Here is a 144,179-nt window from a genome sequence, read left to right on the forward strand (position 1 = left end):
CCCGTTGAAAATCAGATCTCCCTGCAACATTGGAAGATACTGCTGGTGAGGTGAGCCCATATTTCTTTTTTGGCCTATCTTTGCTGCATGCTTTCCATAGGCTCCTATGGGAGCCCTGAAAGAATGCAGCACGCACCTCAGATCATGTGAACAGGCTACTTCAAGTAGCTTGAAGTAGCCCGTTGGTGCGATCTTTACAGCACTATAACCACGATCTTTTCTCACGGCTATACAGCCTAAGGCCTCCTTCCCACGAGCGTGACGGGCTCCGCCGCGTAATATTACGCAGTGAAGCTTGTCACGGCGCCCCCCAGAGCCCCTATACTTACCTGCGGGAGATAGCGTGAAAACGCTTCCCCGCCCACCGCCGTCGCGTCGTGTGACACGCCCACCGCGTCACGTGACGCGGCCGGCAGTGTCACGTGACGCGCCGGCCGCGTCAAATGACGCTGCGGCGGTAGGTGGGGAAGCGTTTTTTTTTACGCTATCTCCCGCTGGTTACAGCGGGAGATAGCGTGAACGGACGGCTTCCATTGACTGCAATGGAAGCCGTCAGCGCGTACAGCCCGTCCTCACCCGCAGCAAATAGAGCATGCTGCGGGTGAGGACGGGAGAAATCGCGGTGCGTAATTCCGCGGTGGAATTACGCATCGTGAGCATTGTGCTATTAGGTTCAATAGAACCTAATAGCAGGGGGCCACGCAGCGGATTTTTGCCGCGAATTTACGCGGCGTAAATCCGTTCGTGGGAAGGAGGCCTAAGGCCTTTTCACATGGGCTACAAAATCTCGCTACAAAACGCATGTATGTTTGTAGCGAGATTTTGTAGCCCGTGTGAAACAGGCCTAAGGCCTACTTCACGCGGGCGACACTATATCACTGCGAGAAAATGGTAGTGATATCGCATCAGTATCATAGTATGTTAGGCTGAATGAAGACAATGTCCATCTAGTTCAGCCTATTTCCACCCCCTAGTTGATCAAGAGGAAGGCAAAACCCCCAAGAGGCAGAAGCCAATTAGCCCATTTGGAGAAAATTGCTTCCCGATTCAGTGGTCCGTGCAATATCGCTGCGGTTTCTCGCAGCAATACCGCAATTTTGTGGCGCTAAAAAGTTGCATAACTTTGGAGCACCACTTGCAAGGATTTTTGGTGGGGATGGGGGGGATATAAGCCCTACCCCCAGAATAAGCCGTAGCTACTAAAAACATTAAAAGAAACTCCATCCGGCTCCGCTGCAACTTCTTCCCGGTCCCCATCCCTGGTCTTCAGCATCTTTTCTGGCCAGGGATTGGAAAATCCCTGCCTCCAGGAAGTGGTGCCTGTGATTGGCTGAAGAAGCGCTTCAGCCAATTAGGCCTCCTTCACACGTGCGTTGTTACAATGCTACAAATCGCATGTATGTGAAGCCAATGCTTTCCTATGGGTTAATTCACACATGCAATGTTTTGTAGCGTGCGACATCCTGACACAATAAACCTTGGGGGTCCCGCGATATGCATGCGACTCATGAGGTTTTGTAGCCCATGTTTTCCTATGGAGCCTTTCTCTATGTTGCATCGCATTGCACAAAAATGCGGTTCGATGCAACTTTGAAAAGTAGGAAATCCTACTATCAAAGCCACAACCTAAGCCCTAACTGCAGGGGAAAAAAAAGTATACATCACTTTAGATGCGCTGTCAGTCTGACCGCATCTTCTCCTTGGTCCCCAGCACTATTCCTCTTAATCACTTCTGGAAGCGTTGCCTCTGATTCGCTGACACTTAGCCAATCACACCAGTGCTCGATGAACCAATCACAGCCATTCATCGGATGCTGGCTCTGATTGGCTAAGCATCAGCCAATCACAGGCAGCGCTTCCAGGCGGTGGGTATTTTTCAATCCATGCCCAGAAGCTGCATTGGAGCCCTGGAAGTGCTTCTAAGGTGAAGTATGCTTATTTTTTTATGCAACCAGGGCTTATTTTCCAGGTAGAGCTTATATTTCCAGCACCCCCCACCCCCCCAAAAATCCATGCATGTGGTGCTACAAAGTAGCGCGACTTTGTAGCGTTACAAAATCGCGGTATCACCGTGAGATACCGCAGCGATAGCACACATACCAGCAATGCGATATTGCTTTGATTTTCTCGCGGCGATGCCATATTGCCCATGTGAATGAGTCCTTAGGCCTCTTTCACAGGGGCTACAAAATTGTCACTACAATGTGAAGCCCATGGTTTCCAATGGGATCTTTCAAATGAGCGATGTTTTGTAGCGAAATTTTGTAGCCCGTATGAAAGAGGCCTTAGGGCTTCTGCACACGGGCGACTTTCTGGTGTTGTGACAACGCTACAAATCGCATGTATATGAAGCTTATGCTTTTCTATGGGTTCCTTCACATTTGCAATGTTTTGTAGCGTGCGACATTGCAAGTAAAAAACCTCCCAAGTTTGGCGATATGTACACGACCTGCGAGGTTTGTAGCCCATGTTTCCCTATGGAGCCTTCTTCTCTGTTGCATCACATCGCACAAAAACGCGATTTTTGTACTGTGTGATGCAACTTTGACAGTAGGCAGTCCAAATCATGTCACACCTGCTGGCATTGTGCCTTAATAGGCAAACAAAATTGCAATGAATGCATTTTGTGGTGAAAGTCCACTGCAGTTCCACACCAAATAGAATATGCTGCAAGTTTCAAAATCGGCATCCTTCCTCTATTCCACTGCTGAATTTTTCCGCTGTACTTTGTTTTGGTATAAATTCTTTATTTATAAATTTTGGGGTGGGTACAGAAAGAAAAAAGGGAAATCCGCTTATCTGGATCGAAAACCAGGAAACATGTGGGAAAGAAAAACAAGAAACAGTTTCTCTGCAAACATGCAGAGCATTATTAAAATAACTAATTAAAAGTGGACGATTCTGTTTAATTATCCAAATGGCATGCGATATTTAAATGGTAATAGAAAGTATATCTATGCTGAATGTAGTCAGGTAGCAAAAATTCCCTCTTTTTTTTATTTCTTTTCCCCTCCTCCCTCCCCTTCCGCTGTACTTTAAGTGCCTAGGATTTGTTAAAATTCGTTCACTTTGTACTGCATATTACTGCAGAATTTTGGCGTAAAATCTGCAGCTGAAATTCTGCAACAACTCCACGAAGTGTGAACCAACCCTTTAGGGACCCTTCACATTTGACAGAATTGTCCGGAGGATGCAGGGCATATGTGGATTTTGTCAATTAGTGCATATCTTGTTGCGCTTTAAACTGCGGAATGTGTTGTGTGAGGCATCTTGTGCAATTTCTTGCATTTTTTACACAGATTTTAATTGCGGAATTATATCTTCCGTATATTAGAAATCCACAACAACAATTCCATGAGACGTCCTTAACTCCGCAGTAGAAAGCACTTCTGCTGTGGAATTTAATCTTGCGGTTTTGAAGTAAAGACGTGCGAATTGTAACAAGTTCCATAGGGATAACACTGTAATGCAGAAATGTTCGTGCTGGCTAATTCTGTCCTGTGTGACAGACCACCAGTAGAGAGGACCGTCTAATCGCCTGAAAAGCCTAAGCGGCTTTCCTTGTTCACCATCCAGAATGTGGCACAGTTGGCACCATTGTTACAGGCCCCCATTGCTGTCTGAACTATTTCTTGGTTGAAGGACATTTGGTCTCATAGAGCCCATTACATGTACTGCCCTTGGCACCCACCATCGCCTCTGATTGTAGTGGTGTTGTGTAGGATAAAACTGGACTGCTACGGACGAGAATCTGGTTGTCTCAAGTGACGGCCGTGTTCATGTCTGGAGACCTTGGCGTCAGCGCCTCAATCCTGCCTTTGCAGAGGAGCGGCAGACTACTGTTCAGGACATCTTGTAGCCACATGTGTTCCTGTAAGGCCTCCCTCACACAGGCAGTTTTGTACAGCGTTTAGCGCTTCGTTTTCAGCACTGCACTGAACGCTGTACAAGGCTTCCATTCATTTCAATGGGGCTGCTCACACAAGGCTGAATTGCAGCTTCAACACTGCACTTTGACAGTGATGCATGTTCTATTTTTGGTTGTTTTCAGCCCTGTGTTGCCCATTGAAATGAATGGGCAGGGGTTTTAACGCTACCGAAAACGCGGCACAACTTGGTACCAGGCTTTTGGCAGCGCTAAACGACCTAGCTTCACTGCCTGAGTCAAAAAAAAAAAAAGAATACTCACCTTACAGGTGATGTAGCTGTCCCCGGCGGCGCTCTCAGGACTTGTCAACCGGCAGGGGAACTTTTGCTCTGGTGATGGGGATTTGAAATCCCCACCTCCAACGAGAGATTGCTCTGATTGGCTGAGTGCCGCTGAGTGACAGCCCACCCAGCCAATCACAGCCAGCACTGGATGCGTCCAATCACAGCCATTCATTCATTGATTGGCTGTGATTGGACGCATCCAGTGCTGGCCCTGATTGGCTCAGCCAGCTGTCACTCATGGGCACTTTTGCCAATCAGAGTGATCGTCTGGCTTCAGAAAATCCCGACAGCAGCGCCGGGGACAGCGACTTCACCAACTAGGTAAGCATTGATTTTCTTCGCTTGTCAGCAGCCTTGGCTGCACATTCAGCTGTGCTGAAAGCGCAGCCAAAACGCTGGCATAACACATGCCAGCGCTGCTGAAACCGGGCGGAATCTGAAGCAAGCGCAGCGGTGAAGGGAGGCCTTATGGTGGCTTCCAAGAGGCATTTTCCAGCAGGGTAATGCTCAGCTTCACACACAAGGGGTCACAGGAATGTCCCCACAACATTGTCACACTTCCGTAACCTGGCCGAGCGCCAGATTTATCGCCAATAGAACATATATGGGTTTATCTGGGATGCCAACTTCAACAGTCTTTGAGTTTGCACGATCTAGAGGCCCAACTGCAGCAAATATGGAGCGATCTGCCCCATCTTACTATATAGAAACTGTAAACCTCCATGCCCGCCTGTATCACATGTTCTATCCAAGCTACAGGCCCAACAAGGTACTATAGCCTCCATATCACATCTTGTATCTAAGGTAGAGATGATTAAACAGGGTACTGGAGCCTCCATGCACCCCGTATCACATCTTGTATCCAAGTTAGAGGTGGTACAACAAGGTACTAGCACCTCCATTCCCACTGGTATCACATCTTGTATCCAAGTTAGAGCGGTACAACAGGCTACTAGAGCCTCCATGTCCACCCGTATCACATCTTGTATCCAAGCTAGAGGTGGGACAACAGGGTACGAGAGCCTCCATGCCACCCCGTATTACATTGGGTATCCAAGCTAAAGAAGGTACAACAGGGTACTAGAGCCTCCATACTCACCTGTATCACATCTTTTATCCAAGCCATAGGCAGTACTACAGGGCACTAGAGCCTGCCTACAAGGGGTCGGTTCTCCACAATAAATGATGCTTTTGCTCTGATATTGCAATCAGTTACTTTACATTACAATCACACAGAGAAAGTTTCATTACATCCGACAACTTCTAGGCTGGGTCCCCACACGGCGTATTCTTGGCGGAAATCTCGTGGTTTGGCCGCAGCGAAAAACCATGAGATTTCCGCTGGGAAAGTGCTGCTTCAAAGTCACGGGTTTTGGAGAGGCTTGTCCATACGCTTTTCCGTCGCAGCCGGTGCTCCCATAGAGGAGAGCGCAACGGGAATAAAAAGGAATGCTGCCGGCTTCTGCCAGCTTTGCTGCAACGGATTCACTGTCCCATGTGGATGAGATTTCTAAGAAATCCCGTCCACATGGCTGGCTAATCCTTAGATTAGCGGCTGCAGGTGAATTTGCCACGGTGAAATTCCGGACAAAATTTCCGCGGCAAATCTGCCCTGTGTGAACCCAGCCCTAGGGATGGATTGCTTTTGACACTGAGTATATATGTTGCATAGCTGCCAGTGAATCCAGTGCCTTCCTTCATGTGGTTTTAGCCATGATCCATGTGGTCTAAGCTATGTATATTTGTTCCTCTTGCACAGTTGATATGATTGTTTTTGGTATCAGTTTGCTGTACTGTATATAAAGAGCTATTTTAGATGTACAGATCTTAGTCAGTTAATTTGTATGCATTTAAAGGGACAGTATTTTTGCAGCCAATATTGCTTTGTTAAATTGCAATTTTGCCTATTTGGGGCTCCCACCCACTGGCGATATTTTCTCCACTGCGATGCGATTCTAAAGTTAAAGTCTTGCATCGCAGTGCGAGAAAAAAAATCGGCATCATGCCGACATATCACCAGTCTTTTCAATGATTTTCAATCAGACAGAGATGGAGAATGCCATGGACTTCTGCCACAACTGTGACAGCTGTGAGAGCTGTTGCAGGAGCTTCCTACATCCCCGCGGGGACCGCGGGGATGAATCAGTCCTCTGCCACAGCTGTCACAGCTGTGGCAGAAGTCCCCGGGATTCTATTCCATTGCTTTCAATGGGATCGGCACTTCATTTTGCAGTGTATTGTACATTTACAGGTAGTCTATTACATCTTAAGGGAAGAAAGGGACTTATATGTATAGTGCCAATGTTTTCTGCAGAACTTTCATGTAATTTATTACCCCCCAGCAAGCTGGGTACTCATTTTACTGACCTTGGAAGGATGAGTCAACCTTGAGCCAGATACCTAAACCATGCATAGAATGAACCCTCAACCTTCAGGTTGTGAGTGAGAGCCTTAACACTTTGCACCACACAAGGCCTTAATAGAATGACATCCATGGTGTTGGCCAGGCTGCCATGGTAACTAAACAGCATCCCAAGATCTCATTGCAAGGGAACATTTGCGAAACCAAGCCAGCCCTCTCCCTCTGTCAGGTCATTGAGATGCTGATGTCAGCATTGAGTTATCTAACCATTGTGTTAAAGACAGTTGACATCTGCTATGCATTGAGTGGGCTTGACACCTGATCTCTGCCATACATGTACAGTGGATGTTTTTGAAGGAGTTAATAAATTAGAGCAGTTTCTAACAATCTTCCCTCTCTAAATACGCTGGTGCAAAATACCGCATTCGAAAGTTGGCCATTGTATTCTGAGCTTGCCTTATGGATACTAGGCTGTTAATTGGCGCTGGTGCAAAGACTCGGCATCTGTCATTTTATTTACTGAAATGATCAAGACAAAAAAACTGTCGTGATCCAAGACATTCTTGGAAACCTTGCAATTTGGGTTTCTATTTTCTCTTGATGAATATGAACACATAGGTTCAGAACAATTGACTGGAGTTGTACACATGACTGAACTCTGCACATGACGAGCTCAAAAGTTGGAGATTACATATGTTCTGCAACACTTTGCAGGGGAATGTTTTACCTCCAAAAATAACTGCTAGGGCTATAGAGTCTGTGGCAGCAGAGCTGGAGCTAACAGCATAGGCAGAACCATCAGTGGAGGCAGATCTACCGGTTAGTGCTATATTTGTGGGTATGGTCATGTAAATAAATGGCATGGGTATGCATATAGGGGCTGTAATAAGGTATTTATGATTTCAAAACTGAGTATTCGCACCAGTCTTGCTTGTTTTTAGAGTGACATGCTGCAAATAATATTTAAAGCGGTTATCTTCATCACCCTTTACAATTTTTCCCATATTATTTATTAAATGGCGAACACTTTTTATTATTGTTCAATCTTTCTTTTATCAGGGATTTTTAAATATAACATACATACAAACCAGCAAATCAAGTCTCGCAGGACCTCATATAATAAGTATCACAAATATTGAATGACCTAAAGTGCCATACATAAAAACTCCTTCATTATTAATCTTTTTACTATTTATATAGTTAAAGAACAGTTTAGGGTTAGTTTTACCCTCCTTGGTATTTAAGAAGGATACTGGTATATCAGAGCTTGAGCGGGTACAAAGGCAGGCAACTAAAGTAATTAAGGGAATTGGTGGACCACAATACCCAGAGAGGTTATCAAAATTGGGATTATTTCGTTTAGATAAAATGCGGCTGAGGGGCAACCTAATAACTATGTATAAATATATCGGGAGGTAATATAGAGATCTCTCCCATCATCTATACCAAGGACCTGTGACTGTAACAAGAGGACATACTCTGCTTCTAGAGGAAGGAAAGTTTCTATACTGACATGGAAGGAGGTTCTTTACTGTAAGAGCAGTGAGACTATGGAAGTCTCTCCCTGAGGATGTGGTAATGACAAATTTGATAAAAGAGTTCAAGAGGGGACTAGACTTCTTTCTTGAGCGATACAATATTATCTATATATAAAATAGGATGTATGTATGTATGTGCCACCATAACTCATGAACGCCTGGAGCAATTTCAACCAAACTTGGTACATATATAACTCATCCCATGGGGACAAATCTGGTGGGGATAAGACATCCCCACTACCCCTGGGGGTAAGGGGGGTGGGAGAAGCCGGAATTGCACTTGAGCAGATGTTTTTTATTTCACAGTCTTAGATTACACAGACGACCTCCTCCTCCTCATCATACACTAATCTATTACACAGATGACCTCCTCCTCCTCAAATATTAATCTATAACACAGATGACCTCCTTCTTCTCAAATACTAATATATTACACAGACCTCCTGCTCCTCAGATAATATCTTACACAGACAACTTCTTCTTCTGCTCCAACTACCACACAGCTTCCCACCAGCACTAAGCCAATATGTACCACACAGAAACGAGCCCAGCACCCACTCTTATGAAAGCTGTCCAAAAGGAAATCTGTGCTGCCCATAGCAACCAATCACAGTGCAGCTTTCATTTTGCTATAGCAGTATAAGAAATGAAAGCTGAGCTGTGATTGGTTGCTATTGGCAACAAAAATTACATATTTAAATACCTTTTGTGTCTAAGAAAAAAAAACACGGGCAATATCCCCTCTAGCTTGGATACAAGATGTGATATGGGTGGGCATAGAGGCTCTATTAGCCTGCTGTACCACCTCTAGCTTGGATACAAGATGGCACACAGGCGGGCATGGAGGCTCTAGTACCCTGTTGTACTGCCTCTAGTTTGGATATAAGATGTGATACGGGCGGGCATGAAGGCTCTAGTACCCTGTTGTACTGCCTCTAGCTTAGGTACACCCCTTTGTGTCTGTGGCCAAGCAATATCCTGCTGGAAAATATACAGTTGATGTATAATTTATACCAGCTATACATAGTAACATAGTATGTAAGGCTGAATGAAGACAATGTCCATCTAGTCCAGCCTGTCTATCCTCCTGTGTTGATCCAGAGGAAGGCAAAAAAAAACCAAGGACAGAAGCCAATTAGCCCTTTTGGGGAAAAAATTCCTTCCCGACTCCCTAATGGCAATCAGACTGTTCCCTGGATCAACCCCTAATAGTTCCTACCTGCCTGTATACCCGAATTGACAATTAACCTAAGATTTATAACCTATAATATCCTTCCTCTCCAGAAAGACATCAAGTCCCCTTTTAAACTCCTCTATTGATTTTGCCATCACCACTTCCTCCGGCCGAGAGTTCCACAGTCTAACTGCTCTTACAGTAAAGAATCCTCTTCTATGTTGGTGATGAAACCTACTTTCCTCTAATCGTAGCGGATGTCCTCTTGTTACCGTCGTGGTACTGGGTGTAAACAGATCTTGGGAGAGATCCTTGTATTGTCCCCTCATGTATTTATACATCGTTATTTGATCACCCCTTAGCCGTCTTTTTTCTAGAGTAAATAGTCCCAATATTGATAACCTCTCGGGGTATTCCAGTCCCGTCATTCCATGTATTAGTTTAGTTGCCCTTCTTTGAATCCCCTCAAGCACTGTGACATCTTTCCTGAGCACCGGTGACCAGAATTGTACGCGGTATTCCATGTGAGGCCTGACAAGTGCCTTATATAATGGAAGGATAATGTTCTCGTCCTTCGCCCCTATACCTCTTTGAATGCACCCCAAGACTCTATTTGCCTTTGTAGCAGCTGACTGGCATTGGTTACTCCAGTTTAGTCTACAATCCACTAGTACCCCCAGGTCTTTTTCCATATCACTTTTCCCTAGCGGTACCCCATTAAGTGTATATTGGTGACATCCGTTTCTCCTGCCCATGTGCATAACCTTACATTTATCAACATTAAACTTCATTAGCCATTTTTCTGCCCAAGCCCCCAGCTTATCCAGGTCCATTTGTAGCCGTACATTGTCCTCCGTTGCATTGATTATATTGTATAATTTTGTATCATTTGCAAATATTGATATTTTGCTGTGCAGCCCCTCTATCAGGTCATTGATAAATATGTTGAACAGAGTGGGGCCTAATACTGAACCCTGTGGCACCCCGCTAGCGACTGTGGTCCAATCAGAGTACGAACCATTTATTACCACCCTCTGCTTTCTATCATTGAGCCAATTTTTTACCCACTTACACACGTTTTCGCCCAGTCCGAGCTGCCTCATTTTGTATATTAGCCTATTATGTGGCACGGTGTCAAAGGCTTTAGAGAAGTCCAGATATACGAGATCAATAGATTCCCCTGGTCCAGCTTAGAGCTTACTTCATCGTAGAAACTGATCAGATTTGTCTGACATGAGCGACCCTTCATGAACCCATGCTGGTGAGGAGTTATTCCCTTATTCTCCTTGAGGTACTCATCGATGGCGTCTCTCAGAATCCCCTCGAAAATTTTCCCGTTACTGAAGTGAGACTTACTGGCCTGTAGTTACCAGGCTCACTTTTGCTCCCTTTTTTGTAAATTGGAACCACGTTGGCAATGCGCCAATCCAATGGTACTACACCGGTCTTGATAGTGTCTAGAAATATTAGGTATAGCGGCCTAGCTATCTCATCACTTAGTTCCCTTAGTATCCTTGGGTGTAATCCATCTGGGCCCGGCGATTTATCAATTTTAGTCTTCTTTAGCCGCTTCCGCACCTCCTCCTGCGTTAGGTATGAGATATTTTGTGAGGGGTTCATTTTATTCCCCTGCATCTCGTGTGGCATTTCCTTTTCGTTTGTGAATACACTTGAGAAGAAACTGTTTAGTAGATTTGCTTTCCCTTCGTCATCATCAATGATTTCTCCTGCATTATTTTTTAAAGGGCCAGTGCTCTCCCTGCAAATCCTTTTGCTGTTAATATAGTTGAAAAATAGCTTCGGGTTGTTTTTGCTCTCTTTGGCGATCCGTTTTTCTGCTTCCTCCTTGGCAGTTTTGATCTTATCTTTGCATATTTTGTTTTTTTCCCTGTATGATTTTAGCGCTTCTTCGCTGCCTTGTTGCTTTAGTAGTTTGAACGCTTTCTTTTTTTCGTTTATTGCCCCTCTTACCGTCTTGTCGAGCCACATTGGTTTCCTTTTAGTTGAGTTTCTTTTATTTTTAATGGGAATGAACTGCTCACATGAGGTGATTAGGATCCTTTTAAACTTTTCCCATTTGTCCTCTGTACCGTTATTTTTGAGGATGTTGTCCCAATTAATGTTACCGATAGTAGTTCTAAGCTCATCAAATTTTGCTTTACTAAAGTTTAGTCTCTTTGTTGCTCCCTGATAAGGCTTCCTATTGAATGACAGCTGGAAGTTGATTATATTGTGGTCACTGTTCCCCAAGTGCCCCTCAACCTGCACCCCCTTTATACGTTCCGGTTTGTTGGTTAGTACTAGGTCCAGAATGGCCCTCCCTCTTGTTGGTTCCTGCACAAGTTGGTTCAGGTAATTGTCTTTAATTACTCTCAAGAACTTATCACCCCTGTGAGATTTGCAGGTTTCCTTCTCCCATGTTATATCTGGATAATTAAAGTCCCCCATGATAATTACTTCGTTGCGCTTTGACACCTCTTCTATCTGCCTTAGTAGTAAGTTTTCAGTTTCTTCTGTTGCTTTTGGTGGTCTATAGAAGACCCCTATGAGGATTTTATTTTTTCCTCCCTGTATTTCTACCCACAGAGATTCCACCTGTTCGTCTCCTACCCCTATATCCTCCCGTAGCCTCGGCTTCAAGTTCGATTTGACATACAGACATACCCCTCCCCCTTTCTGGTTCCTTCGGTCCCTTCTGAAGAGATTGTATCAAGCCATGTTTCAGTAATTCCGACTATATCATAATTTTCATCAGTCATTCTCGCTTCAAGCTCACCCACTTTACCAATCAGACTTTGTGCATTCGTGGTCATACAATTTATATCATTTTTTTTGTTTTTTAAATTCGTTTTGTTGCTATTCGTACTTATGGCTGATCTATCAGTTCTAACTGTACTAACCCCACCCCCTGCCCGACCCCCATTCCCTTTGCTTGGACCCAGATCGCTAGTTACACTGGCTACCCCACTATTTCTCATTTTACCCTCCCCCCCAGTCCCTAGTTTAAACACTCCTCCAGCCTTCTAGCCATCTTATCCCCCAGCACAGCTGCATCCTCCCCATTAAGAGGCAGCCCGTCCCTACGGTAGAGCCTGTAGCCGACAGCAAAGTCAGCCCAGTTCTCCAGGAACCCAAATCCCTCCTTCTTACACCAACTCTGGAGCCACTTGTTTACCTCCCTAAGATCCTGCTGCCTTTCTAGTGTGGCTTTAGGTACAGGTAGTATTTCCGAGAAAACTACCCTGGAGGTCCAATTATGTACAGGAGATATGAGGTCTCTACAGCCCTATCTTAGGGTGTGCCCTCACATCACACATTAATTTCAATTGGGCCAGCGGCAGCACTGTACCATGTGCTATGTGCATTCCATGCGATGTGAGGTTTCCCCATTGAAAACAATGGAAGAAACTCTGCGATCTTCCGCTGCGACTATCAGCTACTTCCCCGGAGTGATGCGAAATGTTTTTGATACAAAAATGCCATGCATCCGCAGTGAATTCACATATTGGTGAGCCCGATATTGGGCCATGATTCTTGGCCCGATATCGCACTGGCCTGTGGAGGGTTAAGGGGGGGGGGGGGCAGAGCTGAACTATTTACACCCCATCCCTTAGCGTTTAGTTATGCCCCTGCAACTGGCCATTTTGGTCACTTTCCTAAAGTATACTAAAATGGCACAAACATCTTTGCTCTGTAGCCACTCTACAGGCATCAAGTGACAGACCTCCATACAGCATCTGATAATGGCATACAACATCTGGTACTTTGTTATCATCCTATGCTGCTGGCTTATCCTCTGCAACATATGTAATGTGACATTTCACTGTGTAGGCACGTCCCAGATGAGGCAGTTGGGTGGTAACCCAAGCTGTCTCTGCACCACCACGAGATAAGAGGCGGCTGAATGTGAACACCGAAAGTGAAAGCACAGTTTCCTGTACCTTTTCTAGCAGTGGATGTAGACCTGGATAATTGTTTAGGAAGGGTTCATCATGTGGGCCAGGCAAGGTATATGTGTGAGATTTGTCCCTTCTAATGCGATTTTTAACACATTATCTCACTCCTTACCTGAGAATGGTAAGCATGGCCCTGATTTATATGCTCCATCTGCTTCATCTGTCTCTTGCAGCCTACTTCAGCACAAACTGGTGGTGTGGGTATCCAAAATGAACCTACTCTGCGTGATGCTGTTTAGCTAAAGCAATACTGTTTTGGCTTTCCTTTCTTCTCAAGTTGGTAGAGGGAAAAAAGATGTTGAATTTATAAGACACGATTTGCAGAAAGTTCCTGAAAGATTGTCTAAAGTAGAGACATCTACTAATGAAATGGAAGAAAAAAATGTCCCTATGCAAGATATGATTAGTAAATGTGAACAGTCTATTCGTACTCTGCAATATAAAACAGATGACTTAGAAGAAACATTTTTTGGGGGTGCAAGGGGTCCAGAGGAGCTGGACGGGTTACACCCGAGAAGGTAACTTTAAAAGAATGGTTAAAAATCAATTATTGGGAAGGATATTTTGTAATCTTTTTTTTTACTGTGGAAAGGGCCAACAGAGTCCCTGCTAAATCACCCCCACCTGATGCCATACCGAGAACTGTTTTGATAAAAGTTGTGTTATAAAGATCAGGACATTATTTTAAAGAGAGCAAGAGAGATAAAAGAAATAAATATGGATGTCCATCGTATAGCAATCATTCCAGATTATTCAATAAAAATACAGGAAAAAATGCAGTTTCAAAGTGTTAGGAGAAGGCCGCCTGCACACGAGCGGAAATCCCGCCGCGGGATTTCCGCCGCTGAAAGTTTGCATAGGAGTGCATTAAAATACGCGCTCCTATGCAGACGGCCGCGGTTTGGCCTCGCGAAATCTCGCACGGCAAACAAACCGCGGCATGTCCTAATTTTCTGCGGGGCACGCACTCACCCGGCCGCCGGCTCCGGTCTGCGCATGCGCCGGCTGCGCGGCAGCCGGCACATGAAAGAGCCGGGGCCGCCAGGCGCGGGTGAGTACGCGCTCGTCCCTGCAGGCGCTCGGGTCGGATCGCGCGGCGAGAATTCTCGCTGCCGGATCCGACCCGCTCGTCTGCAGGCGGCCGAAGGCTATGGAAGTTATATCCGCAATGGCTGACAGTTGTGATGCAGGCGCAGACTTTCTTTTTGATAATTCTAAGGATGCTGCCTCCTGGATTGATAAACAGGAACAATATTTGTATAATAGTTATGAGAAGTCTTTCTATTGGTGGATTATATAACCACTTGAAATGAAATTATTTGATGGATGGGTAGGAGGTTCCTGGGTGGTGCTCTATATATTGTATTGATCTTAGGGCAAACGGCTGTATGCACTACCACGCTCATGTAATTGTTCATGAACAGGTTTTGTTTTTTTTTCCTTCTCAGGCATTTCAAACTCTGCGCCATAGTGCAGGAGTTTGAAAAAAAAATAGCAGGAAGATACTATCTTTCCAGCTAGGGCAAGTTCTATCTTTTCTCGCCCACTAGTAAAAATGAAATCATTGAAATCAATGGTTTTGTTTTGTCCCATTATGCGGCCATAATTATCATGGCCAACAACGGGACACAAATACACCCATGTGTTTAAGCCCTTGTTTTTTTTTGACCATTTGGCCCCTAGGTTCAAGTGTAGGGCCATCCTTATCGCGATTATCACTCCACTTGTAGGCCGGGTCCCCTTTTCCTTTGTATCAGTTGTTTTCCCAGTGTTGGGACTCACAAGACAACGATGACCATTGACTTGGGCTTCTGAACTTACGTGTTTTGTCCAAAATAAAAACCAATACCTTATATCTACTGCGGCAATGTCTGTGAGTGGGGTGTGGCTTGGTAACGACACAGCGGCACACTCAGTCCACATAAAAGTCTGAATAACTTTATTTTCTTAAATATTCAGAGATAACAGAAAACCCAGTGGGTAACAGAAAAATAATAGCCACTGGCAGCACATACACTTTGTGCATTAAACAAAACAAATGCTTGACCTAGCTCAAGGTGCGAACTAAACAGTAGTACTCTCACTTACTATTAACATGCCGCAATGGTCAGCAAACAGCAGAAGTTTATCATGTTCAATGTGCTCTCTCCAAGCTCTGACTTTCAGTTCCAGGGCTGTTCTGGCTTTCTGCAGCAGCTATGCCACAACTTTTCATCTCCAGTTTTCAGCAAGGGACTGAATGTGTCTGGAGATTTTAGCTGTCCCTGCTGATTAGCACTCTGCAGGCCATTCTGTGTACCGCCTTGCCACACTACTTATATAAATTTACATCTGCTAGTGTATTATTACATTTGGTAACTATTTTGCCATTTGGTGTGATGTTGAGTCTGATGTCCCTGTTTTCCCTGTATGTGTTTGTATGCACGTCTGGTTTATGCTTGTTTCATGTTGGTGTCTGGTCGTGTATGCATGTCCAACTCCCCTTTCTTCCCTCCAGCTCTTATTTGGGTTGCGTCCATGTAGGTTGTTATTCCCACGGCCTGTGAGAACATAACAAAATGTCCAGTCATACAATTTGATATGTTGGTTGGTGTAGGTCATGGTTCGCACAGGCTGCACGGACATAACAGGATGTCCAGACAAAACCACCACGGATGCATGTGCAAAAGCTGTGGATTGCCAGGAAAATTAAAAATTTCCCTGCTCCTGACTACCAAACATAGCCAAGAGGCTAGAGATTTCATGCGGTCCCTGATCAAGTGATCACCGTTTTCCAGTAGAAAATGGCGATCACGTAAAAGTAAAAAAAAGATAAAGTTTCACCTCCCATTACTTACCTAAGGCCTCCGGCGACGTTCCCCGATGTTATCTTTATCTGCAGATCTTTTCCCAACTTCGGCGCGTGCACCCATTGCAGAATGGCAGACGCAAGCGCAGAAGCTGGGGAGGGCCTGGAAAATGTAAAGTCTGCTTGCTCCTGGGTACTGCAGGTAGCCGAGAGTATGGAACCCTGACCGAGGGCTGCAGTGAGCGGTCCCCAGTCACATGATTGCCGTTATCCAATGGATAATGGCAATTACGTAAAAGTTAAAACACAGTTGAAGTTTAATGCTCCTACTGGTTTGAGTCCTGTTGTGCATATGGTACGGACATAATACTAGGGCCACAATGGGCAGGTTTCTGAACCCAGGACAAAACGGGGGGTCCATTTTGGGGTGCAAGTCTTCATTCATATGTATGCTGTACAAATAAAACAGTTTTTAAAATGATGTAATTGCCAAAAAAATGAAAATCGTAATTTTTTTCCCTTCTGCTTTGCTTAGATTCATTAAAAAACTGTAGGGTAAAAATATGCCATACACCCCTAGATGAATTTGTTAAGGGGTTTGGTTTTCAAAATGAGGTCATTTGTGGGGGTTCTCTATCGTTTTGGCCGCTCAGAGGCTTTACAAGTGGGCAATGGGGACTAAAACACCTTCAAGCAAAAGGTCTGTTCTGAAAGCCACCGGCTGCTCCTTCAAGTTAGGGCTCCATTGTGCAAATGGACATAATATTAGGGCCAAAATGGATATGTTTCTGAACACAGGACAAACAGGGGTATCCATTTTGGGTGCAAATCCTCATTTTCATGTGCACTACAGCAAAAAATCCTGTCTTTTAAATGACATATTTGCAAAAATATTAAATTTTATTTTTTCCTCTCTAAATTAGATTAATTCCTGAAAAGAAACTGTGGGGTCAAAATACTCATCTAACCCCTCAGTGAATACATTCAAATGTGTATTTTTTAAAATAGGGTCATTTGTGGGAGTATCTATCATGCTGACAACTATGATGTTTTTCCATCTTGGCTTGGTGTAGGAAAACAAAATGTTCTTCAAAATGTTAATAATCAATGTTACACTTATACATCTTCTAAATGGTTAAAAAAAACTGAAGTTTTTCCAATGTGCATCCAGAATTAGGTAAACAGATGGAAATATATATCTCAGCAAAAATTTGTACAGTACGTTTGCACATATTTGAGATATTGCAGTTGAAAATGTAGAAAAAGGACAATTTTGTCAAAATGTTGCCAATTGTTGCGCTTTTAATAAATACACACAAATTCTATCAGTCTTTTTTCACCACCTAAATGAAGTACAATATGTGGAGAAAAAACATTGTCAGAATCACTTGGATATGCAAAACCTTTACGGAGTTATTCTATGTTAAAGTGACACATGTCAGATTTCCAAAATTTGGCCTCGTCATTAAGGCACAAAACAGGCTTGGTCACTAAGGGGTTAAGGGTCCAGAGTCGCTTTTTAAAAATAATAATGGGATAATGTTACGTGTTGCTCCTGGGACTTGTAGTTCTATGGGTTACCAGGAGCACACTTCAACAGGTATGGGATGCTTGAGCTGGCTAGGTATGTGGATTACTCCAGCCAGCCAATCACCATCTGTCTGTGCAGATAAGTTCCAGCCCTTTTTGCTAGAGGGTGCTGCACATGTATCCATTATTCCTTTCCCTCCCAGTACTTGGTGACATGCATGCTGCTTGATTGAGTTGCTGCCCCTGCCTTCCCTGAATATAGTGTGGACACCTGATCCTCCTGTCTGCATGCTCTGAGGGCCCCTTGTCCCTTCCTCTTTATTAGGTGTGACCTCCTGACATTAGATGTCTAATGCTCTTGTCCCTTTGATGTGGGGACACTTGAACTTGCTAATGTTTATCTATGCATGCATGAGGTTCTGAGTGGGTTTCCTTCTGTCATTGGGTGTGAACAATGACTTGTTCAGTGTATGTCTGAAAGTGTGGACTATACTTGGTGTGAACAAAGTCTTGTTCTGCTTGGTGTTCCCTTGGTTGTGTTTTGTGTATGTCTGTAGGTGTTGACTACACTAGGTTTGAACTGTCCTATTAAGTATGTAAGTAGGTGTTCCGTGTGTATTATGTTGTATTCCCTTTGTCTGGTGCTTATTGCCATCTAGGGTGAGAGAGTTGGCCCCTAGGTACCAGTGCGCGGCCATATCTATTGGGACAATTGCCTCACTTGTAGGCAGGGTTCCCTTTCCTTTGTTGTAGTTGTCTTGTTAGTGTAGGGACTCACAAGAAGATGAGGATTCCTGATGTGGGCTTGTGAGCTTAAAAAATTTGCACATGGCGGCATGTATTCTAAAGCTGACCCTGGCTATATGTGTATATTGTGTGCATATACTGGATACAGAAATCACATTTTATAAATGTTCATTAGATTGTTTTCTAACTAACCTCAAGCTGTGTAACTGGTCACAGAGTCTGAGCTGCCTGCCACATCTCCACTAATGACAACACCATTACTTAGTGTATTCTTCCACCCCCATATTCCCTCCTGTCATTCCCTCCTCCTACTCTCCACAGCACCCTGATTTCTCACATAGCTTTCCAGCTTCACGACTGCCATAGAATGACATAATGCATGTTATTGCCATGGGAACCCCTCCTACAGCCTTAATGTCCCTTGAAACATTCCAAACTTCTGATGCATCATACTTGGGGGTGCCTTCCGATACAAATTGGACTTTACATATTAAGTTTTGTAGTGATGTGCATAGTCACAGTAACAAAATGTCAACAGGCAAATGAACAAACACTGGATTTATTTCAGAAGCATCCATCTTCACATATTGTAAATCATGATAGCAAAATTAGAGTTGTGCTTTAACTTTGCAGACATGATCCATATAGAACAACAACTGACCGATATTATCCACTATGACGGTAGGTACATCCCAGATAAATACCTCATGGTACCCCCAATAATTTGATACCGTAGCAACTCCAAAATAGATTAAAATATCATGTACATAATCATAGGAATAGTATCAACTTTGTAGAAAAAAGGAAAGGGAAAAAAGTAACTATTGCACCACTATCTTGCACATCATGCATGAAGTGTCAGAGCACCCAAGAAAGAAGTCGCAATGCCGCATCTGCCTGACTGCTATGCCTGGATTTTGGGCCGTGCTCTCTGGCCTCATGCATGCACTCTTAATGGTGAAGCAAGTGTAGTTGATGAGGGCAATTATATGTAAGAAGTTGGCGTTCTTGCAATGTAGATAATATCCCTAAGGAAGGGATGAAACGTGCACTGGGGAGCTTGGACACAGCGGGGTAATATTACATGTGTGAGATATGCTGCATATCTATGTATTATATTGCTGCTAAATTATATTTTGATATATGAAAATATTAGGGTGGAGACCGCACTGTGTTTTATGTGCCGCCCAGCAGTGTGACGCTCCACAGCAAAGGCAGGATTGAGGTGCTCACCCCGAGGTCTCCAGATGCAAACATGGTCGTCGGCAGCACCCAAACTAAACCTGGATTAATTACTGATGACAACTTAGTTCTACTCCTTAGCAGTCCAGTTTCATTGTTCACAATACCAATACAAACAAAGGTGACAGTAGATGGGTGTCAATGTAATGGGCGCCGTAAGGCCTCATGTCCACGGGGAAAATCAGGCCCGCTACGGATTCTCCATGGAGAATCTGCAGCGGGTCCCTCCTGCCCCGCGGACATGAGCGCTGAAAATAAGAATAAATAAGAATAAACTCACCTCTCGCACGCTCCGGATCCTTCCTTCGCCGCGGCGTCATCTTCTCTGCGTCGCGGTTGGATCTTCTTATTTCGGCCCGGCGGATGTGCAGGATGACGTCGGTGACGTGCCCCGCGCATGCGCCGGCCCGAAGAAAAAAGATCCGGCCGCGACGTAGAGAAGACGGAGCCTCGGTGAAGAGAGGAACTGGAGCGGGTGAGTAAATTCCTATTTTAGGTCTCACGCAGATCCGGACGGCTTCCATAGGCTTTAATAGAAGCCCCCGGGAGCTGTCCCCGCGGGAGACCCGCACGAAAATGGAGCATGGTCCAGATTTTTTCATGCTCTATTTTTTTTTAAATCACTTTTATTGACCATCCGCGGGTATTTATCTACCCGCGGGTGGTCAATATATCCCTATGGGATGCGGATCCGCGTGCAGGAGAAGAGTTAAAATCCGCTGCGGATTTTAATTCTTCTTTTGCCCGTGGACATGAGGCCTTAGACCAAATGTCCTTCAGCCAAGTGCCTGGAAATGGTTCCAATAGACACAGGGGTTTGTAACAATGGTGGCACCTGTCTTTGGATGGTGGACAACGAAACAGTTGAAGCTGCTCATGCTTATCAAACAATCAGATGACTCTCTCTACTGGTGGTCTGTCGGGGGCATCCTGTGCCCGGTCACCTTGTATGCCCTCACACATCCACTGGTACCAACACTTCCTAACAGTCAGGACAGAACAGCCCAGATGGCAGGCAGTTTGTTGATACAACCATCCACCTTCTCACATCCCAATAATGCGCTCCTCTCAGACTCTGGTAACGGGGTGAAATCTCTTCTCTGCGTCGTAGAGGCGTCTAGTGGTCAACAAGCTCTACACAAGCAGAAGAAGAGGTCACTACACACAAGGAGCATCTGAGAGCCTTTTATATGCCAAGAGGGGAACCACTTTTAGGGTCTCAGGTAACAAGACCGTTCATCTAATCACACCACAACTCTGATCATTTGTATAGCTGCATGAGATGGAACTGCATCCAGAGTACTGCAGCAAAACGACAACTTCTTCTGGAGGCAATATTGTTTTTGATAATGAGTATATATTTTTTAAGTAGTATATGATTCTGTCTTTCTTGTGGGTAAAGTACTGCCCTATATAAGTCAATTGGCCTCATAGTAAAAGTATGATGGTGTATCTGCTGTTTCTGCAAACTCTATTGTAATATAAATTCCAAAATATATAACACAACGTATCTTCACCTGGTTAGTAGTTTGTATTTACCCCGGTTTATCTTAAAGGTTTTCAGGTGCTCAGGCTGAGTTTGAGTCAAATGGCTCTATATAGGTTTGCCTCTCAGTATACATTTTATATAGCACAGTTTTGTTGGCACAGTTTATTGATTTATGTAGATTACTGCGTTATATGAAGTGGATTAGAGTGACACTATTTGGAAAGATGAAGCCACTCTATTCTGAAGGATGAGATTTAAGTGACTGCCAAGTGCTCTGATGCGCTTTTGTTTCTGGGCTCCCATATGATATAGAAATTGCTGAAGGAGTTAAAAGAATTTCCACCTAACCTCTGTTTCCTAGGGCACTTCTGACAGACCAGTTCAGAATGGAGTGGATGGGTAGATGCTGGTTACATGCTAGTGATTTCTGTATCGTCATATTACCACTGGGGATAAGTGTTAATTTGCTGACATCCATCACCGATTACCGCCAGACAACATTCAGCTTCATCTTATAGGAGGACAAATTATAGTATATCCAAATTGATGGCCAGCTCCTCTCTTTATTCTGTATGTGTTTTAAGTATATTGCAGCATTTATCTTAAAATGACCCTCCAGTACTGGAACAAAATTTGGCCAGGGGTGGGGGATGCTGATATATTACCTCGTGCTATCCTCTTTCTGATTTGGCTGCTGACCCGCCTGTTTCCAGGACCCCTCTTCATATGTCTAAGATGGTTGCAGTGATTCTTGGACTACCCAATGATACATACCAATCATCGTAGTCTAAGACCTTTCATACCTCTCTGATTGGCCAACGCTGTTCACTTGAGCAGCACTATCCAATCACGAACAAGCACACACTATCTGACTACCGATGCACAGTGTGCAGCGAGTAGTGACAGAAATACAGTCCAGGATCATGTTAGAGGAATGAAGAGGGGACCCAGGAACAGGCAGATGGGTGGAAGATCTGAGAAATTACCAGTATCAGGTAAGACGACTACCCCCTCCAGTCCATGGGCACATTTTAGTACATAATACTTTTCTGTAAATGCTTAAAGGAGTTGTACAGGAATGCGACAAATTGGCTGCCATCTGTAAAGTCTGTAGAAGCCCATCCTAGGACAGGAGAATACATCTGTAGAACAGCAGGGGGCAGATGTTAGCGTTGATAGTACAGCACCGTTCAGGACAATGTAGCATGAGACTCCATCCTGCTCATGACCCACCTGCATTCAACGCCTTTAGCTTGCAGTGATATATTATATTTTGGCTAGCTGACATTGTATATAAATGATCCGTTCAATGAAATATTCTTGCTCGTCATGCACACCAGTGTGTCGGGTTGTGCTCCTGGGATCTATAGTACTATTGGTTTCCAGGAGTACACAGCTATATATGTGGTGGATTTGGCTGGCTGATGGTATGGAATTCTTCAGCCAACCAATCACCATCAGTCTGTATATATATAAATACCGGCCCCTCTTGCAAGAGGGTGCTGATCATTATCCATTCCTCATCTTTCCCTTTCAGAGCTCTGGAAGATGGTCTGGACACCTGATTCCCCAATTGGCATGTTCTGCGGGCCCTGCTCCCTTACCCTTCTCTCAGGTGTGGCTCCAGGCGTCAGATGTCCTTTAGGTCGGGCTCACACAAGTGTGTTGTAAAACCATGTGTGTATAATGCAGCATTTTGCCTCTGTGTGAGCTGGCCTATCGCCATGTGTGGCAGTGATTTTTTCCTGCGTGTGACAGCATATTTCACACATGCTGTCGTGCACAGTCTGAATTGTTTTTAATTTTTGTTTGCGCTGACGCTTAGCGATATTGCCTATAAACGCTGCACGTATGCAATGTAATAGGGCTGTATCGCGTGTAATACGTTGTAAGATAGAAAATGCTGAGTTATTTTTTGCATATGTATTATATATAAGTGTAATTGGATTAATGAAAATCAATATAATTTCATTGACTTCATTCACCTCGTATTATATGCTCATACATCGGTTGTGTGAGCTTGCCCCTACACTGTCAGATGGGTGATGTCTGACATCTTGTCCCTTCTCCATCAGATGGATGATGTCTGACACCTTGTCCTTTCTCCATCAAGTGGATGATGTCTGACACCTTGTCCCTTCTCCATCAGATTGGTGATGTCTGACACCTTGTCCCTTCTCTGTCAGATGGGTGATGTCTGACACCTTGTCCCTTCTCCATCAGATGGGTGATATCTGACACCTTGTCCCTTCTCCATCAGATGAGTGATGTCTGACACCTTGTCCCTTCTCCATCAGATAAGTGATATCTGACACCTTGCCCCTTCTCCATCAGATGAGTGATGTCTGACACCTTGTCCCTTCTCTATTAGATATGTGATGTCTGATGCTCTACCCCTTACATGTGTGGGTATTGACATTTAAACTATGTCCTGCTTCAGTGTATGCATTCATGCATGATGTTCTTGGTGGGATACCCCTGTGTCTATAGGTGTGCAGACATCTGGTGTTAATAATGACTTGTTCAGTGTCTGTTAGTTGGTGTGCAGACACCTAGTGTGAACAATGTCTTGTTCAGTGTCTGTCTGTAGGTGGGCAGACATCTGGCATGTTATATGTTGTATGTTGGAATTCCCTGTGTTTGTAGATATGCAGACACCTGACATGTATTATGTCCTATTGTTCGTGTTCCTGCCTATTCCTCTCTAAGTTGAGACAGACGGCCCCTAGGTTCCATCGCAGGGTCGTCCTTATTGGGACAATCGCCCCTCTTGTAGGCAGGCTTTCCTTTCCTGGTTTAGTTGTCTTGTTGATATAGGGACTCACAAGATAATGAGGACCCTTTATGTGGGCTTCTGAGCTAATGTACTTTGGCCAAAATACCTTATACTTATTTATATCACCGTCTGTCTTGTTGTGTGAGTAGATTTGTTAAAGGGGTTGTCTCGCGCCGAAACGGGTTTGTTTTTTTTCCATAGGCCCCCTGTTCGGCGCAGAACAAACCAAAGGGATGTGTTAAAAAAATATATATATATATTACTTACCCGAATCCCCGCTCTGCGACTTCTTCTTTCTTCCTACTTCTTCCTTCACCAAGATGGCCGCCGGGATCTTCACCCACGATGCACTGCGGGTCTTCTCCCATGGTGCACCGTGGGCCTGATTGGCTGGAATCGGCACACGTGACGGGGCGGAGCTACGATGACCAGCTCTCCGGCACGAGCGGCCCCATTCACCAGGCAGAAGACCGCACAGCGCAAGCGCGTCTAAAAACGCCAGAGGAAAGCGAAATTAGACGGATCCATGGCGACGGGGACGCTAGCAACGGAGCAGGTAAGTGAATAACTTCTGTATGGCTCATATTTAATGCACGATGTATATTACAAAGTGCATTAATATGGCCATACAGAAGTGTATAACCCCACTTGCTGCCGCGAGACAACCCCTTTAAGTATTTTGCTGCTTGGTGTTGGTGTATGTCTGATTTCCCTGCTTTCCCGTTGTTGCATGCACATCCGGTTTATGTTTGATGTGAACGGTGTCCGATAATGTGTGTATATATCTTGGATCTTTCCCTTTCAGCCTTTAAATAGATTGCGTTTTGTGTAGGCAAGGTGAATAAGATCTGCATGTGAACATAACACAGTGTAATCCAATGGTACCTAACCAAAACTGGACTTTTATTTGTAAGCAATGATGGAATGGTAGCAGGCACTACAACACATAATAATAATGCCTACACCACATCTCTCCTCTAATGCTACAAATGCACAGAAAACAATGTGTGTAGGAAACAATACAAAAAAGTCTGCAAATTTTTAATTTGGATATTGCTAATAAATATTATTTATTACTGATTTTTATGTATTGTCTGCATTGCATCCTACATATTTTATTTTTCTAGGCATTTGTGGCATCAGTGGGGGGATGTGGTGTAGGTAGATATACATATAATAGTATATACTACTTATTGTGTGCACGTTCGTCCTTTTTAATGCTTTTAATTTCATGTATTTTTATGATAAGCAGATTTTTGATTTATATCTTTATCCTATAGTTTTTGCAAATTAGGCTCATTTCACACACCATCTGTTTCTTTGCTGCTGTGTATATCAGGCATTAGGTATGTGGCAGAGTCTGCAGTAAGTATTAAATGTGTGGTGTGCGCCATTTTCTTATAACTACGTTAGCAAGGTTAATATGTATACTATTGTTGCTCTACACACAACACAGCTTTATTTGTTAAATAGTATTCCTCCATTATATATTTATATGTACTGCAGACACATGGGTGCAATCATCAGTGCAAAACTATTTTCTAATAGCTATTTTAGTTTACATTGTTCCAATAAAGAGTTTTAGCTGCTCTGGATTTCTGAGAAGTGTTTAATAATGAATTAATTTTCCTCAGCAGATACGGTCTTTGCTCATCCTCTAACATCATACTGTGGTGCAAAGCTTTAACAACCCCTCCTCCCCTAAACTTATCACATGAAGATATCTTGTGACTTCAAACATCTCCAGTTCTGCACTCTTTGTCAAAAACAATCGAGCCCCTAGGAGAAGTTGTTGTTTTGCTGTCTGCATGTCACAGCTACATCTCAGGTAGATATATAAATGATCAGAGTTGTGGAGGGATTAGATGAACGGTCTTGTCACCTGAGACCCTAAAAGTGGTTCTCAGAGGCTCCTTTGTTGTAGTGACCTCTTCTTCGCTTGTGTAGAGCTTGTTGACCACTAGGCATATCTCTACAATGCAGAGAAGAGATGTCACCCTGTTACCAGAGTCTGAGCATTATTGGACTGCGAGAAGCTGGATGGTCGTATCCACAAGCATGAACAGCTCTATGTTAGGTTCCAGCGCAGCGCAGCCACACAGGTAGGGGTTGATTGCGCTGGCTGGGTGTGGATTTCTCCAGCCAGCCAATCTTCCCGGGTCTCAGGCCCCTGTGATTCCGAAGGCTCCTTTGTAAAAGGGATGTACTGTTAGGATGTGCTGCTGGGATCTGTTGTTCTACATGGGTTTCCAGCAGCGCAGCCCCACCGGTGGGGGCTGATTGAGCTGGCTGGGTGTGGATTTCTCCGGCCAATCCACCAGGCCTGCTGCTCATATATACCAGCTCCTCTGCTAAAGGCTGCTGGGCTATCCTCTGTTTGTTCAGTGTGAACAGTGTCATGTTCCTACGTGTCAGTGCATGTGCCAGATGTTTGGTGTGAACAGTCCTGCTTAGGTTGCATGCTGTTCTATGCAAATTCCTGGCATCATGGTGTGAGCTGTGTTTATCCTGCTGTGTTTCGTTTCTCATCTAGGTCTAGGTAGGTCCCCAGGTTCTAGTACAGGGCCGTTTTCTCGTAAGAGTAGGGACCCACGAGACAACGAGGACTCTTAAAGTGGGCTTGCGGGCTTAAGTATCTTGGCCAGAATGTGAAGGAATACCTTGTACATGCTATAGTTATTCCACCTGGCTAGGTGTGTAGATATGGAAGTGAGTGTTTTGAGTGCTTGTCAGTCATTGGTTTATGTCTGTCCATGAGTCCATTTTGCAGTTTTGTGTGTTCCATCTGAGTTCTTGTGTGAACTGGATTTAACACTCCTTTTCATTGTTTGCCATCCAGAGACTGGTGGTACCATTGCTACAGGCCTCCTGTGTCTGTTAGAGCCATTAACAGGTATTTGACTGAAGGGCATTTGGTCTCACGGCATCCATTATGTGTGCTGTCATTGACAACCACCGTCTCCTTCATTTGCAGTGGTGTCCTGAATGATGAAACTAGACTGCTTCAGAGTGAAACTCTGTTGTCTGCAGCGACAAATCTAATACGAGATGAATAGGACCACCTGGGACACCAACTTTGACAGCCTACGAGTTTGCATGATCCAGAGGCTCAGCTACAGCAACTGTGGAGCAATATGCCGCAGTATACATTATGGAATCTGCATGCCTCTATGCCCACCCATAACATATCTTGTATGTTACTAGCTAGAGCGGGTACAACAGGGTACTAGAGCCTCCATGTCCCTTGTATCACATTTTTTATCCAAACTAGAGGCAGCACATTAGGGTTCTAATGCCTCCATGCCTGCCCGTATCACATGTTATATCCAAGCTGGAGGTGGTACAACAGGGTACTAGAGCCTCCATGCCTGCCTGTATCACATCTTGTTTCCAAGCTAGAGGTGGTAAAACAGGGTACTAGAGTCTCCATGCACCCCCTTATCATATATTGTATCCAAGTTAGAGGCGGTACAACAGGGTACTAGAGCCTCCATTCAAGAGGTCAGTTCTCCACAATAAATGACCCTTTTGCTCTGATATTTTAATCACTTACTTATATCAATGTTAAAATCACACAGAGAAAATTTAATTAGATTCCGACAACTTCAAGGGAAGGGATGTTACTGAAAAGGAGTGTAAATTTAAATGACAGTCTTTTGTTTTATAATAGTTTGATCAGATATCAGCATCGGAGGCTCCCATACTACACAGAATAGATGCATGTAGACCTAAGATACGTACAAGATGTAATAAACGACCCTGCTGTGTTTCACTCTCTCATTACTCACACCCAGAAACAGACTGCAGAGGTCTTGGTTTCTCAAGGATGAAAGGTCACAAGCGGGGAGGTTGAAACAGGCAATGTAACTGTTTAAAGCTGGCAATATGGAATTAAAGCTTATCAAGCAATTGTTGAGAAATAAACTATCTACCATAAACTGCAATGTTTAATCCGTTATTATTAATATGAACAGTTATAAATACTGAATGCTCTACTTCATTTCACCAACTCCCTCCGCACTGATTCCCAGTCATGACAGTAAAGAATAATTGTCATTGACAGTGATAAATGTGTAGAAGAGCACAATGCGGTGCCGACTCTAGTAGCTGCACAGTAACTGACATTAACCATATACAATTCCCTATACATATGTTTTATTACAATGCATATCTCATGTTAATTGAGTCACTTAAAGTAAAGTTAATCCCCTAAGGATGTGGCCTATTTTAGGCGATCAGGATACTGCGTTTTTTATATTCATTTTTGCAATAATGAATACTTTTTACATTTTGAATATACATTGTTTAACTTTTAGGTCTCACTTGAGATCTTGAACGATACTTTGATAGATTTTAAAATACATTGCAAGACTTATGTATTGCAATGTACTCAATGATAGAAAGCAGAGGGTGGTAATAAATGGTTCGTACTCTGATTGGACCACAGTCGCTAGCGGGGTGCCACAGAGTTCAGTATTAGGCCCCACTCTGTTCAACATATTTATCAACGACCTGATAGAGGGGCTGCACAGCAAAATATCAATATTTGCAGATGACACAAAATTATACAATATAATTAATGCAATGGAGGACAATGTGCAGCTACAAATGGACCTGGATAAGCTGGGGGCTTGGGCAGAAAAATGGCAAATGCAGTTCAATGTTGAAAAATGTAAGACTATGCACATGGGCAGGAGAAACAGATGTCACAAATATTCAATTAATGGAGTACCACTAGGAAAAAGTGATATGGAAAAGGACCTGGGGGTACTAGTGGATAGTAGACTAAACTGGAGTAACCAATGCCAGTCAGCTACTGCAAAGGCAAATAAAGTTTTGGGGTGCATTAAAAGAGGTATAGGGGCGAAGGATGAGAACATTATCCTTCCATTATATAAGGCACTAGTCAGGCCTCACATGGAATACTGTGTACAGTTCTGGTCACCGGTGCTCAGGAAAGATGTTACAGTACTGGAGGTGGTTCAAAGAAGGGCAACTAAATTAATACACGGAATGAAGGGACTGGAATACCCAGAGAGGCTATGCAAATTGGGATTATTTACTCTAGAAAAAAGACAGCTAAGAGGCGATCAAATAACTATGTATAAATACATGAGGGGACAATACAAGGATCTCTTCCATGATCTGTTTACACCCAGGACCACGACGGTAACAAGAGGACATCCGCTACAATTAGAGGAAAGTAGGTTTCATCACCAACATAGAAGGGGATTCTTTACTGTAAGAGCAGTTAGACTGTGGAACTCTCTGCCGGAGGAAGTGGTGATGGCAAAATCCATAGAGGAGTTTAAAGGGGGACTTGATGTCTTTCTGGAGAGGAAGGACATTATAGGATATAAATCTTAGGTTAATTGTTAATCTGGGTTTACAGGCAGGTAGGAACTATTAGGGGTTGATCCAGGGAACAGTCTGATTGCCATTAGGGAGTCGGGAAGGAATTTTTTCCCCAAAAGGGCTATCTGGCTTATGCCCTTGGGGTTTTTTGCCTTCCTCTGGATCAACAGAGGAGGATAGACAGGCTGGACTAGATGGACATTGTCTTCATTCAGCCTAGCAAACTATGTTACTATGTATGTAATGTCACGCTGACAGGTTACCCTCTAGGTCATATTTAACACATACAGATGGCAGGGCTTGGTGTCTCTGGCTGTCATGGCAACCCTTCAACACCCTATGATCTCATAATGAGGGACTTAGTGGGCTGACAGAGGGAGCCCCTCCCTCTATCAAACCACTTAGGAGTTGCAGTCCCTATTGGCTGTAACATCCCAGGGGTTATAATGACATCAGTTGTGTCAATTACTACCATTTAGTAAAATCTCTCTTTGCCTTCCTTTTCATCTTTTTGAGGTGGTGGCTTAACTGACTACTGACAGCCAGGCTCCTGCTCTAACAGGCAGGAGAAAAAACAACCACAGATCCTGGCAGTTAAACCCCGTACATGCCACAATCAATAGCAACTGCAGCTTGCAGTTTGCCATGTAACTCAGCCTATCGCCCCTCCTCCCACAGAGACTGATGCCATATTCTTAGTGCAATGCACTGCATAGGTAATGCAGTGTACTATCCTAGTAATCGAATGTTCGCATCTTCAAGTCCCCTTCAGGGGCTAAAAAGTCCAAAAAACTTCAATAAAGTTTAATTAAAAGAAAAAAAAAACTCCAGTTTAAAAACTGTATTTTCCACACAAATGCATAGAAAACAATGTGTGTGTAGAAAACAATACAAAAAGGTCTGTAAATTTTTAATTTGGATATTACTAATAAATATTATTTCTTTCTTTATTTATTACTGATTTTATGTATTGTCTGCATTGCATCCTACATATTTTATTTTTCTGGGCATTTGTGGCATCAGTGGGTAGATGTGGTGTAGGTAGCTATACATATAATAGTATATACTACTTATTGTGTGCACGTTTGTCCTTTTTAGTGTTTTTAATTTAATGTATTTTTATGATAAGCATATTTTTGATTTATATCTTCATCCTTTTTGCAAATTAGGCTCATTTCACACACCATCTGTTTCTTTGCTGCTGTGTGTATTAGGCATTAGGTATGTTTTCTTTTTTTGCCACCCAAAAAATGTAATAAAAAGTAATTCAGAAGTCATATGTACCTCAGAATGGTACCAAGAAAAACTACAACTCTTCCCGCAAAATAAAAAAAAGCTCACAGAGCTTCGTTGCCAGAGCAATAAAAATGTTATGGGTCTTAGAATGCAGCGATGCAGATTCAATTGTTTTTCTTTAAAAACATATTTTTATTGTGCAAAGCTAAAAGATTTACATTTAAATATTTTTATACAAAGTTAAAAAAATCTATATAAATTTGGTGTCATAGTAATCATGCTGATCCAGATAAGGAAGGTATCATGTTATTTTAACTGAATGGTGAATGCTGTAAGAACAAAACCCAAATGTGGATTGGTCAGGCATGCCTTGTCACTTTCTTGTTGTTTCTTGCAGTCTCCACCTGATCAACCCCCTCTCTTGTTTCTGCTGCAATGGGAGGCCGACCTCGGTCTGTCCGTCCCCAGTTAAACGTCAGCACAAGGTGTCCATCAGCTCACATTTCTAAGAAGCTAATCATAAACTGTTGCCCCATTAGTGCCAGGTGTCCACCCATCTTCATAAGCTTTCCCTGCAGTGAGTCCTCTTAATTGGAGATGTGGTGAAGCAGTGGGCTCATTTCTCCACATCTTTTGGTGCTGTAGGTTCCTCACCCTTTTTTTGGAAAAGGTCCAACAGGTTATTCATCAGGTTGCTGGTGTGTCAGTAACGTTGGACCAGGCATTCCTTCTTCTCCATCATTGCTAGTCTCTGCTGCTGTAAGCATTCTATTGCACACTTATTAATGATTAATGAGAGGGCTTGCATCTTTTTGCTTTGGAAAAGGGATCATCCTCCCTCCATGTCCCTTTTGTTTTCTAAGATGAATGTCGTTATGTACATAGAAGATCTAACTTCCACTGTCCATGACTCTTACAATAGGTTTTACTAAACATGGTATCCATGGTTGGAGTTTCAAAACTCCCAGTATCTTCCTTTCCTGAGAGACACTGGCTGAAACATCTTTATCTTGCATCTGGCTGGTCTTTCTAGATGAGTCCTGTTGTCTCTCACAAATCCTCATCCTCTCCTCCCACCTTTTTTTTAATTCTTCTTCCTCTTCTCTCTCTCTTTCTTCTCTTTTAGTCTACCTGCTTCCCTTTCTCTAATTTCTTCCTCTATTATTTTCCCCATAGGTTCCCTGAGTGTTGTTTGTGTTTTTTGTTTTGAAAACCTGGGGGTGATCTCAGAGCTTGTAGAATCCTACCACTGGAGCATCCTTTCATTGTGGGCTTTTTTTTGCTTACTGCTCACCATGTTTTGGAGTCATTTGTCTCCTACATCTTTGTATATAGGGTTATTGTTTTATATGTGATTTTTGCTACTGTGGAATGTGCCCCCACCTTTGTTGTACTGCTCCAGTTCTTAAATAAAGAATTTATAAAAAAACAAAACAAAACCCTGTTGCTCCTCCCCTGGAGACATGTTCCACATATGGTGGTCGTGCCCTCGGGTCAAAAGGCTCTAGATTACAACATATTCCCTAATATACTCAGTAATTTACCATAACTTGCATAAAAATCGATGGGAGGCCCTGTTAAATAAACGGATTGCAAATTTGCCTCCCTCTTCTAGAAGACTGGTTTCATTCTTTTTCCTAGCTACAAAGCAAACTATAGCTCATTCTTGGCGAAGAGCGTCATTAGACTTTTCAGAGGTTAAATGCAAAATGAACTGTTACCTGATCAATGAAAAGCTAATCTCCATAACAGAAGACAAATATAACAAATTTCTGAGTTTTTGTGTTAAGGACCGCTCCCGGTCACATAACCTTTCAGGTCTTGAGTTCCAAATTGTATCGTACCTGGATGCATCCCAGAAACCAAGAACTAGACACTGAGACAGTTATCAGTTTCCTCAGATACGTAGAGATGAGCCACGGCAGGTAACAGTTGACTCTCTTTGTAAGGAGGGGTGCCGAACACTGAGCGTTTATAAATACGTAGAGTTTTTATACAGGAAAGGAATGGGTCATTAGTCACAGCGTTAATCTCATTGGGTTAGATAAACATTAAGAATCATGCATTGTTCAGCAATCGCATAGCGTGAGAATATATGAAATGTCCTTCAAATATCTGTTTTCCCAGCGTTATCTGGTTTCTTTCCCTTTTGATTTTAGATGGTCACAGCGTCATGTTAGCACAATCAGTTCTTCGTCCAAACCTCATGGTGCGGGGGAGCCTTTTTCTGATAACCATTGTACATCTGGCACCCAGACTTGTTTTTTTCTCAGAAAAGATAAAAACAGATGTCATGAGACACTGTACCGTACCTCCTGCTCTAAACTTATTTCTGCTTTGAATTATTGTTTTACTACGCACAAGCTTATTTACATCTTATAATGCTCCATTTTGTATCTAGTGGCCATTTTGTGTCTAGCGGCCACTTTGAGACAGATTCTTTATTTATTATGGACCTGTAACTTCTCATTTGGACCCTATGGATAGATTACACCCTCCCTGTAGTGGAGGTTAACCCATCAACTACCTGATAAAAAACAACACCAAATAACATAGCCCTGCAGCATCTCCTTCCTTCTTGGTCATGGTCCTGAGAGAGAAGAATACGTTCTGCACAATATGTCAAATTCTGCACTGATTTAGAGCATTTTTTCCTGCAATGTGAAGATGAGATTTTGAAAATCCACATTACTGCTATTGTAAATACAACAAATTTTCTGTGTGGAGAGTCTGGACACAAAATCCATGGTGAGACCATCCCATATGAACATGGCCTAAGAGTGTACTATTTGCAATATAGTGAAACATTTTGTGCAGATCCATATATTAGCTGCCTGGAAACTTTTCAGAAATTATAGCAATTATATAATGTTGTATTATTCTTAATCGTACTTGTAACAATATAAGATAACGCCTATCAGTGCTATTTCATACTTCAAGGAAATTTTGACCATACATGTCATGTTTTCTCTTTGGGCATATTCATCATTTCTGCAGTTGCATCCATTTATCCAGGCTCGGACTAGCCCACAGGGGAACAGATGTATTCCCCGGTTGACCCTGAGCCAGGAGAGGGTTTCCAGCTTCTTAGACATTTTGTATATATATATATATATATATATATATATATATATATATATATGTATGTTGTAAGAGTGCAGTGTACAGAATGGCCTGCAATGAGTGATAGATAGGCATTCTGATACCCGTAGAGAAAGACAACACCTGTGGGTGTGGCAGGAGGAGAGATAAAAGGAGCAGTTCCTGCCACACTCAGGGGGAAGAAAGCTAGCCATCAGGACTGGGAGCCTAAGGTCCGGCACGAACCAGTTTGGCCCTGTCACCTGTCTGATAGAGGAGGATGCCCTCTAGAAACCCTGGGCGGGGTTAATGATGGAGACCTTGTAGGTTGTGTACCCTAGACTGTGATCTGCTGTACACATTTGCTGTGTTGTGGAATAAAACTGGCAGCCACTAGATTTAAAAAAACACGAGTCTCTAGAGTGTTTCTACATGTGAGGTGCCCATTTTCTGATGGAGAGGTTGGCGATCCAAGTGGTGAGTAACCCCAACTTGCTACAGTGTCTATATATATATATATATACATATATATATATATATATATATTACCTTATATAGCCTATAGAGTGGATATAAACAATCTACACGCCCCTGTTACAATGCTGTGTTTTGTCATGCTAAAAAATCTAACAAAGATGCATGATTTCAGATTTCTCTCCACCTTCCATGTGATCCCTTATCTGTATAATCCCATTAAAAAACAAACAAATCTTTTAGAGTGTGAAATAAAAAAAATAATGAATGTGGTTGCATAAATATACACACCTTAAAACTAATACTTTGTTGATGTACCCTTTGACTTTATGACAACAATCTTTTTGAGCAGGTATCTATCAGCATGACACATCTTTGCCCATTCTTTTTTGCAAAAGTGCTCCAAATCCATCAGACTGTGATGGCATCTTGTGTGTAGTGCCCTCTTCAGGTCAACCCACAGATCATCAATCGAGTTCAGGTCTGGGCCTGGCTGGTCCATTCCATAACTCTGATCTTCTTCTGGCCATTCTTCTGTTGATTTGGAGGTCTGCCTTTGGTTGCTGCCCTGCTGAAATTCCTCTTCCTCTTCAGCTTTTATGCCGAGGCCTGAAGATTTTGTGCCAAAATGGACTGATATTTGGAACTGTTTATAATTTCCTCCACTTTGACTAAAGCCCCAGTAACAGCAGCAGAGCAGCCCCCACATAATGCTGCCTCACCATCTTCACTGCGGGTCTGGTGTTCTTCTGGTGATGGCAGTGTTGGCTTTACACCTAACATACCTTCTGGAATTCTGCCCAAGTTACCCACTTGCTCTCATCAGACATAACATGTTCTACCACAGACTTCTGGCAGACATGATGTCAGTTTTGGCAAAACATAGCCGGGCTTGGATGTTTTTCTTTGTTAAAGAAGGCTTCCATCTTGCCCCCTCCCCCACAGCCCAGACATATGAAGAATATGGGAGATTGTCACACACACTACACAACCTGCACTAGCCAAAAACTCATGCAGCTCCTTTATTATTGCTGTAGGTCTCTTGGCAGCCTACTGGAGCAATTTTCTTCTTTTGTCTTTTCATCAATTTCTGAGGGACGTCGCATTTTTAGTGATGTCACTGTTGTGCCATTATCCCCTTCTTGCTGACATCTTCACTGTGTCCCATGGTATATGTAAAGTCTTGGTCATGTCTCGACCCCTTCTCCTGACTGGCTTTTGCTGAACAATGCGACTTAGAGACTATCAGGAACGCCACGCTGACCTTTTACTGCAATTTAGAATGGCTTACCATTTAGAACTGACTATTAACGGACAAAGGGTTTTGTGGGTAAAACTGTTATTCGCACACAAAACCGCACAACCATTAAAAATCAGTTTATGTTCCGTTTTGCAATAAGACCGCGTGTCGGTGCACATTTGGCCCGTGAAGTGGCCGCTTCAAGAGATGCTATGGATGTCACCACCGGGATCAATACCTGCCGGGTCATCCACTGCCTGCTCAGCGCATTCTCCGTATACTTCTATGGAGACAGGAGCGTGAATGAGGGAATATTCTGGGCCCCCAATAGGGATTATACTGGTGGCCAAGGGCTCCCCAGTTCGCGCCTGCAGTCATCCATTTCGTCTTCTCTTCCAATGGCCGGATTGTTGGGGTATCTGTCTCCACTGAGTGGTTCCCCTGATGTATGACACCCCTCACGTACTAACAGTTCTGTATTGCTACAGTTGTGTTCCCTGTGGTTCCACTAGTCCCGAGCTTTCTCTGGGGCCCTATGAAGTCACGACCTGGGGCCCTCCGCTGCCCCTCGACCTCCTCTCCACATCCCGTGCAGCACCACCTTCCTGTGACAGCTCCCGCATCTCAACCCACCTTGAAACGGGCTAAGTTCCCGCCCCCGTTTCTGATTGGATAACGAACATCAAGTGTTGCCTTGTCATTGGACGGAAGCGTTGTCGCTCACCAGTGGGGTTCGGTTGAGCGCTGGTCAGCCCAGGCTCTGCAGGGAGAAGTGCGGACGTAGGAGCCGGGGCCCCCGGGACCTGCAGCCAGAAGGGCCTGGGGGAGGATGGACTAGACGGCGAGGCCTCTTCCGCTCGCGGACCGTTAGGCGTCTGTGTGATGTGTGGATGCAGCGGAGCACATTGCCGGGACAGCGGGGCCCTGCGGATGACTGGACCGTGCGCTCCTCACACCTTCTCCCTCGCGGCTGCCCTCCCTGATTGATGGTGCCCTGCTGCCCCCGGTGCCCCCTCCGGATACATGAAGCGCTGCCAGTCGGACGAGCTGCACCCTGAGGAGGTGGCCGCGCAAGATGCTCTTCTGCCACCTCCTGTCATGGAAGTGCGAGGCGCAGAGAGCCCAGGACCGGGGGATGCGGGAGCCGCTGTCAGCCAGAACCCCCCTGTCATCACCAGGAACAAGCCGCCAGACCTCAAGGTAATGCATGGATGTAACCCGTGTGCATGGATGTAACCCGTGTGCATGGATGTAGCCCGGGTGCATGGATGTAGCCCGGGTGCATGGATGTAGCCCGGGTGCATGGATGTAGCCCGGGTGCATGGATGTAGCCCGGGTGCATGGATGTAGCCCGGGTGCATGGATGTAGCCCGGGTGCATGGATGTAACCCGGGTGCATGGATGTAACCCGTGTGCATGGATGTAACCCGTGTGCATGGATGTAACCCGTGTGCATGGATGTAACCCGTGTGCATGGATGTAGCCCGGGTGCATGGATGTAACTCGTGTGCATGGATGTAGCCTGTGTGCACGGATGTAGCCTGGGTACATGTGCCCTGTGTGCACGGATGTAGCCTGGGTACATGTGCCCTGTGTGCACGGATGTAGCCTGGGTACATGTGCCCTGTGTGCACGGATGTAGCCTGGGTACATGTGCCCTGTGTGCACGGATGTAGCCTGGGTACATGTGCCCTGTGTGCACGGATGTAGCCTGGGTACATGTGCCCTGTGTGCACGGATGTAGCCTGGGTACATGTGCCCTGTGTGCACGGATGTAGCCTGGGTACATGTGCCCTGTGTGCACGGATGTAGCCTGGGTACATGTGCCCTGTGTGCACGGATGTAGCCTGGGTACATGTGCCCTGTGTGCACGGATGTAGCCTGGGTACATGTGCCCTGTGTGCATGGACATGGTTCATGTGCAGCTGCACCCTGAGGAGGTGGCCACACAAGATGCTCTTCTGCCACCTCCTGTCGTCAAAAGGTTGAATGCATGTGGCTCATGTGCATGCCTGTACATAGATCAGGGTGAAATGGTCTCTCTTCAATGGCTGACACTTTAGGCTATTTCATATGGGCTTAAGCGTATTTATGCACACGTGTGTGCACGCTGGGTGTTGCGTTTTTGCACTGTATTTTTACCATGCACATGCCCTGTGTATTTGTGTGCACAAAAAAACCATGCAAGCAGGCTCCTATTGATTTCAATCATCAATTAAGATTAATAAGCCCTGAGGGTGCTGCACACGAGCGTATGCATAGTTACACTTGTGAGAGTATGAGTGGAGTGCGATCATGTGCTTTGTGCATTTTACTGTATATTTTCGTGCTGCCGGGCCTGTTCACATTGCTGCTGGAGACACTGGCGCCAGTTCTGAACGGGCTCAACAGACTTATTAGGCCCCCAGTATTAGGAATTAACACTACGAAATCATGCGGTAATGCGCATGATTATGTGCAGACAGGTTGCAAATTTGCGCACCCCCACAAATTCCTAATGAGCCTCGGAACGCAAATGCACACAAAAATAGAGCATGTTGCATATTTTTTTCGTCCAACAGAAATGCAGGCGCAAAAACCCTCAATGTGAGGGGACACATTGAAATCAATGGGTTCTATTGTCTTCGGTTTGCGCAAGGGCTTTTGAGTGCACGTAAATGCTTAAAAAATCGCCCGTGTGCAGGAGCCCTGGATGGAAACAAACTTATTTGCGCAATACGCAGTGAATAGAACCCGTTGATTGCAATTGTTTAGTTCACATAAGTGTACTTTGTTTGCGCTAAAATACGTAGCGGGAAAGAACACCTATTGAACTAGCTACACTAATTCCTCATTTCCATGAATGTGAGCACGGTTGCGTGCTTTACAGTGAAACATGCACATGCATCCATTGCGCAAATGTGTGGCATGAGTGCACACGTAAATGTGCTTGTGACCGTATGACAGCGGCCTTAGATAAATCTGCTGGAATCTTTACCTGCCCCTAAACCAAATATCCAGCCCGGCCCGGGGGACGCAGAATACGCAGTGTGCACTTAGTATGGAGGGTCACTTAAGTGTTATTGTGACATGCTTGTCTGATTACGATTCCACGCCTACCGTGACGACAGAACGCAGTATTGCCGGTAAAATGTCTGACTTTAGGTACTTTTATCCAAGACCTGTTGATTATTACAGGTCATATTACATACAGGAGTCTCCATGTTTTCACTTAACGCAGTTGTACAAGTGTTCTGTAATTGGACATGTAGCATCAGCCGCAATTAACCTGTTCATAGACAGCTGTCAGCAGATGCATCACTCTGCAGAGCATTGCGCAGCGGAGAGTGGGGAACTTATTTGGCTCTGTTGCAGTTTCCATAGAGACGCTGGAAAGAGAATAAAGTTTTGCTGGCTGTCTTTGGTGTGAGAGCTGTGGAGTGGGCTGCGAGCAAGATGCAGGTTATGGAAATGAAGGAACTGACGAGCACGCTTGGCTTTTTTTTTTCAGTCATTTTTGTAAGAACACGGAGTACGTGACAACGGTGAAGTAAAATGTGGTTATTGACTGCGGCACTCATCACTTAATACACACTATTATAGCATGGTAGTATATACAGTCCGAAATACGGCAGGACATTTTACACCCATTGTAATAACCAACCCTTCCCCTAGGAGGTGTGTGTGAGTGTATATATAATATATATAAATATTATTGTCACAATCTGGCGCAGGACTGGAGTCACTTGTTGTAATCACTGCTGGCGGGAAGCGTGGTCAAGCGGGCAGCCGGGGTCTGGTACACAAGATGGGCCATCAGTTGTAGAGGAGCAGGTATGCAGGAGGATAGCTTGGTTAGAGGCACAATAAACAGGCGAAAGAAGTAGGGAACAGGGCCAGGTTTATATGGGAGACTAATTGGGGAAGGAACAAGACATTGGGTGGACTAGATAGGGAGGACAAGGGACAGGAGACAATGGATGGAGAACAAGGTATCAGGACTCAGGGGAGCTGTCCAGCATTCTGAAGAGCTCAATAAGTTGGGCTATCGCTCGGTTAATATAAGTAAGTGCTTACAATATCAGAGCAAAAGCATCATTTACTGTGGTGAACTGACCCCTTGTAGGGGGGCTCTATTACCCTGTTGTACCGCCTCTAGCTTGGATACAAGATAGGATACGGATGGGCATGGAGGCTCTAGTACCCTGTTGTACCACCTCTAGCTTTGATACATGATGTGATACGGGCCAGGCATGGAGGCTGTAGTACCCTGTTGTACCGCCTCTAGCTTGGATACATGATGTGATACGGGCGGGCATACAGGTTCCGTATGGTATCCTGCTGCATATCGGTCCACATTTGTTAGATGTGCAATCTCTTAGGCTGTTGATGTTGACGTCCCAGATGGTCCCATATATGATCTATAAATCTGGCGACCGGGTAGCTACGATAGTGTGACAATGTTTTGGGGACATTCCTGTGACCACCTTGTGTGTGTGCGGCCGAGCATTATCCTGCCCTGTGTATCTTGAAAGCCAGGAGAGGGACACATGTGGCTGTGGGAAATCCTGAACATATTGCTGAGCTGTCATTGTCCCTCATACCACTACTAGGGGTGACCGACTGCCGTATGTGATGACCCTCCAGACCATCACACCAGCAGGGGGCAGTGTGCCGCTCCACCGCAAAGGTAGGATTGAGGCACTCACCTCAAGGTCTCCAGACACGAACATGGCCATGGTCAGGCCCAAACTAAACCTGAATTCATTGCTGAAGACAACCCAGTTCCACTCCGTAGCAGTCTAGTTTCGTCGTTCACAATGCCACTGCAAACAGAGGTAACGGTGGGTGTCAGAGGCTGTACAAGTAATGGTCACTGGGAGTCTAAATGACCTTCAGCCAAACGCCAGAAAATGGTTTCGACAGACACAGGGGTGTAACGATGGTGCCACCTGTCTGTGGATGGTGGACAACAAAACTGTTGGAACTTCTGGTTCTTGTCAGACGATCAGATGACTCTCTCTCTACTGGTGGTCTGTCGGAGGCGTCCTGAGCCCGGTCACTTTGTGTGACCTCACACATCCACTGGTGCCAACACCTCCTAACAGTTTGGTCAGAACGGCCGGTGGGGGACAATTCATCGATACGACCATCCAGCTTCTCACATCCCAATAATGCGCCCCTCTCAGACTCTGGTAAAGGATGAAATCTCTTCTCTGCATCGTAGAGGCGTCTAGTGGTCAACAAGCTCTACACAAGCGGAAGAAGACGTCACTGCACATCCTTATGTGCAGTGACCTCTTCTTCCGCTTGTGTAGAGCTTGTTGACCACTAGACGCCTCTACGATGCAGAGAAGAGATTTCACCCGTTAAGAGCCTTTTATAGGCCAAGGGGGGAACCACTTTTGGGGTCTCAGATGACAAGGCCGTTCATCTAATCACACCACAACTCTCATGATCTACATATCTTTCTGAGATGGAACTGCATGCAGAGTATTGCAGCAAAACGACAACTTCTTCTGGTGGCGGGATTGTTTTTGTCAAAGAGTGTATGTTTTCTGTAACTTTAATAAATGGATCTGTAAGGATAATAATACCTATATAATATTATGCACAGGCCATTTATTAAAGCAGGCCATATACACCAAGCTATCTTACCAATCATTGTGGTTCTCCAAGCTTCCTTAGTGGTGTGGCAATGCTGCCAGCACAGATGGAGTCTGATTCTTCCCTTATGGTGGAGAATTTCCATGTGCATCACGCTGGTTTCAGATGAGTGTATTATAACAGGTCCATAACATGGATCTGTATTGTGGACATGTTATAATTGCAGTATTTGTACTGTAAATTTCATTTTCTACTGGGCAAATGCTGATCCATATTTGTTCCGTAGAAAAGAATAGTAATACGGAAAAATAGGTCATACTGTGCTTTTGAAAAAAGAGCTGCATGTAATCCGGCCATCTGAATGGAGACATAGATTAACATTAGATCTGTATTACGACCCGCAAACACGGACCAAATACGGAGCTAAAATACGCTAGTCTGAAAGCGACCTTATTGTGCACTTGTAGTTGATGATGGGTCCTTGTAACCTGAATGTCTCAATAGATCAAAATGTTGCAATATGACTGATTGCTTGACTGCCGAGTACTTCTGCCCGAGTGCATTACAAGCATACACAACCCTCTGTATTATATCGCCTCATCCGCTGTAATGCTAAGTAGCGATCGGTAATATCCAACACAACATAGCAGTGTTGTCAGATATGAGAGTATGGCTATGCTATTTGTGGACCTTTTTTTTAAGTTCCCATCCGCCAATTATGGCAATGGGGAATGTTGCATGTAAAAGCTATATACCTGTGTACCGTACCACAAATACACATTTTAAATAAATAGGAATTTTTGTATAAAAATACTTCCACAACTACAGATATTACAGACGTGCATCTGTTTCTGCATGTTGTGTAAATGAGGAAGATAGAACAATACCTCTGCAGCGCCACCTATTGGATGACAGCATTACTGCAAACCAGTGTCTGACCCTTTACAGGAAGAATGATTGGGGATTGAAAACCAAGCCAGAATCCATACACAGACAGCTGTTTTGGGGGTTTTGCCCCCCATCTGTGTGCAGTAGGATTCTGGCTTGGCCGTGAGTGGTAACATCTCTCCTTAGGAGACACCTTGAAGGTGAGTGAGGAGACTTATAAGGCCATTCATGCTTCTCTGGGAAATATATGCAGGAATGCTGCCATCCAATAGGTGGCGCTGCAGAAGTATTGTTGATGATACCCCTCCCGACTCACTGTTTCTTGTGTATTGTTAGTTTAACTTAATTGCCCATAGAAATCAATAGGAAAATGCTTGCATATTTTTTGTGCACGCAGGTATGCATGAGATGTGCGTGCAAAAAGTACAATTAGGTCGCTCTCACACAGCCAGCTTTTTACAGTGTTTAGTGCAATGTTTGAAACGCCACGCTAAATGATGTAAAACACTCCCATTGCTGGAGCCTCGCAGACTAGGGTTCGAACACAGCATTTTTAGCGCTACCTCTTCTATTTTCGTGCATTTTTAGCGCTTTTTAATGCACCTCATCACCCATCGCAATGATAGGATGCCTAAAAAATGCTGTTGAATGCTGTAAAATGCATTCGAAAACGCTGCTCGGAATTGCAATTATTTGAATGCAGTTATTTTATAGATTACAGTAAGGCTGGCTTCAAACGTGTGTCAAAACCGTGCAAGATTTGTGCATTGCGAGACGCACAAATATGAACCCTTTCCTTTTGAATGGGGTCTGGTCTGAAAGCTTGCATGTATGGACTTGAACCAAAAAGAACAGATGTTCCACCTCTTAGGCAGCCTGCAGACGACCGGGTCGGATCCGGCTGCGAGGATTCTCGCAGCAGGACCCGACCTGAGTCCCTGCACAGACCAGTGCGGCACTCATTTGCTTCGGCGGCCACGGCTCTTTGATTTGCCGGCTACCGGACAGCCGGCGCATTCGCAGACCGAAGCCAGCGGCCGGGGAGTGACATTTCTGTGTTGGGCTCTGCGAGCCCCACACAGAGATAGAGCATGCCGCGATTTGTTTTCTGCGCGTGATTTAGCCTAGAACGCAATCCTATGGCAGCTTCCACGGGCAGAAATTCTGCGGGAAATCCCGCCACGGAATTTCTGCCCGTGTGCAGGGGGCCCTACTCCACTTTTCAAAAGTGTCTAGAAAAGGGGGCAGATTTTGAGTAGAGAAAAGTTTTAAAGAGAGAATCATAGCATGCAACTTTTTAAGAAGTTGCAAAATTTGTTACAATCATCCTCTGGTAGCTGAGTAGCTGGAGTTGTGAAACCTGCAGAAGCGATGAGAGTGTTTGTATATGGCAGCATGGAAATGTTGGAATCTCTTATGTGTGTTTGTAGTTGGGGCATCATTTCCAGCAGGATTCATTAAGTCTGCGTGAAGCTTGTTGTCACATGAAGTTTGCACCTAGAAGCGGAGAATAAAAGTTAATTAGCGTACAGCGAGGCATTATATTGTGTGGGGAAAAAGAGTGTCAAGTAGGTTGCTACAATATAGAAGCTATACTGTAACAATACATATAGGAATCATAAAATTGTACAGACATCAGATACACCTAGCCCACTGCCAAATGTAAACTCCGGGACAGTCCTGAAAATGGGGAACTTTTTTCCAAAGACCTTAAAAAATGGATTTGTCTGATTTAAAAAAAAAAAAATGTTTAAAATAACGGAGCTGGTGCGGGTTATTTTGAATGCAATTATCATCATTTTATAAATCACAGTAAGGCCGGGCGTCAAAATCGCGCAGGATTTGTGCATTGCGTGATGAAAAAATATGAACCACATTCCTTTGAATGGGGTCATACACATGAGCGATGTTATCCTGCATGGCACCTCGATGCGGGAAACAAATCGCAGCATGATCTATCTTATCTTCAATGTGGTGAGCCATAGCAGCGCCAATCTTACTGAAAGCAATGGCAGAAACTCTGCGATCCTCTGCCGCAGCTGTAACAGTCATGCCGGATATTCCCTGCATCCCTGAAGTGATGCGAGGCTGTTTTGACATGAAAACGTTCCAAATCCCTGGGGATATCACGTGGTGGGGAGCGCAATATCGGGGCGGGATTCACGCTCGCCTGTGTAAAGTTAGCCTAAGGCTGGGGTCGTGCAAGCCTTTTTTTCGCTGCATCTAATGCGTGCACGAAATACGCAGCACTAAACCTGTATATATTTCGATGGGGCCTCTCACACTAGCCTTTTTTGCACACGCAAAATCACACACTGTATGTCCTGTTTTTGCATATATTCCACATGTGAATCGCCCATGGAAATGACTGGTGTGGGTAAAAAAAAAGTAGTACATATGCAATTGCCGGCATAATACTGCATGCGTTTTACGCAGATGGCTATGCCACCGGGAGGGGAAAGAATGTTGTGTCATCAGCTTGCTTGTCTGTGTTTTTAGTGTGTAACAGTCTGCAGTAAAAACGCAGGCAAATGCGCACAAAACGCTGTGTTTTTACGTAAGGTCATGTGCGAGTGGCCTAAATGCTGCTAACGTCTTCATGTCAGTGTTTTGGGCCGTAAGCTTACATCTATAGATTTGACCCAAAAAGAACACATGTTCCACCTCTAACTCCACTTTTCAAAAGTGTAAAGTTTTAAAGAGACAATCCTTAGCCTGCAACTTTTTAAAAAGTTGTAAAATTAGTTCCAATCTCCCTCCAGTAGCTGAGTGGTGTAGAAAGTGACTCCACACCTGTAGACATATTCAAGATACGACAAATTCATCAACATTGTGTGGCATTTCATACATTTGTCACATTTTTAACTACAGAAGGGCACAAAAGTAGCATCAAAAATTACCCAGATGATAAATTCTCGCACTTGACCCCAGTGCAAGGTTCACCCAGCCCGTTACCTGAGGATTTGGGCTATTTAATGTTTGAAGGGAACCTCTCACCAGTTTTTAGCACCTTAAGCCAGTGTCATACGGGCGTATGAGCATATGTGCGGTGTATTTGTGCAATGGGCGTTGCGTATTTTCACAAGCATGTGCGTTTTTACTGTATTTTTTGTGCCTGCAAATCGTGCACATTTGCACATTAAAAAAAACACACGCAACCATACTCCTATTCATTGAAGTGGGCAATTAATTTAATTAGTCCAATATGTGCTACTCCCGTGCGCAAATGTGCAGAAAAATGGCGCAGGCTACTTTTTTTTTTTTTGCACGCACAAAATGTGCGCACAAAATATGCCTATGTGAACAAACTCATTGAAATTAATGGGTACTATTCACTGCCTTTGTACACGCAAAACGCCATGCAAATACATTTGTACGAATCCGCTTTTAGGGGGTTTAATTACGGTTATAAAAACTTCTCTAGCAGCGAACCCTTTATAAAATTAAAAAATAGATCATTCTCCCATCTCCTTGGACCCCTATACTGGAGCTGAGTAGCTCACATGCCCTGGCTTCTGGGTAGATGGCTGGGCGAAACACGTGACCAATGTGGCCAACCAGAGTCCGCAGTGTCACCATCGGTGCTCCTGATATCAATGCTCATATCTTGAATACCATGATGCCAGGAGTTTGGGAATGTGAAGCTGTGGCTTCTGATTGGCTGCAGCAGTCACATACTTCGACCAGACTGTCTACCCAGAAGCCGCTGCAGGTCAATAAGAGTCGCTCAGCTCCGCTTGGGGGGTCCAAGGAGAGGGGAGTATGATCAGTTTTGTTACTTTACAACAGGCCCAGCTGCTGCAGAAGTTTTATAGTCATGAACTCTCGTGCCGGTGCATACGCAGACAAGGTACTCGAATCTGCCCACAAATGGGATGGCTTGTCTGCACATGTGCCACTACGAGATTTCAGCATTCATGTCACAGGGCTGGAGAGGTGAAAAAAAAATGCAGCTATGGGAGTCGGTTTGGCTCGCCCCCCAAACCACTGAGCTGCATCTACATATGGCACGGGAATTTTTAAAACCACGATTATGCAGATATGCTTTCATCATCCTTGCTAACATAACCTGGAGGAGTAACAGTGCAACAACACTATTGCAGCACTGCAATTGTTTCAAGGTGCTGGAAACTGGTGATAAGTTCCCTTTAAACATATAGTGGAGATAGCTTATGGCTACTTTTACAATGTATATGGCTGCAGTCAGGTAGGAAATGGCCCGGGTTCCAGCGGTCATCTGTGATTTGTCAGGGAGGATTATGAAACCTTTCAGTAGCCGTACTGCGGTCACACTTGACTAGAGAGTGTCATTTATTCTAATACTAGGCCTTCGAACCAGTGAGAATACCATTCTCAGAAATAGCACATCTGCAATACTGTAGGCACTTGTTGGCCATACTAGAGTCCGGGAACTCCACACTACAAACCTGTCCTGGTTAGGACACTGAGCTAGAAATGACAAGTCGAATGCAAATTCATAAAATGTCGTTAACTCCCATGTAACATACAGTACTGTGAAAAACGGTACTAAATTGCCAGAAAACAGCTACATGTGAGTCTGGTTACAGTTGCCAAGGTTGCTTACACACCTGCGCTGGTACGTCCGTTAGGAGGTTCAGTCGCAGATCTGGCACAAAATACTGTAATAAAAAAGCACAGTATGCACGCTCTTTCATCTAGTAAAATTGAACAGAAACCAAACAGACCCCATTATAGTCTATGGGGTGCACTCGGCGCTGTTCGGTTCTATCATAAGACGGATCCAGTTCAGCCAGGAGATTCCCCTTTCTTGCTCCCCGATTGGAGCAGTAAAACAGAACCCTGGCTGCAGATGTAAAAACATCCTAACTTCTATTTTTTCATTCATTACTTAAAATAGCCTAATAATTGTTATGTTTTTTGTGTTTTTTTGTTTTTTTTTAACTTCAGATTATATCTTTATCTGTATTTTAATTGCCTATTACCCATGTAGAAAGGGTTATGTCAATTTGAATACATCAGCACTGGGCAGGCTGATGCAGCACCTGTTCTTTGAAGCTTCTTCTCTAGTGCTCTCATGGTCCTTTCAGGAAAATATACCGTATAGCTAAGTATTGCTTAAAGAGAATCTGTCACCATGTTTTTGCCCTCCCCCCCCCCCCCCCCCTCTCTCTGACAACACCATAAGGCAGTGACTGTCACACTGATTACGGTGATACGTCTGCTGTGTGGATCTGTGCAGTAGTTTGGGAGAAACTTGCATTTTATTAGTAGCACCCAGATACAGGAGTAGTCCTGCATATTCAGAAGTTGCTGGGTAGCCACACCCGCCCTCCAGCTAATGATTGGCAGCTCTCTCTTTCTTTATGCACAGTAATAAGCAGAGAGCTAGTCCTCCTATATGCTGCTACTGATAGAGGCAAGTTTCTCCAAAACTACTGCACAGATCCACACAGCAGCCATATCACTGCTATGTGCTGCCCTCAGAGAGGGGTTCAAAACGATGGTGGTAAAAGCTCTTTAAGGAAGAGGCTCTGGACCCTCTTCAGTCTGAGACTCTGTCTGCTATGGAATAATACAAATGTTTATCGACTAGTCATTTTTAGACCTCCTGCACACTCATGGATTGTGGGTGTTGTATGGATCCATAATATGGCACCCTTAGATTCCTGCGGGCTTCTTATTTTATATGGCAGTCCGAAGAGTTTTTTTCTTACAGATTTTATATTAAAAAAAATTGTGTCCTGTTCCAACAAATTCCATATTATTGAGGTATTACTCCATAGAAGCAAAGGGCACTTGTTCACAGCTTGGCCATCTCCATGCAAATAGAAGATCCTTACAGAGACTCCGTCACCATGTTTTGCACCCCTCTGAGGACAGCATAAGATAGTCCAACGATAGATAGTAGAAGCAGCACACCAGGGGATTCTTAAAAGAATTTGTAGCACCAGAGGGTGCTTCCAAGGTCTCAATAGTAAAGATGCGACGTTTCAGCCCCCATATTGCTTGAGAAAGGCCCATACAGGGCTGAAACGTTGCATTTTTACTATTGAGACCTTAATAAAGGAAGCACCCTCTGGTGCTACAAATTCTTTTAAGAATCCTCTGGTGTGCTGCTTCTACTATCCATCGTTGGACTACAGTGATTGGGATCCATGGAGTCTAGGATCCTTTGAAGCGTGCACCCCCACAGGCCCTCGCTATATTCCACAAGCGATTGGGAGTGAGTATTGCTGTGCTGCTGGTTTCTTATCTACTTTTGGTTGTGACAGCATAAGATAGTGACAGCCACGCTGATTACCTGCCATGCTGTGTTGATCTGTGCTGTAGTTTTGGAGAAACTTGCCTTTTATCAGTAGTGGCACATACATAGAGCACTATTTAAAATATTCCTGGATATTCATGAACTGCAGGCTAGCCACACCCACCCCTCCTCCAGCCATTGAGAGGGAGAGCTGCCAATCATTGTCTGTGGGGTTGGTGTGGCTAGCCTGAATATACAGGACTAGTTCTGGGTCTGGCTGCTACTAATAAAGTGCAAGTTTCTTCAAAACTACTGTACAGATCCACACAGCAGACATATCATCAATGTGACCGGCACTACCATATGGTACTCTCAGTGACATGGAGACAGAGCCCCTTTAAACAAGCAGAATAGTTACTAATCATGTTGCCATTTCTTTTCTTACAACACACACAGTTTGCAGCACAGAAGGATGAGAAAGCTATAAGGGAAAATGATTACACTAATATATGCACATATATATTTTATTATTTGATGGGAACAATAAAGCTTCACGGTGACCTTTAAATCCTGCGTGCCGGGGGAGCATGGATCCTGATGAACTGCTGCTTTCTTGACCAAGCCATCATGATGTTTCAATTATTCATGTGCTCTTGTCTGTGTTTTCCTTGCTGTCACACAATCCTGTGTTCTTCTGTCATACACTTCATCTCTTCTCTCACTATCACTTTCTCATCTTTTCTCAGACACTTCTTCACACCTACTTTCTCATTCTCAAGTGCTACATCTTCCTGACTTTCTTACTTCTATACTGTTTCTTCCATGAACGCTCTCTTTCCCAGACTGTCGCGCCTTGCCTTCCATCCCTCTGCTGTCGGCACCGCAGGTTAGCCCAGAGCTCAGACACTCGTCTGGGAACCTGATAGCTGATGTGGAGACTGTAAATTTTTCATGGATGTAATGTGACATTCTCTTGCTGACTCCGGCCAGCTGTAAACTCTCAGACTGCAGGATCACAGGTTTGACAAGCTCCAGTGCGAATGGAGCTTACATGGTTAGCTCTCCGGTGGGGCACTAGATTGCAAGAAATAGGCCTAGTCTATCTATATAGGTATCTACCAAAGCTTTGCCGAAGTTGCATAGTACATTTTTCTAAAAGAAATATTATGTAGCGTAAGGATGGAATGCATGCACAATGTTTTATATTGCAGCCTTGGCTTGATATATTGCAAGTTGGACCTGCACGTCTTGTGGTCAAAGGACTACAGACTGGATGTACTAGGCACTTTATAGAAATAGTTGGTATGCCTATGTTATTGACCAACTAGTGTGCATTTATGATCATGTGAAAGCATATTAGTTTTGGTTAATTATCTTAATAATCTCTCATTGATAAAACCTTAAAAATTTAACAAAACTTATTTCCTTACAGAAAATACAACAGCTTTCTGAAGGATCCATGTTTGGACACGGACTGAAGCACCTATTCCATAGCCGTCGGCGTTCTAGAGAGCGGGACCACCAGGCAGCCTCAGAACCCACTGCTGCTTGCTCAACACCTGGACCACAAACCCCACAAGCATCCATAACTGCTCCCTTATCCTCTTCAGACCACGACTCTGCCGATGAGAAAGAGCGATCTCCAGAGATGCATCGAGTGTCTTATGCTGTTTCTTTGCATGATTTACCAGCACGTCCAACTGCCTTTAACCGTGTACTACAACAAATCCGATCCCGTCCTTCTGTCAAGAGAGGTTCTGGTCAGCATGGCGGTGGTCGTCGAAGCAAGAGTGGACCTGGGGACACTGCTCACCATCATCATCATCAGCAATTGCGTGGAGGAAGCCCTCATCTTCCTCGACGTCCCCCACCAATGGATGGTGGACTGGCTGCGGTGTTGCACCATCAGCAAGGTCGACCTCGATCTTCTTCTACCACTGATGCAGCAATGTTGGCTGCAGGGGATAATGCTGGAGCTGGAGGTTTCTCCCATGAAGATCAAGATAGGGTAACAGAAAAGGTAAGGCTGGTATCATGCTCTAGTGTTGCGTCCAATTGTGTAAGGTTGTGTTCACATGAATGTGTGGTATATATACCAAGATAGCTCCTGGGGCAGATGTCAAATGTCTTCATAGGCCCCACTTGACCCAACAGAGGCCAACAGTGTCTGGTAGCTTTGGCCAGCATTGGGAGTAGTATTGGTAGACCATTCTTTATTATATAGGAATGGGCAGCAGATCGCCTACAAAAAAATGTGCACAGCATACATTGTTTTTACATTGTGACCGAAAACTGGCGTATGCAAGTGTATAGCATTATAGTGTTATATACTGGAGATGCAGGAAGCCTCATGTCTCACAAAAACATGGCCATAGTATCCAATTACATTTTTATTTTAATTTTCTGAAGTGCCCTGAAAAAAAGACAACTATATTCTCTCCGATTGGTTACTGTAGTAATAAGGACACTTTTTCTCCGAGGCAGTTTTACACATTAAGCTCAACGAGAAATTAAGAACATTTCATCTCCGCTAAGTCGTTGAGTCTGTTATAGAGATATAACACATACTGACAGCAGTTACAGTCTCCTTAGGGTTGTCACCCAGTAGTCCAGAGACCTTAGATGACATACAAATCTGCATTGTTACACAGAGGTTACATTTAGGGCTTATTCACACAAGCATATTTTGCACTCATAATAGGTATTGAATGGAACATATTGATTTCAATGGGTTCATTCACATGAGCATGTCTTTTACCGACGTGCGATTGCGATTTTCGAACGCTGTTTACTGTATTTTAGTGCATTTCAACAATTTTTTTATTTACGTACCTCATCATCAATTGCAATGATCGACCACGTTTGAAAACGCAGTTCAAAAACGCTTTAAACAGACGCCTGTGTGAGACCCCACTAAGGTTTTATTCACAAAATGTTTTTGCAGTGCATTTATGTTAAATAAGGGCGCAGTTGTGTACCATGTATGTACTTTTTGACACATCTGTTGACAAACAGTTATACAGTCGAAGTCATCAGCATACACCGATTGGCCTCTTCATTAGAGACCCCCATCTAGTAGCTTTGGACCTCCTTTGTCCTTCAGAACCCAAACAGTTAGTCGTGTTCCAGATTCTACTGGCTGATAAAACTGTTCTGTAAGAATATCGGCCCGTGCGGACAGGAAGCTACTTGTAGTTGTCAGATTAAGCGGAGGTGCTGGAAGTTCTGATACTGCATTGAGTTGTATTGGCGCTGTGAGTACAAGGGACAGGGACAGGCTTCTGCACGGATTGGTTAAAGACACGCATGTGTGCGATCGATCGGGAAGTAAAGACTGAGTTCCTAGGGACACTGAAGTGACTGGTAGATGTGCACGTGGATGCGTACGCGCTTGTTATGATGCACTAAATGATGACCATGGTTACGAGGAAGCATGTATTAACTCCGTCGCACCCTGATGACGTGGATCTGATGGCGAACAACCCTGCTACAGGATTACACAACGTGTCTCCGCAGTGGTAAATAGAAATGTCCGTTAAATGTGGTGCACTTTTGATTAGGCTTTCCTTAGCTCTTAATTATTATTATTATTATCCTTTTGGGGATATGTGTATGGTGAGTAATTGTGTCAGTAATATATATATCCCATCCACACTTCTCCACTTACACTGCTACTTTATATATGTATACAATTAGGGGCTTTGTGGCTATTTGTATGCTTGAAAAAGGCTCATGTGAGACGAAATGTTGCACTTTATACACTGTTTTGGGCAATGAAAGAACACTTGGATGGTCTGACTCCCTTTGCTTTGACTGCTCTGATCAGCTGACAGAGAGGGGTCATCGATTCATGCTGCTTACCCCAAATTCTGACTCTCCCATCAGCACAGTGAAACAAAAATCTGAATCCATCTGACCAGGCGATGTTTTTCAATTGCCCAGTGATTCTGTTTTTGCGCTCTTTTGCCCGCTGAAGTCTCGCCTTTCTGTTTCTCTTAGGCCTCCTGCAGACGGCCGGGTCGGATCCCGCTGTGAGAATTCTTGCAGCGGGATGCGAGCCATGCCCCTGCAGTGACCCGGCGCTCACCTCCTCCTGCCTGCTCCCGAGCGCATGCGCAGACTAGAGCCGACGCGTCACCAGTGACGTTTCTGTGCGAGGCTCACACAGAAATAGGATAAGCTGCAATTTGTTAACAGCGCGAGTTTTCTCGCGGTCAAATTGCGGCTGTCTACAAAGGATTGCATTATCTAATGCAATCCTATGGCAGCGGGCACAGGCGGAAATTCTGCGGGAAATCCTGTTGCGGAATTTCCGCCCGTGTGCATTTGGTCTTAAGCAGCAATGACTTTCAAACTGGTCACCTGCTGTCACAGCGCATCTATGCTAGGGAAAATTCTCCATTCGGACACATTAGTTGCAGCACCGCTATTGTATTCGGCTGCAGTTTACTTGACTGTCCATTGCCTGTTTGTCATCAGAATTCTTGACATCCTCCTCTGATACCTTTTGATTGATGAGTTGTTTGCATTCACAGGATCCCCGTTTGCTAGATGTTTCGTTTCGATCATGCCATTCTCGGTATAGACAGTTGTAGAAGAAAACCTACAAGGTTGGCAGATTTTGAAATCCTGTCCCGACTAGTCTAGCAGCGATGAGCCGACTTCGTCCTACTTCGCTCAGATCACTCAATTTTCCTATCTAATGTGGATTCGCCCTGCAACTGATTCACAGTAGACTTGGTCATGTGATTTTCTGCCGCACTCTGAGGTCATATGGCTAACTTCCATACAGGGAAGCTCCGGCCATGAGCCAGCCGGTGTCTGTCTATAAGTGGTCACACACTGTATATTGACCTTTTTTCTGAGATAAAGCCAAAGTTATACATTTTGATCTATCTGTCATTGACTTCCCTTAAAAAAAACTGTATGCTTTAATGCAGTATACATGTGTTTACGATACTGGAAAAAGTAGCCTGCACTTTTTAGTACTGTAAAAATTAACACTTTAATGACCGCCCTTACACTTTTGCTGTTACGAGGCTTTATTCTAATGCTGTAACCTTTTTACGGTGTGGCATAAGAACCCTGGTATAGGCCTCCCATGCCAGGGAAAGCGGGTGCTTGGCTGTTGGATAAAAACCATGGCACTTGCTCAAAAAGTGGGGACCGGAGAACCCTCCGCTCCCCGCTGTTTAACCCTTGACATGCCCCAGTGAAATGCGACACAGGCATAAGCTCATTTTGGCCAAACAAATATTCTGCATGTTTGTCTGATTGAAATATACTTACGCCTGCGTATTTCACCCGCTTGGGCAAGTTTTTCTCTGTGCAAATGCACCGTGTTTGCACCTACACACACACACACACAAAAAAGCACAAAATTGCATTGCTTTTGTGCGTATGTGTGCAGCGAATACACAGGCTTTCCACATATGTCATACGCATTTACGCATGCCTATTGATTTCAATGGACTCTTGCAATGCGCAAATGCGCACCAATATAGGTCACACTGCGTATTTTTTCACGTGATCACACATCGCGTGAAAATATATGCTCATGTGAATGAACCCCTTGAACTCCTTGAAATCAATGGGCTCTATTCACTGACAAAATTTACACGCATAATATGTGCTCAAATAGCCCTATGTTAACTAGCCCTTATTGCTGATTTTACGTACTTGGTAGTGCATATGCCTTGTGTGTTGTCTTAAATGCCCTACTGTTGTTCAGACCTACTAAATATTAAGGCGAATTAGCGCACAAAATCTTGTAGGAAATCTCGCATGAATTTCCACGTTCATTTACCACTTTCAGTCTTTGGACCGCAGCGGTGTAACTTTTACACCATTTGTGGTCGCTGAAGTGCCAGCAGGTGCAACACTGATATCACATCCAGCCTGAAGGGTGTGGGCTTGTCGCGGGTGCGTGTCACTACCAGTTTCAGGCCTTTCACCAATGAAGGTAATGATGGTAATGCACTTATTTATGATATATACCACTACTTTGGCTACATGTGTTACTGTTGGAGAAAGGGGGATTGTTACTCTGTAGCCCCTAAAACACGTTGCAGAATTGATATTGTTTTACTGGTTGGCTTCAATAAACATTGGAAAACATCATCCGCATTGTGTGCTCCTGCACCCCCCGGACCACTTGTACTTGGCACATCTGCTCTTCCGGATCATAGGGGGTTGATGGAGGTCTGATTCGGCCTCATGTGCCTCCCTGAAGTAAGTGACCCACTATCCTATGTTGTATTACTTTATGTATGTCCATCTAGGATAGTCCTGAGCGCTGCCCGCTTTCTCTTGTTTTCCCCTTGATACTTGCTTACCTAGTAGCTTAGATGGGGTCAAAGCAGCTCAGATGTGTAGTACTTTTTTATTTTTGTGCCAGAAGTATACTGCTTCTGTTATTCCTTTATCAAAAATTGTAATATTGCAGGAAAGTATAGACCTTTTGTACGCCTAAATAATACAAATATATTAGCAGTTTTGTGTCATCAAACAATTAAATTCATAACTTCTGATCGGGACCTGCGTGTCTTATTTTGTATTGCCTCCTCTAGGTCTTTCAACCTGAAGTTTTGTTACCTGCATTGCCAATTTGAGATGTACTCAATAAAGTAGGATTGAAAACAGAAGTATACTGCTTTTTAGTGATGCTTAAATTTGATACATAAACCATCAGCACACCTTATTTTCTGCATCATCTCTTCTTTCAACATTCATTGTGGATGTACAGTACACTACTACCATAGACAGAAGAAAAAATGTATAATGACTGACCCAGTAAATAAGAAATCTTAGCACTAAGGCTGGGTTCACACAGGGCGGATTTGTTGCGGTTTTGCTGCGTTTTTTCCGCTGCGGTTTTTCCGCAGAAGAACTGCTTCTGCGGAAAAAACGCTTCAAACATTATTTTGTGTCTTGCAGATTTTTTTGCGTATTTTCCACGCGGAAAATCCGCAACTTTTTTCCGCAGCGCTTTTTTAATTTTGCAGCATATTTTGATGCAGATTTTTGCTGCTTCCATAGAAGTCTATGGACAAAAAAGGCGCTGTGGAAAAGTCAAAAGAATTGACATGCTGTGTCTTGAAAAACCGCGCCGCAGCTGCATTTCCGCACTGCGGCTGTGCGGAAAAAAATCCGTCCTGTGAGAACAGCTTTTTGCCCAAACACATTTGTACTGCATTGCACTGCAAACGCAGCGGTTTTGCCGCAGTGCGGATATGCAACAGCAAACCGCGGCAAAACCGCAGCAAATCCACCCTGTGTGAACCCAGGCTATGGGTACCGTCACAAAGGGTGTATTCACTGCTAACTTTCCAAGCGTAAAATTGGCAGCGAATATGCAGCGGCCAGGTCCCCATCTGAATGATGCGGATTTGCCGCGGCTTTCAACCTTTGCATTTCAAACCCACAGTCAGAATCCACTGCTAAATTGATGCGCTGGAGATTTAAAACCTGATTTGCACAGAATTTTTTCTCTCCATGCAGATTAGAAACTCTGCAGCATTTACATCCTTGGTGAACAAAGCCCTGAACTCTCATTCGGGTATTCTAATGTAGGCGTACTCCATTGTAATGATGTAACATAGCAACAACAACATCATATGTTAGGCTGGAAAGACTTATGTCCAATCAGTTCAGTCTATTACCCCCTCCTTCAACGTTGATCCAGAAGAAGGCAAAATACCCCAATGAGGTAGAAGCAGTTTTTCCTCATTTTAGGAAAAACAAAAAATTTTTAGGAAAAAAATTCCTTCCTCCCACCAATCTGGCAATCAGAATAATCCCTGGATCACCGACCCTTCTGAAGTAATCAGTGATATAACTAGAAAGCCATCCAGGCCCCTCTTATACTCCTTTATCGCGTTTTCTATCACCATGTCCTCAGGTAGAGAGTTTCATAGTCTCACTGCTCTTACAGTAAAGAATCCACTTCTATGCTGGTGTAGAAATCCTTATTTCCTCTAGACGCTGAGGGCGCCCCCTTGTTACAGTCACAGTCCTGGGTATAATTAGATGATGGGAGAGATCTCTGTATTGTCCCCTGATATATCTTTACATAGTTATTAGAGCGCCCCCTTGTTACAGTCCTGGGTATAAATAGATGATGGGAGAGATCTCTATATTGACCCCTGATATATCTTCTCATAGTTACTAGAGCGCCCCCTTGTTACAGTCAGTTCTGGGTATAAATAGATGATGGGAGAGATCTCTGTACTGTCCCCATATATATTATACACAGTTATTAGAGCCCCGCCTTGTTACAGTCCTGAGTATAAGAGATGTCAGAGATCTCTGTATTGTCGCCTGATATATTTATACATAGTTATTAGAGCGTCCCTTTGTTACAGTCACAGTCCTGGGTATAATAGATGATGGGAGAGATTTCTGTACCGTCCCCTCATATATTATACACAGTTATTAGAGCGCCCCCTTGTTACAGTCCTGGGTATAAATAGATGGGGGAGATCTCTGTATTGTCCCCTGATATATTATACATAGTTATTAGGTCTTCCCTCAGCCTTCTTTTTTTTCCCTAAACTAATCCCCAATTTTGATAACCTTTCTGGGTATTGCAGTCTGCCCATACCGTTTATTATTTCAGTTGCTGCCTGTGTACCCGTTCTAGCTCTGATATGTTTTTTGCCCCTTTTATTTTATAATCTTTTTTGATGTTGTCCTTGTCTATTTTTGAATAGTAAACTATTTATATTTTAGGGGCTATTGCCTATGGGTAGTTTTTGCCTTTGACAATTTGAATTATGTAATGGAACTTCTGATGTGAACAGGTCCTGAGATTGGTGGAGATTTGACCGCTGGGATCCGTACTGATATCTGGATCGGGTAATAAATGTTTTTCCTCGAATACACCTTATCATTAACACTGTGTAACACACTTTTTGTAACAGATAGGCAAATAAGTGGCTTATAATAACTTTAGTGCGCTGAATTCAAATATGATATCCGTTTTTTTCTGCCACGTAAGGTTTTCCAATTATAGGGAATAATCTAATACAATTGCTGTTGTATTGTATTTTTTGGAAATATTCCTATACAATTAATCCAGTAGGCTCGCCATTAACGTTGCTTAATAACAAAAGTGATTACCCAACTATTTCGGAATTACTGTTACACACCACGTGCTGACTGAATACTATAAGGGTAGGTTTATATAACATATAGGGTATGTTTCCACGTGGCGTAAACACTGCGGATCATCCACCAGTAAGTGGTAATTAATGAACTGTGTTTTTACAGGTCATTTGTAGAGATGAGCGGGCATGCTCGGTTAAAGCAGTTACTCGAGCGAGCATCGCTCTTCTCGAGTAAATGCATACTCGTCTGAGCAGATTCGGGGGGCGGCAGGGAGGGGAGTGAGAGAGATCTCTTTCTCTCCCCGCCGCCCCCCCCCCCCCCCCCCGAATCTGCTCGGACGAGTATGCATTTACTCGAGAAGAGCGATGCTCGCTCGAGTAACTGCCTTAACCAAGCGTGCTCACTCATCTCTAGTCATTGGTTAGGCTAAATGAAAGAATCAAAATCCTAAAACAAAAATACATATTTAGTATTGCTGTGGCCTTTAAAGTCCGATCTATTAAAGTAAGGCATTTACCCTGCATGGTGAACGTCGTTTGCAAAAAAAAGAAAAATAATAAATTGCCAGAAAAGCAGTTTTGGTCATTCTGTCTTCAAGGAAAAATGCAATAAAAAGTGATCAAAAGATCGTAAGTATTCCAAGATGGTACTAATGCAAACTGCAGGACGTCCCGCAAGAAATAAGCCATTGCACAACTATGTGAATGGAAGAATAAAAAGCTTTTCCGCGCAGAAGGTGGCGGCAGAAAATAATTTTTTTAAACTTAAAGGGGTTGTCCCGCGCCGAAACGGGTTTTTTATATTTTTTTTTTAACCCCCCCCCCCGTTCGGCGCGAGACAACCCCGATGCAGGGGTTAAAAAAACAACCCGCACAGCGCTTACCTGAATCCCGGCGGTCCGGCGTCTTCATACTCACCTGCTGAAGATGGCCGCCGGGATCCTCTGTCTCCATGGACCGCAGGGCTTCTGTGTGGTCCATTGCCGATTCCAGCCTCCTGATTGGCTGGAATCGGCACGTGACGGGGCGGAGCTACACGGAGCTACACGGAGCCCCATTCAGAAAAGAAGAAGACCCGGACTGCGCAAGCGCGGCTAATTTGGCCATCGGAGGGCGAAAATTAGTCGGCTCCATGGGAACGAGGACGCTAGCAACGGAGCAGGTAAGTATAAAACTTTTTATAACTTCTGTATGGCTCATAATTAATGCACAATGTACATTACAAAGTGCATTATTATGGCCATACAGAAGTGTATAGACCCACTTGCTGCCGCGGGACAACCCCTTTAAATGTCTGAAAAAAAATAAAAGTAGTACAGCCAAAAAAAACTACGTAAGTCTGGTATCGTAGTAATCGTACTGCCCCATGGAATATAGTTATCAGGTCATTTTTGTTGCAGTTTGTGGGCCGTAGAAACAAGACGCACTGAAAGATGGAAACATTTTTTCTTTCATTTTACTCCACTTAAAACTTTTATATGGTACCATTGAAAAATACAACTCGTCACGCAAAAAGCATACATACAGCTATGTTGATGGATAAATAAAGGAGTTACGATTTTTTTAAACGAAAAAAAATGCCTGGTCACTAAGGGGATAAATAACATGAAAATGAGACGTGCTGCCATTATTCAGTTTTACCAGTGTAATCAGCAGATTTTAATTTTACAGAAACATATGAATTACTTTCTGTTACGAAAATTTGTCGTACACTGTAATTGTTCTCAAACTATACATTTTTTTCTTCCTCGCCTTGTGGATTTCTAAAATTCATTAGAATCTCAAAAAGAATCAATTCTTGCAATTATGGAAAATCTTGTCACCTTTCACAATGACTGCCTGGTTGGGTATAACATTGCTACATCTATGGCTGCTTTCTATATGGACACTTATAGAGTTGCAAGAAAAATTGAAGCCTTTGGAACAACACAGTCCGTTCATGTTTTTTAGGCCGGTTTCAGATGAGTGTATTATAACTAGAGATGAGCGAGGATACTCAGTAAGGCGATTTACTCGAGAGAGCATCGCCTTTTTCGAGTACCTGCTGGCTCGTCCCTAAAGATTCGGGGGGGCCGCTGGGGTGAGTGGGGGGCTGCAGAGGGGATCGGGAGGCAGAGGGAGAGAAAGAGAGGGATCTCTCTCACTTTCCTCCTCGCTGGTGGCCAAAATCCGCATGTAGATTTTCTGATGCAGAATCCACAGTATGCTACCTACACACGGCGAGTGAGATATTGCGCTGAGTTTCACAGCCCGATATCAGACTCGTGAACATGTGACTTACCCGCGGATGTGTGGTGTCTTTCAGGGAAAAATTTGATCCTCTTGTGCAATAGAGTATCGGAAGTGTTTCTCATTGATTTCAATGGGAAACCTCGCATTGCACTCGCATGCACATCGCACGGCGTGCGTGAGCCATGCGATTCATTTAAGGTCCCATTGAAATCATCGAGTGATATCCCTCGTGTATATGACTCCAGTCAAAAGAATGGGGTTCATATTCAGACAAGATTTATGCGTCTCTTAAGGCCATGTGCAAGAGCCTTAAGAAGTGATACGTCGCTTTTTTTTTTCCTGTACCCGATTTTCAAGTGTATGTGCAGAAAACCCTGCGCCGTGTACACTTCAGTGGGGATTCCTATTAAAACTAACACATTTTTCCTCTGTAATTGATGTGATTCTGTAGCCCTCGGCTAATTGTACATGAAGTAAGAATGAAACCACATTGTATTAATAATTGGGGAAAAAATTCCACAGGGTTCACTTACTTTTAACTATTTTAACAGCATCTTTGTGTGATAGAGACTGTGGAGAATTACATATACCCAGCTAATGTTGCCGGACTGTGGGGTGCGATGTGCTCGTTAACTGTTAAATGGCGTTTATCAAGCAGGATACAACTTTCTAAGACCTCATGTCCACGGGGAAAATCAGGTCCGCTGCGAATATGTAACACGGATTTCTGCTGTGGATGCGGTGCGGATGAGCTTAAATTCCTTTTTTTTTTTTTATGCGGGACATCAATTGAGCTATGAGCTCCCGCACGCGTGATCCGCACTTAAATGGAGCATGTCACGTTTTTTTTTCACGCACATGAAATTTTTAAATCACTTTTAAATACGATCCGCGGCTATTTATCTACCCGCGGGTGGTCAGGTCAGTGCATTCCAATGGTAAATTTTAGATGCGGATCACGCACGCGGGTGATCCGCTGCGGATTTTAAATATTATTTTCACCGTGGACATGAGGCATTAGGGCGTATTCACATGGGCGAGTGTGATTTTGGTCAGTGAAAAACTGACATTTTTTTCAATGCAGTTTTCCCGCTATTTTCTTTTTCATGTGCGTGAAAAATCACATTTCTCTCTGCTCTGTGCTTCCTGCTTCTTTTTTTCGTGTTGTCCCTGTAGTAACCTGCATTAAATTCATCACACTCGCATAAAAATTGCACACCAGAACATAATGTTTGTTTTGTTTGTTGTTTTTTTTTTACTGCTCCAATAGAAAATGGTAGACAGTTTTTGAAGAACAGCACAAAAATAGGAAATGCTGCGATTTTCTTTCTAACTCAGACTATCGCACTGAGAGAAAAATCGCTTGTGTGAATTAAGCCATTCAAATGAATTCATTATTTTCCCATGCGAGTTCTGTCCATCTTGGAATTACACAGAACTTGCACGAGAAAATCACCTGTCTGAATATACCCTAAGGTCGATTTCATACGACCAAGAAAATCTCACACAGATATGAACCCCAATCTTTTGAATAGGGTCATATACAAGGCTTTCTTTTATTCCCCCGCATCGCAGTGCCGGAAAAAATCATGGCATGTCCTATTTGTTTTCAATCGGGCTGGCAAAGGCATTGCACAGCATGTGGGTGCGATGCGAGGTTTCCCATTGAAAACAGCCGCGATGGAGGATTGCTCCTTCCCTGAAGCATCTGCAGGGGAATCGCACGTTCCCGAGCACGATATTAGACCAAGTTTCATGGCCCAATAACGCACTCGCTTGTGTGAAATTAACCAAAGGGTTTATTCACACAAATGCATTTTTTCTGCGTTTTACGCATGCAAAACTTTTGCGCACAATATGCAGCAAATGGAACCTATTGATTTCAATGCATTTTGTTACAAGTGCGCTTTTGAGTGTCCATTTCAGTTGCGAAAAAAAACAAACACATCTTGTCCTCTTTTGGTGTGTATCATGCAGCAATTGGCCCACATTAAACTTATTTGTCCGTTGAAATCAAAGGAAGCATGCTTACATGTTTTTTGTAAGTGCAAATACGCAGGACATGCTTGTGCAAAAAATAGCAGACAGCGCAAAAATGCAACACCCACCGTGCAAATGCATGCATAAATACGCTTACACCCATATGAAGGCAGCCTAAAGCCGCTCTTACACAGCTGTGAAGATGCGTAAAAATCAATTTTAAAAAAACCGCTGGTAAAGGAGGTCAGATTTTCACTTCTGTACATTGCCCTCGCTGTGTGAATACAGCCCAAGTCAATTACAACATGAAAATCTTGTCATTGGGAGACACCGGAGTTACATGAAGACTCAGTGAACTTCTTTGTATGTTGGCTATCTGTTAGGCTAGGGTCACACAGGGCGGATTTGCCGCGGTTTTGCCGCGGATTGCCGTTGCATATCCGCACTGCGGCAAAACCGCTGCGTTTGCAGTGCAATGCAGCACAAATGAGATTTGCCAAAAAGCTGTTCTCACAGGACGGATTTTTTCCGCACAGCCGCAGGGCGGAAATGCAACTGCGTTGCGGTTTTAAGGCTGGGGTCACACAGGGCGGATTTGCCGCGGTTTTGCCGCAGCAGATCCGCCCGCGGCAAAACCGCCCGCGGCCGCTAAGCCCGGGATTAGCCAGCCATGTGGACGAGGTTTCTCAGAAATCTCGTCCACACGGGACGGCTAATCCGCTGCGGTAAATCCGGTTTCAAAAGAAGCAGCATGCTCATTCTTTTTTTCATTCCACTGCGGCCGCGCTCTCCTCTATGGGAGCGCCGGCCGCAACGGAAGAGCAAGCGGCCGGACCGCTTCAAAGCCGCCGCGGCTTAAACCGCGGCGGCTCTGCCGGCGGAGATCTCGCGGTTTTTGCTGCGGCCAAACCGCGAGATTTCCGACGGCAATCCGCCCCGTGTGACCCTAGGCTTAAAGATGCAGCATGTTCATTCTTTGGTCTTTTCCGCAGCGCTTTTTTGTCGATAGACCTCCATGGACGCAGCCAAAACCGCACCAAATACGCGACAAAAGTAAAAAAGCGCTGCGGAAAAAAACGCTTGAAAATCTGCAGCAAAATCCGCAAGCCCAAATTAACCTTTGAAGCGGTTTTGCCGCAGAAGCAGTTCTTCTGCGTCAAAACGGCAACGGAAAAACCGCAGCAAAACCGCAACAAAGCAGCCCTGTGTGAACCCAGCCTTACTGGAATAAATGTAATTTATGGGGCGGGTTCCGACAAATATCTAAATGACAGTATACAATTTGGGAATTTGCTGAACATGGAGGACTACAAAAAAACATTTGTTCCTTACTCAGCTGCCAAAACCGATTCTTCAGTGTAATCCGTGTATTATGAGAACGTGGAGAGCAGCGTGCTTCGTTGACTTCTGTTTCGCTTATCATTTTTTAGACAATTGCTCCACCTGCTGGTAAAAAGTAGTTACTACAACTATATTGTTGCTTGCTCCTGCAGAGAGGACACTGTTCTCTCTACACTAATCCAGCCTTGGTGACCTGCCAGTCGATTCCCATGAGTCTACGGTGGGGATTAAAAGGTCCCGAGCCGGGTGACTGTCTATGAGAAGCAGACAGGATTGTGGTGTGACTCTACATGGCGAGGTGACGGAGACAGAAAACAGTCTGCAATGCACCGCGGAGGAATCTGAACATGGTGCATATTCTGGTGAGTTATGTCCGACATGCTGGAGACTTCACATAATAGTACAGCTGCAGATTACAAGCACGTTCACACGGGTATAAGCGTATTTCAGTTGCATAAATATATTTATGCGGCAGAAAGTCGTAGTTGCATGCATATTTCACTGCTCCTGTGGGTGTTTGTGCATGCAAATACACTGTTTATTTCTGCAGAAGGGCACTTATGTACCTGACACTCTACCTTTATACTTTATGTTACTTGTTATCTTGTTTGGAGAGGTGGTTGGGGCTTTTGGAGAGGAAGAGAGGTGCTGCCGCCCTAGTGATACTACAGAGCCAGCACGCTGTACTGCTGCCGGCTGCATGGGAGAGAAGAACAATGAACCAGGATCTTGGCGCAAACCGCAAAAATGATAGTGGAGAACTTTATTTAATGACAGAACGTGACACATTTTGAGGCAAAACAGCTTCTTTGTCAAGCTTTTTTTTTTTTTAAAGCTACTGCCTGATGACTGTTCTTGCTGAATACTTATGGTAACCCCCAGCTCCCTGACTTTTATTACATACCATTTATATTTGGCATCTCATCTTGAAATCCCCTTCGGGATAAATTCCAGCTGTTTGAGGAAGAAGCTGTTTTGCCTTGAAGCGTGTCACATGCTGCAATGAATAAAGTTCTTCACTGTTCACCATTCTCAAGTCCAGTATGGCTTTTGCGGTTTACACCAAGACCCTAGTTCATTGCTGTCTTGTTTGGCACTCCCATCATTTCCGCCCGACTACCGGCACTGGTTGAACAATTGCACTTGGTCCTCTGTGTAGTTCAGCCTGAAGTAAGTTCTATTTATCCCTTGTTGTGAACGTGTTCTGTTGGCGACGCCAGGATGCAACGCACGTCTGATACCATAGTGCATGTCAAAACATATCTGTGATTGACAGTGGAATGTTTTTGGACATGGAGATGGTGGACTAAAAATATAACTGCAATTAAATGTATTGGGTTGTGACTCTGTAAGCACATCATTATGTAAGGGATCCAAATAGTGGTAATGTGTGATGTAAATCCCAGCCACATCTCCTATGTTTAAGCTATTTTTACATTCATTCATTCATTCAGTTGTATAGCTGCACTTTATGGTCTTTTACAGATAAAATCCCTTAGTTTGGCTGCAGCTTGAATTGTGAGAACTTAATACATCAGGGTGGTCAAACTTCTCTTCACTGAGGGCTACTTCAGCATTCTGGATGCCTTCAAAGGGCCGTTTATAAAGGCTCATTCACACGGTCATATTTGTGCTCAGCATTCCACGCAAATTTGTGCGCATGTAATACGGACAGCTTAACCCCCATTGATTTGTTTTGGGGTATTCGGACATGCGATTTTTACATGTGTATTTTACTGTAGATACATGAAACCGTATCGCAGCATGTCCTATTTTGGTCCATATTGCCAATTGAAATTGCCCATTAACCTTTTCCAATCCAATTTTGGATTCAGGGTTTCCTAAAAGGCTTTCTCTTTTTGCTGTTATACAACGGTGCCATCTGCTGGCTAAAGCCAGTGTGTGTGCGCCAAAGAGGCTCCGACAGCGGAGTGGCTGGCAATAGATGGTAAGAATACCCTGTTGGACGTCTTCTGACATTGGAGCTGTAGTAGCTTCAATCAGAATGTAGGAAGAAGTCAGACTGTGGATTGGAAAGGGGATCGTGTAAATATGCAGTGAATATGCACAATACATGCATATTCTCTGTATATTTCTGCATGAAGGCAGGAGAAATTTACGGGACCTACTTGCATTTGAAAAAAAAATGTTAGTGCATGTGAAAAATACCGTTAATATGGACACAAAAAACCCACAAGAAGGTCCAAAGATGCAGGGAATACGCACAGCTTCTTTCCATGAAAATGCTGTGTATTTCAGGACCAAAACTGCATCCACCCGTGTGAATGAGCCCTAAATGTAACTACTCCTTAACATGGCCAGGGAGCTCTACCTCTTTAGTTTTGCCTTGGAGGGTGGCCAGATCGGTGTGGAGGTATGCGCTGAAGCTCAAAATCCAAGATGGCCCCCGCTCCCTGTGCTGGCGCCACCCCGTCCAGAGAAAGTGGAGAGCTAGTCCTTCTGTGTCCGGATCTCATTGCGGGCCACATAAAATGAAGCGGCGGGCCGTTTTTGGCTCGTGGATCTTGAGGTTGACACGTGTATTACACCATGTAGAGCAACGTCACTTATTTGGTATCCGTTTTCCTGACAGTCTGCACCTTATTGGCTCATACAGCATTATCCATATTCCAAAGACAACATAGGGATCCCAAAAATTAACTCGCAGGACATGCAGACACTGTGGCATATACCTCTATCATGGGGTATACAGATTGGCATCCAAGGCACCCACAGCTGTTCATTATGAACGGGTAAGTCTGACCTCATACCTGCCCCTTCTGTACTACTAGCTGTGGGCACTGAAAGTGCTGCCATGATAAGGAGACGTATGGGCTCCCTTAGAAGTAGGGTTAGGCGGCTAATTTGATTAATCATCATTTTATTGCGGCATGATTTGGATTTTCATCACAATCTCGATATCAGGAGAAACAGCAGATAAGATATGGAGGATGTTGGTAAGTGGGCCACAGAGCGATGCAAAGATCAAGCCTAATGCTGATGGGCTGAGCCGCAATCGGCGCTCCGCTTTGAATACTGCACCGTCCCTGGATCATGTGCGCGGCACAGGAGAAGGAGCGGATGAAGATGAGGATGGTATATGGGGGCTGTATGGCACATGTTGCTCTGTGATGTGTGTGTGTGGGGGGGGGCTAGTGCATGGGGGGCTGTGATGATTGGGGGTATATGGCACTGGGGGGTGTGATGACTGGAACGGTGTATAGTACACTGGGTAATATTCCTGGGTGTTGCACACCGCTATAAGCACAGTGATTGGTTATTGAAAACTGGACTTTCAAAGTGATTTCCTTCTTCTACGTGAATGAGCCCGGCACCGCACTCTTATGAAAGCCATCCAAAAGAAAATCTGTGTTGCCCATAGCAACCAATCACAGTGCAGCTTTCACTTTACCTCAGCAGTAGAAGAAATGAAAGCAAAACAATTACAGAGGAAGTCAGTAAGTTTTCGATTTTCAATTCCGCCAGTATTCGTCGCCTGGCACTGAAGAACTCTTGTGCAATATTTAACTCAAATCGGACCAGAACTGTGGATTTGTATACGACAAACAAAAACAGATTTTAGATGCATTTTCTATATAAGACTGGGCTATGATAACTGGAGGGCTTATATACTACACAGGGTTGTTATGACTGGATAGTCTATGGGGTGCTCTAATGACCTGTGAGATGTCTGTAGTACATAGGGGACTGTGGATAGTATAGGAGGAGCTTAGATATCTGTGGGGTAGGTATAATACATGGGAGAGGCTGTAATGAGAAGAAGGGGGATAATACATGGGGGCTGTGATGACTGTGGGGGAGGAAACCCCCCATGCCTCATGTGTATGGAACCTTGGAGTTTGAAGCCCACTATATATAATATATATGGTGAAAGCCCTCACTGAGTGACTGACTCGCCACTAATTCTCTAACTTCCCGATGTCGTACAAACATGAAATTTGGCACAACCATTCTATAGGTGCTAAATAGGAAAAGTAAAAGGGTCACTACTTGATTATTCAATGCCAATTGCAAAAGTAAGTGCACCCCTAACGCTCCTCTATGTGTATACAAATTTTATTCCTCAGTTCCTCTAAAGTAACCTTTACCTCATAAAATTTTCAATGCGAACAACAGATAAACACCTGTACCAAATCACCTTGGGCGAAGCCGGGTATATCAGCTAGTGTAATGTAAGTGACACATGCACAGCAATTTCTGTACGGATTCCGCGCGGACAGCTTTGTAGTCAATTAATTAAAGAACAAAACTGTACTGCACATGTCCGATAGCGAGCCATGTGGAACAGCCGTGTGGAACATCCGCAGTACAGATGAAGAAAAAGAAAAGCAGGCACATGAGTATGCCGCTCCCGCCAGGGCCAGATTCTGCGTGCGGAATCCGAATCGCCCGTGTGCAGGTGGCCTAATGCGGATGTGAACAAAGCCTTAGTTTCTTTCGCAAAACAAAGCAAAAAAAAACAAACGGAAAAAATAAAGAAAATCTAGAATGTAATCGAGAAAATGGGTAAAAATTCAAGATTTTAATTTCAGCCCACACAGCCAGTCACCCTAAAAGTACTGCTTTTGGAGAATCTGACCGAGCATGGCTATGTTTGGATCCGTGAAATGAGTGGCATACGGTAGTACAGTAGGGCACCATAGATGTCTGTTGTATTAAAGATGTGTACAACTTTCAGCTTGAGGCTAATTTCACACAGGCAAGTACGAAATCAAGCCATAAAACTTGGTCTGATATCGCTCTCACCAAGATGCAAGGCAATTTTGTGTTAAAGGCTCACATCACTTCAGGGAAATAGCGATCTGCGGCGGAGGGCTGTAGAGTATTTCCTACTGCTTTCAATGGGAAACCTTGTATTGCTCTCGCGTCATGCAATGCTAGTTATTTTTTTTTCATGTTTCCTAAATCTGTATCAAAAATTGCGTTGAAAGTGAACTTTGGGCAAAAACTGGAAATTCAACTTTTACCTAAGGTCTGACACCTGTGACAGATGTGGTGTTGCCACAAACTGCTCCCAAGTTTAAGAATCCTTTCCTTCTGTTGGATGGTGTATCTTGCTATGCTACTCTCTCATGCGGACCCTCTGGTAGTCACGCCTGACACGGACATCAGCTGCTGGAGGACAGCAAAGTATATGAAAGTATATGGCGTAGGATGCCAGCATTTGACACTATACATAAGTTTGCAGCCTTTGCTTGGAATTTCCCATTAACGTCTTGGTTCACTTCCAGTATGACATCCAGAAAACACTTGTATCTTTTATTCCCACCCTCTTACAGCATTCGTATTACCTTATGTTCCACTTTGGAGCTGCGGGTGCGTACAAGGGTGCGTATGCCGGAGAAGCTTTCATCTAGAATGCTTGTTTTTTTCTTCCTTAATTTAGAACTTTGATACATAATTCCTACATTGTGCTTCTTTAGCTCCTCTAATTAATCTGTATAATTCTTCAGTTTGGATGTACTGTACAAGGGGTGTTAAACTTGTTTTTAACGAGGGTCACATCAGCATTATGGCTACCTTCAAAGGCCCGTTTATAATCACTCATTCACATGGGCATATTTGCACTTCCTATTACTTTTTGTATTTTTTACGCACATAGCTTAATCCCCATTGATTTGCATTGGGGTATTCAGACCTGTGGTTTTGACATGTGTATTTTAGGTGTGTGATAAAAAATCATAACAACCGAACGGACCGATATTGCGCGTTAAAGTCAATGGAATTGTGTAAATACGCAAGGAATCTGCAAAATACCTGCGTATTCACTGCATATTTATGCATAAAAAAGGCAGGAGAAATCTATGGGGCCTTCTTGCAGGTTTTTTTTGTGTATTTGAAAAACGGAGTGAAAAAAAATTTTGCAGAAAGGCCCAAATATGCTGTGATTTATGCAGTTTGGGTCTGTGAAAATGCTGCATATTTTACAGACCTAAAATGCATCTGCTCGTGTGAATGAGCCCTAAATATATTCCCCATCATGGCTACAGCGATCTCTGCACTATGATGGTGTTTCTTCCCTTCCACCTCTGTAGCACTGAGCTTTCTCCCTTGGAGGGTGGCTAGGGTGCCGGGTGCGGCTGTCAGAGCTATGCCGCCACCTGTGAGCTGCTGAACAGAGCGGTGTGGAGGTGGGCCGGAGCTCAGAATCCAAGATGGCACCCACTGTGTGTGCTTGTGCCGCCACTCTGCCAAACGCTGGCTGTGTACTCTAGGGAAAGTGTAGAGCCATTCCTTCTGCATCCAGACTTAATCAAGGGTCACATAAATTTCATGTGGCGGGCCAGATTTGGCACACGGGCCTTGAGCTTGACTCATGTTGTAGACTATAAGGGCTCATACCCACAGGTGTATGCGTATAATGCAACGAGTTTCCCCACAACATTTTACACATTTTTGCAGCAATATGCTCTGCCGGCAGAGACCGTGTATGGCTGCATGTGGCACTGTGCACACCCACGAATCACACAGATATGCAACTTTTTAATTTCCCACCTTGTTTCAGAGCAGGGATGCATATAGAGGTATTATTGTACCTTGACGCCACCCGAAGCTAGGGGTTTGACAGGGATTCCATAGAGGAATGCCCCTGTCACACCCATAGCTCCCAATTGGCTCAAGAGCTGAAGGTCCTAGAAATTGGTACTGTGGATTTCAGTCTGAAGCGCCGTGGCATTTGAGTGAGGCACGCTCCCGTTCACCCCAGTTAGCGCAGCTACTCGCCAGTCCCCTGGCCTCGGCACTGTGCCCTCCCTGCTGTCCTCCTGCTGTGTATAAAGAGTCCAGGAGCAGCAGTTGGTGCAAAAGCAGTTACATCCCCATGACGAGGATATTACTTTATTGAAATTCACATACAGAGAACAACGAACAACGTTTTGGCTGATACACATTGATCAAGCGTGGTACGTAAGTGTGCTGCTGTCAACAATTCTTTTCTATAAGTGTGCTGTCCTCCTGCTGGTGTCTTCAGCCGCTGGCTATCACTGACACTCCCCAGCCGCTGTTGCCTCCCTGCTGGGCTACTGTAATGTGCAGGGGATGCAAGTCAGCGACTGTCCCGCGCCATAGTGCTCTCCCCGCAGTGGTCTAGCACTCTGCCGCCGCCGGCCGTCACTGTCTGTCCACCCTGCGCCGTGGCCTCCCTGCTGTCGCCAGCAATGTAAAACTTACTTGGGGGGGGGGGCGCTTGTCCACCGCTGCTGGGAAACGCGCTTCACGCCGGTGTAGCCTCCCTGCTGCCTACCTCACTCAGTGCGTAAACACAGAGAGGGGTGCCACCTCCTGGGGCAGCGCAGCGGGGAAGCCCATATCATTAGCAGAGAATGCGCGCCTGCATCTGGGCCCGCTGTCACGCGTATTCTTGCACCCCTATACGTTGAAAAATATGCGTGTGTATGAAGGTCCGTGCATTGCCTTCAATAAAGCCACGGCTGCTGCCATCAGCTCCATTGAAGGCAATGGTTTGCCTGCACCCCGTAATTGTTTTTCAGGGAAGAGCTTTAAATATAAGCTCTTCCTTGAAAAATCATCCCTTTTTAGTGTAAAATAAATAAATTAAATTAAATATATACATATACTTACCTGTCCGTCGCTACTGTGTCTCCTGCGGGGATGAAGAACACATCTCTCACATGCAGCAGATGTTTTCTTCATCCTCGTGGGGAATAAGGAATTTCCTGCTGCACCTGTCACAGATGTGACAGATGCAGCAAAGGGGTTCTTCATCCCTGCGGGGAATAAAGAATTCCCTAACGCAGATGAATGACAGGCGAGAGCTGCCTGTGATTGGCTGAGCGCCTCATAAACACGCTCGTGTGAAGGCACCCTTAGGATGTAGGATACGTGGTGCTTCCAGGTGCGTTTCCATAAACTCAAGAATATCCCTCCGATAAGTTTGTAAAACATGACACTCCCTGAACATATGCTTGATTGTGCCTGTATTCATCAAGCATCTTGGGAAGTCTGAACTAGGAGATAAGCCCTTAGCGTTTAAATGGCCAGGAGTATAATAGACTCTATGAGGAAACTTGAGTTATATTAGCCTGTCTCTAGTACTTATTAAGGGAGACCCAGAGCCTGCCAAAAGGCCTCTCCGGTCATCTGACTCCAGGTCCAGTATATCTGCGTCCCATTTTTCAAGAGCCCAGTGAGGTAAGGCTACGTGTTAGTTGCCTATAGAAACAGGAGAGCAGCTTCAGGATATTAGCCATCTGTGCCAACTCCTCCAGCCGATTCAAAATGAGGGGGATACTCAGGCCATCAAATTGGGCTCTGAGGGCCTAGTGAAGTTGGAAGTACCTAAAAAGGGAGCTTCTAGGGAGGCCGAAACATATCTGTAATTGTAAAAAGGTACAGAGAACGCCACCTTTGACAACATCTGAGAGGGTAGTGATCCCACGGCATCCTCCAGAAGACTATATCAGGCATATATTGCAAGTGCAGGAGGTTAGGGTTACACCATAGAGGGGTATGAGGAGATCACTTGGTTTCCTCATCAGGTATTAAATAAAGGACTGCGTTCCAGATTTTGAGAGTTAACCACATGGGGGCAGGTAGGGCATTTATGCGAGGTCGGACCCCTTAGTAATAAGTCCCTTAAGCTTTGTACTGGGCTTATCACTCTGTGCTCGAGTCCCACCACTGGGTTATAATTGGTAGATGACAGCCACCACCCCACACCAATTGACTAGCCAGGTAGTAACAGTGGAAGTGGGGAAGGGCCAACCCTCCTCCATCCGTGAACAGGCAGAGAGCGTTTCCAACTTGATTCTTGGGGTGGAGCCCCGCCATAATATACAAAGGAGTATTTTACGGAGCGCTATAAAGAATCATTTAGGTATCAGGATAGGGATATTCTGAAGTATATATAAAAATTTGGGTAGCAACTTAATTTTTACTAGATTTATATGACCAACTAGGGTCAATGGGAGTGAAGCCCATCACGTTGCCATGTTTTTTTTCCCAGTCCAAAAGTGGAGTAAGATTATCCATATATAAATGGCCAGTTGATTTCCTCACCACTATTCCCAAATAGGTAACACTATCTGTCCACTCCTGGGAGGCTTGGAGAGTTAGCGATGCCCCAGGGGCATCAACCACCACCCTCCCAGTTAACCCTTACTCCAGAGTACTCTCTGCAAATGTTAAAAATTGAGAGCACTGAGGGCAAAGATAATCTGGGGTCTTGCAGGAACAGAAGAGTATTATCCGTGTACAACGCCACTCTTCATAAGTTCTCCCGTGACCGTCGTTGACGCTCGAAACTGTATTGCAAGCAGCTCAATCACGATAGCAAAGAGGGCCGGAGACCAAGGACAGTCCTGACGCGTTCCTCTACCAAGGGAGAACTGCTCAGACTTATGGGCGTTCTTTCCGCAACCGGGCCACCAGGAAATGTTATACCACCTGTATCTACTTAATAAAGATTGTCCCGAACCCAAAACGAGCCATCAGTTCCCATAGATATTTACACTCCACCGAGTCAAAGCCCTTAGCCTGATCAATAAAGACCAAAGTACGCTTCCCTCTTCTGACATTCATAGTTGTTACGGTATACTACCCTTGATACACCAGCCCGGGTGCCCTAGATCTCACCCACAACCCCTGTCCCTTCCTGCTTGCAACCACTCCTGGCTAATCCCAGGCGGGCAACTGGGTGGCGGTCCTTACTCTCACTAAGGACCGAAAAGGGACGCTGGCGTACCTGGATGGAAAGGGTAGAATACCGACAGAAAAGGCATATTTAATTAACCAACACGAACAATACTAAGCAGAACTGAGGCAGATGGAAAAACCTGGCGGACAATAGCAAAGTATAGCAGACAAGATGACAGAGGTAGGAGACCAACAGAGGCAAACTAGTTAGCACACTGAGGGAAACCAATAGCTGGCAGTGATTGCAAATCTGAGCCCGACCTTTAAACAAAAGCCTCTGCCCAGGGGCAGAGAGAGGGAGACAGCCAACTCCCAACAGAACATAATAAAAGGGAGTTCGTGCACGCCAGCTGCACTCACAGGTGCACGCGCACGGTGCTGCGCACCACCAGCACCACGCCGGCCAGGCACCCGCGCCCATGGCAGCCAGACAACAAGTTGAGGGGACGCGCCCCAACCGCGGGACCCTGCACACCGCTGCCCCGGGAGGACCAGCAACCGCAGCATGGTAACAATAGTTGTATTCTTGCCTGGCATAAATCCTAACTGGTCAGCATGTATAATGTGACTGAGGGCCCTATTAATATGCATTGCTAGTACCTCAGCTAGGATTTTAATATTTTTGAGTAGGGAGATAGGCCGGAATGAGCCACAGTCTCCTGGGTCCTTCCCAGGCTTGGGAATCAAGACTATAAGATCCTCACGCAGATTCGGTGGTAAGACCCCCTCCCGAAGGATACTGTTGTATAACACAAGTAGTTTCATGGCTATAAATTCTGTGGGTTTTTTTGTACCATTCCATGGGGAGCGTGCGTGGCCTTAGAATTTCCTATTTGGGAAAGACAGCATAGCCTTCACAATCTCCTCCTGCTCAAAATCACCATTCAGCATTGTCACACTAGTTCGGGGTACTGTCGGGAAAGCAATAGTGTCAAGCTAGGACTTTAGGGTCTTTTCGAGGCAAGTGAGCTTGGAGGTGTACAGATTTGTGTAAAAGGTAACAAATACATTATTGATGAGCTCAGTGTCAGTGACCATGGCCCTGGATAAGTCTTTGATTTCTACAATTGGGGGAACAACATTGTCCTTGTTGGCAAAGTAAGCTAATAGTCGACCATTTTTATCACCTTGATCAAAGACTCTATGCTGGCAGCGCAAGAGTCTTTTCTTGGTATAATCAAGCAGTAGGAACTTATATTCTCTCCTCAGACAGTGGGGAGTGATTTGCCTCAGTGGGAGTCATAACATAACAGGTTTCTGCGTCGGAGAGACAACGCTCCAAGTCACCCTTTGCCTGCCGTAGGGACTTTCGATAAACTGAGATGGCCCCAGCAAAAGAGTCTCTACTGAAGGCTTTAAAGGCCTCTAAGACCGTGGACTCGGATGCCGAGGCAGCGTTAACTCCCTAGTAAATCTCCGCCTTCTGGTAAGTATAAGTACAGACTTCCTGTTGGTTAAGCCAAAGTGGGTTAAGTCTCTACTGGGGTCGAGTATTCCTCCCCCTCAAATTGAGGACCAGCTGTAGCAGTGAGTGGTCCGAAATACCTTGGGGGAGATAAGAGATATCGCACGCCAAAGGAAGACAATCCGGGAACCCGAAGCACAGGTCAGTTCCAGAAAAAGAACCATGAGTCACTGAATGACAAGAGTATGCAATATCATGTGGATGTTTCAAGCGCCACATCTCCTCCAGCAGATAAGCAGAAGACCACATAGGCAATTGGGATCCGACCTGCCGAAGATGGTCACATATTGGGTCCATTAGGTGGTTAAAGTCCCCTATCAGTATCAGTGGGGCTGTCTCTAAGAGTATCACCTTAGCCATAATATCATGCAGCACCTGGATTTCAGCTGGAGGTGGCAGATAAACATTGACTATGGTCAGAAGCTGTCCATTAAAGAAACCCTGCAATATAAGAAAGCGGCCATTAGGGTCAATATGCAGTTGTTTAAATGTGAGCAGGACTGATTTAGCCATTAGTATTGTCACCCCTCTAGCATAGTTACAGTATGTGGAATGGTAGGCCAAGGCCACAAACGCATGTTTGAGGGCCATCACTTTAAAGCCCTGCAAATGTGTTTCCTGCAGAAGAAGCATGTGGGGAGAATAATTCCTAAGGAAATTGAGCACCAGTGCTCTCTTTATCTTGGAATTAAGGCCTCTGACATTCCATGAAATCGGCTTAAACTTATCAGCCATTGGGAAAATAATGTGTGATGCCACATCTGTACAAGTCATTTGCTTAACTGTGCATGGATAGTCGTACTGTGGGTCAAACCTGAGATTTAAACTATTATTTTAAACGAACACCAACTTCCCTTCCCACCCTACCCATCCAACCCAACCCATCCAACCCGACCGAGGATAGGTTTGAATCCCATAACCACAACAATCAGAAGGGTGGGCATGATACAAGCAGCAAAATGTTCGAAGGAGAGAAAAACATGAAAAGAAAGAGAGCTTCCCTGTCTATGTCCCGAACATTTTGACATCCATAAACCCATATAGAGAATCCAGAGACCACATATATTTTCAGTTTACTAAGTAACTCAATAAAGGAGAAAGACACGTTTAGCCATTGGAGAGTGCCCCCCACCTCCATAGCAAGGGGTCATGCTTAACACCACAGCATAGTAAGTTTGGGTCTAAATCTGATCCAAGGGTTGACTGGTCAATAACCTGGGAAAAAAAGAAGAGATGTTATAGGCCAGTGATGGCAAACCTTTTAGAGACAGAGTGCCCAAATTGCAAACCAAAACCCACTTATTTATTGTAAAGTGCTAACACGTCAGGGGGCGGGGCTTATCACGACATATGATTTTTACCTCCATCGTTCCTAAAAGGACACAGCTATTTCAAAATGGACCATGGTGCAGATCTTGTCTGCTTTTGGATGCAGAAATGCTGTGGAATTTGCCACGAAAAATTTCCGCTGAGGACATTCTGCAGCATTTCTGCCTCGTGTAAACATATCCCAGTGGTAATAGTGACCCCCCCCCCCCTAGAGCGGCCCTAGCGATAATAGTGATTTCCCCTCCCCCATCCAGAGCGGCCCCAGTGGTAATAGCCCCCCCCAGAGTGGCCCCAGCGGTAATAGAGACACCCCCCCCCCCCCCGAGTCGCCACAGTGGTTAAAGGGGCAACCCCCAGAGTGGCCCAAACTTGTAATAGTGACCCCCCCTAGAGCGGCCCCAACTTGTAATAGTGACCCCCCCCCCCCCAGAGCGGCCCCAGCGGTAATAGTGACCCCCCCCCTAGAGCGGCCCCAGCGGTAATAGTGACCCCCCCAGAGTGGCCTCAGCGGTAATAGTGACCCCCCCAGAGCGGCCCCAGCTAATCAATTGTTTCATTTTACCTGAGCAGTATAAGAAATGAAAGCTGCACTATTATTGGCTGCTATTTTTTAGACTGCTGGGTTAAACTGAAAGCTGCACTGTGATTGGTTGTTATGGGCAAGAAACACAGATGTTCTTTTAGATGGCTTTTATAAAAGTATAGTGCCAGCCTACTTTTTCCTGAACCCTATACAAAAAAGAATGGTCCATTTGAGAAATGTCAAATATAGCCTGCCAACATATTCTGATAGTTTCCCAGTTATATAATCAAAACAAAATATTTACAAATTCAATTAAAAAAAAAATTAAAAATCCAGTAAAGCATCACGGCTTTGGATACTATGTTGTTTCGCTAGTCTGAAAAAAACATTTGACTGAGCCAACTGATTTTTCATCATGCGAGAGACACGGCTTAGTTCTTTATCCTGCACAGACTATAGTGTCAAATCTGTTAAGTCCAGCAGTACAACAGTTGTATATACAAATCACTCATCTTACAGAAAATCAGGTCTGGTGGCCACAAATATGGTGTCCAAAGGGAATATTTCTAGCATATAACCCAATTCTGAGAGCCTATTTTAGACTTAAACGCAGCATTGCACAAAACATCAATTCTAGGCTAATCAACTTATACTATATTGTTTTTCCTGAGGGGCTTCTACAACATAGACCATTCTGTCCTCAGTAGGTTATAAATGTATAAATACACTTTTTCAAAAACCATTACACCCCAGAAGAAGTTGTCGTTTTGGCTCAGAGCTCGTCCTGCAGTTCCATCTCAGGCAGATATGAGAGTTGTGGTGTGATTAGATGAACGGTCTTGTCACCGGAGACCCTAAAAGTGGTTCCCCCCTTGGCCTATAAAAGGCTCTCAGAGGCTCCTTGTGTGTAGTGACCTCTTCTTCCGTTTGTGTAAAGCTTGTTGACCACCAGCCGCCTCTACAATGCAGAGAAAAGATTTCTCCCCATTACCAGAGTCTGAGAGGGGCGCATTATTGGGATGTGAGAAGCTGGATGGTCGTATCAATGAATTGTCCCCCACCTGGGCCATTCTGACCAGACTGTTAGGAGGTGTTGGGACCAGTGGATGTGTGAGGACATACAAGGTGACCGGGCTCAGGACGCCCCCGACAAACCACCAGTAGAGATGATTGTCTGATGGTCCGATAAGCACCAGCAGCTCCAAGTGTTTTGTAGTCCACCATCCAGAGAGAGAGAGCACCATTATTACACCCCTGTGTCTGTTGGAACCATTTGTAGGCACTTGGCTGAAGGACATTTTGTCTCACACACCCCATTACATGTACGGCCTCTGACACCCACCGTTGCCTCACAGTGGTGTGAACAGCTAAATTTAACTGCTACGGAGTGGAACTGGGTTGTCTACAGCAATGAATCCAGATTTAGTTAGGCCACGGATAATGGCCATGTTTGTGTCCGGAGATCCAGTGGTGAGCTCTGCAGTCCTGCCTTTTCTGTGGAGTGATGGTGTGATGGTCTGGGGGGTCATTGTATGCAACCATTGTATACAACAGTCTGTCACCCCTAGTAGTTGTATGAGGGACAATGACAGCTCAGTGATATGTTCAGGACATCCTGCAGCCACATGTGTTCTTCTCCAAGAAGAGGCAACAGGATAATGCTCGGCCCCACACACAAGGGGGTCACAGGTATGTCCCTACAACATTGTCACACTATCGTGGCTACCCGGTTGCCAGATTTATCGCCAATAGAACATGTATGGGACCATCTGAACCGCCATCTTCCATAGATTACGAGTTTGCACGCTCTAGAGGCTCAGTTACAGCAAATCTGGAGTGATAGCCTGCAGGATACTATATGGAACCTGTGTAATTCCATGCCCAACCGTATCACATCTTGTATACAAGCTATAGGCGGTACAACGGGGTACTAGAGCCTCCATGACTGCCCGTATCACATTTTGTATCCAAGTTAGAGGCGATACAACAGGATACACACACACACACAAGGGCTTTGCTCTGATATTGTAATCATTTTGAGTTTCATCCATCCGACAACTTCTAGGGGAGAGATGTTACTGACAATGAGTGTTTATGAGTGCAGATCAATTCCTAGTGGATTATGAATACAGATTTTATCCTGTTTTCCTGTTTTCACTTGATTACAATTTCATTGGACCAGTCGACAATTGACACTATTATACTATATAATGTTTATGAAAAACATCAGTTGTCCTAATGTGAATGATAAAGTGACTATGGATAAAAGCTGTGTGCTCGTTGAGATGCTGTATAGGAGATACATCAGTGGATACTATTGCTTCTTCTAATGCCACCCTGTATCCTTCTTTGTGGCTCTGGTTTTTAGTATACTGTATTTTGGTTTGCTTTCATTCCTGCCTTACTTTTTTTTCTACAATGCCAACCTGTTCTAGCAGAACTATCCACTTTACCAAAGGTTACATAGTTACAAGTTGCTGTTATGGGCTACATTTAGTGATGGGAGGAAAGGCAATATGATTCCACTCTGTGCCAATGAATCAGCAATGCCACATCAGTGTCTTGGCTGCCAAGATTGAAGTAAGCGATATTTATTTAGAGGACTTTTCAACGCATCGGTATGGAAAAAGCACCATTAGTTGTTGGTGAAAAGGGGCTAAAAAGTAATACAGTGGTCCCACAAGGTACAATGGCCTCAGGCTATAATAGTTTCAATCTAAAATAGCTTTTTCTGGGCTATCATAACTTGAAACTATATTCAACATCTCCAGGCTGTGCCTATCGAACATTAAGACCTCCTGTCCACGGGAGATATTTCACTGCGTTACGCGCGGCAATAATGTGCACGTGGGTAGCGCAGTGAATGCTTTCCATTGGATAACTATGGAAAGCGCAGCCCATTGTACACTAGTGGATTTTCCGCAATGAACCTAACATTAAGGCCTCATGTCCACGGGGAAAATCGGGCCCGCTACGGATTCTACATGTAGAATCTGCAGCGGGTCCCTCCTGCCCCGCGGACATGAGCGCTGAAAAGGAGAATAAATGACAATAAACTCACCTCCCATCCGCTCCGTTTCTTCTCTTCGCGGCGGCGTCATCTTCTCTCGTCGCGGCCGGATCTTCATTCTTCGGCTCGGCGGATGTGCACGATGACGTCGGTGACGTGCCCCGCGCATGCGCCGGGCCGAAGCAAAATGATCCGGCCGCGGCTGAGAGAGGATGGCGCGGCGCCGAAGAGAAGAACCGGAGCGGGTAAGTAAAATGTGATTTTTGTCTCCCGCGGATCCGGACGGCTTCCATAGGCTTCAATAGAAGCCCGCGGGAGCCGTCCCCGCGGGAGACCCGCATGAAAATGGAGCATGGTCCAGATTTTTTTCATGCTCCATTTTTTTAAAAATCACTTTTATTGACGATCCGCGGGTATTTATCTACCCGCGGGTGGTCAATGCATCCCTATGGGGTGCGGATCCGCGCGCGGGAGAAGAGTTAAAATCCGCTGCGGATTTTAATTCTTCTTTTCCCCGTGGACATGAGCCCTAAACCCCGGTTACATCTGCTTCACTGTGTAGCGGTGCAGTGCACAGGGGGGCCTGTAGAGGGCCAGAGACAGGACTCCTGGTGCTAGGGTTAACCAAGGGGCGGAGCAGGAACCAGATAAAAGCCAGTTCCTGCCAAAGACAAAAGGGGAGAGTGTTTGTTTGGCTGAGAGAGCCAGAAAGACAGCTCAGTGGAGCTGGGAGGGCTGCTAGCCCAGGGTCTGGTGCAGACCAAGAAGGCCAGAGGTTAATAGGGTGACGCCCCTAACCTCATCACCTGAGAGAGGACCAGCGCAGCATAGGAAGGTGTTGCAGGCTGGTGGCCTGAAAAGGCAAGAGTCCAACAGGGGACGCCCCTGAACTCCCACCCAAGTTGGGGTGCTTATGGACATGATGTGATGTGATATACTGTGCTGTGGAATAAATGCTGGCAGGAGCCAGACAAAGAGATACGCTAGTCCTGAGCCGTGTTTACCCGTGTGGTGCGCCATTTCTGGTATGAGAGGTCAGCGATCCCGAGGCAAGAGTACCCCCCTTGCTACAGCACACACTGGAGCTGATTTCCCCCCCCCCCCTCATCCTGAGTGCAGGGGAGCAGTTTGGGCTTCACCTGGAGCTGTTTGCAGATCTGCAGTGGGTGAGTCACACCATAGCGGTCGCCATCTTGGCCACGAGAGGTGCAGCAGAAACAGCGCCTGGGGGCCTCCTTCTCTTTCTTACTAAGCAGGAGCCATGGCACGACAACCCTCTGAACTGCTCCAGCCTCCATAAAGGCGACATAACTCGCTGACTCTCCTAGAAAATCGCCACCAATATATTATCTGGGATCAGCCTACCTACTACTTCCAGAACACGACCTACTACTGGCCGCGTTAATCGCTGCGACCAGACATCTGCTGTGTTCTTGGTCTGATACTGACGTTGTCCTAGCATCTATTTTGTGCACTTTTATCCTGCCTTCCATGTCTAGATGGAGTCTGAGCGAATCTTTATGGGACCCAATGCTCATCCCCCAAATTGCTTGACAGCTCACAGAGTTCTTTGACGCCAATATTACTTCTGATTCTACTCCTTTGTGCATCTAGTTTTCACATAAGGCTTTTATTAGAGGGCAGCTAACTAAGCTAGCCTTGCAGAAAAAAACAAAAGTCTTAGATGACTTTTACTGTTAGAGGGTCCTAATTAGCAACGCCCCTCACTAGCTACAACTATAGAAATTAAAGACCGCAAACTGCAAATGAATGCCATTTTATTTCACGAGGTCGAGTGAGTCCTTCAGTGGACTGGGTCTGCTTACTTCAAATTTACTAATAAACCAGATCGTCTTCTAGCATCTAAGCTTTGAGACAGAGAGCGAATCAATATGGTCTTTAAAATTAATACTCCACAGGGAACCACAACATCTAATCCAGGCTTAACAAAACTTTCTTTAACTGTTATAATATCTGTATGAAGTCCATGACAGCAATGTCTCAATTTTGGGATCTACATTCCTTAACTCTTTACCCGTCTTCACTCTTATTCATTCCCAAATAGATTCTCTAAATGCAGAGATCTCTTCCAAAGAGATCCTTTACACTATTAAAAATCTCAAACTTGGAAAAACTTCAGGTCCCATCGGGTTTACAGCCTATGCTATAAAAAATGTAAAGATGTGTTGGTCCGACGCCTAAATAACCTCCTTCAAAACCTTATGAAGAGTGACCCCCTTCCCCCGCATGAATTTCTAGACTCCCATCTTACAGTCACTCCAAAAGACAATAAAGATCAACTGTATCAAAAAAACAATAGACCCATCCTTCTATTAGATCTTGATTACAAAGTATTTACATCTATCTTGGATACACCATTAATCTGTTTACTCCCATCCGTAATTCATAGGGACCAAGTAGGATTTATCGCTTCTAGACAAGCCCCTGATAATATACACAAAGTTATACATAGTATTGATTCTGCTACCAAAATTAAAGTTCTCGTGACCCTTTTAGCCCTAGCTACAGAAAGGGCCTTCAGTATCCACTCCTAAAAATACTTATTTTATTTTCTGGAACATATTGGGATCAGAGGACCTTTTCTTTCAACCACCGTTTTTTACAAACGCCGTGCTAAACGCTGTAAAACGCATCCATTGATTTCAATGTGACTTCTCAGATGAGTGTTCAAACAGGGTCTGCTCTATTTTAGTGCATTTCAGCACTTTTTAACGCACCTCATCACCCATTGTAATGATGTGGTGCATTAAACGCTGTTGATCATGTTCGAAAATGCCTTTAAAATGCGGCGCTTTAGCATTATACTCTTTGCCTTTCACTTTTCTTAAGCTTTCCTCTAATGCGGCCATTCCAATAACCATTGCGCGGGGTACTAGACAACGTGCCCCTTGTCCCCTGCCCTATTACACTTGCCATCGAACCTCTTGCATTGGCTATCTAATCCTAATATATAGGGAGTGCAGTTTGGCAACAATGAATATAAAGTTATGGGCCTTTTACACAAGACGATTATCTCTCAAAATTCGTTTAAACAAATTTGAGCGATAATTGTGCAGTGTAGATGCAAAAAAAAAAAATCGCTCACTATTTATTTGTTTGCATGTTCTTTCAGTCAACATAAAAATCATCGCTGGATCGCAGACTTGTAGTTCAGTGTAAACGCTTCCCACTCAGCACTTCATAGAAGGTGAAGCGCTGAGCAAGAAGCCGCGATCCAGCAGGGTAGTCTTCCAGTGTAAATGCTCTGATGAGCGCTGACTACCCTAGCGGTGATGTCAGCGTCCGTGCAGTTGTTTACCCGACTATTGGCTCGTGTAGAAGGTGCATAAGAGTCTTTGCCAAATCTGTTGTGGACTCTTTACTTGCCCCCAACCTCCTTACTGGTCTTACAGTAACCTTTGCTAAATCTGAGATAACATTTATTAATCCCCCAATTAGTACAATTACGGTAATTAACCTCAATTTCAAACATAAGCTACATTATACATCATACCTAGGTATAAACCTGACTACTTCCTTATTCTCTCTATATAAATGGAATTTCCCCCCCCCCCTTTTTCGTCAGAATTGTCGATGTGCGACAGCCCTCTCTTATTTTGGGTGGGTACGATCAATGCTATACAGGTGGTAATACTGCTATGCCTGTTACATATTTTTAGGTGCCTTCCTATACCAGTCCCTCTACCTGCTTTAGAAAATTTCCAATGCACCCTTTTTCGTTCTTTTTAAGCCCACTAACAACCTAGAATTAAAAGTGCAATTATGTACTCTCATAGAAAACTAGGAGGTCTCTTAGTTAATAAAAAAATATAAATCAACGCAGATAGCTCGATGGGCGCTAACGTCCAGGGGCCCTGAAGCTCATCTTTGAGGAAGAGGTTAAAAAAAACCGACTTGCCCCACACTCCCTTGCTTTCCTGACTTCGGAGCCCTTGGCCCCAGGTCTATTTTCTTTGAGCCCACTTACATATGATTTCCTTTTTTCTTTGGAGAGGACTTGGTTTCAATATGACAACCCCAAAATAAATGTTCAAGACAGGACTGACGAAATTATCATTAAAAAATAGTTTATTGAAAATCAGACATATAATAAAAACATTCCACCTGGACGAAGATAAGGGCAAAATGTGCGCGTCAGAGTGCAGGGATTTCCAGACCCTCGGTTATGTGGTAACACTTTACTATATGGATGACCTTGAGGTTGGTTGCACCTATTGTAGGTTTATATAAGCACGATTTTCGTTGGGAACGTCTTACATGTGTGACCTTAGAAGATGTATTTCCCTTGTATTGATGCTGCATTTCCTTTATGTTCTGTTTTTTGTTAAATGTTTTTGTTATATATGTAATTTTCAGTAAACAACTTTTTATTGATCATCCCTGAAGTCCTGTCTTGGACATTGACTTTGGGTTTATTACATTGGTTGATGTGTGGGACTGACATTTTTGGTTTAAATATGGGTTATCCACTAGATTTTCCCCTATGCTTCCTATTATTTCCAACCCTAAATTCCCTTCAAGCCTAGACTTCTCTCTCTTCACCTGGTGGAGCATCAACCAGCTAACTAACCTACGCCAATGCAGTGTCAGGTTAAAGTTATATACTTTACAACAATTCATGACTAAATTTAACCCACCTGAATAGGGGCATTTAAGAGTTAGGCCGGGCTCACATGAGCGGGTCGAATTCCAAATGCGGATATCCGCAGTGAAAGGCCTGCGAATGATCGCGGAAGCAAATTACATATGGTCGCGTACGCTTTCAGCTTTCCCGCACGGATCTACAGCGTTTGGCAGCATATCGTCTGTGTAGAAGAACTATCGCAAGCAAGGATGAGATCAGAAAGTTACCCAACTCCCTGGAAACACCTTTCTATCGCTCAGGTGACGTTCTCTTGTGCTGCCATGGTCAGAGCTGTACTGAAAGCCTTCAGAACAGGTAACTGCTCTCTTGGTTTATAATAATTCTTTTATAAGTAGTACTAAAAGAAAAAAAACACTTATCCTTCAAATCTGCTTGTGTGAGACTGGCCTTAACCAAGTCTTTTACTTTCTCCATGCTTTATCTATTTGCAGTCACTCCCTAACCTTACTTTGTGTGAATCCATATGTGCCCGTTACAAAGATGAGTTATTTCCATAATCTGTAGTATACTAAACCTACCACCATTAAAGGGAAAACTTCTATTTATGCGGAGATTGGAGACAGATCTATAAACTGAAACGTCCATTGCAACATGGGATCATTGTTGTACCACGGTTTCGAAAAAGGTAGCCACCAGGACTCCCTTATGGAGACCTTCATAAAGATTCTCCATAGAACTTACGTGGTCCCTCAGTGGCTACATCATTGCTTTTCCTCTTCCTCTCCGTTATGTTTTCAGGAATGTCCGAGACCTAGGTAGTCCACTCCATATCTAGTGGAAGAAGTCGAGAGGCTACAGCCCCAGGTTCACTGTCTGCTTAATTGTTTGTTTGTCAGTTTCCAAATCCCCTACTGTCTTCTTTTAGGTGATCGCCCACCACAATTTTAAGAACCAAGCCCATAAGCTTATCCAATATGTTTGCATGGTCACAAGAATCCATATAGTTTCCAGGTGGAAATCGCCAAGTCTCTCTCTTCATGAGGTTATCAGTAGAATCTGTACCTTAATAACATATTAAAAAGCATTCATGCTGTCAGAACTGATGCGCTTCCTGCTTTCTCAACTAACTGGCAACACTGGATCAATTATGTAGATGCTCCAGGTCTTCGCCAGGATGTACTATCTACCTAACCCTAGAAAACGTATTTTATTGTCACTTTTACTTCCTCGGCTCTAGATAACTTTGGAATGCCATATGGATTCTCAACGACCTTTTATACTATTGTCCCCCTTTCCCATGACCTATCACCAAAGCATAGCATATATTATTTTTCTTTGTACTCAGTATATCTTTGGTTTTCCTAAATATTTTATATTTGCCCCCTGTGAGGGGAAATTATAATGTTTTCTGCTTTTCCTCCGTTGTGTGTCTTAATACCAAGATAAACCTTTGAAACAAACAAAAATAGAAGGATCTACTTTCTGGCTTGTAAAAACAAGAATACTTTGTCCATACAAGATATATGCCAAGTCTGTCTGGTAACATTTGTGTAATTTTCCTACCTCTACTGCATACAAAAACTAGATATTTTGCTAAACCATGTATTTGATGTAGCTGCAATATCTCTTGAGCAGTGTGAGCAATGGTTTGAGCTTCAGTAAAACACAACAAAGACATTCTAGAACTTTTCTACTACTTTGTTGTTCTGCCAAGTGTGCTTGTGTATTTTGGGGTGAGGTGAGATAGCTAGCTGTCAGGTGAATGCTTATTTGTCTGACAACTATTTCATGTGTATGGCCAGCATAAGTCTAGTGCTGCGGCGCACCACAGATCGTCAATTAATAGCATACCCTATCAGAATTCACTTAATAGTTATAAGTATGGAACCCGTAAAGTTGAGTTTACTACCACCAATATCCCAAAGTCTTTTTCAGTTGCAGTTTTACCCAGTGTTTTACTGTTTAGTACATAAATGTACGTTTTGTTTCCTCAGTCCAGGCAGCTAACTTTTATATTTATTGCTTAATTTGCTATTTCTCCACCAAAGCCTCCAGCTTCCCCAAATCAATCTGTAATATATTCTCCTCCTCTGTGTTGATTACTTTTGCAAAGTTTACTATCATCTGCAGATATCGAAATTCTATTCGTAACTCATCTATGTCATTGTTGTTAACCGTTTAGTCATTCATGACCCTCAGCAACCCTAAAGACGAGCTCCCTTCATGTTTTTCGTTTTTTATGGCTTCTTTCAGTTGTGTGATATCCATGCCAGTATGAACTTTGACAGTACCAGCTATCATGTCATTTGGCAGACAGGTCTTCTTTTGCCACTGATCTGTCCAAGCATTATAGATTTTTCTATCGACTCATATTACATGGCCATAATCCGTGAGTCTGAGTCCGGCCATCTTGCCCTCCAGTGATATATCATGTCTTATACGATTCAGGACTTCTCTGTTTGTTCCTCTCGCCATCCAGGGAATATGCAGCCACTTTCACCAGCACCACAGCTCAAAGGCATCAATCTTCCTTCTTTCAGTTATTTTCACAGAACAATTTCCACATCCATACATGGCTGTAGGGAAACGGTGGTTTGCACTATCCTGCGTTTGGTTGCTATACCGATCTCCCTACTTTCCCAGATTTTGTCCATGTTTAGCATCGTGCTTCAACCCAATGCTGACGTCGTCTCTCTGGCATAGATTCTGAAGCCTGGTCATTTTTGAACCAAAGAAGATGAAGTGTTGCAAGTATTACATGATCTCGTTGTCGATTTTTAATTTGAATTTGGCCATTTTTTGACCTCATCATCAGTTTTAATATCAGCTGCTTCAGACCTGCTTCTGTTTCTGTAAGCAGAGTTGTGTCATCTGCGTAACGTAGATTTTTGATGTTTCTGCCACCTATTTTCACTCTGGTTTCCAATTCGTCTAGGTCCATTTTTTCTGGGAGTCACCTTTCTTTAGCAGAGGGATAAAGACAGATCTTTTTCAGTCCTGTGGCTATTGTGTGGATGCCCATACTGCCTGACAGCGTTGTGATGGTTTTTACTGTTACTAACAACAATAGCTCTGCCGGCATGTTAACTATGCCTGGCGCTTTTTTTGGGGCTATTTGTTTTATTGCCATAACCACTTCTGCCTCCATAAAATCCACAGGCTCCACATGCAATGGTCCAGGTATATGGCTGCAGGCATATAGTTCCTCTGAGTATTCCCTCCATCTATTATTGATAGTCTGGGCATTCAGTTCCTTCCCATTATTGTTTTTGATTGTGCTGTTGCATGCCATGAAAGGTTTTCATCTTGACCTGTGAGAATAGGTGTTGCATAAGGCCTGTCATGCCTTCTGCTTCGAGTTGTTTGCAACACTTATTCCAGTCCATTATCTTTCCTTGCCGCTTGCTCAAAATCGGAATTAGTTGCCGAACTTTGTCTTTTTTTCTGGCCGCCTTTGCTGCTCTTCTTTTATCGGCTATTCTAAGGGTTTGCTCGGACAACCAATAGCATTGGTTTTCCTGCTTCTTCTAGATGAGCTGTCCACTGACTGTTTCCATAATTGTGGACTGTATATCATGCCATAGTTCCTCTGGATACTTTTCTGATGTGTCAAGTAGTTCCAATCTGTTTGCTACCTCAATAGTTTATGATTGGGGGATTTTAGAGGTGTCGAATTTTCTCAATGGAACGCCTTTCTTAAGGCTGTGGAATTTAATCTTGATCATAGCTGCGAGCAGTCAGCGCCAGGAAAGGTTTTTATTGCAACGACTGAACTTCGGCAGCAGTGATTACACAGAATGTAATTAATCTGATTTCTATGGAGGCCATTGGGAGATGTCCACGTGCAAAATTGGCGTTTGGGTTGCATAAACCATGTGTTTGCTATCCTGAGGCGATTTTCTTCACAGAACAATGACTATTTCTTTAACTTCCATAGAAGTGAATGGGAGTTGAGTAATGCGCGTTGGACAGCAAGCTATAATGTTTCTGCAACTCAGAAGTTCTGGAATCTAGATCACTGTTTTATTCTGTTTGCTGTGAGTAACTCGCATTCAATTTCTATGGGGGCTATGAAAACTGCGCAGGTGACTGCGACAAGGCAGCTATATTCCGAATCTCAGCCATTATGTAGACATTCCTAACCTTGGTTAAAGAGAATCTGTTACCTACTTTTTGCACGATGAGCTTAGTTTATGGACTAAAAGTAGGTGTCCTGCGTAAGTTAACGCGTTAATGCTGCTTTTTTCAATGGGACTTTCTATTTTTTAAAAACGCATGGCAAGTTTGTGCTTTGCAATTTTTGTGTGATGCGTTTTTAACATTAGAAAGTCCCATTGATATTCGTGTTAAAAAAACGCAGTGATAACACAGGATAAAATAAACTCAAGTGTGTGGGAGCCCTGAGGCTAGGCTCACACAGGCGTAATTTCACCATGGATTACGCGCTCAATGCGCACGTGCGTATTATGCGGTGAATGAATCTAGTTTAAGTACATTGATTTTCATTAATCCATTCACACTTGTGAATATTCATTGCGTGTAATACGTGCACAAAAAAACCCTGATACTTGTTCTATTTTGACACATATTTAAGGTGATAGAATCTGTTGCTCTCTATGGGTGCGTAATCGGCGCTGTACATACGCAATTGTGTCTGTGTGGTGTTTTTACGTGCCGTTGCAGAGCGACAGAGCGGGAAATTAAGAAAAGAAAAAAGAAACCAGGAAGACTATACATGGCAGATACAGTGTCACCGGCAGTCCAAAATTGCTGTCATACATAGCGATAGGCCAGCTCACCGCGAGCTCCACAACGGTAAAATGCTGCGTGATACAGGCAGCGGTTTACACTTACGGTCTTTATACTAACCCCTTCCGCCGTGCAATGCGCTGAGCAGTGCTGGTAAGTAATCCACCTGTTATCATCTAATGATGGACGGACTACTTATCAGCGCCGCTCAATGCACTGAGTGGTGGCTTCCAGCGCCGACACCGGGGAAATGATACAGGGGGCAAATATAACATATTCCAGTGACCCACTGAGTCCAGGATTTTGGCTCATAAGCTTAGCTCATAGGGATAGAAGTAGGTGACCGATTCCCTTTAATATCTTACCTCTATGTGGAGATAAATCTTCAAGATTAATTCCTGATGACATATCCACTTCTGATTTCCATGAGTTGCAGGAAGTGTTGACATGGGGACATTGTGTGCTGTCAGGTATTAATACATAAATATCTCCCTCATGCCTGGCTTGAAGGTTACAGTAACATTTGCATGTGGGAAGCCTGATGTAAGTGATGATGTGAATCCCTAAAAGGCCTTTTGACAATGACAGAAAGGAGAAGATGAAATGTCATCACAACGTCTCCTCCGGTTCTGGCCTGTTACCTCAACCCGTTCTAAATCGGTATTGACAAAAGATATTAAAAAACAGTTTTCCAGTTGTTTTATATATACTTAAAGGGGTTGTCCCGCGGCAGCAAGTGGGTCTATACACTTCTGTATGGCCATATAAATGCACTTTGTAATGTACATTGTGCATTAATTATGAGCCATACAGAAGTTATAAGAAGTTTTTCACTTACCTGCTCCGTTGCTAGCGTCCTCGTTTCCATGGAGCCGACTAATTTTCGCCGTCTAATGGCCAAATTAGCCGCGCTTGCGCAGTCCCGGTCTTCTTCTTTCTTCAATGGGGCTGCTCGTGCTGGATGCCGGCTCCGTGTAGCTCCGCCCCGTCACGTGCCGATTCCAGCCAATCAGGAGGCTGGAATCGGCAATGGACCGCACAGAAGCCCTGCGGTCCACCGAGTGAGAAGATCCCAGCGGCCATCTTCATCAGGTAAGTAAGAAGTCACCGGAGCGCGGGGATTCAGGTAAGCGCTCTCCGGTGTTCTTTTTTAACCCCTGCATCGGGGTTGTCTCGCGGCGAACGGGGGGGGGGGTTGAAAAAAAAAAAAAACCGTTTCGGCGCGGGACAACCCCTTTAAGAGCCTTTTTAAAAGTTTCTCCAGGACAGTGCAGTATCTTTTACAGCCCCGTTGAGAAAACAGAAGGAAAGCCCACAGGGAATTTGATTTTCCTTGTCACGCTGGTAAATAATTTTGTATCTTTTCAGTTACCAAAAGTGACAGTTTTTGTTCGCACATATCTGGAATTTTTTTGTTGTTGCAACTTTATTAATATTTATATCAAACTGGCTCCTGCGGTTGACTGAAATGTTTAATATTGCTGATCAGAGTCATCTTTGCACCATTAAGCCCATCATTTATACTACAAATATGTGAAGAAGAGGCATTGAGGTGAAAGGTAGCCGGGGTCTGGATTCTACCTTTTCGTGACACTGTGAGATGGGTGTTGAACGGGTTATGTGTGGCATTGGCATGTGAGACATGGGATTGTGTTACAAGCACTTGTCACTATTCTACCAGCTGTTGTCTTCCCTCCTCGGGGCGAGGCCAAATGTGTAAGAGAACAGCTGATACTGAGTTGGTCTCTGCAAAACTGACCTGCAACCTCCCTGCTAGCGGCTCTATGTCTGTGGATGATGTGAAGTTGTAGCGATATTCAACAAGTATCCTTCCATTCTTAGGATGTATTTCTGGAAGTTGGGGGCAAGGATTTGTCCGCGTCCACCACTTTTTTAAGCTTTGTAATGTCTCAGAGAGTGGATTTAGAAGTCCTATATATCTACTTCTTGTGGGTCAGCTGTCAGTAAGTTACGGGACTAATGGTCTTCTATATGATAGTTTTGACTTGTTGACTGAAGTGGTTTTATGGAATGGTGTTCTGCGTTGCCTGTACATTGCCACATAGTGAGGGGAGCGCAATATCCTGTTACTTTGTTTCCATTACTCTGCAAAATTCTAGCGGTTTAGTTAACTCTGCACCAGCCACATTAATGTGTTTCCATATCCTATTTGTTGTTCTTATGTTTATTAAACAGTCTAAATGGAAACAAAGTAATGCTGTAGCTGTGAAAGAAGGTAAGACTAACCCTCTCGTTACAGCAGCAGTAATAGGCTTAAAAGGCTAGTCGTTTTTGGAAATCCAATGATAGGTAAATGTTGAGGTGTTTTGTCCCCATTACCCCTTTTTTTATTCTACCGTTTATACATTGTTGTACTTACGTTTTTATCGTTTTTACTTTGAAACAATATGTAAACCAAATGCTGAGACTCACAATGACAAACTGTAATCTGTGGAGGAATCCATCACAAGTACTTAATTCCTCTTCCCCAGTTGCTCTCTATACGGCCAGGCTCAGACGGCTGTGCCGCCCACAGGAGACATGCGCTGCGTGCAAGTATGCAATGACATTGCGTAATTGCTGTGTACCACCAATCATAATGGACTATATTGACGTGTATGCTCGCGTAATAGGCTCTAAGATAGAACATGCTGAATTTTTTTTTTCTTATGAGCGTCAACATGTCCGCCTATGCGAGATTAGTACAGAGTATTCTGCACGCAAGTGTGGAATACGCCGTACCAATGCATTCGTGTGAGTCCGGCCTATGACTGTTAAATGGAATATATTCATGTTAATATCTTACAGTTTCCACACTGACTAATAAGCCTAAAAATAGTCTAACACTCTCTGTTCTGTAGAGAAAACTTTTCAGCAATCCTATCACTATCATTAGAGACAAGATAACAATGAAAGGTAACCTCTATATATAGACGTAAACAGTATAGGATCCACTGTTCACAATATGAGATGGTTACAGCTCACCTCCTCCCCCTACCTGCATTGGGATTCTGTACAGGTTACAGAGTGTGCTGAATATTCTCCAGTTGATGTGATTGCTGTAAACATTGCTCTGAAATGTCATTAATAGGGTAGAGTAACAGCTCAGGCAAGATGGCTGGCTGTAATCATGTACAAAAAATGGAAACAATATATTCTTTTAGAACATAAAAACAGAATAGAAAAACAGATTATGTTTCAGCATCTAGTAATAAAAAGAGAGCCTACCTAGGTGGCACAGTGCCTTTAGTCTTGTGTGTAGAAGTTACATACCTACGCATTTTGTGCCTGTTTGATTTAATACACAAAGGGAAAGCATTATTACACTGAGGCATGAGAATCCACATGTGCCTTAGAATTTGCATTTATTTCAATGAAACAAAAGGTTAAGCAGAAAGTGACTGTACAACATGACAATTTAGTTTTTAAATTAAAAGGTACATTATTTTAAAAGTGCACCCTGAGGTATATCTCTATGACAAACTGGAAATAAACGCTGCCCTAGCTTGGGAAACCATATTACTGCCTAAATAAATTTAATATATGTAAATTTGAAAATAGTTTTTCGAAATAAACCTGAACATAATCATTATCTAAATCGGAGCTGCCCTCTTGTGGAGCTACAGGAAACTGCAGTTGAAGAGATATTGACAGTCTTAATGGCTAGCAAAAATTGGCTGCATCCACCCTCATTTATCAAAGCTGTTCCGGAAGGAAAGTGTGACTTAAAAAGTTGGAATTTGCTGCAATTATGTGCAAATTTGCAAATTTTTTCTTCTCACTTGTTACATTTGAAAAGTGACTAGCAATGCGGGTGTTCTCTCCATGAAGATAGAGTTAATTTTTGAAACAAATGTACGTAGCAAGCGTAGGAACGTTTTTGCTTGTGCCTGCAGACAAAATCCACAAAATATATTAAGGTGTGATTGGACTGCACAACTACGTTTCTGTGAGATAGGAGCAACACGTGAGGGAAAAGACTACAAGATGGACCTTTCTGTTGTTGGTAGCCAAGAAAACACGTTGATCAGGATAGGTTGTTCTTTATCAAGACTATTTGCAAACCATAGCAGATAGAAATCGTCATAGAAGTCCAAAAGCTACACTTCACTTTTGTGTTCCTCTACTGATCTGCTTCTTGATTGTACTACCGTATCTGCGTTCTCTGCGGTGGCTCCAGTCTGCAGTCTTCAACCTCCCTTTCCTCTATTTTGCTGATGTAGTAAAATCTTCATGGAGTGGTTACATTATCTCAAATAGGCAATAATTGAACTGATAACCTTTTACATTGTGACTGTACCTCTCTTCACCAGCAGCTTACTCCGTGTCCTCCGATTTTTCACCATGTGTTGTATAACCAGTACAAAAGACTATTTGCAAACTTGCTTATATTTAGCCTTTAGGGAAAAAAAGTATGAAATCACTGTTTTACTCTAAGGCTGGATGGATTTGAATTGTGGATTCCGGGATCGGCGTTCTAACGGACGATATGCGGGCATTAAAAGGCATGAACTTTCACTGGTTTGCTCAGACATGCGGGCAGGAATTGCGGATTCCGCGAGCAAAATAGAAATCACAGCATGCTCTATTTTAGCATGGATTCCGCATGGACTGGCTCCATTAAGATCTGTGGGTGCGAGGGAATAAACATTTTGTATGGGCGGTGAAATTGCTTGAAACTGTATAGAAGAGGAGAAAGAAAAAGCAAAATTACTACTTTGGGGGGGGGGGGGTAAATAAGAGAGAGAGAGAATCTCAACTGAAGGATGTTCTACTACTTTCTGCTGTTCTCTTCCTATCCGTGATTGTATTTTCACGCGGACGATATGCTGTGCATACGCGTACATCCGTTCAGAAAAACGTCATTTATTCGTCAAGGGCTGCCTGTGATTGGCTGAGCACGACAGCCAATCACAAACAGCTCTTTCAGCAGGCGGGGATTTTAAATCCCTGTCTGCTGATAGATCAGCACTAGAGAGCCGAGGGCAGCCAGGAGAAGACATAGCTGAGCCCCGCAGCTGAAGGGAGGGAGGTGTGTTTTTTTTGGGTTTTTTTAAAAACACTTTTTCTGGATTTTCAGGGAAGGGCTTATGTTTAAAGCCCTTCCCTGAAATCAATTGCCGGCAGCAGAATCCTCTACTGCAGCTGACGTGTGACAGCTGCGTTAGAGAATTGAAGAATTCCTCTGCTGCATCTGTCACAGATGTGGCAGATGCAGCAGCAGGGAATTCTTTTAACTAGTGGGGATGAAGGAAACATCTGCCGCATGCGTCAGATGTGTTCTTCATCCCCGCGGGGGTCACGGCAGCCACGGACAGGTAAGTATATTTTTTATTTAATATTTTTTTACACTAAAATTTTAATTTTCCAGGGAAGGGCTCACCTTGTAAAGCCCTTCCCTGAAAAACAATGCAGGGGTGCAGGCAGACCATTGTTTTCAATGGAGCCGCCAGCAGCAGGCACGGTTCTATTGAAAACAATGCACAGACCTGCATTCACGCGTGTTTTTGCACGTGCATGGGTGCTCACCTATGTTCCCACCTATGTATGCACAAAAACACGCTCGTGTGAAGCCACCCTAAGGGTCAGGCTAGACAGCAGTTTACTGGAAAAAGAAATTGTTGGACTCTTGTTAAGTGACTGTGATGATTTCCTATGGCAAAAAAAAGGAAGAAATCTAGTAAATTTCCTGCACAACCACAAGTCCCAGCCGATTATAATCTTGAAATATATACTTTAAAGAAATATTTTATTGTAACATCTTTTTCCATTGTGATTTCCCAGCTATCAATTTTGTGTTTATAGGCAGGTTTTGTCCATTTTTTTTATTGACCTAGAAGTTGCTTTTTGCTTTAATATAAAATGAAGCCAATGAATCCACTTTAAGGAAAAATATACCGGAGACCTTCATGAAGAACACGCTGCAGGGCTGCTGAGAATGTTGAGCTTATGGGGCATTTACGCTTTTCACTGGTATATTAGTTAAATGGCCTTGGAGCTATAGTAATCCCCATGTATTCATGCCTCCATGCGTGGCCGCAGTACATCATGCACAAATCATACACACAACATGCACAAATGTGCTTTCTCAGCAGCCTAATGGCAGAGCATTGTGCTTAGATGTTGGCACCACTTCTGTTATGTTTGTCCTGAAAATTCTGGCAGCGAACGTCCCTAATTCAGATCAATATGAGGGAACAGTTGTGTCCTTGTGACCAAGTGCCCCCTGAAGGCTAATAAATCACTCATGCGATGACCATTGATTGGCAATGAATGCTGGGAAATAACCATTCCATGCTTGCTGATCTGTCCCGTCAGGGCAGAACGCTAGAGCGTGGCTCCTGCGACCAAGCGATTCACGCTTTCTCTATTGCTTCCATTTTATCTTTTTCTGTCAATGACCCATCTTCTTTATACGACAGGATCCTACTGACCATTTATTTTATTTGTCTGCCATCATTGACATTATCTTTTTTAGCTTATTTTACTTTATCCATTTTTTACCTTTTTAATTGTTCCTTAACTTGGGGGTTATAATGAAGGAGGGAGAAGAAGACTTGCCGTTTGTGGGAGCACTTGGACAGGCTCTGTGCACAAATCCTTTGGGTCTGCTATTGCCAGAAATCTTCCCAGTTGAGCCTGGACCGGTGAAGATGCAGCTTGTAAATCCTCTCCTTGCCACCGGTGTAAGTACAGTCTTCAGGGGTATACAAGTTACCATATTTATGTGGAGAAGGACTGAAGTGTCTAGAACATGTAGGAGTCAGTAAACAAGCTGCTAAGCTCTGGGGGGGGGGGGGTCTTCTAGGTACTTGTACTGCTTACCATATTGGGGTCGGGAAGTTTAGCACTCTTGAACTTCCAAACAGCGTTCCCATATTTGTCCAGTTGTGTTCTCTATACCAGGTTGCATGTAATGTGATCGCACTAAGGCTCTGTCGGACTTCCCTTTTTACTGGATAGTACTGTACAGCGTTCTACGCTTTTCTGACTCAGAGTAAAGAAAGCCTGATGTAAAGAACTGTCAAATTTGAACAAAGCCAAAAAATGTTGATGTACACAGTGTTGTGTTGGTGAACAGCAATTCTATAACTTGTATACATTTTTTTTCAGTGTAAATATATATTTTTTCATATTATTAGGCTGCTCTCACACCTGCGTTGGGGTCAGTTCAGGATTTACGTGTCTCTGCTCCATTTTTGTAGGAGAGTAACTGAGATAAAACTGAAAAAAAAAATTGGATTAAAAAAAAAACTGAAAGCAAACAAAGGCCTACTTCTGCTTCCATTCAATCAGGTTTCGTTTTTTTTACAGAAAAATAGCGCAGTCTGCAGCATTATTATTCGGTGAAAAAGAAAACCTAAATCTGACAGAATTAGAGCAGACAGAAGCCTTTCGGTTCACTTTCCTTTTTTTTGTAAGCCACAAGCAGCCTAACATTTTTGACTTGTCTTTTAACCCCAGTTTATATATTTGTGTAATGTATGAAGTGCTGCTAATGCAAGTGCTACACTAAAGGTATGCGCAGAAACACTCGTCTCAGCGTAACGTATTTGTGCTGTAAATAAGGCGCATTTGCTCATATATTAGCACATTTTATTGTACTTTTTGCGCGCAGAGCATGTTCACATGGGTGCGAGACACACTTGAGCAATATTTAAAAGGCTATTTAGCCTAATGAGGTCAGAAGGTGTTCTTTCTATCACGGAGTTGCGCAGCATATTGCTCATTTGTGCGTGTATTGATTGTTCACCTCCCTTAGACTTCTGCAATGACTATTGGTGGGCAAATGCGCGCAAAAATAGAGCAAGCTGTGGGTTTTTTTTGCAAGCAAAATGCAAAAAGGAGAGATGACAACAAACCTATTTAAATGAATGGGCTCTATTCTCTGCATATTGCTTGCGCAAATATTTGTATTAAGGGGCCCTAAGAGCTACCTCACAGTACCATATTGTTACAGCATATTCCGCATCAAAACCCGCTGTACCATTATGCCATAGGCTCCCATGCTGCCGAAGTACACGTGCAATAAAGATCGCAGCATGTCCTATCTTGGCGCTTATTATGCGTGCATACATGTCAAGATAGTGCAAGGCAATCGGTGGCCCAAAGAAAGTATGATATGTCATTGTGTACTGGCTGCGTGCCACGTGACACATGCAGGTGGCATGCAGCGAATTATGCTTGTGTGCAGCCAGCCTAAGGCCGGGCCCTCACGACCGTATGTGTAAGTGAGTGACTCAGGGTCTTACTGCTGTGAAGCCAGCGGTGAGTGTGCCTACTGTCGTGTAGGGCAGCGATATTGTATGCGTATGACAGCGTATCTCAGGCATGCTGACATGGGCAGTCCAGCTTTTTTTTCCTTTTGTTTCAATTTCCTGCGCTGTCACTTTACAATATAATTGCGTATGGCCGGCATTGATTATGCATCCTTTTTTGCGCTCGCGTATTATGCAATGCTTAGCGCAATTGTGAACAAAACAGCATAACGCAATGTATTTGACTGCCTGCAAATTACCCCATGTAGACATCGCGCACGTAATATGGGGTAATCTTATGCTCGTGTGAGCCTAGTCTAAAGCTAGATGTTTCTTTACAGTCGGTAATAAGTAGCAATATAATTGTATTACTGTAGAATTAGACCTCGTTCACACATAAGTATTTGTGAGCCCAAAACACATCTTTCCGTTATGGTCCTGATTTTGGCTTACAAATGCTGATGTAATTACTGCTGTGTGACAAGGGCTTTATACTGACAATAGCTGCTAAGTCATAAGCAAAAAAAATGTTGTCCCTTTCCTGCCAGTTATATAGGTGTAATATTTCTCCTTGATCACAGCAGCACAGTAGCTCCTTTCTATTTGGTGCAAAGGCCCTTTTGCTTGACAAAAAAAAGTTTGAGCAACTTGTCTGCAACTTACAGTCATGACTGTTTTCAGAGATGCAATTTGACAATACAATAAAACAAAATAACCAAATTGCAGACTGCTCGTAAGCAAATCGCAGTTGGATGCAACTTACATTGATGTCTATGGTGGAAAAGTCGTTTGCAACCAAGATCCAATCAATTTGGATTCACTGCAACTGCCATGTCGCAGTCGCATTTAGGTCACAACGTGCGCCCACTGACAATCATTAGATGCGACGTCCCTTGTGACTCTCTCTGCTTCAGAGCAGCGGTATAGTCTTCCATTGGATTTACATTGTTCAGGCTTGCTCAGTTATCACTGCTGCAATCCTTGTAGGTAAAGGACATCTGTCACTGGCAAATGGCACACTAGCCAACTGCTGGCATGTGGAGGAAGCTTCTACATTATGTGAGATTAATACTCGGAGCCCTTAAAATTATTTTCCAGGACATTAATATTGATGATCTTTCCTAAGGCCTCATGTCCATGGGCAAAAGAAGAATTAAAATCCGCAGCGGATTTTAACTCTTCTCCTGCCCGCGGATCCGCACCCCATAGGGATGCATTGACCACCCGCGGGTAGATAAATACCCGCGGATCGTCAATAAAAGGGATTTTTTAAAAAATGGAGCATGAAAAAATCTGGACCATGCTCCATTTAGGTGCGGGTCTCCCGCGGGCTTCTATTGAAGCCTATGGAAGCCGTCCGGATTCGCGGGAGACAAAAATCGGAATTTACTCACTCGCTCCGGTTCTTCCCTTCGCCGCAGCGCCATCTTCTCTCCGTCGCGGCCGGATCTTTTTTCTTTGCGCTGGCGCATGCGCGGGGCACGTCACCGACGTGCCCTGCACATCCGCCGGGCCGAAGAAAGAAGATCCGGCCGCAACGCAGAGAAGATGACTCCGCGGCGAAGGGAAGATCCGGAGCGGGCGGGAGGTAAGTTTATTCTTATTTATTCTTATTTTCAGCCCTCATGTCCGCGGGGCAGGAGGGACCCGCTACGGATTCTCCATGGAGAATCCGTAGCGGGCCTGATTTTCCCCGTGTATCCGATCGGTAGTGGGGCCAACTCACTTCAGCCGGGCTGATTAAAGAGACTTCCGCACTCCAGCGAATGCTGTGGCCTCTTCCTTGGCCTGTGATGTCATGTTCATTAGTCACATGGCCTTTGTCCAGCTCAGTACCATTCAAGTCAGGGCAATTCAGCTGCTATAACCCACCAGCATCGCCACAAATGAATGGCTGTGCGTCTGGTATACCGTGAAGAGGTGGAAGTCCTTGCAGCAGCACCACCGCCTCATCAAGCATCTGATTGGCATGGGTGTCGGAAGTTGGACTTTCCCAATTTGATATTGATCTATCAAGCAATATCAAAGTCCCACAAAAACACCTTTAATAGTAATAATATTGAGAAAACAACATTCATATGGTGCAGAGTGCATTTTATTGCAAATGACAATTGTTGTGCAAAAACTAGACAAAAAATAAGATTATGATACCAGTTAACACCTTGAGAACTCACTCAAACTAAATATTCCTCTCCATATTTCTACAGTTGTTGTTAGGAGCAGACTGACTACTTATAGGATGATATGTTTGCATGCAGGATCAGATGGCTCAACACTGAATAAATGGCAGATCATTCATCCTTACCTGAAATACATGTGGTATGTGAGTGCTTGGGCTGAATTCGGTGATTAAAGGGACTGTTTCATAAAGACAACCTATACATATGTCCTGTGAGCATATTCGTATATGGATATTCCCTCTGTGAGCCTGAATGTACAGCTGGCTCATCATTATGGGGCTCTGATCAGACAACCCCTTTAAGAGGTCCACTACACAGATGTCACATTTGGATGGTGCGTGATAGTGGATTGCCTGATGGCTGCTATGCCCTTTCCTCTCCTTTCTTCCATTTAAATAAAAAGGGGAAGTATATAATTATATATATATATAGCAGTTTATTTCCTGCAGCCCAGATTACTGCACTACTTCCCTCTCGGCTGTTTCTCTTTCCTTGGTTCAGCACTTTTTGTTTATAGCCTCTACAACCATTGCAGCTTTCTTTTTCTCTGATTCTCCGATTTTGTCATAATTTGGGAACAGGACATGAGAAAGAAGCTCCATCAGGTACAATGATATGCTTATGGATGTGAAATCTACAAATCCAGTGTGTATGCCTTCCTAACTTGTATGTCTAAAGTTTTGGAGGTGCTCTTTTCCGTGATCTCCATATTTAATGTTCCCGTCCGCAGTGACCAGGATGTGTCAGTTTGTACTGTAGCGAGAAATGTCTTAAGACAGACACAGATTTACCATTGTTTCAATGACAAGAGTTTCGGAAGGAAGGTGAGTTATGGGAAGGGATGCAAGAGACGTATCAGACTGTAGCTATAATATTTCCAAGAAATTATCATCACCGTAGTTTGGACATCAGAATTATTGTAATGTTATCATTGTTAATTTGTATTAAAAGTGCGTACCAGAACGGTCTGAAGTGATCGAATGTTCATTTGTGACTTCACAAGAGTTTTTCTTTTAGGTTTTTGTCTGTGATCATACCATTTACATTCTGATTTCTGTTTACTTGTCATACTTCAGCAGCCGGACAAGGGGGATTTAAGTAGTCTCAGTCTCCCCCCAAGTGCACTTCATGGCGGTTCAGATGGGAACATCAGCTTGGAAGTCCCTGAAGGGGCACCGGATCCACAGCGCACCAAAGCCGCAATGGACCATTTACATCAAAAGATCCTTAAAATAACAGAACAGATTAAAATCGAGCAGGAGGCACGAGATGACAACGTTGCTGAGTATCTAAAGTTGGCAAATAATGCAGACCGACAACAAGCTTCCCGCATCAAACAGGTATTTATTCTCTACAGTGGAGATACTAATCATTGGGGTTTGGGTACCTCCAGCCTCCAGCACAATATATTCAGCCTAGTCCTTACATAACACCAATGTTCTCTATATTCCTATGTGTTATGGAGAAACACAACTGAAAATAAATGTTAAAGGGGGTTTTCAGGACTTTGGTATTGATGACTTGTCCTCAGGATAGGTAATCAATATCACGTCAGTGGGGGTTTTCTGCTTGAGACCCCGGTCAATCAGCTCATTGAAGAGGCTATGATACTCAGGTGAGCGCCACAACCTCTTCTCAAGCCTGTGACGTCACATTAATTGGCCTTCGAGCAGCTCAGTCCCATTCAAGTGAATGGAATTGAGCTGCAATACCTTGCACAGCTGCTATGAAATATACACAGGTAAGCAGTGAAGTGGCAGCTGCACTCACCTGAGCACCATGGCCACTTCACACAGCTGATCAGCAGGTCCAAAACAGTGGAGCTTCACCAATCTGATATTGATGGATAGGTAATCAGTATTGAAGTCCCAAAATCTCCTTTAATAGAACAATTCTGCCCATATCTGACTGTGCGCATAATGCAACCTTTCATCACTTTTAAACTGTATGAAAATCAGTCTCCTTTACATATATGTTATTTTTAGCAGAATTGCACCTGTTTGAAACACATTCACTGTCTGGTTTCTTAATCGACTGATATCTTATTTTAGTTGGTTTATCATAAAATGTTAAGAATAAAAATGATTAATTTTAACCCTATATCATTAAACTTTAGTCTCACAGACTGCAGACCCCCTACTTGGTTGCAGGAATGCTTCGATACTGTGACTTTGAGGAGGGATATTAAAGCAAGTATCAAAGATATTTTGAAAATTGACAGTGTCGTGGCGGGTACTTCTCAAGCACAGCCAATCAGACGCAAAATTTGCGCATTTTGTTCATAGCAGAAGCACAGGATGACCAAGTTCTCATTCCACTCCTGCAGCAAGGTCATTTGTGGCGAACACTCTGTTGCAGTTTGCAGTGACTGCAAGGAATACATTTATTTAGTTTGATGATAGTTTTTAGGTAAATAGAATAAATGTCCTTTCATATAAGTTACTTTTTCACTAATACGATAAATAATAATAATTAAAATATTGAAGTTTGATTTTTTTAGTCTGTGAGACTAATATGTAGTGACAGTGTAACTCGAAAATATGCTAAGTGCCATTGCTTTCTCCACGTACATTTATTCTTCCAAAAACAATACTTAATGTGGCAAAAGAAGATGCATAAAAGCGTTATTTTAAGTCTTGCCAAGCCTCCTGCCCTTCTTTGCCCTTAGATTAATGATTGAACAACATCGAGCTAAAAGCCCTTGGTAATCTGTGATGGACTAGTTTCCAGCCTTTAGGCCTCCTGCACACAGTTGGATCAGACCCCGCCTGCAGGAATCCCACAGCAGAGTTCGACCCAGTGCCAGGCCTGCTTACATGTCTCACGTCTTCTCCATCTTCTCCTGTTCTGGCAATGTGCTGGGCGGCACCTGCGCAGTAGAGGGGACACCATGCCATTGCTATGGCGATGACGCGGCCTCCACTGTTGCGAATTTGTCAGCCGTCGCGTGCGCAGTTGAGAGGATGCCACACGATGACGCGGCTCCTGCAGTCACTCTGCAATGATGATTACATAATGGCCGCGGCTCGGATGCCTTCCATTGATTTTAATGGAAGCCAGCCGTGCGTAGCCCGCAGCAAATCACGGCATGCTGCAATTTCTTTCCCGCGAGTGGAAAATTGCAATCATTTTCTGCTCGTGGGCAGGAAATCACGTTTTTGCGTAGCATGCTACGGGCTGGATTTGTGAAATCCAGAGGCGGAATCTCTCACCGGACTCTGCAATACAAATCCGCCCATGTGCAGGAGGCTTAACAGCTGGATTCAAAGCGCCAGTTAGCGTTCCCCAAGCAATTACATTGCCAAACATGACCGTCAAAATTGATAATGTCCTGACATTAGAGATGGAAGAAGAATGTTGGCAGCAGGACGTCATGTCATTCCCCATCTCAGCCTTGTTTGCTAATAATAAATTAAGGTGCGACACCGTCACCCTGCATTGTTGCCAGACTTGGTTAAATCCAGGGATTACCCCGACTTGCATGGCAACTTTTCATTTCAGAAAAAAGTTGCACACCACCTTGCGAGCATGGCGGAAGTTTGACTTGCTCAAATTTCTGCAATGTGTTTATAGTGCTACTATGGATTTATGTTATGCTGTGTTAAAAATTGATTCAATTCTCTTTACTCCTTTGTGTTTTTCCACCCTAGGTTTTTGAGAAAAAGAATCAGAAATCTGCACAGACCATTGCTCAATTGCACAAAAAGTTAGAACATTATCACAGGAAACTGAAGGAAATTGAACAAAATGGCATATCGCGACAGCCAAAGGATGTCTTGAGGGACATGCAGCAAGGGCTAAAAGACGTGGGAGCAAATGTACGAGCAGGTATTAGTGGCTTCAGCGGAGGAGTAGTGGAAGGAGTGAAAGGAGGCCTTTCTGGACTGTCTCAGGTCACCCATACTGCTGTAGTGTCAAAGCCTAGAGAGTTTGCCAGTCTTATCCGAAACAAATTTGGGAGTGCTGACAATATCCCACACCTAAAGGATGGTATGGAAGAAGATGGGGAGGGTCAGGGGGGTTCCAGGGCATTAAGTGGCAGTGCAACTTTGGCACCAAGCCCTAAATACGGGAGCGATGATGAGTGCTCCAGTGCTACGTCTGGGTCAGCTGGTGCAGGAAGTAACTCTGGGGCTGGACCTGCAGGACCTGGCAGCCCACGGTCAAACACTCTAGATGGACATCATCACAGTCACCATGGAGGCTTTGATGCTATTCTGGAGGAATTATGTGAAATCAAGGAAGGACAGAGTCACCTCGAAGATTCAATGGAAGACTTAAAGTCACAGCTACAGAGGGATTACAGCTATATGACGCAATGTCTTCAGGAGGAACGTTACAGGTTAGTGCTGTGTTGGATATGGACACATATAATGTCTGGGGTTATACTGATAGAAGATATCCATGTTTCATGATTGAATTTAAAACAATAAAGTTGCTAACATTACATACTATTATTATAGGCAGTATACCATTTACACTTAGGGCGCCCACCCACTGGCGTTTGCGATTTTCGTGCGTGAAAAACGCAGCGTTTTTGGCGCGTTTTTCGCGCCTTTTCCGTTAATTTCCATTGACATTCATGGGTGCATTAAGAGAAAAATAAGGACACATATGCAACTGACAGTTCCTATGTTAAAAATTGCAACGGACCGGAAAAAAAAACGCCAGTGGACTAATTGCTCTTGAGAAAAAACGCAAAACGCAAAGGACAAAAAATCGCCAGTGGGTGGGCGCCCTTAGGCTAAGTTAGTATTACTTTACACACTCGGTCTCTATGTCTACTTGGCAAGAACTGCTCAGCTGCCACTTCTGTCAGATACTGGATAGTAGCAGCTGCTATTTGAAGAAAAGACTTGACTAGCCCCTCTGTGCCCATCCTGGTGCTCCGGCTACTTGTGGCATGCTGCTTGCACCAATCCTACAATCCCACCAATGATGGGCAAAGAGTGTATGTAGTGAGTATGCATTGTCATTGTCTGTAGGTAATAAGTGTGGATATCTCTGTATAGTGAGTTTGTGTGCATGGATGCCTTTTATAAGGCACATGTGTATATACATACTGTGGTAACTTGGGAATTAATCACATTCAGATTGCCATCTTTTCTACATAAGATGGGTGACAACACTCCCAGAAACTCTCATCCACAACGTAGTTTTCCTTTAAATACTGGATTCACCAGCCTTTTATTGTTTCACTTCAGCAGATCAGAGCAGTGTTCACACTGTATTACAGACTTCACACAGTGCTTGGCATCAAATAAACCCCTGACTGTCTGGCCTCTAACTTAACATAGTGTAGTGACTCTCAGTACACATAGGCGTTATGCCACAACTTTTCAATTCAACAGTCTGTACTACTAAGGTGTGAGCATAGGGGGCGTCATCTCCTGTCATGCTTCTTTCATCTCTCTAGAATGCCAGGCCACAATGGACTCTGAGCTGAGAATCTCAGCAGTGTTTCTCTCAGAGGCATACCCTGTCAGGTACCTGCTAATTAATGGGCATATACACCCTTTCCCTGCCAGGCACAGTTTTTAACAGTCTGCCATCAAGCCCCCTAGTGGCCATCTTAAAACAGATCTCCAACAATACATATGTAATGATCTTACAAGTTTGTTTGTTTATAGGGGTTGGCTTCTTTACAACAAATAACCTGACTCCTTCCTTGGCTCCTGCTTTCTGAGAGCATAAGACTGGGGGAAGAAGGGAGTAGTTGTGCAAAGCCTGCATGCAGGAAAGTTGGGGCCACTGAGAGGGATTAACTGTTAGGCACAGCTGATTATTCGCTGATTACATATAATGCTGCTGTCCAGTGTTTCTGGCCTCCATATGGGCTTTATACTTTCTGCATATAGCAGACACCTGTATTACTGCATTCTGCCTCTACCTGATACAAACGTCTCAACCATGGGCAGGTTTCTAAGCAAGACTGGCAACATTGGCTCGTTGGGTCCTTTTCGACACGCTGATTCCCATTTGAATGAGCAAGTGACGTCACCGTTGGCTCATTCGCTCTCATGCAGCCTGTTTAGGGACTCAGATACACTGTTGGCTCATTCAAACGAGAATCGTACAGTCTTTCACATTCACTGTGTAAGCGAATGAAAAGGACTGATCGAGCATTGTTTAAACTGAATGATAAGCCAACAATGAATTTTATGCCTGCAGAAACTGAACTACAAGCGAAAAGTGAACTTTTCGCATTTATACCGAACAATTATCATTCACTTTCGCTCATTTGACCAATTTTTGAACGATAGACTGAACGCACCTTAAAAGCACCTTTAGTGAAAAAAGAACAGAATTTGAATTACTGTGCTGCCCCTTAGGCTCTGCCATCCTAGATGCCTAGTAGTAAATAGGGTCCTGCTGTCACATCTGTGTCAGATTTAATAGTGCAGCCAACTTAGGTGACGGATTTACACATAGGTTTGCAGCATCACAATGGTAGGAAATTTGTAAATACTTTTAACATACCCAATTAACAAGGTTTCTTAATTTTGCATTTACAAACCAAATAGAAAAGAGTGCGACGGTGTCCATAACCTGCAATGTAAAGTAAAAACTTCGCTTCAACAGCACCATCATGATGAAGAGTTATCAGCTGCAACCTGATGCTAACCTGTAATTCTAGTATTTGGACAGTCACCTTTTGAAATGATTGCTTCTATAATAAGCGTCAGCTGCTAAGTCACATTAAACCCAAGTGTATACATCCACAAATAGATCATTCTAGATAAACATATATCATACTATTTATCTTACTTATTCAAAAGATATTGATTCTGATAAAATGCAGCTTCCTTATTACATGAACTGACATTGTTTCTAAACGTGCCCCTGTATACTAAATCTGATGCCCCCGAATTATCTGGTACTGCAGCTCTTTACAACTCTGTCCCATTTAAGTGAATGAGATTGAGCTGCAAAACCAGGCATAGCCTCTACAAAATGTATGGAGCTGTGTTTGGTAAATATTAAAGGAGCAAAAATATTGCAGAAGCAACAGACTCCTACTGATCTAAGGCTCTTGGCTCTAAATAATGCAGTCACTAGATACTAGTCAGACACCTGTTCTACACGGCGATCTTGATTACAGTGCCGTTGCTTCCAGTGATCACAGGTGGTGTATTCTCTGATGAAAGTTATCTGCTTTCCCTTATCTTCTCTACCTTGGCCCAGACCGCCATGAAGATTGCTTCCACCCCCAATGTCTCTTTCAGTACCTCACCATAGTAATAGTGTCCACCTTTGTTCCCCACAGAGTAATAGTTCATTCTTACAACAATAATTCTCCCATGGTGCTGACTTCAGGAAATAATGCAGGACAGAAATGGTCTTCTTTACTAATACTGTCTAAAACTTACTAAAACTGTCTAAGCTTATATCACCCATTAGTTTGCTTAGTTTATACTACAAATTGCTCCAAAATTAGGTGCAATTTAGGCCACACTGCTTTTAGGACAAGTAGGAAAACTGTCTGAAATTTGCACTAAGTAAATGTGGCACAAAACATGCAATTTGCACCAGAAAACCCATATTTTGAACAGTAAAACTGCCCTACAGTGTTGTCAGAGTGCTGGTCATGTGACCTGGAGGCTTGAAGAATGGTGCAGAGGTGCAGAATATGCAGAATACACAGCCTGTAGGGGACGAGGTACAGAACTGGATTCTGCACAACAAAGGTCACTGATATTGTGATAAATTTACCCAAAATGAAAATAATCTAGAGTGCCTCTTTAAGTAGTTGACATACTGTTGATTTGCTTCCTGCAATAACCAGCCAAACCCTTGAACACCACACTGTGTTATAATACAATTTCTGAATCATTATAGATAAATGTGGCAAATTCGCAGTGTTACAAAATGTTTTTGTATATCTATACCGGATTAAAATTTTTGGACAGTTTGACCTTTATGGAGGAAATGTTTAGTTTTTCCTAGACAACCAAAAATATCTTGAGTGCAGTCAATTGATAGATCGTTTGGACCTTGAATAGAGAGTGTTCATATGAGAAACCATAACCAAAGGATACACAAGAGTCTTTAAAAGGGTTCTCCGGGACATAGACATCATTGTTTGCTAACTGTTACATGCTTGTATTTGCCCTTTTTAACTGTTTGGGACAACATTACCGTTCTCGTCACTATGGTAAATAGTGTAATGAAAACCAAAAATGTCCATTGTTTTATCAGTAGTTTTTCATTCCATATAGGTATGAACGCTTGGAGGAACAGCTGAATGATCTGACAGAGCTTCATCAAAACGAGATGACATTGCTTAAGCAGGAGCTGGCCAGCATGGAGGAGAAAGTTGCGTATCAGTCATATGAGCGGGCTAGGGACATTCAGGTACAGATATGTTACCCTAGGTAACTGGATGAGAAATTAGTTAGACAGTGAAACCTCTCCAAAAGACCACCTCCATTACAAGACCTACCTTTTATGTAGACATGATTTCCTGTGACCGTTCCATCCTACACATACTATACAGACTGCCCGTTTTTCTTTGAGAAGACCACCAATTTAGAAGGCAATTTTAAATGGTCGTTTTAAAGAGGTTTCACTGTACTCTAATATCTCATAGTCTTTCAGTATGGACCAGTTACATGTAGAGACAACAGTTTTGTGTGCTGAGGAAATAACTCATAATGCTGGATAATAAATTCAATAGGAATCTACATGACAGTAACATTAGTGAAGCCTTAAAGGGGTTGTCCCGCGGCAGCAAGTGGGTCTATACACTTCTGTATGGCCATATTAATGCACTTTGTAATGTACATTGTGCATTAATTATGAGCCATACAGAAGTTATCAAACGTTTTTCACTTACCTGCTCCGTTGCTGGCGTCCTCGTCTCCATGGTTGCCGTCTAATTTTCGCCGTCTAATGGCCAAATTAGACGCGCTTGCGCAGTCCGGGTCTTCTGCTTTCTCAATGGGGCTCCGTGTAGCTCTGCCCCGTCACGTGCCGATTCCAGCCAATCAGGAGGCTGGAATCGGCAATGGACCGCACAGAAGCCCTGCGGTCCACCGAGGGAGAAGATGCCGGCGGCCATCTTCACCGGGTAAGTAAGAAGTCACCGGAGCGCGGGGATTCAGGTAAGCGCTGTCCGGTGTTCTTTTTTAACCCCTGCATAGGGGTTGTCTCGCGCCGACTGGGGGGGGGGTTGAAAAAAAAAAAAATAAACGTTTCGGCGCGGGACAACCCCTTTAAGATGATGTCTTTGGCTATATTCATTTGCTGGATAAGATACTGGCCTAATTAATTATACATCAGGCCTGTGGTGCCAAAAAATACATTCAGCCTATTAGGCCTTATTCACACGGGCTACAAAATCTCACTACAAGATCATCGCTATGTTTTGTAGCCTGAAAGAACCCATTGGAAACCATGAGCTTCACATACATGCGCTTTGTAGCAAGATTTTGTAGCCCGTGTGAATAAGGCCTTATCCTGTAATGTTGATCTTGAGGAAGGCAAAAGAAAACAACAAATCATGAGGTAGAAGCCCATTTTCCTCATTTTAGTGAAAAAAAATCCTTGCTGACTCCAATCTGGCAAATTAGAATAATCCCTGGATCACTTACCCTTCTGAAGTAATCAGTAATATAACTTGTAATATTGTATCACTCAAGAAAGACATCCAGGCCCCTCTTATACTGTTTTAGCAAGTTCACCATCACCACGTCCTCAGGCAGAGAGTTCCATAGTCTTACTGCTTTAACAGTAAAGAACCTTATTCTATGTTGGTGTATAAACCACCTTTGTCAAACTCATGGCCAATGTGCCAAATTTCATTTCTTTTCTTCCAACTGTGCATGGTAAAACTGCTTCTTGAGTCATGAACAGAGGTTCTTGCTATAGTATAGACTATAGTATAGCAATAACTCTGTCCACGACATTTAATATATTCACTGGGAAATCATACTGGCATGAGTTATTTGAGGTAATGAAATCAGTACATTAAAGTACATGGAAGACAACTTCTTTATGTGCTCAATTATTTTTCTTTATCAACATTAATCAACCCAATACATTGCAAAAATGCAGTGAATTGCAAACATATTGACCCACGGTGTGCATATAGTTCCAGCTTGAAGTTTGTCCATCAGACTCTTGGGCAGCATGCGAATGCCACAGAGGGGAGTTAGCATTTTGATACGCCGATGCGTGTTGTCTTCCATGTATTTTTATGTGTATTTTGAGAAGGAATTGAGGGAGCCTACCTGTTACAATCCTGTTAGAATCCACAAGAGCAGGTGAATCTCTGGCCTTACTCTTTCTAAAGTACCTTTAAGGTGGTACATTGCCACAGTTCGGTTCTGTTCACAATATGTTTGGGCTCTGCTTTTCACAATTTTTTAAATGGGTATGTATGTATCCCAAAAGACATTCTTTGGGTAATGGTGTATTCAATCACATATGTCTGGGACACAACTTCAGAGTTGGAATAGAACTTTATTAGGGATGAGCGAGCATACTCGCTAAAGCACTACTCGCTTGAGTAATGTGCTTTAGCCGAGTATCTCCCCGCTCGTCCCTGAAGATTCGGGATTTGATGTGACCGCCCTTTGATCTTCAAAACAGCATCAGTTCTTTGAGTGACACTTGCATAGTTTTTGAAGGAAGTTGGTAGGGAGGTTGTTTCAGACATCTTGGAGAACCAAGCACAGATTCCTGTAGGTGTCGGCTTGTTCATACTCTTCTGTCTCTTCATGTAATCCCAGACAGACTGGATAATAATGAGATCAGGGCTCCGTGGGGGCTGTACCATCACTTCCAGGACTCCTTGTTTTTCTTTATGCTGAAGATAGCACTTAGTGACCTTGGCTATGTGTTTGGGGTTGTTGTCTTGCTGCAGAGTAAATTTGATGTTGATCAGATACCTCCCTGATGGTATCACATGATGGGTAAGTATATGCCTGTATTTCTCAGCATTGAGGACACCATTAATCTTGAACAAATTCCCAACTCCATTTGCTGAAATGTAGCCCCAGACGTGCCAGGAACTGCCACCATGCTTCACTGCTGCCTGCAGACACATTATTGTACCGCTCTCCACCATGCTTCACTGCTGCCTGCAGACACTCATTATTGTTCTGCTCTCCATCATGCTTCACTGCTGTTTGCAGACACTCCTTATTGTACTGCTCTCCACCATGCTTTACTGCTGCCTGCAGACACTCATTATTGTTCTGCTCTCCATCATGCTTCACTGCTGTCTGCAGACACTCATTATTGTACTGCTCTCCACCATGCTTCACTGCTGCCTGCAGACACTCATTATTGTACTGCTCTCCACCATGCTTCACTGCTGCCTGTAGGCACTCATTATTGTACCCCTCTCCACCATGCTTCACTGCTGTCTGCAGGCACTCATTATTGTAATATTCTCTAGCCTGTTGAACAAACTGCCTTCTATTACAGCCAAAGTACCTGCTGCCATTTTTCTGCAACCCGAGCTTCTTTGTTTTCGTGCATAGTTGAGTTGCTTGGCCTTGTTTCAGCATTATAGGTACGGTATGGCTTTTTTGGCCGAAGTCCTTCCATGAAGACCACTTCTGCCGAGACTTCTCCAAACAGTAGATGGGTGAACTTGGGTCTCCTGCGCATCTACCAGTTTCAAAGGAAAGTTAACAGGATATGTCTTTCATTGACTGCACTAGGTTTTCTTGGCCGACCACTGCATCTACAGTCCTCAATGTTGCCCATTTTTTTGGCTTCTTCAAAAGAGCTTCAACAGCATATCTTGAAGCCCCAGTCTGCTTTGAAATCTTTGTCTGGGAAAGACCTTGATGATGCAGGATAACTACCTTGTATCTTGTTGCTGTCAGTCTTGCCATGGTGTAGAGTTCAGCTGTTCCTCGTCCAGTTTTAAGCCTCCTACACAGCTAGGTTTGTTTACGATAATAACTGTTTTAACTTAATTATGAAAATGATAATTATGACCAGCTTGGTGTAATTAATTAGTCATTCACCTGACTTTAATCCTCCAAAATCCCTGACTTTGTACAAGTGTACATAAAAAAATTGATGCTGTTTTGAAAGTTAAAGGGGTTTTCCAGTGAAATACTATTTATGACCTACCATCAGGATAGGTCATCAATAGTTGATCAGCTGGGGTCGTCCTTCAGGACCACGATGAATCAGCTGAGCATGTGTATGCTGTCAGCATTGCAATAACACAGAGGTCGGAGCAGAAGCCTCCGTGCCGACCTCTGTGTAGTGGCCGGCGCTTGTAATTGCAGACACCACTCCCATTGAAGCGTAAAACGTTTGTAAAACAAACGGTAAATTGTGCAAAGAAAGGTTTTGCTTGATTTATTTTTTTAAATTTTGTTTTATCTTTTTTACATTCATTGAAATTGTTTCCCATTCAAGGTGTACATTTATGTCCTGGAGCGAAAAGGGGGTAAAGGTGTATTCCAGGATTATGCTAAATTTCTCTATTGATGACTGACAGGTCATCAATAGATGATCAGGTGGGACCGGCCACTCGGATCTCCACCAATCAGCTGATTCTTGGTGCAGCTGTCACAATGGTCAGCAAAGGATGCAATACCTGCTTACCATAGTGCAGCGGCCTGACTTGGTACTGCAGCATAGTTCCCATTGTATTCAAAACTTCAGGATGCGCTGGAGGTTATATCTAAAGATCGGTGACGGTCCCAGTGGTTAAAGGGGTTGTCCCGCGCCGAAACGGGGTTTTTTTTTTTTTTTACCCCCCCCCCCCGTTCGGCGCGAGACAACCCCGATGCAGGGGTTAAAAAAACAAACCGCTCAGCGCTTACCTGAATCCCGGCGGTCCGGCGTCTTCATACTTACCTGCTGAAGATGGCCGCCGGGGTCTGCTTCCTCCGTGGACCGCAGCTCTTCTGTGCGGTCCATTGCCGATTCCAGCCTCCTGATTGGCTGGAATCGGCACGTGACGGGGCGGAGCTACACGGAGCCGGCATTCTGCACGAGCGGCTCCATTGAAGAGAGCAGAAGACCCGGACTGCGCAAGCGCGGCTAATTTGGCCATCGGAGGGCGAAAATTAGTCGGCTCCATGGGAACGAGGACGCCAGCAACGGAGCAGGTAAGTATAAAACTTTTTATAACTTCTGTATGGCTCATAATTAATGCACAATGTACATTACAAAGTGCATTATTATGGCCATACAGAAGTGTATAGACCCACTTGCTGCCGCGGGACAACCCCTTTAAATAGGAGATAACTTGCTGAGATGGGAACACCCTTTTATGATATTTAAAAGTATCACAGCCTATATGGAATTACATGTTTTGGAGTACAATTTGATAACATTTCCATCTTGATGGAATTACGCTTTCATTTATTTACGTTTTCATAAATGTTTCTTTTAGTAGAAAAATAGTGCAATTCGGGTCGTGGGAAACATTACTTTAAGCATTTTCATCTGAAAACACCAATTTAAAATGCTTAAAATGGACAGTTTAACAGTTTTAATATTTCCATATGGGAATGACGTGAGTTGTAAGAGACCACTTTAAAACAGAGCAGTGGTTTACTTAATGATGAAGCTCACTGTCCATTTTCTCCATGTCTGTCTTCTCTTTTCAAATGATCTTCTCTTTTTGCATTCTCAGGAAGCCGTGGAGTCTTGTCTCACCCGTATCACTAAGCTGGAGTTACAGCAACAGCAGCAACAGGTTGTCCAGCTGGAAGGTGTGGAAAATGCTAACGCTCGGGCTTTGCTAGGCAAGTTCATCAACGTGCTACTGGCCCTCATGGCTGTTCTGCTAGTCTTTGTATCTACAGCTGCCAGTTTTATAACTCCACTGGTTAAAACCCGTCTCCGCCTTTTGTCCTCCCTACTCTTTCTACTCTCCCTGCTCACATTGTGGAGACACTGGGATTGTGTTACTTATTGTTTGGAACATGTTCTGCTACCCAGTTGATTCCTCGCCCCTTTATATAAGTAACTTGCATCGATGTTCCCTCTCTACTCACCGGAGAGGAAGACTGACCTTGGCAAAAGATGATGCCCAGTTCCTTCTATACGCATATTTATCTGGATGGATCTGTTTATGCATATATTGGTATACCTATATAGAGCTTTTCTTTTTACAATGGGCAGATATTTGCCACTTATACACCCCCCCCACATGAGGATGGAAGGGTCACTGGAAAATGCGCTTAGGTATAGGCTGTTTCTTTGAAGAACAAAGAATACCAGTGGTGAAAATATGCGACAACTTACTTATAGGTTGTAGCTATGCAGAAAATGGAGTACCATTGGTGAATGTATGCAATGGGACATGCATCTATGCAAGATGTGAAGAATATGTGCTGTATCGCTACGACATAGAGGACGTGATAGCAAATGAATGAGCACATACGGTACAAGGCTCTGTTTTAGTTTACCTAGGAAGCTTCGGAGTTTTAGGGAAAGCGATTGATGGCAATACAAAAAAAAGGACACATCGTTTGTGATATGGAAAGGATATGCTTAGTAGGAGAGCCATGCGGTGTGAGCTTGACAGATACTCCTGCGTATTTTTTGAGTTTTGATACAAAAGGGTTATATAGGTTCATTTATATACCTTTGTACCAAAACCTGGTGGATATAGACTTGTAGGGCGTGTGATGAGCATGGTGGTGATGGTTTACCCTTCTCTTTTTTTTTGACCCCCTGCGGTTCCCTTGTTTTAAAGGAACCGCCATATTGGGGGTAGGTGCTGTAAGACCAGCAGTACAAATATCTACAGTAAACTGTTTACATAAGGAAGGAGGAGATGCATTTTACTTCAAGAAGTATTCTAATTGTAACGCAATAACGTGACATGCCTGGCAGGTCACACATTGGGTAGTGTAAATTATACTGGTCTCTTATCAAACACACAACAGCTAACATGGGCGGTTATATCTTCTTAATGATTTAGCATCGTAGCCATAATTTATAGAGTACAGTATTTATGGGGAGGCCCGTGGATTAAATTGCATTTCATGTATTTATTTATCCCTGACTTAAAGATTATTGTGTATTTATTTATTTATTGCAGGTCAAAGTGTACTTACGGCCTATACACAGTGGAGTGAGGCAGCTGCTAAGCAGTATCCATCCCTATACGTTTGCTGTGAATCTATAGGGGGGATATCAGCTCAGCATAGAGTCGCTGCTTACACTGTGACTAGATGCTTGGTCATTTTTGAGCAGCCTTTTTTTAACTATAGTAGAGATTTATTTGTGAGTTTTTGTTGTTTCTTGTTTTATTTTCTAGTTTTGCTGTACTGCATTAACCAATGCACATGTGGAAAAGAGTTTAAAACTTCGAGATAGCCAAATAATTGCAAAACAAAATAGACCCTCCACGTGATAGGTATGAAATTGTTTTATTTCATGTGTTTTAGATTCTATTTTTTACCAGAAGTATTACATATTTAGAGATCCTTCCCTTTTGAGTTATGTGTACATATCATGAATCTCAGTCTCTGGCAAGATGGAGACATTTTACTTGTTCGTTTTAGTAACATCTGGGACAAAACTTTTCATTTTTCCCTAGTCCCCTCTATGGTTTCATGTAAGAGCGCTATCACAAGGCAAGGTTTGTGTGTTACACTCTCTTGCCGATGCGTGAAAATAAACTTTACACATTTAAAAATGGTGTCTGAATTGTCTTAATGAAATGTGCTCATGAATTTCTTTATAGCAGGTTTCTAGAAATGCAAACTAAGAATTAGTGATTTATACTTCAGTCCCGAATTGTGAAATAGTGACATACAATATCTATCACTGACATTATTATTTACATGGTTAAAGGAGATGTCCCGCGCCGAAACGGGTATTTTTTTTTTTTTAAACCCCCCCCCCGTTCGGCGCGAGACAACCCCGATGCAGGGGTTAAAAAAACCACCCGCACAGCGCTTACCTGAATCCCGGCGGTCCGGCGTCTTCATACTCACCTGCTGAAGATGGCCGCCGGGATCCTCTGTCTTCATGGACCGCAGGGCTTCTGTGCGGTCCATTGCCGATTCCAGCCTCCTGATTGGCTGGAATCGGCACGTGACGGGGCGGAGCTACACGGAGCTACACGGAGCCCCATAGAGAAGAGGAGAAGACCCGGACTGCGCAAGCGCGGCTAATTTGGCCATCGGAGGGCGAAAATTAGTCGGCACCACGGAGACGAGGACGCCAGCAACGGAGCAGGTAAGTATAAAACTTTTTATAACTTCTGTATGGCTCATAATTAATGCACAATGTACATTACAAAGTGCATTATTATGGCCATACAGAAGTGTATAGACCCACTTGCTGCCTCGGGACATCTCCTTTAAAGGAGGTTTCAGCTCTTCACAATTGATGACTTCTGTAAAGAATAGGTCATCAGTTGCTGATTGGTGCAGGTTTGCTCTCCAGGAACATGACCAATCAGCTGTTTGCAGGGCATCTGTCAATTCGGTGTGGTATTGCAGGACGCAGATAACTTTCACTTCAATAAGACTGGTTTCCAAAAGCTCACTCACACGGGATAAGGGAGCCGTGCATTCCATGCGTAATATGCGGTGCTAAAAGCCCATTGATTTCTATTGGGCCACTCTCACCTGTATTTTTTTTTTACATTTGTTTTACATTCATTATAAAAAAAAAATGCAGAATGTTCTATTTTGGTGCATAAAAGCTATGGTGATTTAACATACGCAGAAAATATTCATGCGTTTTTGCTGTGTGTGCTATGTATTACGCATAGGGAAAAATACGCACGTAATATGCAGTGACAATTAGAGATGAGCGAGCGTACTCGGAAAAGCACTACTCGCTCGAGTAATTTGATTTATCCGAGTATCGCTGTGCTCGTCCCTGAAGATTCGGGTGCCGGCACGGAGCGGGGAGCTGCAGGGGAGGAGCGGGGAGGAACGGAGGGGAGATCTTTCTCTCCCTCTCTCCCGCCCGCTCTCCCCTGCGACTCACCTGTCAGCCGCAGCGGCACCCGAATCTTCAGACCCGAGCACAGCGATACTCGGATAAAGTAAATTACTCGAGCGAGTAGTGCTTTTCCGAGTACGCTCGCTCATCTCTAGTGACAATACTCCCCTATTAGTGAGCCCATTTCCTTGTAAAAATATGGAGGATAACTCTGCTGAACCCCTACCATGCCCACCTGATGTGATACAGGCGGGCATGGAGGCTCTAGTACCCTGTCGGGTCTCCTCTAACTTGTATACAAGATGTGATACGGGCGGGCATGGAGGCTCTAGTACCATGTTGTATAACCTCTAGCTTGGATACAAGATGTGATATAGGCGGGCATGGAGCGATACAGGTTCCTGCAGCATACCGCTCCACATTTCTGGTAACTGAGACTCTAGATCATGCAAACTAATAGGCTGTCAATGTTGGCATCCCAGATGATCCCATACATGTTTTACTGGTGATAAATCTGGTGACTGGGTAGTCACAGAAATGTGACAATATTGTAGAGACATTCCTATGACCCCCTTGTGTGTGCGGCTGAACATTTCCTGCTGGGAAATGCCTCTTGGAAGCCGCCATGAGAGGAACACATGTGGCTGCAAGATGTCCTTGTCCCTCATACCAGTACTAGGCGTGACCGACTGTCTTATGCGATGGCCATCCAGACCATCACACCAGCAGGGGTCAGTGTGCTGTTCCACAGCAAAGGCAAGATTGAATCAGTCAACCCGAGGTCTCCAGACACGAACGTCAGCGGCTAAACTAAACCTGGTTTCACTCCATAGCAGTTCAATATTGTCTTTCATGACACCACTGCAAACGGAAGCGATGCTGGATGGGTGTCAGAGGCAGTGCACATAATGGGTGCCATGAGACCAAATTTCCTTCAGCCAAACTCCTGGAAGAGATACAGGGGTCTGTAATGATGGTGTCAGCAGTGTCTGGATGGCAAACAATGAAACAGTTAGAGGATTGTCTGACAAGCATGAGCAGCTCCGTGTTGGTGGTCTTTCAAGGGCATCCTGAGCCTGATCCCCCTGTGTGTGCCCTCAGAGATCAATTGGTCCCAACATCTTGTAGCGGTCTGGTCAGAAAGGCTCAAGTGGCGGCAAATCGTCGATACCATCCAGCTTCTCACATCTCAATAATTAGCCCCTCAGACTCTGGTAACGGGGTGAAATCTCTTCTCTGTGTTGTAGAGGCGTCTAGGGGTCAATAAGCTCTACACAAGCGGAAGAAGAGGTCACTATACACACGGAGCTTCCGAGAACCTTTTATAGGCCAAGGGGGAACCACTTTTAGGGCCTCGGGTGACCAGATCGTTCATCTAATCATCACAACTGTTATTATCATATCTGCCTGAGATGTAAATGCATGCCGAGTTTTACAGCAAATTCCTAGTTGCTTGATTTGTATATGTATGCTTCTGGGGCGCCGGCGGGGAAGCAGCTTCAAGCTGGGGGTATGTGCGGCTGAAGCGGGGGCCACTCTCTGCATGGCTGGATGGAGGGCCTGTTAACAGCTTAGCAGCGGGGGGTTAGAGGCTGGAGGGGAGATGAGGTGACACGGGCAGCAAGCTCCTAGCGGCGTGGAATGAGTATTGGCTGGGATGGAGGGTTAGGGTTAGTTTCTGTGTAAGGCTTAGATTATTAGTTGTCAATGCTTCCATGTTAATGCAGCCCCGCCGCTCTCACATGGAAGCATTTACATCTAATAATGTAAGCCTAACAGTGAAACTAACTCTAACCTTAACCCTCCATCCAAGGCACAACTCAGTTCACCTGCTAGTAGGACCCTGCTCCAGGCAGCGAATCAGCAGCTTGTGGGCGTACACTAGGCGTATACAGCCCATTGCTAGGTCTCCACCCATACTTGTGGCGCAGACAAGATATACATGAAAACGCCTCGTATACAGGGGGATTTCACATGTTGGCAAGTGCAATATCAGACCGTGAATCACATCCCCATATCTCCCTCATCAGTGTGAAGGAGACCTGAAGCTAATGAAATGCTAAACTGTGACATCATTGTGTGAAAGGTCCTTAAAGGTCTGTAGGGAAGCTTCTTCTATTAAAGTGTTTGGCAAAATGGACAAGAAGACATGTCCCAGGTCCTTCAGCAGCTTCATCTAAATGCACTTAAAACAGGATTTGTGAAGAGAAAAATGTAATGGGTATAGGCACAGCTGACCCAAATATAAAGTTCAATACAAGAAGTAAGCTCAGCTTCTCCAATTTATTTTATACCAGCATAAAAAGATGTGTTTCGGGGCAACACCCCTTCCTCAGTTATAGCTGGGGATACACCTTGTGTTAGCTGTTGGTTAGTGCATGGTGCCTCTCTGCCAGGTACACCATGCCCATACTAACAGCTAACATCCGGATGCGGTATCTGCACCGAGTGGAGAGAAAACAAAAATTGCAACAAACACTTATGTTGAACATTTCACAAAAGCAGTTCTATGGGATTACCTCAGGTTTACATGTAGCTTCTTATGATACGGTTTTCTAATTTTATTCAGTGTTTTACTGAGGATTACATAAACAACTGTTTAACCATACAACAATACATGATAAATCATAAAGCCATTTAATATAGTACTACAATGATCAGCTCATAAATTTAATCTTGTCAAGCTGGACAACTACCCTCTAATAAAGTTCTAGTTCTACAACAGAACTCGGGGTTTGCCGTTTCTATGTCTCCTTTCTTCAAGCGAACAAAGTCTTCTTGTTTTGCTCCTATGTATTCTTTGGCTTCTTCCCACACAGCTAGGATGAACCGATTAGAAGAGATGACCCAACTCAAGGCACCTCAGTATTTTAGAACCAATGTGATGGCGGATTGCTGACCAACAGGTTAACTCAGGTAGGTACGTCATATAGAAATCAAAGGGAAGGAGAAGAAGCTATTAAAATTAAGTCAGAAAATATTAAACTGCCTCCCAGTGCAATTATACCACGAGGCAGTATACCACATCAGAGCTAAAGAATTTTTTCCTCCTACTGAAGAAAACTCTTCTTCTAACTCTCACCATAAACTCGGTATTGATAGAGCTCATAGGCTCCCTAGACCGAAGTTCCTATCTGAAAATACTCCCCGCCTCGTCACTGCCAGAATACATTTCTTTCATGTCAAGGAAACTTTGATGTTTGCAGCTCACAAAGCTAACACTTTTCAAAGTCCTCATGCAGATATTCAGCTTTTTATGAATTTGTCTCAAGAAACAATTCAAGCAAGAAGGGCTTTCTCTGTTGTCTCCTCCCATTTACGTTGAGCTAAATTCACATACAAATTGGGTTTCCTATCATGCTAATATTACAGAAAAAGAGTAATTCCCACAACCTATCTAGACTAATCCTTTGGACTCCTAGGGGCATATGAATGTTTGATCAACCAAAAAGCTCCTCCTGTGTGTGGTGAATCATACTTGCCAAAATGTCCCAGAAAAAGGAGAAATGCCAGAATATCTACAGGGTGCCACACATTCTCACCACTTCCTGTGTTTCCTCCGCCTTGTCTGAAGTCTGTATAGGGGCAGTTTGACCTCCTGTATGCAGACCCCAGAAGAAACTCTTTGGAGTCTATCTTAGATGTATAATATGTGGTCTGTACTTATTTATGAAGTCGTATTTATGGGAATGTTTTGGGGGCTCTGTTAGTTAAGGGGGACTGGTAAAATCTGCATTTATTTATACGTCTCTATTTGTTTAGAGGGTGTGATCTGGGGTACATATGTTTGGGGTAGTCATTCCCAACCAGGGTGCCGTAGCACGCTAGTGTGTCATGAGAAGCTCCTAGGGGTAATGCGAAATTCCCGTCTGGTCGCCTGATCACCGATCCCCACCGCTACATAGTGCAGCTGCTAAACTCTCAGGGGCCAGCCACAACAATTTCAGGTAAATACTTTCCTCCCTGGAGGGCATAAGGATGCTTGGTACAGGCAGAGCTTACGAAGTAACATGCAGCATAAGCTCTGACCCCCGCGTCCACATTGCCTGCGCTGTCAGCACCCACTGCTGTTTGTGTTGGACTTTTGGGAGGGATATGGTTGGCCTGTAGGACTATACAGGCAATATAAGAGCCTGGAGGAATCACTGCATCGGTGGCCAGCATGGCACAGAAACAATTTCCTGCACTGACCACTTATGGGTGAGTCAGTGCCAGTGGTGATCAGAGTCTAGGGCTGATTAGTGACCAGTGATATTATTTCCACATAACATTTGTATGGCATTTTTTATGTACATATTAATTGCACATCAAAAATGCTGCTAATAACCACAATGCATTTCTATGGCAAAATGCCACATTTTTGCGATGCAGTTTTTAGCCAATCTGCTTCTGCACGTGAAGCACATGAAAGCATGCGCTTCACTTGTAGAGGTTAATCAGCTGAAAACCTTATCACAAAACTGACATTTTTGGGGTAATGTATCTTAATGATATATTCACACAAGCTTGCTTCTAGTGCTTTATTTATGTACTAAGCTGGGTTCTGGTGTTGCATTTATGTTCTGAGCTTGTTTTCCATGCTGTATTTATGTACCAAGCTCAGTTCTCTAAGGCAAAATTAATCGCAGCATGTATTGAGCATCACTTTTTCTGCAATTTTGGGGAGGAAACAATATTGTATATGGGCTCATGAGGTTTATGTGCCAGGGCTGCTTTTTAATCCCAAGCCAGCTATGCACAGGAAAGAGAGAGAGATTTTGACGTCCCTCAAAAATTCATGAAAAGTTTGTGTGTGGTCTGATCGTGTGCTAAGACGGCAACTTGCAAGCGAGCTGTCCTGCAGCAGCTTCTCACTGAAGGGACTCCTCTGCATCCTGGAGGCTGCACACATGATACACAGGAGAACGTCTAAGGGTGGCTTCACATGAGCGTGTGCGTACATAGGTGCGCACTCCTGTACGAGGAAAAACACAGGTGTGTAAAGGTCCGTGCATTGCCTTCAATGGAGCCGCGGCTCCATTGAAGGCAATGGTCTGCCGGCACCCTGGAAGTGATTTTTCAGGGAAAAGCTTTAAGGATAAGCTCTTCCCTGAAAAATCTTCCCTTTTAGGCCTTACATCCATAGGGACAATCAGGCCCGCCGCGGAGTCTTCATGCAGAATCCCGCAGCGGGTCCCTCCTTTCCCGTGGACATGAGGCTAAAAAGATTAAGCTTACCTGTCCGGACACAGCGGATCTTCCCTCCGTCGCGGCCGGAACTTCTTTCTTCGGCCCGGCGTCATTTTTTTCTTTTAACGCCTCCTCCATGGATCCGGACGGCTGTTATAGAAGCCTGCGGGAGCCATCCCCGCGGGAGACCCGCACTAAAACTGGAGCATGCCGCGGGCGTTTTCCCGCACATGTAATCCGCGCCTTAGGGGAAAATGACATCCGCAGGTATTTAACTACCTGCGGGTGTCCAATGCATCCCTATGGAGCGCGGATCACGCTGCGAGAAAAACGCTGCAAATTCTTAATTTTATTTTAGCAGTGGACATGAGGCCTTAGTGTAAAAAAAAAAAATATATATATATATATATATATATATATATACACACACACACACACACACACACACACACACTTGCCTGTCCGCCGATGCCGTGTCGTATGAAGCAGATGTTTTCTTCATCCCCCGGGGAATAAAGAACTCCCTAGTGCAGCTGTCACCGATGACAGCTGCACTAAAGGATCCAGCTGCTGGCACCCCCTAATTGTTTTTCAGGGAAGGGCTTTAAATATAAGCCCTTCCCTAAAAAACAAGCCAAACTAGTGTTAAAAACAAACAAACAAAAAAAAAAAAAACATACTCCCCTTTCTATAGCTGCCGGGGCTCAGCTGCATCCTGTCTGTGCTGTCCCCGACTCTGCACTTGAATTCTATCAGCAGCTGGGGAATTAAAATCCCCGGCTGCTGAAAGAGCTGCTTCTGATTGGCGCTCAGCCAATCACAGGCAGCTCTCGTCTGTCATTCATTCAGCGAGAGCGTCCTGTGATTGGCTGAGCACCTCAGCCAATCAGAAGCAGCTTTTTCAGCAGGCAGGGATTTTAATTCCATGGTTGGTCCGCAAGGGCATTTCCTCTTACTCCTCCAGTGTCTGCTTTGGTGTGAGCTTTAACCTTGAGCACTGCTACTTTGTCAGGTAGAAGTAGGGCCTCCATGAGACTCTGCACTGCGGCACTATTCTTAATTGGCTGTCCTGCTGAGGTAAGAAACTGTCTGGCCTTCCATATTGGGCCGTAATCATGAGCTATGCCAAATGCATACCAGGAATCAGTGTAAATGTTTGCCGTCTTACCTTCTGCCACTCTACATGCCTCAGTGAGGGCTTTCAGTTCTGCTTCTTGTGTTGAGACATGTGGAGGCAGAGCGTCTGCTTTTAGAATGTCATGTCTGACCACTGCATATCCGGTGTGGAGTCGTCAATCCTCACCCTGGTACCTGGAGCCATCTACAAAAAGCTCAAAATATGCATTGTCAACAGTTGTTCCAGTAACTGTTTCAAAACCTGCAGTTTCTTGTTGCATCAATGCTAGACAATCATGCTTCAAATAATTCAGAATCTTGTTGCAAAAAATTAAAACATAGCTGATCTGCAATACCTAGATCATCTATGCCTCCCCCTCCCCCATTTGAACTGGGATACTCAATTGGAAGAAGAGTACCCGGGTTCAAGTAGTACAACGTTGAAAACAGATGCTAGGAGGCATGAGAAGAGCATTGTAGCCAGATCTGACAGGTCACAGATAAGAGCTTGGGTTGCACCTGCGTGAGTATGCTCTGGATGTCATGAGGGGTGAGGACCACTAGGGAGTAGTCCAGAACCGTAAACTTGTTCCCCTCACGAAGGTCATGGACCATCCGGTAGGTGTCTGGCTGACCTTTCTGTGTCTTTTTCTTGATTGGAAAAAGAGGGGTGTTTGATGGAGAACGTATCTCACGCAAAGCCCCCATTTGAACCAATTCTCCCACTTGTTCCCTAACAGCATTTTTCTTGTGGGAAACTAAGGGGATACTGTTTGACCCAGGGGTGTGTATCCTGGTTTCAGATGTACCATCATGAGGGTACATTCAATTTCCCTATGTCGGTCTTGGAGGTGGCCCACAATTGGTCAGGAACTGCAGAAAACTGAGTTTCTTCAGCGGCTGTCAGGACAAACACATGAGCCAGCTCCACTAAGAGAGCAGTTAATTTGTACAATTCTTCAGAACTGGCACCTGAGGTCTCAACCTGTACCGATCCATCCAGTGCAAATTTGATAGATGCAGATAGGGCTTGTAAGATGTCAGAGCCAATAACAAAAACATGAGTTAGGCCTCATGTCCACGGGGAAAATCAGGCCCACTACGGATTCTCCATGGAGAATCCGCAGCGGGTCCCTCCTGCCCCGCTGACATGAGCGCTGGAAATAGAATATACTCACCTGCAGCGGTCCGTGCGAGTCTTCCCTTCTTCCCGGCCGGATCTTCTTTCTTTGGCCCAGCGGATGTGCTGGGCACGCCGGCTGCGGGAGACCCGCACCAAATGGAGCATGGTCCGGATTTTTTCCTGCACGCGGATCCGCGTCTGCAGGAAAAAATGACATCCGCAGGTATTTAACTACCTGTGGGTGTCTAATGCATCCCTATGGGGCGCGGATCCGCGTGCAGGAAAAACGCTGCGGATTTTAAGTCCCAATTTGTAAGTGGACATGAGGCCTTACAACAGGTCAGAATATTCCACAAACATCTATCCACATTAGAAATGTGGTATCCTTTCTGCGAGCATGCGCAGAAGACCTGTGCGGCGCAAGCCAGCCGGAGCGGGCCCATTCAACAGAACAGAAGAGGAGACTGCGCAAGCGCGTCTAATCGAGGGAGAAGGCGGCTTCGGTCGGCGCCATGGAGACGGGGACGCCAGCACCGGAGGGGTAAGTGTATAACTTCTGTATGGCCAATATTTAATGCACGATGTATATTACAAAGTGCATTAATATGGCCATACAGAAGTGCTTAACACCGCTTGCTTGCGCGGGACAACCCCTTTAAGCTCATGGGTGGATCTATCCCTGCAACCCCTAATCTGTAGAGTCCCGGGTTTCTTACGGGACAGCAAGAGTGTAATCCAACAAATACAATATTTAGAATGGAGGTCAAATTATCGGTGGGTGCTATGTGATGTTAAAGATCTGTATTCGAGCATACCACACCATGCGGCAATAGAAGCAGTTAAATACCATTTAAAGGAATTTAGTCATTGCACAGCAGAATTAAAGGAATTATTTTATCTGTGGATTTTTTGTTAAAACATAATTTTTTCTCCTTTGGCAACAATTATTATTTACAGATTTCTGGAGCTCCCATGGAAAAATTGAAACCAGCTTATATAGGAAGCCAATGTCTGGGAATACTATTCTGCATGCCACTAGTGGGCATCCTAATCACACAATCGAAGCCTTACCGACGGGGAACTCATAAGGGTAAAAAGAGCCTGTAGTGATTTAACAACATATGAAACAGAGAGAAAATAGATATACCATAGATTACAGGAACTAGAGTATGAGAAATCCATCTTGAATAAAACATGTAGGAAAGTAGACATTTTGAAAAGGGAGGCCTTATTGGAGAATTAAAAGGAAATTTTTTTTTTTTTTAAACAAGATGTAACTGTAAATGACATAACTGAGGAGGGTGTACAATTTGTGGTAAAAAAGAATTTGGATGACATTTTAGCAGCTAGTTTGTATGTCTCGAATGAAAAGAAACCACATTGGATGACATTCAAAAGGATTTTTATATGTGGGAACTCGGGGCGTGGCTTATCGCGCGATGGAGTGAGGAGTGCTGTGCCGGAGCTCCTGCCCGAACCGCCGCTTCAAGAAGCCGACCCGCCGACGACAACCAAGAAAGCAGCCTCCATGGGCAAGAAGATGATGCCAGAGGTCCCCAGGCAGCAATCGAGACCCTCAGCCCTGGGTTTGGAGTGCTATCTCTGCTCCCCAGGGGACCCGACGCCGAGTGGCAAAAACAAGATGGCGGCGCGCTGGCTGGCGCGGGAAGCCGCATGTGAGGAGGAAGCGCAGCAGCAGCCCCAGGCTGAAGAGGAGCCGCGGACCGAGACACCACCGCTACCAGAGGAGGAAGCCCAGCGTGAGGAGACAGTGGGAGACCCCTGTGAAGAGGAGGTATGGTCCTTGGCGGAGGAGAATGGAGCAGACAGCCGGGCAGCAGAGGGGGGAGGGGGAGCTAATTCACCAGAGCCGGAGGGGAGACAGTCCCCGGCAGCAAACCCCCATAATGCCTGTTCCCCTCAGAGACTGAGCCCTGCTGGGCAGCCTATAAAACCACAAAGGATTCTCAGCCACAAAAAGATGGGAAGCCCAGGAAGACAGGGGCTCCCAACAGAGGGAGGGGGAAAGAGATGGAGGTATAGAGAGGAGGCAAGGAGTCCACTGAAACCTGGCCCTGTTTCCACCCCCCCACCCCCCCAAAAAAAATTACAAAAATCCCCTCTAACAGGGAGCGGAATGAGGCTCCAGAAAAGAGCCCTGGAGGAGGAGGGAAAAAAGACAGGCAAGGGCAGAACCCCTGAGAGCTGCCCCCCCCTCACAGCCCAACATAAGGCCTGAAAATCTAAGCGCCCCAAGCAACACCGAAGCCCGTCATGTAAAAAATAAGGGACCCCAAGACTCACAAACAAAGGAAGAGGAATGGGACTGGAGAGTCCACCTGAAAGCTATCCCCACTAAAGGGGAGATGAACGAACTTCTACAAAAGCTAGACGCTGCACATAAGCAGGACATAGCGGTCCTACAGAAAGATATCAGAGAAGTGGGACAAAGAGTAGTAGAAGTAGAAGAAGTACAGGAGGAGTTCCAAGCTACTATAGTAGAACATGCACATATTTTGGAAGCACAAGTGCATCAGATAGCAGAATTAACCAACTACATTGATGACATAGAAAATCGCCACAGACGCAACAACCTTCGGGTTAGGGGCTTGTCTGAGGAAAATGGATTACTGAGTTCTTCAACTATCTACTACAAAAACCCCTGGACTCCACCCTGGAGCTGGACAGAGTACACCGCGCGCTGGGCCCAAAGCCAACAGACCCTGCCAAACCCAGAGATGTCCTCTGCCAAGTCCACTTTTATAGGGAGAAGGAGCAAATCCTACAGCGGGCGCGTACGCTAGACACGCTGCAGTTCAAAGGCCGCTCAGTCTCTACCCAGATCTATCTAAACGCACACTATAGCTACGCAGAGCACTGAGGCCCCTCCTAAACACCTTAAGAGAAAGAGATATCCTATACAGATGGGGTTTTCCCTTGCAGCTACATGCAAGAAAAGGAGCGAAAACGGCGGTCTTCAGACACCTGGGGGACCTACCCAAATTCCTGGGGACTCTGGAACTGCCACAGATTGAGATACCGGACTGGCCCAAAATAGGTGAGATGCCGGTCCCCCCACCTAGAATGGAGTGTCAAGTAGCAGGTGGCATGGGAAGGAGACCAAGAAACAAGCCCCCAAGGACCCAAGACAACGGCTGAATGATGAGAATCCAAAGTCCCAGCGACTCGCCCACGGGAGGACTGTTATGCTGAACCGGCCTGGCAAGACTGTTTATCCTTGTGTCCAGACTCTCTCTCTATGACTGGTGGCCCCAGTCTTAGCCTTTTCACTACCTTCTTCCCCTCCCCCTTATATATATCCTAAGATGATGGGCCCGGCGGCGGGCGTGTTCGGTGTCAGTAACCCTACATATTCCTTTCTATTTCCTTTTATCTCCTTTCCCCCTCCCCCTTTATATTCAAACAAATTTTATTGCACATCGACAGCTTGGTCACATTTGTATATCACTTCAACCTTATCAAGACAAGCAGTGAAATAAACTTGGTAAACTATTATAGATGTGTCTGCTTCAGAGACTTATTATGCGAGCAGAAAATTAGCAGAGAAGAGGAGACAGAAAACAGAGTATCATGGGGGATTAACGTTGCGCTTTCCCCCTCCCCCTTTATAAAAATTAATATTTTTTTATTATCTTTTTATTTTTATATCCCCCCCCCTTTTTTTCCCTCTCTCCTTTTTTTTCTTTTCTCTCTCTATCCTCTTCCTATTCATTCAGTGGCGGCGGAGGTGGGAGCAGGTCTCTGTTGGCGGTTTCCCCTCCCCCACCTAGGTTAGGCAGCTTTCAGCTGCACTAGACGCTAGAGTATAGCTACAAGAGTGGTGAGGCCTAATTGAAGGTCTGTAAATGTTTTATTTTCCTTACCCCCCCCCCCCCCCCCCGTTCCCGCTTCCTGCTTCCCTACGACCTACCCGCCCCCTACCTTTCCTGACCCCCTCCAATTCAAACCTCACCTGTAGATAACAACAAGAGTCCTGCCTAGTACTGAATATGGCTAACTTAATGATTAGCTCATATAATGCCAAGGGGATGAACAATCCCTCCAAGAGGGAACAGATCCTATACCACATGCAAAAAAAAGGAAGGAAAGTGCTTCTCCTCCAGGAGACACACTTTAGGTCAGGCGAGATCCCATGCTGCTCCGCGAAACTTTTTCCTACCTGGTTCCATACCCCGAATCCGAACCGTAAGGCAGGAGGGGTTTCTATTGCATTTCATAACTCATTATAGGTGCAACCCCTTGGCATTCTACGTGACCCTGAGGTCAGATACATATTTGTTAAGACAGAAGTATATGGAAGGCTGATTACGTTTGCAAATTTCTATTTCCCGAACCAGGGTCATATATCCTTCGGTATTGCCGCTTTGAGGGAGCTGGCGAGGTTTGCAGATGGCACCGTCATCACCCTGGGGGGCGACTTTAACTTGGCTGTAGATCCGGAGCAAGATACATCATCGGGTAAGTCCTCCATCTCACGGGCAGCAATTAGATCCTTGCTGAGAGAATTAGGGAACATGCAACTAGTAGACCTGTAGCGGCTGCTGCACCCGGGCGTCAGGGACTATACATTCCACTCAACAGCCCATAACAGCTACGGTAGGTTAGACTACATATGGGTCTCACACGCCCTCCTAGACTACAGGTCGGTCTGCGAATTCGGGCCATTCGTCTGGTCTGACCATGCCCCGGTATACGCTGAATTCGACGGCTTCCAAAAAGATCTCCGATTCAGAACGTGGAAACTTAATGACAACATCCTAAGAGATCCCCAGACTGTCCAGGAGATCAAAACAACCATAGCCAATTTTGCAAAAGATCACCAAAATGACACCACGCGAGCCCCTATCAAATGGGAAGCACTAAAATGTGTCTTGAGAGGCACTCTGATCTCTCAAGGGGCAAGATTAAAAAAAGAGCACTCTAGGGAATTAGGAGGCTTACTGACAACCTTACAGAAGAAAGAGACAGCTAATAAAAGAACCCCAAACAACGTCACCCGAGCTGAAATATCGACACTGCGCCAAAAGATCCTGTCTATCTTAGATCAGAGGACGATAGCCCTAAGGGATAAGTTCCGGAGGGAAGCCTACAAGATAGGAGACAAGTGTGGAAGAAAATTGGCACGTGTGCTTCACCCCAGAACCCCGGTGACATTTGTACCCAAAATTCAGAGAGCTGAGGGGACGGCAGCGATTTCCACCAGAGACATTTTGGAGGAATTCCGCCTTTATTACGAAAGGCTTTATAATATAGAGCAACCTCCACGGCTAGATGACAGAGAGGGGGAAGAGGAAAAGACATTCCTAAATAAATACGGCCCGGGACCACTAGAGACAGGCGAAGCTGACGCCATGGAGGAAGACTTCACATGTGAGGAAGTTAGGGAGATAGTAAAAAACCTCAAGATAGGTAAAGCACCAGGCCCAGATGGGTTCTCGGCCAAATTTTATAAGCTCTTCAGCGAGGAACTTACCCCCCTGCTAACTCAGATGTTTAACGAGGTTTCCCAGGGAAGCCCTCTTCCGCCCCAGGCCCTCCAGACGCACATATTAGTAATCCCAAAACCGGGGAAGGACACTACCTCCTGCGCAAATTACAGACCCATCTCTCTAATAACTCTAGATGTCAAGATGTTGGCAAAACTTATAGCAAATAGACTCAGCAAACACATTCCTGATCTGATTCACAGAGAGCAGGTGGGATTCATCCCCAGTAGGGAAGCCAGAGATAATACTATTAAAACTATCTCTCTAATATCCCGGGCAAGGTCAGGAAACAAACCACTGTGCTTGTTGGCAGTGGATGCGGAAAAGGCGTTCGACAGGGTCAGGTGGAGGTTCCTGGAGGGGACCCTACGTCGAATAGGCCTTGGCCAAAAGATGAGGGAATGGATCATGGCCCTGTACAAAGGACCAACAGCCAAAATCCGGGTAAACGGGGCCCTTTCGGACCCCATATCGATCAACAATGAGACCCGCCAGGGGTGCCCCCTATCACCCTTGTTATATGTTCTGTCTATGGAATCTTTGGCCAGCGCCATTAGGGAAATTGGATCAGTTAGAGGTCAGACGGAGGGCCCCTCCGAACATAAGATGGCGTTATTTGCGGACAACCTCCTTCTGTGCCTGTCGAAGATTAGAGTGGGTCTGCCGGTGGTAATGAAGGAATTCGAGAGATATGGGCGAGTGAGCAATTTTAAAGTTAATCTACAAAAATTGGAAATCCTAAACATAACCCTGGCCCAGACTGAGGTTGAGGCCCTATCAGAATCCTTCCCCTTCAGGTGGAGGCCATCTTCCATAAAGTATTTGGGGGTTTGGATCCCGGAAGACCCCTCACAGATATTTGATCTAAATTTTGTGCCGTACCTGGAGGGCCTGAGGGCGGAGCTGGGTAAATGGAGCCCACTTTACGTGTCCTGGACAGGGCGGATAAATGCAGTAAAGATGGACTCCCTTCCTAAGTTCTTATACCTATGTAAAACTCTACCGGTGACCCTGGATCGGCAATACCTATTAAGTATCCGTTCCTTGATAATTAAATTTGTGTGGATGAATCGTAAATCACGACTAAGCTACGGACTGCTCAAGAGGGCCAAAGAAGAGGGGGGGGGGGGGGCTGGGGCTCCTGGACTTCTCACTTTACTATAAGGCCTGTCTCGCAAACTTCGTCCTCTCATTGCTGCAGGCAACAGATACCAAAATATAGGTAGAGATGGAATACGATCTTGACCCCAGGATAATTCAGGGGGCTCCCTGGATCCCTAGACAATACCTAAAAGAGTTAGAGAGCCTCTCACCCCTCCCTCAAAAAATTTTTCAGAAATGGGGGATGTGGGCCACAAAAGCTGGCCTGGTATCAATCCCGGGCCCACTCACACCACTTGTTGCAAATCCACAGTTCCCACCTGTCAGAAACAAGGATACTATAATGTCCTTGCCAGACACCCCAATACCTAGAGTAGCGGATGTAGTAACACAGGACGGGATGAAACCCATGAAGGAGTTCTATGGCAACATGACTCCCCCACCCACCCCCAGGAGCCTGGTTGCGTTACCTACAAGTGAGGGGCTTTGTGGGGTCCCTGACGCCCGGGGGAAGGGTTAACAGACAGCTGACGCCATTTGAGACACTGTGCATGTCGCCGAAACCCACAGATCATGGGATCTCAGTCATCTATAGGTTGTTGCTGAACGGCAAGATGGGGAACTCTCTCCCGAGCTACACAGGATATTGGGAGGAAGAGATAAGAGGCAACCGATCTAGACTGGAATGGCAGAGAGCCTTCCTCATGTGTCACAAAAGTGTCAAATTTAACAGATTACAGGAGCAGAACTTTAAGATCCTATCACAATGGGATTGGACACCATCAAGACTGCATCAATTAGATAACAGAATCCCCCCGATATGTTGGAGGTGTCACAATGGCCTCGGGACAATGACCCACATATGGTGGGACTGCCCCCCAGTCAGGTACCTATGGAGTAATGTGGAACTGTTGTATAACAACATGACTAGGTCTGAGGTGTCCTTAACAGCGGAGATGGCTCTGCTCCTGATGCTGCCTGGATCTATGGCCAGGATTAGGGCCGACTTGTTGCGACTGGTTATTTTGGCGGTGAGGATGTCGATCCCTGGCCTGTGGAGATCGGTCTCGCTACCTACACGAATAATATGGGCAGAAAAGCACAATATGTTAATGAGGTACGAAGAGGAGGGAGCGGAGAGTGAACAAGAGCGTATTGGTATCCATGACTTGTGGAGCCCTTGGATCTCGATGAGAGCCTCCAATGCGTTTAAAGATGGCTGGACTCGGGTCGACTTGACACGTAAGAAAACAACTAGTTATACTGGTGAGGTCCCTTCCTAACCCTTAAACCCACCTCCCCTTACCCCTCCTCACCCATCCCTACCTAGCCCACCCTTCCATATTTTACCCCGATAGTTCTATGTTTTAAATATACTTATAGGTTTAGTTTCTATTATTCAAGATGCAGATAAGTTAAGTCCAATCATAGCCATTTGACTTATAGATGTGTGTAAGGACAAAAGGTTAAAACAGATATTACGAGATATCTATGTTTATTGTACTGCATCAACAATGTTTACTATGCAAAATCCAATAAATTTGATTGAATCCTAAATGTGGGAACTCTCGGTGCAGTGCATGCCATCTAGCGTTGAAAAAAGGATAAATTTACCAACAGTTAAGGAACTTAATATTAAAAGTTTCATAAATTGTAAAACTGAAAACATAGTATATGTAACAACATGCATAGCATGCAAAGAATATTACATAGGATGCACCACGGGGGAGGCGTGGCTAGCAAATGGCGGGATAAGTCGCTCCTCAGGCGAGCTCCCGCATCCCTCACCTTAATCAGCGCTCCGAGGCACCAGTGAGCTGCTAAAGGTGTTCGCCCGGCACTCCATGGGCAAGAGGAGACCCCCCCCGCTCACAGTCCTGTACTCCGATGGGACATAGAGGCACATTAGAGCGATTCCTGGGCAGCGGAGGAGAGACCGCCGCCAGAGGCAAGATGGCGCCAGCTCCCACAGGAGCCCCAGGACAGCACAGAGACGGCACGGCACCACAGGGAGCAAGAGGAGAAGATGGACAGCCGAAACCAACCACACGCAGGCTCACCAGCAAGGGGAGGAAGCCCACAACCCCAGAAAGAGAGACAAAGAGAGAGAGACAGAGAGAGACAGAGCTGCAGGAGGCACAGTGAGTACGCCTAGCAGCAGCGCCAGCATGCAGCATAGCTCACCACTGCACACTCCACAGATGCCCATAACTGATGGGGGCAGTAGTCATCCCTGGCCACTCTCTCAGGCACTCAGTATAACCAGCAGCCCAGCACATAAGGAGGGAAGGGGCTCCCCAGACAAAACATATGAGGAGGCATGGAAGATCTTGACTAGAGATGAGCAAATGTACTCGTCCGAGCTTGATGCTCGCTCGAGTATTAGGGTTCTCAAGAGGCTCGTTACTTGAGACGAGCACCACGCGGTACTCGAGTCAATTCCATTTCCTTCCCTGCATGTTTTGCGCCATTTCTGGCCAATAGACATGCAGGAAAGGCATTACAACTTCCTCCTGTGACGTGCCAGCCCTATCCCACCCCCCTGCAGTGAGTGGCTGGCGAGATCATGTGACTGCCGAGTATTTACAGTGGGGCCGCCCGCGGCTCGCCACAGACACACACTTGGAGAGATCAGGGACAGTGCTGCTGCTTATTAAGGGATAATGTCAGTGTAGGATCCTGTGTACAAGGACCCCAACGGTCCTTCTTAGGGCCACATCTGACCGTGTGCATTACTGTTGTGGCTGCTGGGAGCAGTTTTGCACAATTTTTTTGTTTTCATCTTGGGCTCTGCAGACTATTGCGTTGTCAGTCTGCAGCCAATTATACAGAGTATAAGGGGAGTACTAGTCAGGCAGGGACAGTGGTAGTGTACAATCCTATCAATAAGTACCCCCAACGGTCCTTCTTAGGGCCACATCTGATCGTGTGCATTACTGTTGTGGCAGCTGGGAGCAGTTTCGCACAATTTATTTGTTTTCATCTTGGACTCTGCAGACTATTGCATTGTCAGTCTGCAGCCAATTATACAGAGTATAGGGGCAGTACTGGTCAGGCAGGGACAGTGGTAGTGTACAATCCTGTCAACAAGTACCCCAACGGTCCTTCTTAGGGCTACCTCTGACCTTGTGCATTACTGTTGTGGCAGCTGGGAGCAGTTTTGCACAATTTTTTTGTTTTCATCTTGGGCTCTGCAGGCTATTGTGTTGTCAGTCTGCAGCCAATTATACAGAGTATAGTGGCAGTATTGGTGAGGCAGGGACAGTGGTAGTGTAGAATCCTGTCAACAAGTACCCCAAAAAAGCTCCTTCTTAGGGCTACCTGTGAGCGTGTGCATTACTGTTGTAGTGGCTCACTATTAGCCAGCTAGGCCTTTCTGCAGCCGAGCGTATATATTTTTTGGGCCTACAGTGTGCGCTACATAACCGCTGTGACCCTCCAAGTGCAGGCCAATAACTGCCTAATTTTTTACACTGCTCTGTGTGTCTCGTCAACTTCACGCACAGCGTACGGCCACAGCCGCTGATAGAGGGAAAGACATATACACGCTCTATTCGTAATACACCATGCTGAGGGGCCTATACTGCTGCCACAAGGAGGTTACTGGGGTCTGCTAATACTGCTGCCACGTTAATGTTACAGGGGTCTGCCTATACTTCTGCTACAGAAATGTTACTGGGATCTGCCTATACTGTTACTACAGAAATGTTACTCGGCTCTGTCTATACCGTTACCACAGAAATGTTAGTGGGGTCTGTCTATACTTCCGCCACGTTAATGTTACTGGGGTCTGCGTACACTTCTGCTACAAAAATGGTACTGGGGTCTGCCTATGCTTCTGCTACATAAATGTAACAGGGGTCTGCTTATACAGCGGCGACAGACATGTTACAGGGGTCTGCATATACTGCTGCTACACAAATGTTACAGGGGTCTGCCAATACTGCTGCTACATAAATGTTACAGGGGTCTGCCTATACTTCTGCTAATGAAATGTTACTGGGGTCTGCCTATACTTCTGCTAATGACATGTTACTGGGGTCTCCCTAGACTTCTGCCATATAACTGTTACTGGGTTCAGCTTATACCTTTGCTACAGGAATATTACAGGGGTCTGTGTATACTATGGGTGCACTGAGTCTTCCCATTGTGGTGTTCTACCTATCTGGCCCGAAAAACAACCCAGACTGACTAGGGCATGAAGTGTGGGCCGAAGCCAACATGTATTTCCTCTCAAGTAACCACAGCTATCCGGGGCACTGCAATGGGATTTCTTTCTGTACCGTCTGTGTGTTCCTGCTAGCCACCCATGCTGCGGGTGCACACAGACTTGCCATAGCGGAGTTGTACCTGCCTGGCACTTTAAAAAAAAACCTGAATGTCTAGGGCCTGGCGTATGGGCCGCAGTCAACATGTATTTCCTCTCACGCAACCGCAGCTATCCGGGGCACTGCAATGGGATTTCTTTCTGTACCGTCTGTGTGTTCCTGCTAGCCACCCATGCTGTGAGTACACACAGACTTGCTATAGCGGAGTTGTACCTGCCCGGCACTTTTAAAGAAACCACGAATGTCTAGGGCATGGCTTGTGGGCCAAAGCCAACATGTATTTTCTATCACGTAACCTCAGCTATCCGGGGCACTGCAATGGGATTTCTTTATGTACCGTCTGTGGGTTCCTGGGGGCCACCCATGCTGTGGGTGCACACAGACTCCCATTGAAGTGTTTTACCTGTCTGTCCCCAAAACACTGACAGACTTGGGCAGGGTGCAGAGTGCAGATGGTTTTACCCCTTACGTTGTCAATGAGGTATCCGACACCCAAACAGAATGGGTAGTGTGTGGACACATGGAGTCCCCATTGCTATGTCACTCACAGCACCCTGGGCCACACAAGGTGTTTGCTGGGACAGAGGCTGACCCAGGGCCCACTCACATACTGCCCACACCGAGTATTGCTGCATTGTGGAGATGTGTAGAAATGCTGGGCTGGCAGCGGGCTCCCCTTTATGCCTACGTTTGCAGCTCCTGACGGAGGTGGCAAAGGATTGGAATGAGGATGGAACGTCAATCTATTATCAATTCTTAACAGCATTGTGGGCTATCACCCCCCCTTTCGAAGAGGGTCGCTGCCTGGCCCTGCCAACCCTCTGCAGTGTGTACCTCCGATTCCTCCTCATGGCAGACGCACTTATAGACATGAGGGTGCAGGCTATGAGGACAGCTGATTGCTGCGCAGGGGCACTTTTATGTGCGCTGCAGACGCAGGGTCGTGCGGGGGGGGGGGGGGGGTTGGGAGGCATGTAACCCAGGAGAAGAGGCAGCGGTGTGTCCCGCAGGCGGTGATTGTGCTTAGTTGGAGGTAGTGTGGTGCTTAGCTAAGGTGTGCCTTGCTAATGAGGGTTTGTCTGAAGTAAAAATTGTTAGGGGGGGAGGGGAAGGCACTCTTGCCGCTATTGTGGCTTAATTGTGAGACCTGGGAACCTGAGATGCAGCCCTGCATGTTGCCCCCCGCCTGCCCTATCCGTTTCTGTATCATTTCCATCACTTTCGTAGGTTTTGCAGATTTGCACAAATGAAAACCTTAGCGAGCAGCGGCGATATACAAAAATGCTCGAGTCGCCCATTGACTTCAATGGGATTCATTACGCGAAACAAACCCTCGAGCATCGCGGAAAGCTCGATTCGAGCAACGAGCATCTTGGTGCTCGCTCATCTCTAATCTTGACAAATTTTTCCAGAGACTAGAAACATCTAATAAAAAAGCCCTAGAAAACATCCAAGACATACAGTATCTAGGACATTGAATACTACAAGTGGTGGAGGCGCAAGAAGGCACGGCAGCCATCTTGGAAATGCATAGGTAGGCAATTCAAGCGCCGGCTGATCAAATCTCGGGCATCGTCATGCATTTGGACGACCTGGAAAACAGAAATAGGCGAAATAACCTGCGGATTCGGGGTCTACCAGAGAAAGTAGAGGGTCAGCACCTCGACTGGTGGACACAATCCTTTTTCCGACAGATATTAAACCACAAAGCAGAAGACCGCATCGAAAGTGACCGAATCCATAGAGCCCTAGGCCCCAGAGCCACCGACCCCAACAGGCCAAGGGATGTTATCTGCAGAGTGCATTTTTACAAAGACAAAGATGCGATCCTACGGAGGGCCAGAGAAAAAGGGGACCTGCAACATGAAGGAAGGCCAATAATCCTCTTACAAGACCTCGCTCGCCATACACTATGAATGAGAGAAGGTCTCAGATCCCTGCTGCCTCTAGCGCTTTTATCCAAGACCCCAGAAAGGGGCAAGTAGCAACCCGAAAGGGGTCGTATTGTGGGGGGGGGACGTGGGGTCCTTAAGCCTGTCCTGACCGGGCTTCCGCGTTCCTCACACAGGGCGACCAATCGCACTTCGTGCGAATACTGGTACTTGACGACCAGTAGCTCTCCCTGACTGTAAACGCAGCAACTGTACGCTGCGCAAGGCCCCATTCTTCTGGGCCTTCCTCTCTTTCTAACCTTTCTCTGTACTCAGAGTGTAGGCATGAGTAAGGTATAACCCTATGTACCCCCCCTCCCTTTTTCACACTGACTTGCTCACCCTACTCCGTCCTGCTTCAAATATCGACTTATTGCTTGACATAAGATGATGGCCAATATCACTTTTTGCACCTTTAATGCCAGGGGCTTGAACGGGCCTTCTAAGAGAGGACAGATCGTGAAGGGGATTATGATCATATTCTTCCAGGAGACGCACTTCCAAGAAACGAAAACACCTAACTGTAAATATCGGCATTACACGACATGGCACCATAGCCCTCACCCAGACAAAAAAGCAGGGGGCACATCCATAGCGATACACAAATGTTTACCCCACAAATTTCTAGCTGTGAAAAAAGACAAAATGGGGAGGTTCATATTTCTAAAAATTCAAATAGATAACGAAATCCTAACATTGGCAAATGTTGATTTCTCGAACCAGGACCAGAAAAGCTTTGGAATCCGAGTACTGGGGGAGTTGGCGTCCTTTGCTGGTGGATCTTCCATCATTCTCGGCAGAAATTTAAATTTAGCCATGGACCCATCCAAAGACACATCCAGGGGTAAGTCGGGGATTTCCCCTTCAGCACTACACAGAATCAAATCAGAATTAGCCAACCTCAAACTGATAGATCTCTGGAGGGTCCTACACCCGGGGGAGAGAGACTTCAGTTTCCACTCCCTAGCACACAATACATATTATAATCTAGATTACCTATTCATCTCACACAACCTACTAGACAGATCACGATCAACAATGGGCTCCTTCATATGTTCTGACCATGCTCCGGTCTGGGGATCACTGACAAAGAGAAAGGGGGGCGACCCGAACTCTACATGGCGACTTAATGATAACCTATTGGAGGATGGGGCGTGCCTGCAGGACATACAGCAAGCTATTGATGCATTTGTAGAAGTCCACAATGCAGACACAATGTCAGCCCCATTGAAATGGGAAGCCCTTAAACGTGTCCTTAGAGGCATTTTTATCTCCCACGGGGCTCGTCTTAAAAAATTAAAGGCAGACAAACTAGAAGGACTACTCTCGCAACTAAATAACTTAGAGACGATTAACAAAAGCACACCCTTAGACAACATCGCAGCAGAAATATCGGCAATTAGAATTAACATACTACGCATATTAGACCAAGCTTTTCTATGTCAGTCAAAATAAAAGGATGGCATTACGAACATGGAGACGAAAGCGGAAAAGGTCTAGCTAGGGCTCTTAATCCAAGATCACCCCAAACGTACGTTTTCGAAGTACATAAACCAGGGAAAGGGACAGTTCACAGTAATACAGAAATCTTTGAGAGTTTTCATATGTACTATCAGGAGTTATACAATTTAAGGAAATACCCCGAGTACTCTGCAGGAAATCTAGAGACAGATAGAAACGCATATGTGGCCGAACATACACATAGGCACATCTCGAGCGAGGACGCACATGAATTAGAAGAGGATTTCACCCTACACAAGCTAAAGGAAGCTATAGCATCATTAAAAGTAGGAAAGAGCCCAGGCCCCGATGGCTTCTCGCCTCGCTTTTATAAGATCTGCATGGATCGCCTGGCCCCTCTGATGCTGGAGGCATTTAACACGGTCTCTAGAACCTGCCCCTTCCCGGCACAGGCATTACAAGAGATCATCACGGTACTTCCTAAACCCGGCAAGGACACAGTATGCTGTGAAAATTACAGGCCGATCTCACTATTAAATATAGACACCAAATTATTTGCGAAATTAATAGCGAGTCGAATGCAAACTTATATCTCAACCCTGATTCATGGAGATCAGGTTGGCTTTGTGTCGGGGAGGGAAGCAGGAGATAACACCATAAGGTCCATAGCCCTGGTCTCAAGAGCCACTAAATCAAAGGATCCCCTGTGCCTGCTGTCAGTCGACGCTGAAAAAGCATTCGATGGAGTAGAATGGAACTTCTTAGAAGCAGTGTTAAAACAGATTGGACTAGGCCCTAGATTTATGGGGTGGATCATGGCATTATACAACAAGCCATCAGCAAGAATCCGGGTTAATGGCAGACTCTCACAGCAGGTACAGATAGGGAACAAAACAAGGCAGGGCTGCCCGCTGTCCCCTTTTCTATATATTTTGGTGCTGGAGACTCTGGAAAATACCCTCAGGGCCAATCCCAGCATCAGGGGGGTCCAAACAGCTAAAAACGAACAGAAAGTTGCATTATATGCCGACGACCTCTTACTATATCTTACAAATCCAAGAGTGGCCCTTCCTAACGTATTAGAAGAGTTCCGGAAATTTGGTAGGCTCTCTAATTTTAAAGTTAACCTAAATAAGTCAGAAATTCTAAATGTCAATATACCTGAGGCGGAGGAAAGAGCCCTAAGAGTCGTCTTTTCCGTTTAAGTGGAGGAAGGAAGAAATTAAATATTTAGGTATACACATCTCTCCGAAGATAGAGGATCTTTTTTTTTTAAAAAACTATCAACCACTTCTGACAAAATTAGGAAATTATTTAGATAAGTGGCGAGCAGTGTCCTTATCCTGGTTTGGCAGGATTAGCTCCGTAAAGATGAATGTCCTCCCTAGACTGCTGTATGTCATGCAGACCTTGCCGATACGTCTCCCTGGGACCTTCCTAAACAAATTAAGGAAAATGGTGATGAGACTCATTTGAGGCTCAGGGAGGCCCAGACGAAACTGGAGAGCCTTTACTGGTCATAAAGGGAAGGGCGGCATGGGGATTCCAAACATTGCTTTATATTATAGAGCAACGCTGGCCAGACGCATATTAGAGCTGACACAGGGCAGGTCCCAAAAAAGATGGGTGACCATGGAACGGGATGCAGCACCTCACTGTACAGCCGGCCTAATTTGGATCCCGGGCAACGGGAAATACAAAGATGTAGGCCTATCACCATTCATAGAAGAGATATTTACAGCCTGGCTGGGTTGGGCCACAGGGTCGGGACTGATCAGAAGACCTGGCCCATTAACACCACTAGTGGGTAACAGACATACCAACATTTTATAAGGGCTCGACTCTGGTCAATATGCTGAAGGAGGGTCAAACATTAGACATCCCCAGAGTAAGAGACATGATTAAAGAGGGTGGGCTGAAAACACTGGAAGAGATATTGTTGGGAAGGAGACCCCCGACCGGAGCATGGTACCAATACCTACAGTTGGATCACTATATAAAATCGATGGGGGAGACCCAGCAGATGTGGGACCAACTCAACCCCTTTTGAAACTCACTACGTCCTTAATCCATCTACATAGGGTAGCACATCCGAACGATACCACTTTTTGGTGGAAAGGGACACACAGAGAAGCGGGATTGCGTTAAAGAGGGAATGGGCAACAGACTTAGATCAAACACCCCAGGGAGAGGCTTGGGAAAAAGCGTTTATCCTCACACATAAGCTGAGTATCTCCAGCAGACTGCAAGAGCTGAATTATAAAATCATAATCAGATGGTACAGGACGCCAGAGAAGCTCGCCAGAATATACACCCAGTACTCGGATTCATGCTGGAGATGCCAACTGGAAAGAGGTACTTATATTCACATGTGGTGGTCGTGTCAATCGATCTGTCCTCTATGGCGGGAGGTGGGAGCTCTTTATTCTTGGGTCAGTAGGGGCCCCCCTTCGGCTGACACCGGCGTTAGCCCTTTTATCAATGTTCTCTGGGTCCTTGTCAAGTGTTAAAAAAATCACTGCTAAGATTTTTTTATATTAACGACCCGTCAGATGATTGCGAGGAAATGGAAAGCTATGCTGGCCTCCTCTAGACTAACGTGGCTGGAAGCATTAGACAGAATAAGCTACATGGAAGAATTGTGTGCAAGGGATGAAATGCGACGCAATCAATATTTAATGACCTGGAGCGGTTGGATCTCGCAGAGAGAGTCGGTGGAGGTGTCCACTTGGGTCCAAACAGGATCAATCCCTCCCCCGAGGGACCATTTCACTTAACTATAAGAGGAACCAGTTGACGCGGGTAGAACTAACGAGAAGAGGCAGAACGGTAGTCCCCCCTCCTTTTTCTGCCCCCTCAAACTCAACCCCACTACTTTCTATCTTTACTATCCTTTCTTCTGGGACCAATGCACCTTGAGTCTCTTCTGAAGGTGTACTGGGCCACCTAATTGAGTTATTAGTTAATGTTGAATAGTGGAAATGTTTCCGAAAATTTAAGTTAAGCTACAACAAAGAACAGAATGCAAGAACGAAGTATAAAGATTTATTTAAGTTGATTTAATTATAAGCAAAGAATAATGTAACGTTGTTAGATGGCCTGGATGGTAGGCCTTGTTATGCGCTTTTTGTAACATACAAAACAAATAAATACATTTTGAACTATAGTATGTACCACAAGAAAAGTTGAAACGTGCATAGCGAAATATGTGAAACAAATAAAAAATTCCTACCCAAGCAGTTAAACATTTCCTAGACGTACACCCAAGGGATATTATTAAAGGAGATGTCCCGAGGCAGCAAGTGGGTCTATACACTTCTGTATGGCCAGAATAATGCACTTTGTAATGTACATTGTGCATTAATTATGAGCCATACAGAAGTTATAAAAAGTTTTATACTTACCTGCTCCGTTGCTGGCGTCCTCGTCTCCATGGTGCCGACTAATTTTCGCCCTCCGATGGCCAAATTAGCCGCGCTTGCGCAGTCCGGGTCTTCTCCTCTTCTCTATGGGGCTCCGTGTAGCTCCATGTAGCTCCGCCCCGTCACGTGCCGATTCCAGCCAATCAGGAGGCTGGAATCGGCAATGGACCGCACAGAAGCCCTGCGGTCCATGAAGACAGAGGATCCCGGCGGCCATCTTCAGCAGGTGAGTATGAAGACGCCGGACCGCCGGGATTCAGGTAAGCGCTGTGCGGGTGGTTTTTTTAACCCCTGCATCGGGGTTGTCTCGCGCCGAACGGGGGGGGGGGGGTTTAAAAAAAAAAAACCCGTTTCGGCGCGGGACATCTCCTTTAATTAGACAGAAACTCCAGAAAATGCAAAATAAGCCAAGAAATGGTTCTCAAGAGAGGCATACTGGATTTTGACACTAAATACCAGATTTCCAGTAGGAATGAATACCAAAACAGACAGACTGTATATTAGGGTTCATTTGAAAATAAAAAAACTTATTTACTTAAAAAAAATCCTTATCATAACAATAAATAGTAAATGAAGTAAGAGACAAAAACTGTCAAATAAAAACACATGATATAAAGATTAATTAATGGTTGAAAGTGTATCATTATATAGTGATGCAAGCAGATCGGGTAATGTAGATTCTTTAATAATCTTTCATATTTTAATAGGATAATCAACAATAAATAAAGTAAATACATAATAAAGATGATGATTTACATATAAAAAAAGTTGGAGCTATCTTATTTTTCCTCTATTTATAAGGTATGGGGAGTGCAAGGGTTTCTTCTGAAAGGAACGGGCAGACACAGGCATTCTTCACCTATAAGAACAAGCAGGAGTTAATCTTCAGGTGTGATATTAAGGCCTCATGTTCACGGGGAAAATCAGGCCCACTACGGATTCTGCATGGAGAATCCGTAGCGGGTCCCTCCTGCCCCGTGGACATGAGGGCTGAAAATAAGAATAAACTTACCCGCAGCGGACCGCCCAGATCTTCTTTCTGCGGCCGGCGGATGTCAGGGAAAACACCCGCAGCATGCTTCATTTTAGTGCGGGTCTCCCACGGGGACAGCTCCCGCAGGCTTCTATTGAAGCCTATGGAAGTCGTCCGGCTCCACGACACACTCGCAGCTGAATTTCTGCTCTCCGGTGTGGGCCGAAGAAAGAAGATCCATCTGCGACGGAGGGCAGCGTCCGGACAAGTAATTCTTTTTAGGCCTCATGTCCGCGGGAAAGGAGGGACCTGTTGCAAGATTCTGCATGGAGAATCCGTGGCGGGCCTGATTTTCCCCGTGGACATGAGGCCTTAGGGTACACGCTCACATGCTGCTTAATTGGTGCAGATTTTCCACAGTAGAAAATTTGCTTAAAAACCAGCATCATTGATGCGACTCCACACAAAAAATAAAACAGACAATACAGTGCAAAATAGGCTGTGGATTTTGTTTCAGATCTGCACCAAAATATTCAACGTGTAAATCAATCTATCTACATACAGACAGTCTTATGTACACTATACATACACAGAGGGCATTCACTTCTGCATACATGCATTTCATACGAGATGAGCTGTCGGGTAAATGATGCTCAGCAGATTGTCCCAGTGATGCTCGCCCCTGTGTTATTACAGGGCGCATTATCCAGCTGAATAAGGCCACTGCCATTAGAGTATGCTATAGTCATAAAGGAGGCTGCAACAATGCTTATAATCAGATTTTGATTGAAATTATATTTTTAAATACCATTCCCCCTTATATTTATGTATGTACAAGTATCTTGAATTTAACATATATAGAACATATCATTACCTCAAAACAATACAATCAACCAACTATACTTAAGCAAATCATTAAATCGCCCGAACCCCCACAAAAAAGACAAAAAAAAGAAACACATCTGAAAAAAAAACAATCATTCAAAATTCTTTTGAGCGATAATTGCCGAGTCTAAATGCGTGGCCATGGTCCACTGTTCACGCTCTATTCGCATCAACCTTAAATCCAGCTTAAAGTCAGCGATTTGCCTTATCAGCTCCGCATGCCAAGTTCTCAGCAGGATAGCGCTGATCATATTTTGTTCTCGAGTGGTACTGCCACTGAAAGGAGCTGAATGCAGATAACAGACCCCCAGCTGCATGGCTTCATTTGCACACTGCATAAACTCTTAAGTAGCTACTTAAGAGTTTATGCAAAATGATCGATCAAAACTGTCACTCAAACTGACGTTTATGCAAATTTTGAGTGCTCATTGTTGCGTCTAAATGGGCCTTTATACCGCTCTCCCTCACACCCTCCAAATTCCATCAGTGCAACCAGCACTCGATCTGAACTATCCGTTACATATACAGTTGGTATTAAAAGTCTCCACACCCCGGTTATAGGTTTTAGTGATGTTAAAATGGCCGACTAAGAGGAGTCATTTCAGATTTCCACCCTCACTGTGACCAGTTTGTCTTTCAATGGAATTCTAAAAACTCAAATCTTAGGCCTCCTGTCCACGGGGAAAATCAGGCCCGCTACGGATGCTCCATGGAGCATCCGTAGCGGGTCCCTCCTGCCCCGCTGACATGAGCGCTTAAAATAACTATTTACTCACCTCTCACTCGGTCCGGATCTTCCCTTCGCCACGGCTTCATCTTCTCTCCATCGCGGCCGGATCTTCTTTCTTCGGCTCAGCGAATGCGCACGGCATGCCGGTTGCGTGCCACGCGCATGCGCCAGCCCGACGAAGAAAGATCCGGCCGCGACGGAGAGAAGATGAAGCCGCGAAGAAGGGAAGATCCGGAGCAGGTGAGTATATTCTGATTTTGGTCTCCCGCTGATCCGGACAGCTTCCATAGGCTTCAATAGAAGCCTGCGGGAGCCGTCCCCGCGGGAGACCCACACGAAAATGGAGCAGGGTCCATTTTTTTTTTTTTTTAAATGACTTATTGACCATCCATGGGTATTTATCTACCCACGGGTGGTCAATGCATCCCTATGGGATGCGGATCCGCATGCGGGTGATCCGCTGCGGATCCTAATTTATAATTTGCCCGTGGACATGAGGCCTTAGTCTTTTCAGCTCGATAAAGAAAAAAAAGCCACCCCACCCCTCCAAAAATAATGTGGTTGCATGAATATGCATTAAAAGGAATGCTTTGTTAATGTACCCTTTTGACTTTATGGCAGCATTCGGTCTTTTTGGGTAGGTGTCTTTCAGAATATTACATCCTGACTTGGCTAGCGTTGTCAGATTGCGATAGAATCTTGTTTGTAGAACCATCAACATACAGATCTTCAGTGAGATTCAGGTCAGGGATCTGGGTCAACCATTCCAAATCTTCGGCCTTCTTCCAGAGAAGCCATTCTTTGGTTGATTTAAAACGAAAAAAAAGGGTGAGGGGGAAGGGGGCGTGGCTTAGCAGCCAAGAAGAGTGGACGCAGATCCCCATCTCTCCGGCTATTAAGAAAGAAAATAATATTAAGGTATTTTACACAGCGGCAAAACCCACCATCAAAGGTCACCATAACCTTTACTGACCTGGTGGATGTCCGTATAGCCGCATTCCAGAGTGCCTGACAATCTCTACCAGCGGCCCACTCCGGAGCGCCGGGAACTGGAGGCATCCCATCCCGCATCCCACCTGTCACTCTGGTCCTCCTGTAATAGCCGGCATCCCTCAAGCTCCCCCGCATACCTCTCCGCGGAGAGCGCTGATTCTTCTCTCCAGCACTGAGGGGACAGAGATTTCT

General features: G+C 44.5%; 1 protein-coding gene across 5 annotated transcripts; it reads left to right on the plus strand.

Moving 5' to 3' along the window:
• Window positions 1-35,923: 35,923 nt before the first annotated feature.
• On the plus strand, window positions 35,924-113,986 carry TMCC2 (transmembrane and coiled-coil domain family 2). 5 transcript variants are annotated; one of them, XM_066600165.1, is made up of 7 exons: window positions 35,924-36,400; window positions 49,333-49,920; window positions 99,432-99,695; window positions 102,006-102,697; window positions 106,575-106,710; window positions 111,971-112,082; window positions 113,606-113,986. In XM_066600165.1, exons 1-7 carry the CDS (start codon window positions 36,224-36,226, stop codon window positions 113,662-113,664), a joined length of 2,028 nt encoding a protein of 675 aa, XP_066456262.1. In that variant the 5' UTR covers window positions 35,924-36,223; the 3' UTR covers window positions 113,665-113,986. The 5 variants fall into 5 exon arrangements, with proteins under 5 accessions (XP_066456262.1, XP_066456261.1, XP_066456265.1 ...); XM_066600164.1 differs by having other exon boundaries at window positions 111,971-113,986; XM_066600166.1 differs by lacking the exons at window positions 35,924-36,400; window positions 49,333-49,920 and adding exons at window positions 89,674-89,741; window positions 94,460-94,603 and having other exon boundaries at window positions 111,971-113,986.
• Window positions 113,987-144,179: the final 30,193 nt, after the last annotated feature.

This window comes from Eleutherodactylus coqui, chromosome 4 (assembly GCF_035609145.1).
Source record: "Eleutherodactylus coqui strain aEleCoq1 chromosome 4, aEleCoq1.hap1, whole genome shotgun sequence".
In the NCBI taxonomy this organism is placed as follows: Eukaryota; Metazoa; Chordata; class Amphibia; order Anura; family Eleutherodactylidae; genus Eleutherodactylus; species Eleutherodactylus coqui.

Coding starts and splice junctions, on each gene's coding strand:
- TMCC2 (XM_066600164.1), top strand. CDS start 36,224: ATGAAGCGCTGCCAGTCGGACGAGCTGCACCCTGAGGAGGTGGCCGCG. Junction 49,921..99,431: donor AAGATAGGGTAACAGAAAAG/GTAAGGCTGGTA, acceptor GTCATACTTCAG/CAGCCGGACAAGGGGGATTT. Junction 99,696..102,005: donor AAGCTTCCCGCATCAAACAG/GTATTTATTCTC, acceptor TTTCCACCCTAG/GTTTTTGAGAAAAAGAATCA.